The sequence below is a fragment of the Musca autumnalis genome, unplaced genomic scaffold (genome assembly GCF_047663935.1).
Source record: "Musca autumnalis isolate F117 unplaced genomic scaffold, ASM4766393v1 scaffold_4, whole genome shotgun sequence".
NCBI lineage: Eukaryota > Metazoa > Arthropoda > Insecta > Diptera > Muscidae > Musca > Musca autumnalis.
The window spans coordinates 127,510,248-127,654,426 of record NW_027411977.1 but is presented as its reverse complement, the minus strand read 5'-3'; the positions used below and the strand labels follow the sequence as shown (position 1 = coordinate 127,654,426).

Here is a 144,179-nt window from a genome sequence, read left to right as displayed (position 1 = left end):
GCTGCCATAAGGATGCCTGTCCATTAACTTATCCCTGGAAGAAATCCCAACCGGTGTGGTGGAACAAGGATCTTGGCGAACTGCGGAAAAACACCAAAAAGCTGTACAACAGGGCGCACTCGACGAAACTTGACAGTGACTGGGAATCGTATAAAGCGAGTTTCAACAAATACAAGAGTGAAATCAAGCGCGCGAAAAAGAAGTCATGGGTTTTTTTCTGTGAGTCTGTAGAAGGGGTAAACGAGGCTGCCAGATTCCGTAAGATACTCTCGAAGGACCCCAAATCCATTGGTAGTGTCAAAAAACCGGACGGCACGTGGACAGACTCAGGTCTTGAGACTCTAAACCTTCTAGCTGAGACCTACTTCCCTGACTGCACGGACGCCAGTAACCTTCACATTGAATGTGAAAACTTCCAAGTCCAAGAGTCAGTGGATGAGAGCCTCATTGATGAGGTTGTAAGCAGAAACAAAATAAAGTGGGCAGTAAGTACATTCAAACCTATTCATGTAAGAATTCGATTGGGAAAAGTTGGGGATTAAATCCAGCTATTATACACTGGTTGTATAATACTGTTGTGAGACCCATCCTATCCTATGGATGTCTTGTATGGTGGCATGCGCTTCGACATAAATCAAACTCTGGCAACATAGACAAGGTGCAAAGGGCAGCCTCGATCCTGATAACTGGAGCTTTTAGAAGTACACCACAAGCAGCTCTGAATGCGATACTAAACCTCTTGCCCACGAGACTTAGCATCAACGGTCAAGCAGCACGTAGTGCCCTAAGGCTACATGAATTGAATCGTTGGCGTGACAGCACCTATGGTCATGCATGCATTCTTCGGGAGTGTGGTGTATTTCAATATATATTAATATTTGATGGCAACCCTGTACTGTTAATATTTTCTACTCAATGCAAATGTATCTTTTGTACTAAATCGTTAATCGTTACTTTCAAGTAACAGCTTTTTGCTTTCTCGTTATTGTTAGCATAACTCACTGCCATTCTAACTATCAACCAGTACAAACCGTTCAACCTCCATTTTTGATTAACATTAAGATTTGTTGTGTTAAGTATTTAATAAAGAATTATTGAATTAAAGCTTATTCATCGCGTGCTTCTTTTTATTTCAAAATACACAACAAAGATTGGCGACGAGTGTAAAGTCAATTTCAATAAACTTTGAATAAGAATCTGTGCATAAATTCAATAAATTTCTTCAACGTTTGCAACGCAAAATGGAGTCAGCTCAATTGGCGCAACTTCTAGAAGCCATTAATACAATGGCAACAGCTATGAAGAACCAACAAGCGTCGTCCACAACGTCTACCAGTGTCAACATTATTACAAACTTCGATCAATTTGAACCTACAAAAGAAAGCTTCAAAACGTATAAAGAGCGTTTAGAATTGCATCTGCAGTTAAAAGGTGTATTCGACGATAAAATAACTAGTGCTAAATTGTTGTTGCAATACATTGGGTCATCAACATATTCAACGCTAGCAACATTAGCAGCCCCAAGAAACATAAGTGATTTAAGTTATGATGACATAATTCAACTTCTAAATACACATTTTTGTCCGAAAAAGAATGTTTTGGTTGAACAACATAGATTCCTTTGTGAAGTTCAAAATGAGAACCAAAACATATCTGAATTTGTAGCAGTTCTACAACAACGTTCAAATTCATGTAAGTTTGAGTGTGAATGCAAAAAAATCTGTGGCGGAGATATTTTTGCGCTCTCAATTTATAAGAGGCTTGCGAGATACACATATACGTGAGCAGCTACTACAAACGCCGAATGCATCGTTTAAAGAAATAGTAGATAAAGCAACAACAATGGAAGCGGCAAAACTTGACAGCCAGGCTATTTCGCATAATACCCCATCATCAACAGAAATTAATCAACTTCATCAAAGCCGACAAAAGAAAAATCGAAGTCGCAGTCAACACCGTTCAAAATCAGCAACGAGAATAAACTACGGCGAATTAGGCTTGGAAGGGATGTGTCTGCGTTGCGGTCGTTCAAATCATATTGCAAATGAATGCAAAGTAAAAAAATCAATGCTAAAGTGTCGTGAATGTGGGAAAAGTGGTCACGTACGACAAGTATGTATACAAATGAAGATGAGGCAAAAGAAATCAACAACTGGTAAACACACACACACAGTCGATCAGTGCAATCAGCTGTTTGACTCTCAAGGCAGTTCAAGTGGATATCACGGAACATACCCCATAAACGATTATTTTGGCATCAACAAAATTATCGATATTTATCAAAACAATCAACAAATGTCAAAAAGGGATACACAAAAATTTTATGCAAAAATACAAATAGAAGGAAAAGTGCAAAAGTTCGAAATTGATTCTGGTGCAGGATTTACGTTAATCCCTCAAAACGAATACGATAAATTGCAATTAAAAAACCCTGTGAGAAAAGCAGATATGGCATTTCGGTCATATACCGGAGATGTTTTTGTTCCAGTTGGTGTCGTTGATGTGGAAGTCAAATATAAAAACAAAACATCAACAGAAGAGATGTACATAGTAAATTCAAAACATTCTGCACTGCTGGGTAGAGTGTGGATACGTCATTTACATATAAATCTAACGGATGTCGATTTAGAATGTTAAAAAGGTGAGCATGGTGCAATTTTCGAGGTGCGACCAGTGGAAGAAATTCTTAAAAATTATCCAGAAATTTTCAAGCAACAAGTTGGCTGTATACCTGATGCTATGTGCTGTTTGAAGTTGCAGAAAGGGGCAAAGCCAATGTTTGTGCGTGAGAGGCAAGTTCCTTTTGCTCTGCGAGAAAAGGTGGAGCGTGAATTGGACAGCTTAGAGCGAGATGGAATAATTTCAAAAATAAATACCAGCAATTGGGGATCGCCGTTGGTCGTCATTCCGAAGTCAGATGGTAATGTGCGTTTGTGTGTAGATTACAAAATTGGTGTAAATCCACAATTGGAACCTGCACACTACCCAATCAAAAGAATTGATGAAATTTTCAATACACTTAAAAATTCAACGTATTTTTGCAAGCTCGACCTATACAAAGCGTACTTACATGTGAGAGTGGATGAAGAGAGCAGGGATATACAAACAATTTCGACACATAGAGGTGTATATCGAATGAATAGATTGTCTTTTGGTATAAAAACTGCACCAAGTGAATTCAATCGGATTTTGGATCAAATTTTACAAGGCCTTGACGGCACAATATCGTATTTCGACGACATTATTATACATGGTGGTACAATATACGAATGCGAGACGCGATTAATCAAATGTTTGGAAGTTTTAAAAGCAAATCAACTACACGTCAACAAAAATAAGTGCGAATTTTTCAAAACCGAGCTGCAGTATTTAGGATATATTGTCAGCCACAACAAAATATCAAAGTGCCCAAGTAAAATCGAAGCCATAATAAATTTGCCAAGACCACAGAACGTTAATGAGGTGCGAACATTTCTTGGCATGATTACATATTATTCAAGGTTCATTCCGAATGCATCAACTTTAACACATCCGTTGCGACAATTGTTAGAAGAGGGGAAAAAGTTTGTGTGGACATCAAATTGTGAAAACGCTTTCAAAAATCTCAAAAAAGAAATTGTTGCTGATAGGGTACTTACACCCTACAACGAAACCTTACCTGTGACCTTGGCTTGTGACGCAAGTCCCACAGGTATTGGTGCTGTTTTATCTCATATTATAAACGGAGTAGAGCGCCCCGTAGCATTTGCATCCAGAGCCTTAACAAAGGCAGAACAAAATTACAGTCAATTGGACCGTGAGGCGTTGGCTATTGTGTATGCTGTTGACAAGTTTTTTACGTATTTAATGGGAAGAGAATTCACCCTTATTACGGACAACCGTCCACTTTCAAGAATTTTTCACCAAAGTGCAAAGACACCAGCGATGACGTCAGCAAGATTACTCAGGTATGCGTCTTTTCTACAAAATTTTAATTACAAAGTTGTCCATCGTAGAGGCATCGACAATTCAAATGCAGATTGTTTGTCCAGAGCTCCAATGGAGGCTAATATCAAATTTCAACATTTTTTGGACGAAGAAGTCAAAAACATTCAAGATCAAATCATCAATCAAATATCGTCATCAACGGTTACCGCTGCAACAATAGCAAAGGAGACGGAAAGGGATCCCGAATTAGCAACTTTGAAAATAGACCTTCTGAGCGGGAAAAACTTGGATCCAAGCTATTCTTTGCAAGATGGAGTTATATTTCGTGGCGATCGGGTGGTCATCCCTCTAAACCTACGTACGTATATTCTCAATGAACTACATCATACACACAGCGGCGTTGTCAAAATGAAGCAGTTAGCACGAAGATTTTGTTACTGGAAAAACATAGATTCCGACATTGAACATTTGGTAAGAGCCTGCCAAAATTGCGCACAGGTGAGGAAAAATCCTACGAAAGTAATAACACACCAATGGGAAGAACCAAGTGGAAATTTTCAAAGGGTCCATATCGACTACGCAGGACCATTTCAAAATCATTATTTTTTCGTGTTGGTGGACGCAAAATCAAAATGGCCAGAAGTTCGAGTGATTCGAGAGGCCCCAACCACTGAAAAAACTATACTTCTACTTCAAAACATTTTTTCGACTCATGGTCTTCCTCAAATCTTGGTTTCCGACAACGCCACAATTTTTCAAAGCAGCCATTTTAAACGTTTTTGTATGGAAAATGGAATAATTCAAAAGTTTATCGCCCCAGGTCATCCAGCCACAAATGGGTTAGCCGAAAGGTACATTCAAACATTAAAGTGCAAGCTCAAGGCAATGGAAGGTGAAAAAGGTAACGTTTGTGAAAAAGTTCAAGATATTGTTTTACGTTACAGAGCAACGCCATTAGCAAACGGGAAGAGCCCCGCAGAAATGTATCTTGGTCGTGTTTTAAGAATTAAATTGGATGCAATTCGCCCAACGAAGCAGCGTTCAGATTCTCCAACTCGGTTTAAAGTACGCCAGTTAAGCCTGGGAGAGAGGGTACAGGTCCGTTGGTACGACAGAAATAAGCCTACGTGGAAGTTTGGAGTTGTCATACGTAAATTTGGAAATTTACATTATCAAATTAAGCTTGATAATGGATACGAGCTGAAACGTCATATTAATCAACTTTACAAATCCGAGGTGCCAAAGCCACAAAAATCTGTTACATTCGCTGAGGATGTGCAACCGAAAAAGAAACCTGCCTTTGATGAAATCAGAATTGAACAGACAATTGCAAATCCAGTCACCAATCCAGTCGTTACTCAGCCGCAAGTGTCTACACTAGAAACACCAACAGCGTTAAGGCGTTCGAATCGGATAAGAAGACCTCCTGCTCATTTGTCAGACCATGTCCAATTTTAGCCTGGGAGATTGTGGTGTATTTCAATATATATTAATATTTGATGGCAACCCTGTACTGTTAATATTTTCTACTCAATGCAAATGTATCTTTTGTACTAAATCGTTAATCGTTACTTTCAAGTAACAGCTTTTTGCTTTCTAGTTATTGTTAGCATAACTCACTGCCATTCTAACTATCAACCAGTACAAACCGTTCAACCTCCATTTTTGATTAACATTAAGATTTGTTGTGTTAAGTATTTAATAAAGAATTATTGAATTAAAGCTTATTCATCGCGTGCTTCTTTTTATTTCAAAATACACAACAGGGAGCTAGGGCCAAACCTTAGCTTGAATCAGCAGGGGAAATTCAGCGACTACTTATCACCAATCCATAGATTTGATGATTTTGAGGTCGTTATCCCTAGTAGAGATGACTGGATCCGTAGTAACCCTCCTCTGGACGGTCTGGCTTTCTATACAGAAGGTTCCAAGATGGAAGAAGGTACCGGAGCTGGCGTCTACTGCGAAAAGCTTTGCCTCGAATACTCATATAGGTTGAACAGCGACTGTAGTGTTTTCCAAGCAGAAATCTTCGCGATCAAAATGGTCGCAGAGTTGATAAAAAGTCTGGATGCTGAAATCTTTGAACCGGTGACTATCTTCGTTGATTGTCAGCCGGCTCTTAAAGCCATCAAATCCCCCAATATCAAGTCTGAGGCCGTTCTTGAGTGTAGAACTGCTTTGGCGAACCTCACTAACGCTGTCCGACTCTGCTGGGTACCGGGACACTGTGACATTGTGGGAAACGAGAAGGCAGATGAACTGGCAAGACATGGATCTCAATCAACAAGTCAAGCTATCACTGATTCTATCAAACCACCCATATGTCACGTTTTTCGGAAGGTGGAGACGTTCTTTGAAGAACAAGCCAAGGAACTATGGCATAATGAACCAAGGTGCAAAGTGTCAAGGGCCATTTGGCCGACTCTTTCAACAAAGAGAACAACTTCACTTTTAAGTTTGAGCAAGTCAGAAATCAGGGTATTGACGGGAGTCATTACCGGCCATTGCAACATCCGAGCTTTTATCGGCAAATGGCAGGATGATGGCGTGGACTATTGCAGGCTCTGTGAAGATGAGGAGGAAACGGAGACGATCGAGCATATTTTATGTCGTCGCCCGATGTTAAATCGGAAGCGATATAGATTAACAGGAATATGCTTTCCTCCAAGCTTAACCTTCTACTCAAACATGGAACCAACAATCATAAACAACATCATCAAAAATCTGAATTGGCTGGGACGGCTCGACCCATAAGCGTAACTACTTCTCTGACAGTTTTTTCCATCACCATATAAACCACCCTCTCTTTCTTTATTATATCTTCATTTTTTTTTTTCTTTTTAATAATTCATTTATTACTACTATCCAAATCACACCCTCTTTTCTTTATTGTTCTCTCTTTTCTCTTCTCTGTCTTTTCAGGTAATTCTGAACATCTTTTTATGGATGATCACAATGGACCGAAAAGTCTCCGAGTGGTTATATCCCTAATCTACATGACAAAATTATTGCAAATATTTATAATCGGCATGTGTTTGCTTAATAAAAGCAAACAAATGGTCTGTTCCAGTACTGCAAAAATCTACTAATTTTTACTATTTTTCCCGATAACATAAAGGAAAAAATGTTATCGTAGTAAAAAATAGTAGCTTCTTGCAGGTTCTGGAACAGAGCAAAAATGTATTGTAAAATATGTCATTAGTAGACTTCGGATTTTGCATATTCTAATATGATGGAAAATTATATACTAAGACAATTGTTGTAAGTTTTAGCATCATATATCCATAAAATATCGAAAAAAAAAACAATTTCATGATTCCGAGGACGGACTTCTTGGGTTAAACAGAGCATTTGTTTTTTGATACGACAAATCGATATTATATGCCAGTTCCAGAACCTGCAAGAATCTAAAATTTTTTACACCGATAAAAAATTTTCCTTTCTGTTATCGAACAAAACAAAAAGTAAAAATTAGTAGATTTTTGCAGTTCTGGAACAGACCATATGTATGGAAATACGAGAAAAAGAGTCATGGTTGATTCTATTAACGCAGCACAGCAAGTAAAAACAAATCAATTTCAAAATTTTTGGCAATAATTATTAAAATATATTGGAAAATAACCATAATATATACAATCTTTACAGCTTTTATACATTTTCGTAATATAACCTTCGGGCTTTTTAATCAGATGACTAACGTTCTATTGAAAACTTGTTAGTCTCCTCAGCGACTACGACAACGATCACACAAACGTACATACATATATAACAAATTATTGCAATGCTATTCCATTTTCCGAAATGCCTTTTCTTGAATAGGATCATTATTTTTGGACGTAGAAGCTTGAAATTTTGCAAGGGCATGTGTTTAAGTTTTAGTCTTAGATTCAATCGATAAAAATATCCAAATTTATCTTTTTTAAATTTTTTTAAATATGCAAAATACGAGTTCTGGCGATCATTAGGAATAAGTAAAACTAGCGATATACTCGTTAAACCCCTAACTAAAATTATTCCGAATGTATATCAACACACAATTTTTAAATTCGTTACAAACTTAAAAAGTTCCTATCATTTTATACACAAAAAGTATGTTTGCCTACTAATTAAAAAAATGCTTACACAAGTTCGCACATTTTGGAGAAAATGTGCTTATTACTACAACACCACACAACGTTTGACTCCATTCACTTAAAAAATCCATAAATCAATGCACGGTTGCTGAATTAGGTGAGTTGTGCTTTTGCGGAACAAGACGGGAATACGAGCGCACACCCGATTTTTTTTTGAAATTTTTACCACAGGTAGGTCTCGTTGCCCTGATCACAAAAATATATATCGTCTAGATGTAGTCCATACTTCCCGAGATATAGGCCATTAAAGTTCCAAATTTTCTTTTAAATTAATTTTTTTTCTAAATAGCCGGCCTTCGCCGGGGACTTAAGACTTTCAACTATGGACAAGTCCAAATCTAGGGAATGGAAACAAAACTTTATTTTATATTATTAATTTTTCTCTAATTAGCCGGCCTTCGGCTACATATTTTTGGAAATTAAAAGGCCTCTATCTCGGGAAGTATGGACTTCCCAGAGATGGTATATATATTTTTGTGTTCAGGACGACGAGACCTACCTGTGGTAAAATTTCGGGTGTGCGCTCGTATTCCCGACTTATGCCGAAATAACCTAGCTATATATATATATATATATATATATATATATATATATATATATATATGTCCAGTAGAAATTTTGGGGACAGTGAAATATTTGAACTTTGAACCAACATTGTATTTCGTTGTACGCTAAATTATATGTTTTTTCCAAATTATGACCCAAATTTGTATTACCCTTGCCTTCTGAACGTTTCATATATATTGTGCTTCATTTGAGGACATCATGGATGCCGTAGTAATTTTCAGACATAGTCCTCAAAATAATCACAGCAAATACTTAAAAATGGGTTGCCACCACGTTTTTAAATATTTCTAGCTGAACTGAACGCCGCCAATTTGAAATAAGTTCGCCTTTGAATTTATTGTTATTTTTGTTCCGTAAATCACTAAGAAGTGTCCGCCTATTCCATAATTGTTAAAAATGTTTACTGAATTTTGTCATCTTACACAAATTGTTATAAATTTATAAAATACCAGTAAAAATGTATCATTCGGCTTTGCCGAAAGAGATAAACCTGTGACATCATGAAAGAAGCAAACAAGTACATTTTTTAACAGTACTGTTATAATGAGTGCTGCGAAAACTTAAAATTTATCCGAGAACAGGTCTGACACTGTTCCTAAATGATTAAACTTATGTGGGGGAGGTACCGGAAGAAGTGGACCGATATAGTCCACATTGAATTAGATGTAATTTTGGAAGTAGGATTACAATGTGCAAATAAAGGACCAAATCGAGGACTCCCTATAACCCTTTTCAGTGTCAGTAATAATTTCTACCCATATTAAAACATTGGTAAATGTTGAATATAATCGACAAGTGGACTGTGGGCTTAAGAACCATAGTTGGTGGTGGCAGGGTTTTTACAGTTTTAGGGTAATTAATTATCTCAGTCAGTATGGACTTACCCCCAATAACACATTATGCTGCCGTAATATGAGTCGCGAGGACTAGCTGCTGGAAAATATTCGCAACGATCTTAGACATGTCCCTAAACTGCACGTTTTCGAAAAATATTGAAATTTTGGGTGAGTACCCCAAGGAGTGGACCGATATTGTCCATACAGACACTCCAGTTGGTCACCTATGAAAAGCATTACATCGCTGTAATCTGGAAAAATTAGCAAACTATCCTCGAACAGCCCTTAAACTGAATTTTAGCAAAAATATTGAACTTTTGTGATTGAGGTACCCGAAGATGTTTTGCAATATACACCATCTTGGAACGTGATTTGTACGAAATCAATTCGTAAGTTTTCGTCGTCATCAGTCGTTTGAATTACTTTGAGCGTTTGGGTCATTATCTCAGGATCTATGCACTTGCCCCCGAAAATAATTATAACCTCGTGAATGGGACCACGAACAGAAACTGCTGCAAGAAATTCAAGAAGTGTCCCTAGACGGGGGAGATACCCGAATAGTGGACCGCACTTCCCACCTTCGAACTTAAACTACGTTTGTACAAAATATTACGAAAGCAAAATGTTGGACCAAATCGGTTAATCCGTTCCAAAGTTATCGAGTGCTCTAGCCAGCCAGACAGACAGACGGACGGGACATTGCTAAATTGACTCCAAATTGTCTGAAACGGATTTCGTGCAAACATACTTGGGGTCTAAAACCATTATTTCGATGAGGCACATTTTGAACATGCCTTTTGAGTTTAAACATGCAATTCTGTTGCGGTATGTATTGTTTAGTTATGTTTTCAAAACATTAATAATGTCAACTACGAAAAATATAAAAGGATTGCCTGAAAATTGCCAGTACGAGCAATTTTTCCACATCTATTCCCCTTACGTGTCTCTCCTTCAAACTGACACTTGCCGCAAGTAAACTTGTCTAAGTCCCAATTTTCATTGAGCGAATTTCTTTGCGGCAATTTTTCTCGTTCCATTTTAAAGTTGCCTCTTGCGTCTATATAAAATAAAACAATAAAAATAAAAGGAATAAAATGGGTACTTCATAGATCAAACTCATTTTTAGAAGACTATTTTGTGTGAGAATTCATATACATATCGTTCTTTTACTCAAAGGGTGTCACATCTCAAACAATCAAGCCATATCATTAAGCCAATTTGAATCTCCATTGTCCCTTCGGGATGTTGTAGAACATATCGCTCATTTACTCAAAGAGTGACATATCTCAAAAAACCAGTTTAAAAAAAGCCTTTTAAGTTGGCGACTCAAATTTGACTTCCCAACCTATACACATTATCACACAAACAAGTAAGAAAGTATCAGTAAGCTGCGCTGACGGAGATATACATACCTTAAATCATTGACTAAAAAAATAAATAAATAACACAATAATTATATATGTATGTATATTGATTTGGTATCACGAGTTTGCTTCAAAATTTGTAGGTACCGTAATGTGGGGTTATACCAAACTTCTTCGTAGTGAACTTGAAATATTAAATTACGTTAAACTAACCCCCATTATTATGTCTTCTTTTGTTATTTATTTATAGCGTTCCTTTAAACATGATGACTGAATTTCACGGATGAACTTCTTGGCATTAACTTTCAAAGTAAAAATTATATTTTAATGCCTATAAATTGCAGCCTGTTTCTGTATGTCGAAACGAAAAAGTGTTCGAATGAAACACGTCCAAACTTTCGAAGACATACGTTTACCTTTGCTTTTGCTGCAAACAAAAAACTAATTTGAACAAGTAAGAACGGTGTTAAGTTATACCCTCCACCACGAGTTGTGTTAAAGTGGAATAGAACAATTAGTTTCCGTACCGTTCCGTACCGTTTTATGGGTGCCATATGAAGGCGTGGACCTATAACAACAAATTTCAGGTTGAAAGTTGTGTGCCCTAAATGAAGACTAAATACGAAATTTCAGCCATTTCCGTGGAATATAGAGGCCACAACCTTCAAAATACCGAAAATCGGGAGGTACCGTTCTATGGGGGCTATATGAAGACGTGGACCTACACCAAAAAACTTCAGGTGGAAAGTTCTATATACCCAACTATAACTAAATACCAAATTTCAGCCATTTTGGTGGGTAATGAAGCTAAAACCTCCAAAATACCGTTTTATGGGGGCTATATGAATGCGTAGACTTATATCAACAAATTTCAGGTGGAAAGTTTTGTACACCCAACGATAACTAAACAACAACTTTCAGCCATTTTGGTAGGACAATGAAGCTAAAACCTTAAAAATACCGAAAATCGGGAGGTACCGTTCTATTGGGGCTATATCAAAACGTGGACCGATATATCCCTTTTTCAACACCAACCATCATGCAAGTAATAAAAACTTCTGTACCAAATATTGACTCTCTATCTTTAAAATTGCGAAATGTATCTTGATTTCAACAGACAGACGGACGGACATTGTTAAATCGACATAGATATTTATGCTGATCAATAATATATATATACTTTATTTATATATACTTTATTTCGACGAATATTTCGATGTGTTACAAACGGAATGACAAATTTAATTATACCCTCCATATTGTGGAGGGTATAAAAATAGAGTTTGGTAGTATTCTTTCTTTCAACATACAGAAACAGGCAGTTGGTTTAATTTGCGTTTTCAAATCCATACAATAGTAAATTAACACACTTTCGGTTGATATTAACCCGTGCCAACAAAACGATCTTTGTAATTTGTGGATTTTTTTCGTTAACTCAAAAACCGATCTTTATTTACTTCCTTGGATCCAAGCTCGAATTTTCCGGATTTTCATTAATGTTTGTAAAATTCGTTTTTTAGCCACAACTATGAACTGGTAAAGTTTTTACATCAAAACGTCTTTTTTAACTCCTACCCCTAAATGTTTTCCATTTGATTCAAAAGCCTTATACATGAAATGTTATGGCAATCGGTTAATGTTAACCCGTACCAACATAACGATCTTTAAGTCCTAGGTACTTTGTATAGGATCCAAACTCGAATATTCGTCGGGGGATTTTCATAAAGGATTGAAAAAAATCGTTTTTTAGCCACACAATGACCCCAAGACCATTTTATGTTTCAGTTGGTTGGCCACCGCTTGCTTCCACCTTTGTTTATTGGAATTTCCTAAAAAGAATGAGAAGTGTATTATGTCTAATTTTATTAAATTAAAAATACATTTACCTCATTATTAAATTTTTGCTACAATTGTTTGTCCATTGTCAAAATGTTAACAAACAATTTCGAACACACTTGCAATTTTTGGTATTTTATTTAGAGTTGCTTATTTTTACATGCTTAGAATGCAACACTGTATTTGAGCTGGTTGTGAAATAAGAGCATATTTACATTAGAGCATTTTGTCTGGTTAATTGGGCATTTATACTGTTGAAGGTTAACCCACTGAATTTGATAGATCCATTAATTAATTTTCCTCTTACATATACCATTTTGAAACTGGTTTATATTGACGAAATCGAGTGGATTTCAGCTGACAATTCCTTTCGTATACGTCAAATGAAAACTCATCTGAAATCCATTCGGTTTCATTTGACATTTGAGCAATGGAATACATACATATATGAAAAACTTCTCTACAAGTGGTGTCGTGGGAACATATATGTTCCCACGACACCACTTGTAGAGAAGTTTTTCATGGCTTAAATACTCAGGAAATGTCGCCAGCATTACTGAGGGGGAATTTTGCCACCGTTGAAAATTTGATGTTGCTTGGCCTGGGATTCGAACCGCAAACCTTCTGAGTGCAAGGCGGACGTGCTAACCATTGCACCACGGTGGCCCCAATGGAATTGACAGTTGAAATCGAGTGGATTTTATAAATGTAAACCAAGCATTGGTTTAACCACACTTACATCTTGCTCTTTTTAGTTAAAACGCTTTCGTTTAGATTATAAATCTACTCGATTTCAATTGCACATTCCATACCGTATGCGCCCAATAAATCCGCGTTATAATGCTTGGTTTACATTTACGAAATCCACTCGATTTCAACTGTCAAATCCATAGGTTAAACGTCAAATGAAATCCAGATGAGATTTTATTTGACGTTTGAGCTATGGAATTGACAGTTGAAATCGAGTGGATTTCGTAAATGTAAACTTAGCATAAGTATGTGAAAAAGAGAGATTTCGTAAATTTTAACCTGTAGCTGGTTTATTATTACGAAAGCGAATGGATTTCAACTGTCAATTCCTTTGCGTATATGTCGAAGGTGACATTAGAGTGGTTTCTTAATCGAGGAACTCGATTTAAGGGTTCTTAAATCGAGTTCCTCACTACAGCAACTTCATGATTTTACTCTAGTAAATCGACCTAGGAACCCTGGATTTCACGAAATTGTTCCCAGCAAAAAATTTTGGATGTTGTGCAATTGTAGTTATGATAGTCCAACAGAGTTATGAAAAATGCACTCCGTTCGATACATTTTATAAGCAGTTGCTGTAGAGATCCCTACAGAAAAAATCAGTTGGTTGATCCCTACACATTTCTTCAAAAGATAAACAAGAGTGTATACATTTCGAAGAATTTGTTATAAAATAAAGAAATAACAACTTAAGTTGCGAAAATTTTTGCTGTAATTCACGAGACGGAAATTTTTAATGGAGTTGGAGTCCATGTCGAAAGCTGAACTAGTGATGGGAAGGCAACATAAAAAACCTTTAGGATGATGAACAAAATCAGTTGCGCTTGGATTAATTGGAGATCGGAGAAAGTAAAATCAAATGTGATTGAATTTAATGGAAACTTTTTTTAATTTGTGTTTATATAATAAAGTTCTTTGTGTTCTTGTTTTATACAAATATTAAATGCATTTTATTTACTTTGGGATACTTTGCAATGGCTTGCATTTTAATTGCATCTTTGAACTGATTAAAAATGCAATAAGAAGAGTGCCTTTAAATTCAATCCAAAACACTACATCAAAAGCTGTGATTTGGATCGAAAATGGAGTGCATCCTAGCTGCGCGCTCTCTTGTAATATTCATAAGTGAATTCATAGGAAAAGATGTACTCCAACGGCAAATGTACCGTACACTTGTAGTGATTCAACTGCATCCGGGGATGCGATTTCAACTGTCAACTCCATTTCTGATACGTCAAATGAAATCCAATGGATTTCAGATGAGTTTTTATTTTATTTATTTACTTTGTAATTGAAGCCCAATTATATCTACCTATATGTGTCGGTAACTCGAAAAATTACTGAATTCCACTACTGTTGTGCAATCCTCCAATAAATTTTTTGAGTTACCGACTAAAGTCGTTAAAATTAAAATGCTTGTAATTTCGGTAATTAACGATACTTTTCGGTAAGTTACTGACTTTTTAATGTTACCGATATTTTTCGGTAACTCAAAAAATGAGTTTCAGAATCGCACTACTGGAGCTTGACTCTTGTTCTATGAAAATTTTGAATGAAAAGTATTTTCTTTATCAAATTGTTCATTGACATTTAGTTCCTTTATAAATGTTTTCATTTCAAATTTTCATAGAACAAGAATTAATACACGGTTTACATATAACCGGATTTAACAAACCGACTGGGTTTTAAATGTCAATTCCATTGCTTATATTTCAAACAAATCCTCTCAAAGAAGGTTAACCCTGCAAAAAGCTTTAATATAAACAGCATATAAGCCCCCGATTTAATTTATTTAGAATAGATGTACTTCTAGACGTAACTTTTACGCAAAATAAGGATAGACAAATTTACCCCATAAAAGGCTATATACACTAGAGTTTGTTGTCATGATATATTGCTCTGTTTCGATATATTTGACATAAAATATATTAAAACACCCGTCAAACACATATTTGGAGAACCTTTGCCATTGTGATATGCCTTAGTGTAAACATACTTTAATATTGATAAATACGTCGTACGCCAAAATGAAAATAACCGAGTACCGAGTACTATAATCATATGCAACCATATAGAAGTAGTTGTGCCATTTTAATGACACCATTATCAAGGTAGATGCATTAGTCCACCAGTAGTGGGATACTCTAACGCATTTTTTGGTTACCGGCAAAAATCGATCAAATTAAAATGACAAATTATGAATAAGAAGTTTAAATAAAAGTTGACATCACTGTTGGTATCGGTAGAACTTTGCGACTACTTTTTATTGGTCGCTAACTTACCGAATAATATCGGTTATTACCGAAATTATAAGCATTTTGATTTTAACGATTTTTGTCGATAACCAAAAAATGCGTTAGGGAATCCCACTACAGATCGAAGATATGAACTTTTAATATTTTACGTCGAAAATTATCGCTAAATAAACTGTTATAGGTGGAGTGTATTATAAGTCTAATAGTACGTTTAGACTTACAAATTCCACTCGATTTCAAATGTCAATTCCATAGCGCATATGATAAATCAAATCGAGTGGATTTAAAACTATGATTTATTTGACGAATACACTGTGAAATTGACATTGGAAATCGAGTGGATTTATAAGTCTAAACCTACTACAAACGTACGTACAAAACTCACGGAGAATTTTCATTCAGAATAATTAATTTCGGGCTTAACTCTAGTAATTTTTCCATAGGTAGATACTGTTGCGCTGATCACGGGAATGTAAATTCTTGGGAGAAGGACCCGGTTATCCTGTTATTTGACCCGAAACTCCGGGTACAAAAACCGGGTTAGACCCAGCTCTATTGAGCCGATTCCTACAAAATGGGTGTCATTGGAAAGCTTACAGAAATACCTATCAAACAAGTAGCGATAGATATAGAATGATAGTGTTACTTTCATGCGTTCAGGTGATATAGTCCAGAAACCGATTTTTGGATTTTCCCATAAAACCCTCAAAAAGTCAAAATGGGTCCCTTATGGCTGCTCGCTTAATGTGTACCAGATTATAGCACTCAATTTTACCTTTCCAAAATGGTGCAATATGTTGTAAAATGTTCGCTAGATCCAGAGATATGGACCTTAGAATCTTGACATCCCGGTTCTGTTGGGCTCATTTTTTTACAATATAAGTACCTAAAAACAACATTTTTTGGGCTATATCTCCTGAACACCTGAAAATAATCCCACTGTATGACCTTTCCTTTTTGTAGGAATCGGTTTTGTAGAGCTGGCTCTAAACCGGGTTTTGTACACGGACTTTCGGGATAACCTGGTCCGTCCCCCAAGAAAATTATACATTCCCTTGATCAGCGCAACTGTATGTACCTATGGAAGAAATTTCAAAAAAAATCGGAGAGTTTTTACTAAACTAGAGTTTAAAATTTTTGTTGCAGCAATTCACCTGTCCATCTACCTTTTTTATTGTGTCATGGACAATTTGTATGAAATCATTGTATCAATGTATAAATTTGATCATTTTCCTCGAACTTTCAATTTAACAAATCAATAAGAAACAATTTAATTTATAGCGATGTTTTTTAATAGGAAATTATCTTTGGTAAGTAAAATTTTAACAGATTGCCCAGAATACAAAAAGTAAAATGTTTTCTTTCAGATGGAGCAACATAAGACAAAAACATCATTTGATGGGATGATTCAAGGATCTCATTCAATGTCATATTGTACATACATGTTGTTTGACACATTCGTACAAAAGATACTAAATGCTGGGCATAAGTTGAATATACGGACCGGATAAAAAAATTCGGTTTGAAGGAAAATTTTGTTCGCGTTAGCCGAGATTTGTTCCTGTCCACAGGAGAAAGTCTTAAATCCCCGGCTATATATGAAACAATTTCGATTTAAAATATACATATCGTCAAAACAAACGGATTTTTTCAGCAGTGCATGTCCTATCTGTGGTAAAAATTTCAGGTCGATCCGAAACCAGTCCAAACATTCATCCTGCTCCAAATGCTGTAACATGCAATTAAGCGAACTGACTTTAGTAACCCCGGCTTATGGTGAATGTTTGGAATGGATACGGATCGGTCATGAAAACATTTTCGATTTAAACGAGCATTTTGTTCGGGTATGCGAGATTTGTTCTATTAAAGTAAACTTTTGACAAAATTTTCGGAGCCTACATCCCGGGAAGTATGATATACAGCATCGATTGAGTCCAAACATTCATCCTGCTTTTTGAACTTTGAAAAATTGTGTACAGATTTCGTAACTTTTGTGCCAGACACTGAAAATAACACATGAAAATATTTTAGCTTTTAGGAGAGAGCTGAGGTGAATGAGCTCCCTTTCTCCCTTCTTATCCATAAGCTCAAAACATTTTCATGAAAATTTTCATAGTCTGGCACAAGAGTTACTTCTCACTTTTAGCCACCCCTCGCGAAAATATTTGAAAATGTCAGGGTATATGCTAGTTAAATGAGCCCCGAGTTATGTAATGTCAATATTGATGTGAAATTTTAAATAAAATAATATTTATGGCCGGTTTCACTAAGGCGTTTCGAATACAAATTCGAATTACAACCAAACTCATGTTATTGTACAATTTTTGTATGATAAAAATGAACGACATATTTTTTAAACAGACAGAGGTTTGGTAGTAGCTTGTACCAATTTTTATTAGAATCGTCTTAGTGAAACAGGTATTCTAATACTAATTGGTACAAAAGGTAACACGGTATATACCGAAGAGGTAAAGATAAATTTTAATGGGGTCACTGTTCCTGTCTAACGGTGAGATATGGTTATGAGTGATGAAGTTTGTTCTGATTAAGAGTTTTGACTAATGATATGCATATGTATTTATTGTGTTCTTATACATATTACCCTCCCCCAATATGTAAATTTTTCTTCTTTGGGCATTCATATGAATAAATATAAAAAATATGAATAAATAAATAAAAATAAACAAAATCTGTGTCAGTTTGATTGTTGGATTTAGCGGTGGCATAGGCCTTTGTTGGAGCTCTGATATACCAAGGCTAGTTTAAATAACCCGTATTCATAATCTACTTCACTTGGAGACCTTATGGTCCATTGTGTTTATTCTATAGAGTGTTAAAAAATGAGTTAACAAAAATAGGTAGTGTGGACAGAGAGAAGTTGTTGACGAATTTTAAGGAAGATCTTAAACATCTTAGGTTCTTCATTTGGAGAGGATTGGCCAAATTGTCTTGGTGACTTTGCAGTTTGATTCGTTAAACCAAATCGTATCAATGGTTTTAGAAAGTACTTGGGTTATTAGGATAAAGCTAAAAGCTTAAAATTTGGATGAGCTTCAAGGGTACTTCTTAAGTGGGTTTTGGAATGGAACAAAAATCAATATTCCGTAAAGGAATAGACATAGAACTCTGAAACTTGGCATTAGAGTGACTGTTGATTGATGTATAATGATGAGATATGGAGTTGGTTTTGAAAATACGCACTATAAGAATACGAAAGGTAGTTTTCAGATAGAGTAATATTTCTGAATTGGGGTCGTATTTGGTATGTTGGTTTGAGATATGGATATGGTTTGGAAATGCGTAGTAAAAGTTTTTGAAGTTACCTTAATTGGTGTGTAGGGGTGAGAAGTCGATAAGTACCAAATGGTACTAAGGGCCTGTTCATGTATGTCGATAAGAAAACGAATGCGGAAGAAAAACTACCAAATTTGAGTGTGTATTTCAAATTTGTTTTTTGTTTTGAAGCAAAAGCAAATGAAATAATATTTCAAAAACTAAAGTTTGGGTGTCTTTCATGCGCACACATTTTCGTTTCGAAATACATAAACTGGGGGTAAATGTTGATATTGGGTTTAGGTCTAAGTACTGGAATTCTGATATTTGGTCTTAGAGTAACATTTAGTGTGGAGGGTTGAGATATGTCGATGTTTACATTAGGCAATTTTCCTTGCGGCAATTGTCAGTTTGATGGAGAGAGGGGTGAAGAATATGGTATGCCTCTATGCACCCTCTCTCACCGACAAGCTGACAATTGCCGCAAGGAAAATTGTCTAATGTAAATATGGACTATGGAAGTTGTTTTGAAAAGTACAAAATTTTACAGAATTTGGTAAAATTTGTTTTGGTAAACTAACTTTAAGTAAAAACCGCTAACATCTGGGAAGTTTTTTTGCGGATTCTGAAACAGCAATGTTCATGGATGAGAAACATCCAAAAACAAGAAAAAAAATGCTGGACGGATTTTTAAATAAGTCGCGGTCAAACTTCACATTTTTAGGTTTTCGTGATTTAGCTTGGAAACCGCAAGTCCTATCGAAATGGAGATACAGAAAATGTAACTACGAAAATTTTCTAGAGGAATGACGTTTATTATTGGTTCCCAGGTTGTACCATTTTTGAGATAAAGAGCTCATGTTAAATTTTTAATTTTTTTTTTGCTATTGTTTCGCGATTTTGCTTGAATGCGGCAAGCCTTATAAATATCTGTGAAAATTCTCTTATAGCTGTGAAAATTCTCTATAAGACCGGATTATGTAATTTTTCGTAGGTTGTACCATTTTTTTAGATATATAAGTTTAAGTTGGGAAATTGCAGTCATGACGTTTTATAAGGAGACGATACAGAATTGAATTGTCCCAATTGGAACTTCTATATCTCAAAAACGGTAAAACCGACGAGAATACTATAAAGTTCAATGAAGTAGAGAATTTTCATAGCTACAATATTTTCTTTTGTTGCATTTCGATAGGACTTTCCAGTTTCCAAGCAAAATCGTTAAAACCTAAAAGGCCATTAAAATGCCAACTTGAATCGCGATTTATTTAAAAAGCGCTCTGGCGATTTATTTAAAAAGCGCTCTGGCGATTTTTTGTTTTTTATTTTTCTCATATATGAACATTGCAGTTTCAGAATCTGCAACAGTTTTCCAGGTGTAAGCACCTTCAATTTTAAGTTGCTTCAAGAGCACCGTGAAGTATTAGTGGTGCTATCAATAGAGGTGGAATTCGGAAATTTGGCATTATAGTCGCTGTTGGTGTGTAGGGTTGAGAAATGGATGTGGTTTTGATATACGTACCATACTTAATGACACAGCATTTGTTTCAAATTGTTATTGCCTAAAGGGGTAGAGCTGAAATTGTTAAATTGGTATTAGTAGCAGTTGGAGTTACGAGTGGAGATAAGGAGGAAGTTTTGGAAATTCGTACTTATGTATACGAAAAGTATTAAATCGCGGTTGGGATATAGTTTTGGATATGAGGATGTAATTATAAGTACTAAATTTGGTACCGTTTTGGTATTGGGCTAGGGAATATGTAGAAGTGGAATTCCGATTTATTATTTGTCTGGTTCACTGTTAGCGGTGGTCGTACAATAAGTGTACTAGAAGTATTAAATAATACTAAATATTGAAACAGTGATATTGAGTGAACCGTTAAATGAAATTTATTATGAGGGTCACTGTTGAGATTGGATCAGCATGTTTATTAAAATTCGCTTTAAATGTATGAAAGGTTTCTACATGTAATACCATTGGCATTGGGTGAACAAGAAGAGCTAAAACTGTAAAATGTCAGTTAAGGTCCTGATTTTTGAAAATTGTACTGAACTGCAAATTTGATTATATTTTAACGCGAATTCTGTTTCTAAATAATACGCTGTAGGTAAAAAAGTCAAACGTATCTTATCAACAATTTTTTATTCTGAACGTTATAGTAAGTTCATTTGGCAACCCAGATCTATGCAGCTAATGTTTTACAAGAAGGTTTTCACCCCTGATAATAAAAAAGGCACAAAAAATGTCTCAAAAAATAACTGTTATATAGGGTAAAAATTTTTGAATAAATGTTTTCTATATTTTGATATAACAAATTTCAAAAAACGGTTGGAAAATAGGGATAAAATCTTAAAAATACCCACATCGCTTTTGATGTGTAGGGGAGTAAGTATTCCTTTTTCGCATACGAAGTAGCGGGCATTTTGCTAGTTTTTATGTATTCGAGTGATTTATGACTATATTATGTATTGCGCAACCATACTTTAATTGCGTTGTAAAGGCCTCGTCACGTAAGACGTTTTCTGGCTGGCTGAAGTCATCGGCTGGCATATTTGGTAAATGAACAAAAGGAAAATGGTAACATATGATAACTATCATGGTTTAATAAGAAAGGTTAGCCAAAGCTTTATGTCAATTTAAATTTTTTTCATTCGAGTATGCCTAAAACTTCAATACAATATAAACAAACTGTGTATGTGTGTGTGGTGTTTGAATAATATGCCAAACAATTTTAAAAACAATCGAATTCAATGATTTTTAAAATTGTTTTTAGATCATTTATGTGGAAGAAATTGGTGAGATTTGCATTGAAGCAATCAGTTTATCATATTCACAACTCGATTATGTAGAGAAAACTTAACTCTTCATTCATTTTTCGCGTTTTTTATAAAATGCTCAAAAAATACATTGTAAACAAACCCACTTTTATTTTGAAGTTTTAGGAATTCAAGAAAAACAAGGGTTCTATAGATTTTTTCATTTAAATCTACCTCTTTACTTATACCATGATAACTATGTTATCATTTTCCTTTTGTTCATTTACGAATACGCCAGCCGATGATGCTGACTTCACAAGTCATGCCGCTTATGTGACGAGGCCTTTAGTTGTAATGTCACCAACTTCACAAAGCATCCAACCACTAAAACACCAACAAATAATTATATTACTGTATTTTATTAATTTTATTTGAATTTATGTTTATTGAAAGTGTAAAGTTTATAATTTCGGCAGGCTGTTTCTTAATACAACATCTTCTATTTTCGAAAAAATTACCTTGCTTAGATGTTCCATATGGTAGCAACTTCCATCGATCTAAAAAAAATATAAATATCAAAAAATGTTCTTTGCAAGTGATTCTGTGAGAAATTTATCTTTTAGAACCCAACTGCACCATTAAATTAAAACAAAAATTATTATTCTTTTATAGTTTGGTTTATTAACAAACTTTTTAAAGTTAAATCATACATTTAAATAAAATTTTGTTAATTTATAATAAGACAATATTAAATTATACAATTTTAATTTTTTTTAAATAATTAAAAATAAGTACCAAAAATAACGTTTCAGATTCGTATACAAAATAAATTATTGTATATGGGTTTATAAAATTTTAGTTTTGAATGATTCTAGCCAATGTAGTTCCTTTTTAGTTAATTATTAATACAGAAATAATATCACTGCGACAATATTTCGTACATTCCCACCAGTTTAGAACAACATAAGGTAACCATGAAAGTTTTATATAAATTTTTAATGTGGTTATATTCTGGTGAAAATTGTTATAAGACTATTAGAAACCGACATCTTTATAATACTTTATATGTCCACAAAATAGGAATCATAACTCGTTCTTTATCCTTAAATACTAAATTTGGTAGTTCTAATATGTATCTATTAGAAAAAGTTTTGATTATATATACATATATTATATATACATATATTTTAAAGTCTCATTTCTTTAATGTAATTTATAACATTTTAATTAAATTTGATTGTTTGATAGTTGTCCACGCTAGAGTGAATTTCATAAAATTAGGCGTCCTTAGATCGATTCACCACCACATCAATTTCATGATTTTTCTATGGAATTCGATCCAGAAACGCACTGTGGACTGCGACAAATAAATACTACAAATAAAAATACATAACAAGTTTCTTTCAGTCTCATATAGAATTTTAGTTCAGAATGTTTTGATTCCATGAATATATATATATGTGTTTTTTTTTAAATTAGTACTAAATAAAAATACTATCGATACGATTAAATTATATATGTATGTACATTCCGTATGCACAAGATATTAGCAGTGCGACAGTGACACGTACAAACATTGAAAAAATTTGAACATATGTTGAATGTCGAACAAAATGATTGAACCACCAAGAGCTTTGGCTAAAAAGGTAAAGAATATTTGTTTATGCTGAATTCCTACATCAGAGCTCTATGTCTACAAAAAATTGTTATACCAATCTTTAAATTTTATAAGCATTACTCATCCGTAATCTTTAAGTCTGAACAACATTTATGTTCCCAAAGGGGATCATATAATGAACCTACGACATTCGATGGTGGTTTCGAACAGCTTATATTATAGATACTTTAACTCATTTTTTGGTTACAGACTAAAATCGGTAAAATTAAAATGCTTATAATTTCGGTACTTAACGAAATTTATTAAACAAAATATAGGTCCCGCCAAGAAGAAGGCATTCATTCTTCGACCAAATAATGTTTTGAGATCCTCAGTATCTTAACTATGTTCATATTTGAAAAATCGGATGATTGGCAGATATGAGACATTTTTCTACACGCTTTGTTAAAAATCAAACGAATATATTTATTAAGTTTTGAACGAATAAAATAAGATTTTGTAGGGGACGTAAGGTATTTTTGAATGAAAAATGATCGTCTATATGGAAAATTTTAGTACGATTTATACAAACTAAAGTGTAATTAAAGCCTGCCTATCAGAAAATGGTGTATAACTAAATTTCAACCTATCACGCTTCGACAATTTTTTGAATAGCGGTAAAAGTAGTGAAAATCTGGGTTTCTTATATTTTCAAATTTAAACGGGCATATCTTATTTTTTCCGCAACGGATTTCTTTTGATCCTTCTTCTTTTCAAAGGGTGAATAATATCTTTTGAATAAGCCATTATTGTTTTAAATCGGTTAACAAATGGCTAAGTTATAGTGGTTTAAGTCTGAAAACCCCCACAAAAAACTATAACTAAATTTCTCACAATTTTCAAATTAAATATTGAACAAAACAAAAAAAGATATTTTTGAAAATTCTGAGAAATTCAGTTGTAATTTTTTTGTGGGAGTTTTCAGACTTAAACCACTATAACTTTGCCATTTGCTAACCGATTTAAAACAATAATGGCTTTTTCAAAAGATATATTCACCCCTTAAAAAAAGGAAGAAGGATCAAAAGAAATCCGTTGCGGAAAAAATAAGATATGCCCGTTTAAATTTGAAAATATAAGAAACCCAGATTTTCACTACTCTTACCGCTATAAAAAATAAAACGAAGCGACACAAAGGAACTAAAGGCATTTTCGTTCTCCATGGATCCCAACACGATGGAATTTTGCATCAGAACGCTTGAATATTTTTCTGGTCAACTTTTGTAACACAGTGTCATATATCGAAATTTTCACAAAAGTGTGCAAAGTTCGATTGGTCAACTACAACCCTGTTAAAAATCAAATTCGAAAAGGGAGTTAAGTTAGACACCGTAAAACACTGTAAGAATGGACCAATATTGGTTTTGATTTCATATTCATGTATTGTCATCAAAAGCTTTAAAATGTGCAACGTTTAAGTTCGATTGGTCAACTGCAACTGTGTGAAACACGAGTTACCTGATTTGAAAAGCAAATTAGATAAAACACTGTAAAACAAAATGGACCAAAATTGGTTTTGATTTAATATTCATGTATTGTCATCCAAATCTTAAAAATGTGCAAAATTTTAGTTCGATTGGTCAACTGCAACTGTGTAAAAAATGAGTTACAAATGAGAGACATAATAAAATTAAAAGAATGAAGAAAATAGTGCAACCCTTCGAAATTTATTTTATTTTTATTATGTCAGAAGAAACCCAGGCCGCAAGGCTTCTAATGTACCGAGGCTTCTACGTCCAAGAAATTTAGAAAAATTTTAAATTAAAAATTGTTGGAGAACCAATTAAAAAATTCTTCACATAAACATATGGAAAAACATGTTTCGATTTGCGTTGAAGTTCGTCGGAACCAATTACACTGTACAACACAAAAAATAATTACAAGATAATTCGACCAGATTACAAAAGAGGACCGAAAAAAGAAGATACGTGTATCGGCGTTTTGAAAGTTTACGTCGGGAAGTAACCTAAATAGGCGTGGCAAGTTCCGCCCATTTCTACAGGTTTTGAAATATTCGACATCAGATTCCTTGGAATCCTTGTATTTTAGGTATAAAGTGTCTTTGGCAATATTGCTGACAACAATGCGGGGTATCTTTTTATGAAGAAAATTAGCCCTCATGCGAGTCACTAAAGACGACTTTTTGGTCCCTTTTTTTCACAAACTTTTAAAAACTCATTTAAAATGAGATCGTATCAGATCATAATATTCTACAAAATTATTTGTCATAAAATTTCACTATAGGCCAAAGACACTTTATACCTAAAAAGCAAGGATTCCAAGGAATCTGATGTCGAATATTTCAAAACCTGTAGAAATGGGCTGAACTTGGCACGCCTATTTAGGTTACTTCCCGACGTAAACTTTCAAAACGCCGATACACATGACTTCTTTTTTTCGGCCTCTTTGATTTCATAATCTGTGCGGCGTTTCTTCCCAGCAAAATTTTATGGAAGTGGTTCCATGAGATGCCATGATTTCACTGGATCTTTTGCATTGGTTCAATTGAAGTCGTGATAGATCCGATCTTTTCTTCAGCATTTGAATTAATTCCACGAATGATAAATCAACTCGTGAAAGATCCGATCTTTTCTTCAACATTTAAACCCATTCAAAGGAAGTCGTGAAAGATCCGATATTTTCATCGGTATTTGAACCCATTCCATCGATCCAATTGGGATGAAGTTTATTTTTTTGGTATATTTTCTTTTATTTATTACACTGTGCAACAAAATGATTGTGAAAATCTGGGGCACGGGAAATTCCTCTTGGGAAAGAAAGGCCTTGATGAGTATATTAAGAACCCCGAAGGACAGATCCGCCGTGAGTTGAACTTCCGCGTTATGGCGTGATGGATTTTTTGCTAGAGACCCTGTAAGTCATCAGGAATTATCGTTGTATCTTTGTTCACTTATGTTTTAGCTCTTAAAATGAAGGACGATGAGGACATCGAAGGAAGCGAGTTAGAAGGTCGAAGTACTCTACGAAAATAATCCTCATTCGATTTGACTGAAGACATATTATCTCAAAAATAAGCTAAAACAACAGTGAACAAAGATATCACAATAATGATAGAACAAAACTTCATCACGCCATAATGCGAAAGTTCGACTCAGGGCGGATCTGTCCTTCGGGGTTCTTAATATACTTACCAAGGGCTTTTATCCCCAAAGAGAATCGTCCATGCCCCAAAATTTTTGTTCACAGTGTTATTTATAGGAAGTCTCCAATATGGAGTCAAAAAAGTAGAATCGAACTGCACTCTTTGATACTAAAAGAGTTTCCTTGTCTGTGCTAGGATCTTATTTGTAAATACATATATAAGTATATTTTATAAAAGGTTTTAATTAGTAGTATGTCCTTATACATTTCTTGCAAATGTTTGGTTAAATCCTATTTCAAGTACATAAATATATGCAAAATCTGTCAAATCAAGATGAAACGTTGGATATGCGACTAACTCTGACTTAGAATGAAATCAATCAAATCTTGTTTTCGAAATTTGACCCAAAAGCCCGAATCGAAGAAGAACAGGATTCTGAAAATGAATAGTATTTTTCTACAAACGTGCCTTCTTGGACAAGGAGGCTTATCCCACATCAATTAATATACCTCGATTCAATTTTAAACTCATTGGTAGTGATGTACTTCTATAGCCGTGATGTACTTCTATGGAATTGGTAAAAATTCCATGCTAGAGGGTTCATCAAGAGACATGCCAAAGGGTTAGTGTAAATGCTATTCTAGGAATTGGTTAAGATGTCATGCCAAAGGGTTGGTAAAGATGACATGCCAAAGGCTTTGTGAAAATGCTATTCTAGGAATTGGTTAAGATGTCATGCCAAAGAATTGGTTAAAATGCTTAGGATCTGAAAAGGAATTGCATCTTTTGGGGGTCACGCTCTTGTAAAAAGAATGAATGAAGATGCTAAAAAAATTACATTCCATATCACTTGTACCCATTCTTGAATAGCTTCTTTGGCATCGAACATTTTGCTGGGTTGTAATTTTGAAAAAAGTTCGATTTCGTTGTACAGTGTTATTAACGCAAATCGAGGTATTAGTGTATTCAAATATTTGAAGTGTTTCGTATAAAATATTTCGTCTGCTACAAACGACAGAAATGTGTTTTTATCAAAAAAGACTTACCGTGAATTACAATGTATCTCTGGCGTGTTCTCATTTGAATTTGCCATATGTCTTTGCTTGAATAACGCTTTAGCAATTTCTGGTGAAGTATTTTCGAGGGAATCTCTTAGTTCAGACAGTGTTTGTTTTGAAAAATTTTCCATTCTCCATAAAGTTCCATTATCATTGTCTCTTCTTTGTTTGAAATCAATCAAACGTTGTTTGTTATCTAGCAATATATGATGCGTAAGTCTACATATTGTTATCATATATATGATATTTTATATTTATAAACTTACCATTTCTGGCAATTATTTTTGCTTTATAGCTGCCGCCTCTATACTTTACGACGCATTCTTCTTCGGCACATTGGCTTAAAGTTTTGGAATTAACGACAAGAGATTCCCCGTTGTCGAATACAATCAGGGAAAACATTTTTAGCTAGAATAAAAACAATTTCAAATGAAACAACTAAAAAAGTATCAGTGGGCTTTGCCGACAGAGATATACCCTCAGCATATGTAAATTGAAACTTTTACCTACATACAGATCGAATGTAAAGTACAAAAGTGTTGCGGAGGAGAGGACCGATATGGAACATTTTAAAGTTAAACTAAATTTGCCAAGAGACGCCAAGAAAAAATATGGGAACAGCTCTAGTTTAGTGAAATTTTTTCCAGAGGTAGATATTGTTGCGCTGATCATGGGAATGTATAATTTTCTTGGGGACGGATCCGGTTACTCGGTTATTGGACCCGAAAGTCCGGGTACAAAACCCGGGTTAGACACAGCTGTACTAAACTGATTGGGTATCATTGGAATGCTTATGGAAAAACCTATCCAAAAAGTGGTCATATGATGGGGATATTTTCAGGTGGTCAGGTGATATAAACCAAAAACTGATTTTTGGACCCCGATTTTTCCATAAAACCCTCAAAAAGTCGAAAATGCTTCCATTATTGTGCCCACTGAATGCCATATTATAACACTTAACCTTTACAAAATGGTGCTATATGTTGTAATACCTTCTCTGGATCCAGAGATATGGCCCTTAGAATCTTCAGAACTCGGTTTTGTAGGGCTCATTTCTTTACATTATAGGTGTCTATGGAAAATTTTAAAGTTCTAAATTGAACAAAATTGTCCTTTAAATTATATTTTTTCTCAAAATGGCAGGCCTTCGGCCGGGGATTTAAGACTTTCACCTATGGACAGGCGCAAATCTCGGAAACGGGAACAAAATTTGCTTTTAAATTATAATTTTTTCTTTAAATAGCAACAGGTGCAAATCTAGGGAACGGGAACACATTTTTCTTTTAAATTATAAATGTTTCCCTACATAGACGGCCTTCGGCCGGGGATTTAAGACTTTCTCCTATGGATAGTGCAAATCTCGAGAACGGGAACAAAATGTTCTTTCAAATTATAATTTTTTCTATAAATAGCCACTTAGAGAAACCGGTTTGTCCAGATTCTAAGAGCCATATCTCTGGATCCAGGGAAGGTATTACAACATATAGCACCACTTTGGAAAGGTTGAAGTGTGAGCTACAATCTGGCTTACATTAAATGGGAAACGATAATGAGCCCATTTTCGACTTTTGAGGGTTTTATGGAAAAATCCGGGTCCAAAAATCAGCTTTCCAATGATACACATTTTGTAGCAAACGGTTCAGTACAGCCGGGTCTAACCCGGGTTTTGTAACCGAACTTTCGGGTCTAATAACCGGGTAACCGGGTCCGTCCAAGAAAATTATACATTTCCCTGATAAGCGTAACAATATCTACCTCTGAAAAAAATTTCACAAAAATCGGAGAGTTTTTACTAAACTAGAGTTAAGCCAAAATATGTTTTCCAAAAGTTTGTCCCGCTTTTTTGTCGTTGTATTTGACGCGGTTATAAGACACGCTACACATACAGACTTGAAATTCTTTGAAAAAAAACAACGTGTATATGTAAGATACGCGTTAAATAAAACGACAGAAAAGCGGGATAAACTTTTGAAAGCATATTTTTTCTTGGCGTCTCTTGGCATTACATTAACTGATGTCAAGACATTACATTAACTGATGTAATGCCAAGAGACGCCAAGAAAAAATATGCTTCCAAAAGTTTGTCCCGTTTTTCTGTCGTTTTATTTAACGCGTATCTTACATATACACGTTTTTCAAAGAATTTCAAGTCTGTATGTGTAGCGTGCCTTATAACCGCGTCACATACAGCGACAGAAATGGGCGACCAACTATAGGAAGCCTATGCATACCTACAAAATTCCTGAAAACTAATGTAATGCGAAGAGACGCGAAGAAAAATTATGTTTTCCAGAAGTTTGTCCCGCTTTTTTGTCGTTGTAAGTGACGCGGTAAAAAAAACGCTACACATACAGACTTGAAATTCTTAAAAAAAAAACGTGTATATGTAAGATACGCGTTAAATAAAACCACAGAAAAGCGGGACAAACTTTTGGAAGCATATTTTTTCTTGGCGTCTCTTGGCATTACATCAGTTAATGTAATGTCTTGGCGTCTCTTGGCATTACATTAAAGTTTGTCCGCTTTTTTGTCGTTGTATGTGACGCGGTTATAAGGCACGCTACACATACAGACTTGAAATTCTTTGACCTACCTACAAAATTCCTGAAAACTAATGTAATGCGAAGAGACGCGAAGAAAAATTATGTTTTCCAGAAGTTTGTCCCGCTTTTTTGTCGTTGTAAGTGACGCGGTAAAAAGGCACGCTACACATACAGACTTGAAATTCTTTAAAAAAACGTTTATATGTAAGATACGCGTTAAATAAAACCACAGAAAAGCGGGACAAACTTTTGGAAGCATATTTTTTCTTGGCGTCTCTTGGCATTACATCAGTTAATGTAATGTCTTGGCGTCTCTTGGCATTACATTAAAGTTTGTCCGCTTTTTTGTCGTTGTATGTGACGCGGTTATAAGGCACGCTACACATACAGACTTGAAATTCTTTGACCTACCTACAAAATTCCTGAAAACTAATGTAATGCGAAGAGACGCGAAGAAAAATTATGTTTTCCAGAAGTTTGTCCCGCTTTTTTGTCGTTGTAAGTGACGCGGTAAAAAGGCACGCTACACATACAGACTTGAAATTCTTTAAAAAAAACGTTTATATGTAAGATACGCGTTAAATAAAACCACAGAAAAGCGGGACAAACTTTTGGAAGCATATTTTTTCTTGGCGTCTCTTGGCATTACATTAAAGTTTGTCCGCTTTTTTGTCGTTGTATGTGACGCGGTTACAAGGCACGCTACACATACAAACTTGAAATTCTTTGAACAAGATGTGTATATGTAAGACATTACATTAGTTTTAAAGAATTTTATAAAAAACTTACCTTATACGTGTGTTCCCGTACAGGAATACTGTTTTAAATTATGTTTAAAAATGCAATATTTTTTGCACACAATTAGTGTTAGTTGGCTTGTCTTTTTTCGCGCTTGCCGATTTGTATTATCGCGTCCAATTCACAAATGATCTCTGCTCACCAAAAGAATGTTCTATAACAGCAGTTATGGGTATAAAAAAGATTCGGTAGTCATTTACGCCCAGGGGCAACCTAAATAAAAGCGTAATCGTACACTTCTTATGCGCTGTGAACTTGCATCAAAAGTTTGTAGGCTAACAGTACGTTTACATTATAGTGTATTTAGTAACCTCAACGGATTTAAACTATTTATTCCATGCATGCGCAAATAAAAGTCAAATATTTCCTTCTCGCCCAAGTAAAAGTTCTGATATTGATCTGAATTGCACACAAGATGAAAAGAGTTTCTTTATACCTGGTTTACATTTACGAAATCAAGTGGATTTCAACTGTCAATTCATTTGCGTATACGTCAAATGAAAACACATCTGAAATCAATTGGATTTCATTTGACGTTTGGGCAATGAAATTGACAGTTGAAATCGGGTGCCTTTCGCAAATGTAAACCAGGTATTATACTCTTTCCTCTCTTCCTTTTCTACATGATAAAACCCCTAGTCTAAAACTAAACACTTATCCACTCGATTTCAACTCTCAATTCAATTGCTTGAATGGAATTCAATGGATTTCAGCTCATCTCACGTAGGTCCCGGTCCACACTAGAGCGATTTCATTGAAAAAAAATCGTAATAATATGCGTCACTAGATCGAGTTCCCCACTACAGCAATTTCATAATATTACTCTACTATGGAACTCGATTTAGCGACGCATAATTTCATGGAATTTTTCAATGAAATCACTCTAGTGTGGACCGGGACTATACGCAAAGGAATTGACAGTTGAAATCCACTCGATTTCATATATGTAAACCAGCTAATACGATGATTTACATTAACTTAAATCGAGTGGATTTAAAACTAGGATTTATTTGACACATACGCTATGAGTTTGACATTTAAATCGAGTGGATATTTAAATCTAATAGCACGGTTACACTACAGCTTTTTGCCGGGTTAACCCACTTCATGAGGATTTATTTGCTTAATCTGCTCAAATCTGACAAGATTTGCAATACAAAAATTAAATCCTCTCATGGCTGGGTTTATTTTAAATCCGGCACAAACGCACCAAAAATGCAGTGTTGTATTCGGTATTTGTGCTAAAAATGCAACTCTACTCAAAAAGTACCAAAAGTTGCAATAGAGTTTGTCGTGTTTTACACGTTTACGATTGGTCGCATGAGTTTTTATGGAGGTAATAAATCTAAAGTTCAGTTTCATTATACGTCTTTTTTAACAAAAAGTACGATTGATATCATGATACAAAAATGTATCACTGTGTGTAAAATATACTATTATGATCAAAGAGGGGGCGATATCTCATACGAGAAATTGTAAAAGTGTAACACACGACTTTATTAGTTATTTTGTATGTTTACGTAAACAAACATCAGCTGACAGTTTATATCATCGAAAAGCTTAGTGTAACCAGCAAAAATTATTCCAGCGAAATTGTAAAAGTGTAACACACGACTTTATTAGTTATTGTGTATGTTTACGTAAACAAACATCAGCTGACAGTTTATATCCTCGAAAAGCTAAGTGTAACCAGCAAAAATTATTCCACTGGATCTATTAAACCCAGTGGGTTAACCTTCAATAGTGTAATAGTACGGTTACACTATGTTTACATTTACGAAATCCACTCGATTTCAACTGTAAATTCCATTGCTCAAACGTCAAATGAAATCCACTCGATTTCAGATGAGTTTTCATTTGACATATACGCGAAGGAGTTGACCGTTGAAATCGAATGGATTTCGTAAATGTAAACATAGTCTTATATGGCGTTTATATTAGAGCTTTTTGCAGGGTTAACCTTCTTTATGAGGATTTGTTTGAAATATAAGCAATGGAATTGACATTTAAAACCCAGTCGGTTTGTTAAATCCGGTTATATATAAACGGGGTATTACACTAGAGTTTTTTGCCGGGTTAACCCACTTCGAGAGGATTTATTTGACGTTTGCGCTATGGAATTGACATTCGAAATCCAAACCGACTGGGTTAATCCGGTTAAGTGTAACCGGGGTATAAATGTACTATTAACCTTCTTTATGAGGATTTATTTACATTCGTAATACTGTAGACTTATGAAATCCGCTTATACCCAATCAGCCTGTTGCTTTCGAAATGTTCAAATTTTTGCTTCACCACGCCGCTATTTTTGTTAGCACCCATCGATCGTGACATTTTGGCGCCGGCGACTATATGTTTTGAGTAAACAAAAAAGTATTTTGCACTTTATTAATTTTTCCTAAAACATCGTATATTTTTTGTTATTATTTATCAAACAAAAAATTAAAACAAGCAAGCGGAGGCAGCAACAAAAATTCATTGTGTTTTTACCTTTATAGTTGGTTTACATTTACGAAATCCACTCTATTCGAACTTATTTTTTGGTATCACACATAGAACTGTAAACTTTTTCGAGCCTGTGATTATAGTAGTGTTCCTTTACGTATCTGAGGTTACCAGTTTTTCCCACTCTTTACTTGCAAAGTGTTCCTTTAGCCCCGGTCCACACTAGAGCGATTTCATTGTAAAAATTTTATGAAATTATGCGCCCCTAAGTCCAATTTACATATGCACATTAAATGATTTCGTTTTACGAAATCCTAGAATCAAATGAAGTGTATTTACATCTGTTTCTTTGCGTCATTTGCGTACGGACACAATCGTACATACACACTTATACAGTAACACAAACACACGCACACAATATATTTATTCAGAGAAATAAAAATTTCAAAACACAAATGTGTATCAAATAACTTAAATTAATTCTAAAAACAAAAAAACATAATTTTTGCAAGTTTTTTAAACATTTATTTTCAATTTTGTCATCGTTTAAGTATTTTTGTTTTTCTACAACACACACAAACAAACAAAGACATCATAAAACAGTTGCAGCTTTTGGTAGTTTATGACAAAAAAAACTGGGCTGCTTATAATAGTATGGTGTTTTCGTGCGTTGTTTAGAATAAATGACGCAGCTATCGCCATTTATTTTTGTATGGTAAATGACGCAAAATGTTGCCTGTTTTAGCAAATAAATGACGAAACAGCTCCAAATGACGAAAAAGTTCCTAATGTAAATTGGACACTAGATCGAGTTCTTTAGTAGAGCAATATATTGAAATTGCTGTAGTGGGGAACTCGATCTCGAAACGCCTAATTTCATGAAAATTTTTCGATGAAATCATGGTATAAATAGAAAGGTATAACAGAGCTCACATCTGATTTAAATTTTTTTCTGAGTGTGACCGACTTTTGTCAATTTGAAGTTTATATTTTGTGTGTGTATGTGTTTGTGTTGAAAAATATTAAAAATGTTTTCAAAATAGATTCAAAATTAATTGCAATGAAATCGTTAATTACAGAGCCGTTGTAGAATATATTTATCAAACTTAAGTTGAAAATAAGTTTTTGACCGTGTTTCGATGTATATGTGAAAACAAATATTTGTGTTTCATTCATTTTCGCGCTGTTTTAAACAGTTGGATAAAATGACAAAAAATATCAAACAAACAAAGGCAACCTGTTGCATATGCCAGTATAACAATTCTGACAGGAAGCGGGCATACGTGTAGGGTTGAATTTCTATCGATTTTTCGAACCTGTTCTACCTTCCTTATTGTACCATGGATGAAATCAAGAAAGCATACAATTTATACCATTTTTAAAAAAAATCGAGTGGATTTCAACTGTCAATTCTTTTGTGTGTAATGTAAACTTATATGAAATCCATTTGATTTCATTTGTCCAGGGTTTCAAATGCTAACGCCATATTAGCAAAAGCACAGAATATTTGCAGCACAAGATATTGCTAGCGATGCTGATGCTATTTGATATTGTCGCTTTAATAAAATAGCATCGGGCACGCATACTCATATTTTGTAGCACACGTGATCAACACATATCAGAAAAGAGAATAAGCATTTAAGGAGGGTGCCGCATAAAAAAATCCGACATCGATATTTTAAAACCACTCTATTTCACATATATGCAATGGATTTGATAATCTAATGTTTGGTTTACATTCGGCGTCTTTTCGTGATTTCGAAGGCGTTTCGTGATTTCGCGCGGAATCATGCAAAAATTTATCATGATTTCGCATACAAAAATGAAATTATCTCATTTCGTGATTTCAGCGAAATCAACATCGAAATCACAGTACACATGATATACAACCTTGCTTTTGCCTAAAAAAGTACCAAAAGTTGCAACACTTTTCACGTATCACAATAAACAAGGTAGATGTGCGAATTGCTGGAACAAAATATGTTAATATCAAAATTTGTAAACAATGTGAAAAAATATTAAATTACATTGTTACAATGCTATTTTCATTATGTTCCCGTACTTTTTTTAATGGTAATGTTAGAAAATAGACCGAATTGTCAAAAATTGCTTCCCCCATACAAATTTCTTAAAAAATACGGGAACGAAAAAATGACGGAAATTGCAAAAACTCCAGCAAAAATGCCAAAATCGGCGTATCAGCTATCGTGTTCAGATGCCAAAAAAAATGCTGCTAGTTTTTACTTGGCCAAATTTTTATAGCAGAGAACAGGAGAAGAGGCTTTTATTCAAAAACAAGTGCAAGTCTTGCTAGATTTCGGAGTACTGGAACGTATTTCTAGCACTAAACGGCGAAAATACAGCAAGTAGTAATATTTTGCAGTTTCTGAACACAACTTTTATCTATCAAAAATTATTATTATAATGTCTCAACGATAAAATCATTTTTTAGTTTTTCATTTCTTAGTATTATAAACAATTAATACGATATATAGATAATTTTACGATCATTTTCGAAATAAAGCAGTAAAGTTCTATATTGTCGTAATTTTTTGATGATTAATTCAATTTACAACTACTTTTTTTTCGAAAATGCATGTTCGATCAGCTGCGCATTTGCATCTACCTTGATTATTGTGATATGTTTGAAATCAAGAAAAAAATTAGTGTAAACACCAGGGTGTATTTCAGGATTTCGTGAAATCCAGTGGATTTTGGAGCGTAAGTGTAAACTTGGCATAAATCCACCAAGGTAAAAAGCTGTAATGTAAACATACTGTTATTTTACATACAGCACAAATACAGTGCTGTATACTGTGTTTGTACAAAAAAGTATAAAACTAAAAACAGTTGCAACTGTTAAAAAAAATTATTACATTTTCATTAATAATTAATTATTGCGTCGCATTGATATTTGAATCAAAATTATACCTTGAGATATGTGAATATTCCACTTCCAATTGATTCCCCAATGTTTGTTCGTCACAGCCTTGGAAGTGGATCGTTTGGTAGAGTTTCTAGTCGGAATGGTTATACCAAAGAGAGGATGGTTTGATGTGTTCCTGCTGGAAGAATCATTCCATGGTGAATGGTGAATATTTGAGTTTTATATATTGACATAATCGTAAATTAATTTCCCTTTAATTGTAGGTGGAATTATCAGAAGAACAAAAACAACTTCTCTACAATTGGTGTCGTTGGGACATAAACGTTGTGCGATAAACGTTGTTTTCTACATGTTTATGAATCGGCTGATCATATGGCACAACCATCATTAGATCAACACAAAATGGGCTTAAAATGAACCAAAGCTGTTTACTGGACGTGATGAAGGTTTCTTACAGCAAATAAAGAGGAGAATGAAGATTTAAGTCGTCTGCCACAAAATGTTAAATACCCTAAAGCTAAGAAGGTACACGTTATACACAGAACAAGGCATGGATTGGGCCAATATATTGTAAAAGACAGAGATTTACTTTTCATAAATAAATCGAATAGAGTATTTTGATTAAAATAAATAATTTGTTTTCTGTACATCTATATTTTATACCCTCCACCATATATGGAGGGTATAATTAAAATTGTCATTCCGTTTGTAACACATCGAAATATGCATCGGAGACCCTATAAAGTATATATCGTCACCTGAAATGCCCAAAGATCAGGATAAAATTCTAAGTCGACATAACATAGTCCGTCTGTCCGTTTCTTACAGCAAATAAAGAGGAGAATGAAGATTTACGTCGTCTGCCACAAAATGTTAAATACCCCAAAGCTAAGAAGGTACACGTTATACACAGAACAAGGCATGGATTGGGCCAATATATTGTGAAAGACAGAGATTAACTTTTCATAAGTAAATCGAATAGAGTATTTTGATTAAAATAAATAATTTGTTTTCTGTACATCTATAATATTTTATACCCTCCACCATAATATGGAGGGTATAATTAAAATTGTCATTCCGTTTGTAACACATCGAAATATTCATCCACTTAAGGCGTCTTCTTTTATATGGAAGGTCTTTAGAAGACCTCTTAATGTGTCTTCTGTTCAATAGAAGACCTCTTAATGTGTCTTCTATTCTATAGAAGACCTCTTAAGGCGTCTTCTATTGTATAGAAGACTTCTTAAGGCGTCTTCTATTCTGTAGAAGACCTCTTAAGTCGTCTTTTATTCTATTGAAGACCTCTTAAGGCATCTTCAATTCTACAGCAGACCACTTGAGGCGTCTTCTATTATATAGAAGACCCCTAAAGGCGTATTCTATTATATAGAAGACCCCTAAAGGCGTCTTCTGTTATATAGAAGACCTCTTAAGGCGTCTTCTACTATATAAAAGACCCATTAAGGCGTCTTCTATTATATAGAAGACCCCTAAAGGCGTCTTCTATTCTATAGAAGACCTCTTAAGACGTCTTCTATTGTATAGAAGACTTCCTAAGGCGTCTTTTATTCTATAGAACACCTCTTAAAATGTCTTTGATTCCATAGAAGACCTCTTAAGGCGTCTTCTATTCTACAGAAGACCACTTGAGGCGTCTTCTATTCTTTAGAAGAACTCTTAATGTGTCTTCTGTTCTATAGAAGACCTCTTAATGTGTCTTCTATTCTATAGAAGACCTCTTAAGGCGTCTTCTATTGTATAGAAGACTTCTTAAGGCGTCTTCTATTCTACAGCGGACCACTTGAGGCGTCTTCTATTCTATAGAAGACCTTTAAGGCGTCTTCTATTCTATAGAAGACCTCTTAAGGCGTCTTCTTTTCTATAGAAGAACTCTTAAGGCGTCTTCTATTCTATAGAAGACCTCTTAAGGCGTCTTCTATTCTATAGAAGACCTCTTAAGGCGTCTTCTATTCTATAAAAGACCTCTTAAGACGTCTTCTATTGTACAAAAGGCCTCTTAAGGCGCCTTCTATTACATAGAAGATATCTTAAGGCGTCTTCTATTATATAGAAGACTTCTTAAGGCGTGTACCGTTCTATAGAAGACCTATTAAAGCGTAAATTCTATAGAAGACCTCTTAAGGCGTTTTCGATTTTAACGAAGACTTTTTAAGGCGACTTCTATTCTATGTAAGACCTGTTAAGGCGGCTTCGATTCTATATAGAAGACCTCTCAAAGCGTCTTCGATGTTACAGAAGACATCGTAAGTCGCCTTCTATTATATAGAAGGCTTCTTACGACGATCACCGTTCTATATAAGACCTATTAATATGTCTTCTATTCTAAAGAAGACCTCTTAAGGCGACTTCTATTCTATAGAAGACCACTTAAGGAGTCTTCGTGTCTATAGAAAACCTATTATTAATTTAATAAATTATTATTAGGAAATTTAATTTCCTTTAAAATTAAGAAGTCTTTAGAAATCACTCTTCCTGTGTTTTAAAATGATACCCATTGGTTAATTAATAAAGGCGAGTAAAAAAGTCAGACCCATATCTCGGAAAGCGTTGACTTCCCCCGGTAATCTATATATCGTTCGACAGGTGTCCATAAACAAGGTAGCGATGTTAAATTAAGCCATTTTCCAAATGTCAAGATCCATATCTTAGGAAGCATAAACTTCCCCCGGAATTTCAGTCCGATCCGAGAGGTGCCCCTAAATTAGACTTGTTCCGTTTTTTGCATCCACGCCTGAATCTTTTTTTGCTGTTTCTATTTCGCCACGAAGTCTATCTGCTAATTAATTTACACACAAGTCTCAATTAATATGATGTAAGCCAATTATTGTTCAATTTTTTGCCTTCTATGACAATACTCCTTGTTATTGATACTCTTCTTCTTTGTAATAGTTGTTGACGTAACTAAGTTACTTCAAAGTTGGTCTAATAAACATGTTTCAACGGCGTTAAAAATTGTCATTAATTCAATGAAAAGTGGTAACCCTGGAGGAAATAAATACTTAATTTTTAGCAAAAAATTGGATATAATTGCTATTTATACATAAAGCGAACATATACATCGAACAAATTTATTGTGAACTTGAAATTAAACATGCAACTTAAATTTGTACATTAAATGTCCCTAAAATTAACATGTCCCCAAAATAACCCCTGAATAAATAAAATTTCGGGGACTGTCCCGAAAATTTCAAAATGTCCCCGAAAAAAGCACTGTGTCGAAAAAATGTCCCTGAAATAATCACACGACATATATATATATATATATATATATATATATATATATATATATATGTTTTTGGAACTTTAAAGGCCTATATCTCGGGAAGTATGGACTACATCTAGACGATATATATATTTATGTGATCAGGGCAACGAGACCTACCCGTGGTAAATTTCAAAAAAATCGGGCGTGCGCGTGTAAGCCCGTCTTAAGCCCTCCATTCACTTAAAAATCCATAAATCAATGCACGGTTGCTGAAGTAGGTGAGTTGTGCTTTTGCTAATCTAATGAATTCTGTATTACAAAACAAAATTACAGTCCCCAAAAGTATGCTATAATAATTTGGTGTAACTAATTTCGAAATTTGGGAAACTAATTTCGAAGCGTGGGAATGGGAAATTTTGATCCCATGGGAATGTTCAGAATAGGACTGATAATTTTTGCAAGTTTTTTAACCATTTATTTTCACTTTTGTTATTGTTTGAGTATTTTTGTTTTTCTCCATCATACAACAACATAAAACAATTGCATTTTTCGTTAGTTTATAGCAAAAAACAGGGTTGCTTATAATAGTATGGTGTTTTCGTGCTTTGTTTACTAGGCGTTTACACACAGACAGTAAGTCTGTCTGGTTACCCTAAAATTTGTAACAATTTGTACCAATTGTTGCTGGAAGTCGTCTGTTAACACAAAAAGTCAGCAAAAGAGAGCGATTCGAGAGAGACATTTTGACAGTTCGTTTAGTCTCGGTCCACACTAACGTGAATTTCATTAAAAAGTTTCATCAAATTAGGTGTTCTTAAATTGAATTCCCCACTACATCAGTTTTATGATTTTAAGTCCAATTTACATATGCATATTAAATGATTTCGTTTTACGAAATCCTAGAATCAAATGAAGTGTGTTTACATCTGTTTTTTTGCGTCATTTGCTTACGCACACAATCGCACATACACACTTATACAATAACACAAACACACGCACACAATATATTTATTCAGAAAAATAGGAATTTCACAACACAAATGTGTATCAAATAACTTAAATTAATTTCAAAAACAAAAAAAAAACTAATTTTTGCAAGTTTTTTAACCATTTATTTTCACTTTTGTCATCGTTTGAGTATTTTTGTTTTTCTACAACACACACAAACAAACAAAGACATCATAAAACAGTTGAATTTTTTGGTAGTTTATGACGAAAAAGCAGGGTTGCGTATAAAAGTATGGTGTTTTCGTGCGTTGTTTAGAATAAATGACGTAGCTATCGTCATTTATTTTTGTATGGTAAATTACGCAAAATGTTGCCTGTTTTATAGCCCGTTTGGACTAGTCATTTTAAATCGACTCGATTTCTAAATCCAACTTTCAAATCCTAGTTGTTTAGACTAGTCCATGGTACAATAAGAAAGGTAGATGCATCGGCGAATTGCTACAACAAAGCAACTTTTTTTGTAATGTAAACTGTCAAAATTTTCGCCAAATGGTCTCTTGTTGTCTCTTTTTATCGCTTGTGTTTGCCTATAAAGTGTAGACATGCTATATCTTACTCACCGAATCATATGGTTTTTTGTTTTGATTTATCATGGCGAATTCCTAGTTTTTTGACGTTTTAGATTCGATCAGCTGGGCTGAGGCATCTACCTTTCTAATTGTACCATGGACTAGTCTAAAATCATGGTACAATGAAGTAGAGGTAGGCCAGGTATGAAAATCACTGAGAAATGCCACCCTGCAGCCATGGCTTAAAACGTCAAATGGCATGGTACAATAGTAATGGTAGATGTACCTGCATAGCTATCCCGTTTTACAAAATCATATGAAACTTAGAGCTTCACTTTTTATATGTTAAAAGTGCCAATATTCTTGTTGGAAAAGTGTTCCAAAAATAGCAAAAGTTCTTCCCAAACTTATGACGGTGAAAAAATATCATTCACTTATTTTCTACTTTACAAGTTTGGCTAATCTGACATCGTGATTGCTGGCATCCGATTTGCAGATAAATGTCAGCAGAATTTATACAAAAATTGTAATTTCTACATTCCCGTACTTTTGAAACAAGTTTTTAAGTTTTGCTAAAAAATCAACAATTTTATTTTGCCACGCGAATACACATTTTTTGTCCTTGTTTTCAATTTTAAGATATAGTGTTACAGCAGAAGTTTTTTGTTGGAACAATTTAGCGATGCATCTACCTTTATGATTGCATAATGTCAAAAACTGTACAAAATGTCAACCCTGCTTTTGACAGATTAGGCCATAAAAAGAAAAAAATTGTAATCAGCTGTTAGCTGTGGCCTACCTTTACTTTATTCTACCATGTCTAAAATGATATAAGATGCCAGTCAGCTGATCTTTGTTTACGTAAACATAGACGAATTTGCAAAAAAATTGCTTGAAAATTAAAAATGGAAAGGAATACTGCAAAAAATAATCTGAAAAATTGCTATTAAATATATTGCTTACAATTTATATTAAATTAAAGCTCAATCCATTTTATTTTTATTTAATATTTTTTCTATTTTCCGCTTCTGTTTGTTTTTTGTGTGTTTGTGTTTACAGTTATTTGAAAAATGTAAATAATAGGGTTATGACTTTTTTACAACCTCACATCCCTGTGGCATATTTTTTGATGAGCTTTTGCATAAGATTAGATAAAAGGTCTGTACGATAACCCAAAAGTTTGTGCAAATTTGCACAAACTTTTACAAAATGCTGTTCGATAACAAACTTGCAAAGTAAAAGAGAGAGAGTTTGGAGACAATTGCGAGAGAATATTGGAGAGTTTTGGAGACTTTTGTTTACAAGTTTTTGCAAGGAAAATTTTTCTTGTAAGAATTTGAAAGTTTGATCAGCTGATTTAAATTCGAATGTTTTGTGGCGAACTTCTTGGCAAAAAATAAACAAACGTTTGGCTATTAAAATAAATTGATATAAAAAAGGGGAAAAATTATTAATTAAACCATAATGTAAGTAAAATAACTTATTTTGTAGTTTGTGGTGACCATTTTTTTAAGGTATCAAATCCCAGCAAAAAGCGGTGCATCCATGGAGTAGGAGAAACACAATGTAGACGGCCAAGTATTCCCAACGATATCAATAAATATGTATACCAAACATCGCACTGCGCTCCAGTATGTTTTATATTAGTGCATTGGAAAGGGAATTATAGTTGTAGCAACACTAAGGGCCTCGTCACATAAGAGGCAGAAATGTGTTCAGCCAGAAAGCCATGCTTCTTATGTACCGAAGCCTTAACAGGATAACCGGGTGGAACTCAGTTCCGGATCATTGGCGCAAGTCAAGTCAACGGGGTTGCCTGCATAAGTCAATCGACTACTATCAAATAAGAACGTGGAAGGAGAGCCACTATATTTGAAGGCACAAGCTACAACACCATTGGATTTACGTGTCTTGGATTTCCGTGTTGCCCTATCTCACAAATTTTTGTCATTATCCAATCCGCATTCTCGCACTCAGAACAAGATGAAGGAAAGGCCAGAGAAGGAGAGATGATTATTTTCACATCTGATGACACAAAATCAAATAATATAGCTGTTTAGTATGTACAAGATTTTATGGATCAAAGAAGAATTTTAAATGGAAAATAAAAAAAATGGTAGACACCTTCAATTGTTAAATTTAATCTTTTCCGCCAACTTCTTCTTGTTTATCAAATCAGCTGACGTCTTGCAAGTTTTTGCAAATTGCTGTTCGATAACAATCTGCAAATTTTTTACTTCGAGAGAGTAAAATTGGTAGAGAGATGTTACTGAGAATGTAACGTTCAGGGGCGTATGTGGAACTGTAGGTTGGTTTGGCCAAGGTGGTAGGGGGCCCAGACTAGTTGATGTGCACCGGCTACACTCAGTCGCCACATACGGCTACGTACAAAAAAAAAAAAATATTGCGTCACAAAGAAAGTCATCACTAATCGTTATTGTTGTTGTTGCGTTCTGACAAGTTGTTGTTACCATGGGTACCCTTAGGTGGTGTTGGGCCCCTTCTTTCCCTCCCATGGGTTCTATGAGAACCCCCATATGGGCTTCAATAATACATGAAGACCCCCAAAATATATCTTGACTGAACCCGCCCACTTACATATCCTTTTTAAATAAGTTTTCTAGAACATGTTCAGTTCATATTTCATGAATCACAAAAATATATATATTTATCCAGGAGGAGATCAAGTTATAATTCAAAACTATTATAATTATAATTCAAATCCATAAGTGGACAAAAAAAAAGGTGGATACATACAATCAAAGGTACAATATTGTAGGATACATACAAAAATTGTTTAATTTTTGTTTGTTAATCCCATTTCTTGGAGCCAATGCGCACTAAATATTTATACCAAATGATACCTAAATCCTATCGAGCTCAAATTTCGTTTTGACTCAACGAAGTGGGATCAACAATTGACAAAATGGTTTAAAAAAAAAAATTAAAGAAAATACAACAAAGTATACAAAGGTAGTACTTTAGAGTGGCCAGAATAATTAAATATATCTAAAATATTTAGATATATTGCACATATGTATGTATTAGGAAGTATAAATGAAAAGTATTGATAATGAACAATGTTATTTATCTTTCCAAATCGGTATTACAATAAAGGAGCAAAATTTGAACATAAGAATAGAATATTGGAAGGGTTCGTCGTCAGCACGGAAAACAAACCGATTTAAAATTGTTAAAAATACCGAAAATATCTCAACAATTTAATTATCGTGTTGTTTTGAACTATGGATCGGGAAGTGATTGGTAGTATGAATCAATATTTAAATCAATGAAAAAGAAAGGAGAGGGAGGGGGGTAGTTTCAGATAAAAGAAACGATCTAGGCTTATTAACGATTTATATGGTTATGAAATCAGTGATAAATTTTGGCAAAATCGTAGAAACATTGAAATGATAAAATCATGAAATGATTTTAAGAATTGTCACTTATGGGAGGTTAACAAAACCAATCGTCATGAGCACTAGACACGTTTACTGTTACCAGTGGGCTGTACCACGTGACGACGAACCGTTATAATTTTGACCAGCCAAAATCGAAAAATTGAAAAGATATGTCAACGAGTATATACGTACATTGATGTTGCCTTATATACATACAAATAAAGAAAATAGAATTGTAAAATAATCCCTTAAGAATCTCCAAAATGTGATGTTGTAACTCGGCTGACCGTCGAGGGACTTGTAAAAAGTTGGGCCCACACCCTCCCGTCTGTGACTGAAGGGGGTGGGTACCACAAGTTATGATGTTTATCTGCTTCAATTATACCCGACAGGGTTATGATTACTTACTCCGATCTCTGGTAGGCACGTAGGATATAACTCTTACCGCCACCATCGGTTATTCATATATGGGCAGCCTTCAGCTTCCTTTATGGTAAGATGACATTCACCAGGTGTAACATGCACAAATGTTTGATGGGTTGTTGATTGTCAAAATTCTCATATGATGCTGCCTTTAGAGGATGCGGTGAGTGGAGCTAGAAACAATTCAGATGGTCGTGGACAAAATCTTGAAGAAAAATGTACGAACAACAATTCAACCGCGGTCTTGAGGGGAATGCTGAACGGCAACCTGGGAGTATTGTCCAAGATTTGATTTCATATGACGTCATCAGCTAAACACATGTTCCAATAGGCATTGGGGATGAAACGTTCGGAATGTTGTAAGCCTGGTATGAATTCACCAGTATCTCAAAAGAGTACAGCGTTTGCCTTTCGAAGCTATTAGCCTATGGTGCAATCCGAATATGGAATAATGTAAGGTGCACGCAAATATAAAAAGAACAACTGCGGGATTGGCGGTGGCGTAATCCTTTTGTTATGTTAATTGAATTGGATAGCGCCAAACACGTGTGGTCCACGTTGGCAACGTGTACCTAGAGTATGTATAACACGATAGGGTACCGTTAGCCAACGGGATATCTAAAGAAAAGGAGGCAAAAATTTTGTGTAAATTTTTTGTTCACTTCACAGTTTTCCTTAAATAAGTTTAAGGGCTCACCTTGATTATTAATTTCGATAGAAATCGATGTTAATTTGGATACACTACTTTAGTGTATGCTAATTTTGATAAATTTCCAATTCTAATTGGGGAGAGATTGTACTTTTTATTTTTTTTCCAATATGCAATTACACTTATTTATTCCTCTGCTTTAGCTGGTGTTCGTGTTGTCTGTTCGGATATTTTTTTGCAATGAATCCTAATCGTTGACATTCAAGTTGGCTGGAGTGCGCCATTACACGAAATGTTGCCATACTTACAAAATTTGACAATCGAACCGAAAGCAATTGCTATCATCATCTACGCACAATCACGACGATGCGTACGACGTCACTTGCGTTGCCGAGTTATGATAGGTTCACATAACAAACCCGAACAGTCTACGAAGACCAGTCGGAGTAACGCTGATTCGGGACGTTAACCTCATCTTCAAACTCGGGTGGGGAAGAACTACTACCCTGAGATAGAATTTACAGACAAAAAAAATCAAAACCAAAAGCCGGGCAACTATTTTAAAGGGACTATATGTTGCAGGTCTTTCGAGTGATAGACCCCTATCTTACGTCCTTGCAGATCCTCAATTTCGTAAAGGGAGTTTCCTACCTTTCTGGCAACCCTACATTTGACAAATTTCCGACAGAGTTTTGAATTAAGATGGCGGGCGGCATCACTTAATACAAAGTTGCGTCTGAGTATTTCCTGTCCGGGCTTAAAGTTTACTTCGCGTGTCCTGGTGTTATATCGTGCCGCGGACCGTTTGTACGAATCGTGTAGTTTTTCTTTAATCGAGCTTTTAATCAAATCATGCATGTTATTTTTAGGTAAAATTTCGACAGATCCGTCCTCCAAAGTGCCGAGTTTTTCCGCCAAAGCATACGCGCTACCGTGTGTGACCATGTGTGTTCCGAACAGTGAAAAATATGGAGAACATCCTATGGATGTATGGATTGTGGACCGAAGTGAACATTCAATAGCTGATAAATATCGGTCCCAATCTTTCTGATCTTCGGACACATACGTTCTAATAGCCGCGATAATTGTTCGGTTGACTCTCTCCGATGCATTCGCTTGTGGAGAATATACCGCGTTTCGGATCTGAGTACAACCATATCGGTTAAGAAAAGAAGTGAATTCGGAAGAAATAAACTGTTTCCCGTTGTCCGAGTGAACGGTTTGTGGGACGCCAAATTTGTGGAATACTTCACTTTCCAAAAATCGAATAACATTTCGCGAGTTTGCCTTCGCTAAAGGCTTCAAAAGTACGAACTTTGTTAAGTGATCTAACACTATGAAAATGTAAGCGTTGCCTAACTTTGACCTCGGGAAAGGTCCTATAAAATCTACATAGATTTTCTGCCATGGCCTATCAGTGACGGTTTCGCTTCCCATTTTCGGTCGTAAAACCTTGTTTGGAGCTTTGGTCTCCTTACATAATACACATGAGTTAATATAGTCGCGAACTTGCTTAGCCATTTTCGGCCAATAAAAATATTGTCGCAGGACTGCTATCGTTCTACCTATACCACAGTGACTCTTTAAAACAGACTTGTGAGCGTTTTCAACAAGTGATTCGGTTAATCCGGAGGGAACCCAGAGTTTCCAAAGGAAATTTTCATGGATCGGTGTGCCATCAGACGGAATCGTCCTTTTATAAACAAAAGAATCGGCAATTTTTAAGTCGGGAAGACTGTCTTCGTTCTCACGAACTAATTCAATCAGCTGAGTGTATTCATCATTTTTAAAATCGGGCGAATTTAAGTCGATCAATGGCTTTTCATCGGAGAACATGTTGATTTCATCCATGTGCAAACGGGATAATGTGTCCGCAACAACGTTTTGCGATCCCTTACGGTGCTGAATGTCGAAGTTGAAAGCCTGAAGCTTCAGACTCCACCTCGCCAACCGACCACTGAGATCTTTCTGTCCCATCAGCCATTTCAAAGCGCTGTGATCAGTGATAACCGTGAAAGGCATCATTTCAATAAAGGGACGGAATTTCTTTATTGCACTGATCACAGCTAAGCACTCTCGCTCAGTGACACTATAGTTCCGTTCAGCATTCGTCAGCTGAGCGGAATGAAAGGCGATGGGACGTTCCAGACCTTCAGCGTCTAGCTGGAACAGCACCGCACCTAAGCCTAAATTGGATGCGTCACACTGGACATAAAATCTCTTGTCGAAAACGGGATGATTTAAAATCGGACTTGTAGTCAAAGCGACTTTTAATTTGTTAAAAGCCTCGATCGCATTATCATCGAATGAAAAAGTTTTGCCCTTTTTCAAGGTGCTGGTCAGAGGAGCTGTTATCTCTGCATAGTTCTTGATGAAGCGCCTGAACCAAGAGGCCATTCCTAGGAACCTGCGGACATCTCTAGTGGACTTAGGAATGGGAATATCAGTAATCGAGTTGATTTTCGATGGGTCCGGCTTCAATTTTCCTCCACCTACAATATACCCCAAATATCTAAGCTCTCGACGGCAGAATTTGGATTTCTTCAGATTGATGGTCAGGTTCGCTCTGGTCAGCATTTCACCTACCTTACGAAGCAGTTCGACATGCGAGTCAAAATCCGGAGAAACTACAAGTAAGTCGTCAAGGTATACGAAGACTTTGTTCTTTAGTTCCGGTGAGATCACTCTATCCATCAGCCGACATAACCGTTGGGCTGCATTGCACAACCCAAACGGCATGACGGTGAATTGGTAGTGTGGTCTCCCCGGAACTGTGAACGCAGTCTTCGGACGGCTTTCTGCTGCCAGAGGAACCTGCCAGAATGCATCCTTTAAGTCGATACTTGATATGAAGTACGTGTCTTGAAGTCTCCCTAACAAGGCATCAATAAATGGTAGCGGGTAAGCATCTTTCACCGTAACTTCGTTTAACTTACGAGCATCTAAGCAGAGCCTGTTCTTTTCGCCTCTGCGTACGAGTGTGACTGGCGAATTCCATGGACTTGTACTCGGTTCTATAACACCTAGGCTCAACATTCGATCGAGTTCCTGATATATAAGAGATTCGACAGCTGGCGATACTGGGTAATGTCGCTGTTTTATTGGGACAGCATTCCCGGTATCAATGACATGCTCCTCCAGATCTGTCTTGCCGAGACCGTGCTTCTCAAAATCAATAAAACTCTCTTTAGCTTTTTCAAGCAGAGCCAATTGATCATCGGACAAGATATGCATATCGGAATCTACTTCTTCAGAACTGATCTCTAGGCTGTTAATAAGTTTTGGTGCTACACTGAACTCTTTCCAGAAATCTACCCCGCAGTACATGGAATTCTCGAGACCAGGAATAAGATAAACATCCATGGTTTTCGTCTTACCGTCGTACGAGAGCTCAACACTAACTTTACCAGAACAAGAAACTCGCTGGCCACTAGCTGTACCAACGCTACATTTATAAACCGGATTAACTTTCAAGTTTAATTCATCAATCAAAGAAAAACAATTTTTACCTAAGCAGGTGACGCTGGCTCCACTATCAAAAAGAGCTAAAACTGATACCCCATTAACACGAACTTCTCTAAATGGTCGAGGATCATTGGGTCTAAAATCAGAAAATTGAGCAGACGATATTGATAACCTTTTAAGTCGCCTACGTTTATATCGCTCACGAGTCTTCATAATACGTTTGGAAACAAAAACAGTGGTATCGGCAGTTATTTCGGAATTAAAAATTCTTTCACGAGTCTTCATATAATTAGCCATGCGGACGTGGAAAGGTAATGTCAAAGCAGGTTTGGTTTTGGCTAAGTTATTGGAAAGTCTGGGTAATATTTTACATGGATCAGAAAAAATTGGATCTGTAGAAGTGGAAACATCAGTGGAGGCTAGTCAATCCACTGTCTGAGTAGCTATGGATTCGGACTTAGAAACATTAGAACGACTAATGTGTTTGCAGTTATTGCATTGTGGAGTGGTAACACCTGGTGATCCGCAGCGGAAACAAAATACTGAACGATGAGAACTGGAACAATTCTTAAAAATGTGGCCATTGCTGCCGCAATTCCAACACCGTGAAGGCTCATTTTTGGAAACACCAGTTGGCTTCTGCCGTAAACGCAACTCCTCAACATCATGGACTAAATCATCAAAATCAGAATCGTTAATTTCATTTATCATTCGAGGGGGTTGGTTGGTCCTAAATCTCAGTGATGATTCCCTTTCCAGAAATTCCTCAGCTTTCCTAACTTCATTTCGGAATTGTTCCACCGAATAAAAAGTGCCACTAAATGTTAAATGGGCAAGTTTGGGCTTCAATCCAGCTTTGAGGATGTCTATAACTTCAAAATCTTTCAAAGGTTCCCTTAATTGAGTACGCAGATTATTTATAGCGTCTATATATTGTGTAGCAGACTCATCTCTCCCCTGCTTCCTGTCCATAATCTGCCTCATTACATCAAGATTTGATTGAAAACGCTGGAATTCCCTAACTATACACAGCTTTAACATCTCCCAGTTCAAATTTGGATATTGACGGATCAGACCCCAGTACCACTGACAAGGACGGCCTTCCAGTAAATGATGAAATTCATCAACCAATTCTTGTTCTGGGCAGCCATAACTATTTCGAAGCCTTTCTACTCGAAAGATGAAATCTTCGACAGTTGGTGTCTTTGGGGTGGCATCAAACTTAATGCCCCACTTACTGAGATATGGATACCTGGGCCTGCTAAAATCTTCCCTATTTCGATTTGGAACTTCCTGGTTTCTACTACCCGATCCTGCATGTCTGGTATCGGTTTGTAGTGGTGGCAAATCATGAGGCCAATCAATGCTTTGAGAATGTGGTTCTTGTCTGTTAATAGGATTAGCTGGAGGAACGGAAGATTGAGAAAAAGCAGCTTGAACTGCAGCAGCAACCGCTTTCTGCATTTCCTTTTTCATGGTTTCAACCATTGATGCTTGGGTGGCCTCTAAGGCGGACTGAACTACCTCAAGAACTCCTGTGCTACTAAGCCTATCAACCTGATCTTCGTCATTGCCACGAATAGTCAAAGGGCTAAAAGAAGGTCTAGTAATTGTGCTTGGTTGCTCATTTACTTGCGAAAGAGTAGGTGGACTTGCAAATTCGTTTGGTGTAGGCGGATCATTGCAATCAGCGCTAGCTGGGATACCTGATCCGGTACCTGGTTCTGTTCCAGCAGCTTCTCCCACTGCTTGACTTGTCGACCTGGTAATAATGCTGTAAGTTTTTGGCTTAGCACCTGTAGCAGGCTGCATGATGTCCCACAAATCAACAAAAATTACAAAAAAAAAAAAAAAATGTCCTTGTACTACTCAGTCCAACAAGAAATTTCAATAAAAAGCTCAAAATCCAAAAATGTCTTCTCTAATGACCGACAGGTTTTCAAAAAGGTAGGTATGATACCATAAATTCAACAAAAATACCAAAGATATATAGATGAAACAGTCAATCACGGTTACTGCCTTAAGGTTCCGAAAAGTCCAATACAAAAAATCTCATACGCAACAAAACTCAATATGAAAATTTAAATGGTTCCAACAGGTCAGGTATTTCGAAAAAAGGATCGAACCAAAAAAAACAATAAATCTTGCAAAGTTTCTCATAAGCAGGAAAAAAAAACTCAAAAATCCTGAAAAACAGAATAAATTGAGACAGTAGATTATCTAAGCTGTGGTAGATCAGGGTAAAAGTTTGTAAGTCCGGGTAAAATTAATTCGAATAATATTCGAATCAGAACAAGAAAGGTCTTAGCTGGTGAAAAAAAAATATATATATATAGGACTTCGATAGGCTCTTCAGTCCTCTTCGCCTACCCCTATTGTTCTATGGAGTAGACTGTTCAAACGTAGGAGTGATTGTTGCCGGTTAGAATTTCCTCAAAGAGTTTCTCGAGGTCTCTTCAGTGTATCTTTAGTTAAGCATAGAACGGCTTTCTAAAGATACACTGGGAAATCGACAACCAGACAACAACCAGTCCTACGGAAAATGCTCCAACTCAAGGTTGAGCGCTGCCGTCCGAAGGCTCTCCAGACTAACCGCCCCTACAACCTTAAGGTACTTCAGTTGACCTCGAGTCGAGCTGAAAACCAGTCTTCGGGTACAGTTAGTCCAGTTCTGTGTACACCCTGTGTGTACGTGAAAACAAACAAAAATATATTACTACTTAAAGCTTATATATTTTAAAAGTAAGAACTAGCAATCGGTAGTTTGAGCCTATCAAACCCCTCCTGCCGTCTTTTAATCAAAAAGAAAAACAAATGTCTTGAGGGCGAAGACCCTATGCCTCACGCAATCGGAAAAAGAATGATAATTAGTACCACGGCAGAAAATCCAGCAAAGTTAATAGTAAATTACTATCACAAATTTCTGAAAAATCTGACAAAAGCTAATGCACCACAGATCCCAATTGAAATCTCGAAAGGCTTCACCAGGTTCCACGACGATGCTTCACATTTAATTCCCAACCCAGACAGGAAATAAAATTTGTGCAAAAAGTTTCTCTAATGCGGGTGCCAGAAAGGAAAGAAAACGACAAAGTCATAAAGCGGGCAACAATTAACGTCAATAAATGTGTTCCCCGGAAAAAAAAATATTCCAACAATCGTAGGTCAAAAGGTATTGAGTAGAAGTTTTATTCAACGTTGATCTAACCAAAATCACCAGAAGCTAAATTTATTCTTTCAAAAAAATCTTTGAATCCAAATTCAATGTTTACTAAACTGACGAAGATTGAGTGCAATTTCGTTAAAATATTTGCTTTAAACAAATTCACAAAATCAATCAACGTAAGGTCTCAAAACGTCAAAAGCAAATCGCAAAAAAAATCAAGAATATAGAAATTGAAATGTCAACAAGGATGATTCCAATTTTCTTCTTCAGAAAATTAAATCAAATAATGTCAAAAAAAAAACTTTAAAAATTTATCGTTCATATATATAAGGATAATGTAAAAACGTTTGGGTCAGTCATAAATAATTATAAACAACAACAACAGAATATATGTAATAGCTTTTACATTTACGAAATTCATTCGATTTCCACTGCAAACCAACTATAAGTATCTATATTAGCAGATATCTGCAGAGCAATAAATCTTCTTAAAACTTTCAGTTGATGATCTTCAAGGTGTGACGCAATAACAAGACACACAAGATATCGCTAATTGCCTTGACCTTAAATGTCAAAAGCGAATGACAATATATCTTAAATGACTTGAAAAATAATAATGAATTTGTATCATATTTTATCGCAAATTGGATATTATCATAAGTATAATACTCCAATGACATATACAATACCTTTCTATAAGGTGAAAATCAAGAAAGTCATTACAATTGATTGCTTTGAATCGCTATTAAGGGTTATCATATTATACCATAACACCTCAAGTCGAAGGAAAACAAAATCAATAAAGAAAAACAAAAATCAAATTACAGTACACCAGGATTGAACCTGGCCAGTACGTTGGGCGCCATTTTGTAACGTTCAGGGGCGTATGTGGAACTGTAGGTTGGTTTGGCCAAGGTGGTAGGGGGCCCAGACTAGTTGATGTGCACCGGCTACACTCAGTCGCCACATACGGCTACGTACAAAAAAAAAAAAATATTGCGTCACAAAGAAAGTCATCACTAATCGTTATTGTTGTTGTTGCGTTCTGACAAGTTGTTGTTGTTACCATGGGTACCCTTAGGTGGTGTTGGGCCCCTTCTTTCCCTCCCATGGGTTCTATGAGAACCCCCATATGGGCTTCAATAATACATGAAGACCCCCAAAATATATCTTGACTGAACCCGCCCACTTACATATCCTTTTTAAATAAGTTTTCTAGAACATGTTCAGTTCATATTTCATGAATCACAAAAATATATATATTTATCCAGGAGGAGATCAAGTTATAATTCAAAACTATTATAATTATAATTCAAATCCATAAGTGGACAAAAAAAAAGGTGGATACATACAATCAAAGGTACAATATTGTAGGATACATACAAAAATTGTTTAATTTTTGTTTGTTAATCCCATTTCTTGGTGCCAATGCGCACTAAATATTTATACCAAATGATACCTAAATCCTATCGAGCTCAATGGGTAGGTTTTCTTTCTAAACAATTTTGAAAAATTTCGTTTTGACTCAACGAAGTGGGATCAACAATTGACAAAATGGTTTAAAAAAAAAAAATTAAAGAAAATACAACAAAGTATACAAAGGTAGTACTTTAGAGTGGCCAGAATAATTAAATATATCTAAAATATTTAGATATATTGCACATATGTATGTATTAGGAAGTATAAATGAAAAGTATTGATAATGAACAATGTTATTTATCTTTCCAAATCGGTATTACAATAAAGGAGCAAAATTTGAACATAAGAATAGAATATTGGAAGGGTTCGTCGTCAGCACGGAAAACAAACCGATTTAAAATTGTTAAAAATACCGAAAATATCTCAACAATTTAATTATCGTGTTGTTTTGAACTATGGATCGGGAAGTGATTGGTAGTATGAATCAATATTTAAATCAATGAAAAAGAAAGGAGAGGGAGGGGGGGAGTTTCAGATAAAAGAAACGATCTAGGCTTATTAACGATTTATATGGTTATGAAATCAGTGATAAATTTTGGCAAAATCGTAGAAACATTGAAATGATAAAATCATGAAATGATTTTAAGAATTGTCACTTATGGGAGGTTAACAAAACCAATCGTCATGAGCACTAGACACGTTTACTGTTACCAGTGGGCTGTACCACGTGACGACGAACCGTTATAATTTTGACCAGCCAAAATCGAAAAATTGAAAAGATATGTCAACGAGTATATACGTACATTGATGTTGCCTTATATACATACAAATAAAGAAAATAGAATTGTAAAATAATCCCTTAAGAATCTCCAAAATGTGATGTTGTAACTCGGCTGACCGTCGAGGGACTTGTAAAAAGTTGGGCCCACACCCTCCCGTCTGTGACTGAAGGGGGTGGGTACCACAAGTTATGATGTTTATCTGCTTCAATTATACCCGACAGGGTTATGATTACTTACTCCGATCTCTGGTAGGCACGTAGGATATAACTCTTACCGCCACCATCGGTTATTCATATATGGGCAGCCTTCAGCTTCCTTTATGGTAAGATGACATTCACCAGGTGTAACATGCACAAATGTTTGATGGGTTGTTGATTGTCAAAATTCTCATATGATGCTGCCTTTAGAGGATGCGGTGAGTGGAGCTAGAAACAATTCAGATGGTCGTGGACAAAATCTTGAAGAAAAATGTACGAACAACAATTCAACCGCGGTCTTGAGGGGAATGCTGAACGGCAACCTGGGAGTATTGTCCAAGATTTGATTTCATATGACGTCATCAGCTAAACACATGTTCCAATAGGCATTGGGGATGAAACGTTCGGAATGTTGTAAGCCTGGTATGAATTCACCAGTATCTCAAAAGAGTACAGCGTTTGCCTTTCGAAGCTATTAGCCTATGGTGCAATCCATGGTAGAATGATAAAAGGTAGTCGCATCTGCCAAATACACGTAAATGCAACTCTGTATGTCTGTACAGGAGCGTGTCAAATACAAAAGAACAACAATACTGCATGACATTTCATTACAAAAACAAAACAGTTTGTTTATTTTTGAGAAGCAATGGACAATCAAAACAAACAATTTTTGTATTTTCGTGCCAGAGGTATTATTAAAGTCGATAATCAACATTTTTATCAAGAAAACCGAAGTAACAGCGTGATCTTCCATCTCGGAATATCAGTAGAAGTCTCCACAATAAGATAAAATTTGATGCAGCCCTCGACGGATTAAAGTGAGTGCTTCGGATTGATATTGGATAATTACGCAGTTAAGAACAATCGTGGACACCATAATAAAAAACATTGAGTTCAGAGTCAACATATTAGCTCAATGATAATGGATGGACGTGTCCGAATTTCGTTACTGTTAAATATGCCTGACCATCAACCACGACATCCGTTGAAAAAAATGGCGGAATATTAATTAATTCCGTAGTCTTTTTTAGGTGCTGCTTAACTGTTTAATACAAATTTTGTGGTTCATCGAAATAATGTATGTTTAGACGAAATCCGTTTCAGACAAATTGGAGTTGATTTAGACATGTCCGTCTAGCTCACTGGTGTGCACGATAACTCTCGAACGGGTCAAGCGATTTGGTTCAAATGTTGTGTACCGTAATATTTTGCAGAAACTTAGTTTATTTCAACAGAACATCAAAATTTTCGCCGTAGCGAATCCCCTAAACGCAATGTCGGCTAACTTTTGTTGTTGTAGCAGCATATAAACCTACGCAGAATCATAGGCTTGATGCTGGATTGGAACTCTTCTGTGAAATTAAAAGACAAGAGACACTACAAATCGACGTAGTGGCATGAGAGAAGTCATCTTCCTACCTTCGGTGATGTTGTCGGAACACATATATATGTAATATCTATTTTTTTACGTAGTATAATTTTTATACTTGCTAAGAATTGGGCACAGCTCACAGACAATAGATAAGTTTAATTTAATTAGTTATGTTTAAGGTATTAAAATCCGAAAATTGTATGTATACCAAAATTGAAAAAATGCATTGATTAAAGAACTAAAGTTATGTTCCAATATTAAATGATTCATTTTGTTATTGTTTGGACAAAATAAAAAAATCGTATACATCAAAAATTTAGTTTTATTAGTTTAAGTTCAGCTTACTTTAAACATATACATTATTTGTTGAGAAGATGCAACTTGTAATAACGCCATAATAGTAAGTTTAGATTTTCGAAATCCACACGATTTCAAAAGTCATTTTCATAGCGTATATGTCCAAAAAAATCCACAGTGTTAAGGAACAGGATTTGCATCTATGTTCAAACTGGACTCTGAAGATGTTTGTGTCTACTCTGTAGCCATATATTCAAGGGTATCTTCAAGCTGGAAAATTTCTCGAAATAGGTGTCCTGAAAAATCTTCAACTTCGTTACCAGCTTCCAATGGGTCACTAATATTTGCATCTATGTTCGCACTGGCTTCTCCCTGTATCCATTCGGTACAGTCATGTTTTACATTGCTAGTCTCTCTTAAAATTTCAGTATTTCGTGCTAAAATATGAAATATATACTTCGAGATACGCAAAGAAAATATGTGTGTTACGGAATAACTTACCCAAACATGGCCATGATAACACAGATAACATCTTACTTAGTTCCTGTAGAAATGGTAGACACTTCTTCATTGTAATGGAAATCACATTCCTCTTCATTCATCATATTAATTTGCCTACTGGAAGTATTTGGTATTGATAATAGTGATCCACTTCTTCTTGTGGCCACAAATGGAACAGCGTTCGACAATAAGCATTTGCGTTTAGAAAAATGTATTATGTCGGATGGCAAAAAGTGATCCACGCAAATGAATTCTTTTCCATTGAAATTTATTTTGATTTTGACCACGTATCACGAAGTTTTTCACACTTAGGAACACTGAAAAATGACCAATTACAGCCAGCCACAATTCTTCTCTTTGCACAACACACAAGATCTCATGTTAAAATACAATTGTTTTTTTATTCAACAATTCGAATTAAATTTTTGTTTATTTTGTAACTGTCACATATACAAATGTAGGTTTGTATGTATATGTATGTACAATGTTTACTATGTCAAACTACAATTTGACAATGAACGTACTTCAAATTCAAAATTTGAAAAAAATTTAAATCAGTTGTTAGCATGAAACTACCTTTATTCTTGTACCATGGGTGCAATCCGAATATGGAATAATGTAAGGTGCACGCAAATATAAAAAGAACAACTGCGGGATTGGCGGTGGCGTAATCCTTTTGGTATGTTAATTGAATTGGATAGCGCCAAACACGTGTGGTCCACGTTGGCAACGTGTACCTAGAGTATGTATAACACGATAGGGTACCGTTAGCCAACGGGATATCTAAAGAAAAGGAGGCAAAAATTTTGTGTGAATTTTTTGTTCACTTCACAGTTTTCCTTAAATAAGTTTAAGGGCTCACCTTGATTATTAATTTCGATAGAAATCGATGTTAATTTGGATACACTACTTTAGTGTATGCTAATTTTGATAAATTTCCAATTCTAATTGGGGAGAGATTGTACTTTTTATTTTTTTCCAATATACAATTACACTTATTTATTCCTCTGCTTTAGCTGGTGTTCGTGTTGTCTGTTCGGATATTTTTTTGCAATGAATCCTAATCGTTGACATTCAAGTTGGCTGCAGTGCGCCATTACACGAAATGTTGCCATACTTACAAAATTTGACAATCGAACCGAAAGCAATTGCTATCATCATCTACGCACAATCACGACGATGCGTACGACGTCACTTGCGTTGCCGAGTTATGATAGGTTCACATAACAAGAACTTGCTGAGTGCTTGCAAGTACTTTTCACTTGCGAAGTTATCGTACACACCCAATATCTTAATTGCAAGGTGATTCGATGCAAAAAAGCTCACGCACAAAAAGCTTTAAAATTTTTATAGATGAGCTTTTTGGAAAAAAGTTTGGAGTCACTTTAAGCACATAAATAACTCAAAACAATCGTAAAAGCCACACGACATATCCAGAATGATAAAAGCTTTTGTTTCTCACAAATCATGATACAATGATACAAGGTAATCTCATTTCAAAAAACCGTCCTTGAGCTGTCACATACAACCATGCATTCTAAGCAATATGAAAGTTGTTGTTATTGTATATCAATGACAACAATAACAAAATATTGTTTGTTTACGTTTCATTTACGTATATTTTTTGGAACAAATATTAAATATTTTTTATATTTCGGGAGAATATGTGAAAGTTTTCGTTGTTGGTGGGTGGTCTTTTGGTTCATGGAGGACGTTTCTGCGGCTGGAGAGTAACATATTTTCGTAATTTTGGTTAAAATATGTAAATTGACATGTGAAAATTCTTCCCTACGACACCAAAGGAAATCGTGAAATATACCATAAAAGGAATGTTATATTGTTACTGAGTCCAGCCAACGCAAGAAGAAGAACAATGTACAAATCAAAGAAAGATAATTCACTTTCCACCAGTGTTCAAGATTCCTATTCGCCCCGACATCGATATCCAACAATATTGTACAATTGGTGCGAAAACATACACATAATCATTTGAGGAATATGAAAATATCCACCGCCAAATCCACGGCCACGTTGAAATGAAGTCCCAGTGAACATGGTGTTCTGATTCCGACCACTAGCCACACCAAAACAATGGGTAAAAGTTGGAATAAAGGGCTAAGTTGAACGTTTTCATTCAGCTCGGATCGGAACCAATTTTTTCACAGGTAGGTCTCGTCACCCTGATAAATATATATAGACAGAAATGTATGATTTTAAATGAAATTTTCTTCCCGTTCCCTAGATTTGCAGCTGTCCATGGGTAAAAGCCTTAAATCCCAGGCCGAGGGCCGGCTATATGGAGAAAAATTTGTGATTTTAAAGAAACTTTTGTTCCCGTTTCCTAGATTTGCACCTGTACATAGAAAAGGTCTGAAATCCCCGGCAGAATAATAAAATGTATATTTCTTAAGCTTTTCAATAGTATCCATTACCCGTTCAAAATGCGAAGTCACATACAAAGGAATTTTCGGAACTTCAGAGGCCCATATCTCGGGAAGTATGGACTTCCGCAATAAATGTTACATATATTTGTGATCAGGGTGACGATCACACCAGTGAAAAAAAAATTGATCCCGATCAGAGCTTAATGACTCCATTAACATCAGGAGAGATCTTAATGATTCATAACTTTGTGAGAATATTGTATTCTTTTAAAGCTACAAGATGTTGGACATTTTTATAATATATATTTATAATATAACATATGTTGTGCATCTCCTTACAACATACATATATATATCGTCACCATAAATGCCCGAAGACGTAACCGACATGAACGTAAACAGATATATAAAGCTAAAATCGATGCTCTGGCAAAATTTCAAGCTTCTACGCTCAAAATCAACGATCCTATTCAAGAAATGGCATTCCGGAAAATGGGATAATATTGCAGATTTTGTTGTAATGGAGGATCTCAAAACTAAGCAATTCAGCGGTTTTGGTTTCACTATTTATTCCCCTTCGTATATGATCGACAACATCCCATATACTCGCCTTCATAAGATTAATATTCCGTAATACAGTTTTTAATTTTATAACGTTTTTTGCTTCCCCTGTAAAATTTAGGTTCTTCGGGCATTTATTGTGACGATATTATCTAGTAAACAACATATAAGTATGTATTCTTTTTACAAAAATAAAACATCTAAAACTTCAAACTTATTTACATATATGTACATTTTACGGTGGTACTAAACATGAGGTTCACGTTACACTTTATTGACGTTGCAAAATCTATCCATTATGCGTTTCAAATGCACAACATGGACGTTATGTCCCGGTCAAAATTTCATGAAATTATGCGTCCCTAGTTCGAGTTCCTCACTACAGCAATTCATGATTTTACTCTACTATGAAACTCGATCTAGCGACGTATAATTTCATGAAATCACTCTAGTGTGGACCTGGATGCTTAAGAGATTTACAAAGCAACTGATGTATCGGAAGTCATCCATAGACTTCCGCTATTTTATACCCTCAGCCATTAGACCAGGGTATATACACATTCATACGGGCAAAATGTGCCTCATAGACCCCAAGTATGTTTGGACGAAATTCGTTTCAGACAATTTGGAGTCGATTTAGCAATGTCCGTCTGTATGTAGCGCACGCTAACTCTCGAACTAATCAACCGGTTTGGTCCAAAAAACGCTATATCTCTTGAACGGAGCAAAAAATTTGGTCTAAATTATGGATAATATTCTCTTTAAATTGAGTTAGCTTCTAAAATGGCCCATATTGGTCTTCTCCTTAGGGTAACTACTCCACAAAAGTTCTACTTTTTTGTTGAAGTGCAGTTCATGATCTGTTTGAAGATCCTTTGGATATTTATACCGATGCTAATCCTTGTAGTCCTGTTTACAACGACATTATGTTTTTCGTGTTTATGCCCATGCTTTTTGACATAGTTTTCCAAAAGCTATAATTTATAGGTTACCAACTGAAATGACTGGTAGGCGCGATGGACTATGTCGATTCATTGCTTCTAGTACCTCCTCCGCAATACTTTTGTTTTAAACCTAATCCACATTTTCGTCGGTAAGTTTAAATGTTCAAAAAAGGGCACACAATCTGACTTTATTACTTGTTATTAAAAGCTCTTCCCTAAGAGGCCATCTAGTTCTTCTGTGGATGAACAAATAAAAGGAGAGGTTGACCTAAATGTGCTAAAAACAGATCCCTAATTTAAAAAAATGAATGGGAAGTGTTGTTTAATGACTACGCGTAATTAAATTTTCGAAACTCCATTCTCCATCTTGGAGTCATTTCTTTCGATAGACATTGTACCAATTTTATTTGGTCACCGTGGGATTTTTTTACTTTTTGGTCATTATCTCAAGAAGCAAGGACTTGCCCATGATTGAAAGAAATATTATGAAATATTACCAGCCACATCGACCAATATGTCTGTAGCCATGGGCTTGACCACGAAACACATATCACTGTAAGCAGGGTCACAAGGAATAAGTTTGGTATACATTTTAAAACTATCCTGCACTTAACCATAAATTTTGTGTGGAGGTACTCAAAGGATTGGAACCATATAGTACATATCTGATCTAGGCCCGGAAGAAATGTTATGAGCAACAATTTTTGGACCAAATCAGTTGATTTGTTCGAGAGTTATCGTGCGCACCATTTTAGCGAAAATGTTTGAGCTTTTGTAGGGGTGGTACCGGAAGAAGTGGATGATGATATGGCCCATTCTCGGAATTGATCAATGTTTGGACATAATCGGCTGATCCGTTCAAGAGTTATCCCCCAGCCAGACTACCAGTTGTCTGAAATGTTAAAAGTAAAAAATTTGAAATTAAATTGGTTTCGAATTTAAAATGTAAATAAACCTGACATGTATATTTTAACATATACATACAGACAAAGTCTGTCAAAATCATTTTGTCAATGAAGGGACGGAAAGCGAATACAACTCTGTGAGCTATGAGCGTGAGGTTACCTTGTATCATTGTATCATGTCACAAATTTTATCGTCATATTAATTCATATATATCATTTTATATCATATATAGTTTTATTCCATGTATCACATAAATTGAAAGTGCTTTGTGCGGGACCTTTTTCAATATTTAAATGGAATAAAAATTATTTTAGTCATTAATAGGCAAAATGTCACTTATTCGTGCAACAGGAAAAACATGTTGAAGCAAATTTTTAATAGGCAAAAGTTCATTCACCCCGCTAAAGGAAATCTTTTTTGAGAAAAAAGTCAAAAAGTCATAACCCTAGTAAATAAACGACACATGAACACAGTTGCCAATATTGGTACAGACTGCAATAGTTGCATTTTTAGGAGCAAAAAGCAGAGTTGTAAATAAATGACGAAACAGCTCTAAATGACGAAAAAGTTGCTAATGTAAATTGGACATTACTCTACTATAGAGGTCGATCTAGAGACACACAATTTCATGCAATTTTTTTCAATGAAATTACTCTAGTGTGGACCGGGACTTACTGAGAGATTGCAAATTCTAGCTGGACAAATTTCTTCTAGCAACCACTAGCAAATCTTCTTCTTCTTGAAAACAATCAATCATCTGTTTTTAATTTTTCGTTGATTTATGTTTGTGAAAATTAAAAAGAATTTTATTGTGGAAATAGCAAGCCTAATGGTATTGTTTTTTTGGAAAACAAAGTTGCAAAGTGAAAAAAAATACTTTTTTTTGGTCATTTTCTTTTTTATTTTTAATAAATACAACATTTTTGCTTCCTTTGGTTTCTTTTTTGTCGAAAAAATTGTTTTGTTTAGGCAAGTCAGCTGATTGCTTGCTGGTTTTTGCTTGGAATGTGTCTGTTTACTTTTTATAATTTTCTAGCAAAAAAGAATAAAAACTCCTTACTCTCTGAGAAAGTTCTTGCTGGACAATTCTTCTTGCCGGGAAAGTAACCAGACATACCTACCCAGCAAAAAGTTTTCATCCACGGATGCAGTTGAATCACTACAAGTGTACAGTACATTTGCCGTTGGATTACATCCCAGCAAAAAGTGTGCATTCGCGGATGTACGTGTACAGTACATTTGCCGTTGGAGTACATATTTTCCTATGAATTCACTTATGAGCTTTACAAGAGAGCGCGCAGCTAGGATGCACTCAATTTCGCTTCCACAGCACACAGCTAGGATGCACTCCATTTTCGATCCAAATTACGGCTTAAGATGCAGTTTTTTGGATTGAATTTATATGCATTCTTCGGATTGCATTTTTAATCAATCTAAAGATGCAATTAAAATGCAAGCCATTGCGAAATATCCCAAAATAAATAAAATGCATTTATTATTTGTTTAATCGAGAACATAAAGAACTTTATTATATAAACATAAATTAAAAAAAGTTTCCATTAAATTCAATCACATTTGATGTTACTTCCTCCGTTCTAGATTTAATCCAAACGCACCTGATTTTCTTTCATCATACTAAAGTTTTTTATGTTGCCTTCCGATCACTAGTTCAGCTTTGGACATGGACTCCAACAACGCAAAAATGTACCCAACTTAATTTGTCATTTCTTTATTTTATAATTAATACTTCGAAATGTATACACTTGGTCTGTTCCTTTACTTTTAAAAATGGTAACAGTGGCAAAAAATGGTAAAAGTGGTAAACTGCTCCCTTATAAATTGCGTTCTTTTTAAAGTAAAGGAACGCTTGCCAGGTTAAAAATGGTAAGAAATGTTAACCTCAGGTACGTAAAGGAACAGATCAACTCTTGCTTATCTTTTACCCTGCGTTTACAAATGACAGGACAGTTGATTTCATGTATTGATTGTCATAATCCCACAACTTGCCTGTGTGACGTAGGCGTCCCGACAACTGGAAAAACATTTGTAAAATTTTGAATGAAATTCATCGACATCTTTTCGTTTTCCGTTCACATATTTTGTTTTTGTTCATGTTCTTTTGTTTTCAACACATTTCAATTATTATCTCACTTATTTTTACAAAAATGCAAAAAATTTGTCTTTCTTACTGTCTGTGAAAAAATGATGGACAGCTGGGAGACAAACGACAAATGTATGTATGTGTTAGTAAATCAGAGTTGTATTTGAAGACAAACTGTCTGGTGTAAACGCCTAGTTAAAGAAATATGTAGGGATCAACCAACTGTTTTTTTCTGTAGGGATCTCTACAGCAACTGCTTATAAAATGTATCGAACGGAGTGCATTTTTCATAACTCTGTTGGACTACATCGAAAGATGTTGTGAAATCATAAGTCGAAGGTCACACTAGATTGGTTTCATTGAAACTGTTAGGGATTCTTAAATCGAGTTCCCCACTACAGTAACTTCATGATTTTACTCTAGTATGGAAATCGACCTAGGAACCCTGGATTTCATGAAATTGTTTCAATGAAACCGAGGACTAACTCCAACTGCACAACTTCCAAAATTTTTTGCTGGGATATGACACACGAGACATAAGTAACTAGGCGTTTACACCAGACAGTTTGTCTTCAAATACAACTCTGATTTACTAACACATACAAGCTTTGTTCCTTTACCTGCCTGAGGTTACCATTTTTAACCTGCAAAGCGTTCCTTTACTTTAACAAGCATACGATTTATATGAGACCAGGGGCTCAATTCTTTTTCTATGAAAATGTGAAATGAAAACTTTTATAAAGGAGAAAACTGTCAGATGAAAAAAATTATAAAGGAAATAGTTTTCATATCAAATTTTCATAGAACAAGAATCCAGCCCCAGTTCACCACTTTTACCATTTTTTGCCACTGTTACCATTTTTTAAAGTAAATGAACAGACCAACATACATTTGTCGGCTGTCTCCCAGTTGTCTATCAGTTTTTCACAGACAGCAGGGTTAACAAATTTTTTTTACCCCCGCCGGGGATAACAATCTTGGCGCGATGCGGGGGCTTGACGCCACAATCTGCTCATTCAATTTCCTTAGTGTTGAACTGGGGGTTGTGACTGACCAAAGGTTATCCACTCCTTGTCGAAGACCTACACAATACACTGAAATCCTACAGTGTACTTTTGGGGTGAGTGACATATATTTGGTACTGATCTCCTACCAAAATAATTCGAGATCCCCTAACACCGGGGTGTTAAGCGACCACGTGCCTATCGGTGTTCAAGGTTTGCAGTCAGGGTACCGACTGTATTATAACGGAGCCTCGTTGATACCTGGGCACCTCAACGAGTAGCAGGCTTAGTTGTCAAGTTCCAATCATGGTAGTGGAGGGCTATGCCATGGTTGTACTCAGTTCCCCCATCTAAAAATCTCTCTATGGATGATAACACTAAAAATAAAACAACAAAAACCCAAACCCCTTTGATAACGACCCCTGCTATGACCACGGACACTGCTGCACCTAGTGCAATTAACTTAAATTTGGGCGGGGACGACTGTTCCACACCGACCCTGGAAAGAGTTAGCGACTCAATAAACTCGCAGAGCAGGGAATTGCTCAATCTCCTGAGGGAAAGTGCGTCCCTTCACTTGAGTCGGGAAAGTTCTCCCATAAGCAACTGGGAGGACATCCCCCTGTCTGATGATGAGATGGATACTACGGTCATCCCATCTCAGAAGGACAAGGAGATGTCCCCCTCAGCTGCTTCTGGGAGCACAAAACCGGATGGGAAGGGAGTAACTCCGTCAGGGGATGTTACGTCGGTCGCGACCGATAGACCCGCTCTTCCCAGGCAGGACGCCTTGGTGGATGAGGCTATGGATGAGGAGAATGGAAATTCTCTCACCTCCCCATCCATCAAGAGTAGTAAGGCCCGGGAAAGAAAAGATAAACATGGCTACAAAAGAGCAGTTAACTACTGCTCTAGATTTGTAGACAAGTCTCCAGGTGAGGTCTCCACGGCGGAATTCCGGGAGATTAGGTTGAAGCTTCGCTTCTTGAGGCGTATTGAGAGGAAGTACCCTCATTTTGAGAAGCTCCCACTTCCAATCGACCGGATTCCGAGGCCGGATTCGGAGGTAGGCGCCAGCCCAACGACTGGCTTGACTTCCCCGGAACCAGCCGCAGTACAAAAACCAGCAGTGCCGGCCTGTTCGGACCCTTTGCGGACCCCTAATGTGTCTGCGGTAGGGGAAGACACCCGGACCACACTGGCCCCACCGACACGGTCCTCGAAGTCGGAGAAGCGAATTGGGAATTCACGGGAGGAGTTGCCACATCAGCCTTCAGCTACTGTGACAACCCCGCCGGTGAATGCCACAAGAGCTGCTGGGGAAGACATAGGCGGGAAATGTTCCAAGGTCGCTGATTTGCGGAAGCCTGTTGAACAGGCATCTGCGGTATCAGTGACGAGGAACAAATCCAGCACCTCGGGGAATAATAAAATTGGCCCGAAAGGGAATATCGGCTCTGCTGGAGGTCGGACGATTGATGGGACTGACGGCCCTTCAACCTCAAAGCTGGCTAGCGGTCAGAAGACTACTTCTTCATTACCACCTGGTATGAAGAGAGTGAGGTCTTCTGAGGATCCGCATCCAGATGCTAAGAGGCTGGGTGGTCGCCAGTCCGACAATCGACCGGCATCATATGCTAAAATGGCCGCCCGACAGACGGTTAAGGGAGTTCAGCCAGGGAGGGCCTGTAAAGGCAGCCCGGGCCAAAAACTTCCTAAACCTGCTGGAGAGAAGCCATATGAGCCACACAGGCCTGCAAGAATGACGGCCCCAGATGACCTTCTGGTGGCAATCATTGATAGAACTGACCCTGAAGGTAGGATCAGTGATGATCACTGGTTGCTGGTGGAAGGTCTTCTGAGGAATGTCATTACTTCCGATGATGTGGATGAGAGGAAGACCGGCTTTGGCAGGGCATCCGTATACAAGGGTGTCAAAGTTATCAACTGTAAGGATGAGGAATCGCGTGATTTCCTCACCCATACAGTTAATAACTCTGGCGCTCTGTGGGACGGCTGCAGGCTGGCTGCGATTCCCATCGCCGAGATCCCATCAAGGGTAGCGGCTACAACATGGGTGCCACCTCCTGCTTCGGATGTGGCACAGGTGTTGAAGCTGATCCGGAAGCAAAACAGGCCCATCCAGACTGATAGCTGGAAACTGGTGAGGTCCTACCCAGAAGGCGAAGGCACGGTGATGAAGTTCACCATGGACAGTTCAAGCGCGGAGTTCATCAAGAATAGTAAGGGAGAGCTGGACTTCGGGTTGGGTTGGCTTCGGTTCCGCTTCTCGCAGCCCCAGTAAGGAGTTCGGGCAGCAGGGCCTTCACGTGGTGCAGATTAATCTGCATCACTGCAAGGCGGCGGCTGCAGAACTCCTACTCTCCCTTACAAATTCGGTGATTGACATCGCTTTGGTCCAGGAACCCTATCTCCACAAAAATAGGGTTTCTGGACTAAACGATGGGCGGTACTCCCTGTTCTATTCGTCGAATGGGGAGAAGGTAAGATCTTGTATTATAGTGAAGAAATGTTTAAATCCCATTCATCTCTATAATTACAGTGATGGCGACACGGCGGTAGTGAGGCTGGAAGTAGGCTCCGGAAGGGCCTTGGTGCTAGCCTCGGTCTACATGCCGTACGAGGTACCTGACCCACCTAGTCGATTGGTGCGTAAGCTAGTGGATGAGATCTCGGGCACTTGTAATCTCATAATGGGCTGCGATGCAAATGCCCATCACTTCCACTGGGGCAGCAGTGACACTAATTCGAGAGGTGAGTCCATATTCGATTTTATTTTAACTAATAATCTACGAGTGTGTAATAGGGGAAATACGGCCACCTTCCAGAATAGGGTAAGGGAGGAGGTAATAGACCTCACTCTTACAAATATGGAGGATACTTCCATAACGGACTGGAGAGTATCGGAGGAATGTTCCTTTTCGGACCATAGGACGATACACTTTCGAGTCCCGAGTGGAAGTAAACGGCAACAACCTCATAGGAATCCCAGGAGAACTAATTGGGAGAAGTTCAACTCCATGGCCTCTTCAAGACTGTGTGAAATATCTGAACCTCACACAGAGAGGGAAGTGGACAGACGGGTTGAGGATCTCACAAATGTCCTCAGGGATTGCTATGAAAAGACATGCCCATTAACTTACCCAGGTAGGAGAACACAGCCCGCCTGGTGGAACAAAGATCTAGCTAACCTTAGGAAGGTTAGCAGGAGAGCGTACAACAAAGCGAACAGGACCAAACTTAGTACGGATTGGGATCTGTATAAGAACAGTTTCAATAAGTACAAAAGTGAGGTCAGGAAAGCTAAGAGAAACTCCTGGATTAACTTTAGTGAATCGATAGAGGGAGTAAACGAGGCGGCAAGATTTCGTAAGGTAATCTCAAAGGACCCCAAACCTATTGGGAGCATCAAACGAAATGATGGCACGTGGACGAACTCTGCTCTAGAGACTCTTGATCTATTGGCAGAGACTCATTTCCCGGGATGCAAGGACGCTGTTTCGTATCCGAGCTCGGAAACGAACAGAACCTATACACCCGATGAGAGGTTCTTCGTCAATAGGTTGATAAGTGACTCAAGGATCTCTTGGGCGATCAGCACTTTTCAACCCTACAAATCTCCTGGTCCAGATGGCGTCATTCCGGCGATGCTTCAGAACGCACCACCGGTATTGATCACCATACTGAAGGTTATTTTTAGGGCTTGCTTATTGCTGTCGCACGTACCGGCACTGTGGAAAGAGGTAACAGTGACTTATATCCCCAAGGCTGGGAAGCCAAGCCACGCGTTGCCGAAGGACTACAGACCGATAAGTCTTTCCTCCTTTCTATTAAAAACCTTAGAAAGGCTGCTCGACTTGGAGATCAGATCGTACATAAATTGTGACCTTATAAGCAGCTCCCAGCATGCTTATATGAAAGGGAAATCGACGGAAACAGCGCTACATGAGGTAGTGAGTTATATAGAGAAGAACATGGATAACTTGGATCACACATTGGCCGCTTTTCTAGACATAGAGGGAGCGTTCAATAATGTGAAGCTTGAATCCATTCATTCTTCTCTAGAGCTTCTGAGTGTCCCCTCTATCTTAATCAACTGGATTGACAGAATGCTGGAAAGCAGACTGATCAATTCCAGTATTGGAGAGAGTTCCGTAAGGAAGTCAGTCACTAGGGGCACCCCACAAGGTGGAGTCTTATCTCCATTGCTGTGGCTTCTAGTGGTGAATGGGATACTCAAGGAGTTTGAGAGACTAGGGACAAAAGCTGTAGCATACGCTGACGACGTTGTCCTTCTAATCAGTGGAAAATTCTTGTCGACGCTGTCGGAACTGATGCAGGGTGCGCTGGTTAAGCTCTCTCGCTGGGCTCACCACAATGGTCTTGGGGTGAACCCTGCGAAGACTGAGCTGGTACTATTCACCAGAAAAAGAAATATTGCCGAATTTGTGCCGCCAACGCTGGATGGAGTGCGATTGGACCTCTCTACGGAGGCGAAATACCTGGGAGTGATCCTGGACCATCGGCTAAGATGGAATAGGAACACGGAGGAGCGCACCAAGAGGGGTTTAATCGCGCTTTATTCCTGCAAGAACTCCATAGGCAAGAGCTGGGGCCTCAGACCATATGTAATACACTGGCTGTATAGGACAGTGGTCAGTCCCATTCTGACCTATGGTTGTCTCGTTTGGTGGCATGCCCTAGGTAATAATTCCAATCTGTCCAAACTAGCTACTGTGCAAAGAGCTGCGTCAGTACTCATTACTGGAGCAGCAAGAAGCACCCCTCAGGCCGCATTGAATGCCATACTGAACGTCCAACCTTTGGACATACTTGTACAGTATCGAGCTTCACGATCTGCCTTGAGGCTTAAAGAGCTAAATCTGTGGCGTGGTTCACATCTTGGACATGCTAGTGTTCTACAGCGGACTTGTAGCCAGATTGGACTAAGAGCCAGGGGAGATGAGACTGACTACATCTCATCAAGCCTGGACTTTGACACAGCTGACGTACTAATCCCCGACAGGAGTGAGTGGACACGAGGCAGACCACTTCCAGATAGCCTGTCGATCTTCACCGATGGATCGAAGATGGAGGAAGGCACGGGATCTGGTGTGTTCTGTGAAGAATTAGACATCAGGAACTCATATAAGCTTAATGACAACTGTAGTGTTTTTCAGGCAGAAGTTTTTGCGGTTTTGAAAGCCTTGGAATTAATAGTGGGAATGACGGACCTTATAGATAAGGCAGTCACTGTTTACGTGGACAGTCAGGCTGCCCTAAAAGCGTTAGGGTCATACAGTATTAAATCCAGGATTGTTCAAAGATGCAGGTCTCTCTTAAAAACATGTAACATAGTTGTTAGGTTTTGTTGGGTTCCAGGGCATTGCAATGTTGAGGGAAACGAGATAGTTGATGAACTGGCTAGAAGAGGATCCCAATCCTCGGACCTCACGGTAGAGGATAGTGTCAAGCCACCTCTCTGCTTCTTCCTCGACAAACTCAGTAAGCTCTACGCAGAGGAAACCGTTAAAGTTTGGCAGGATGTGCCTGGTTGTAAGGTATCTAAGTCAATCTGGCCGGTTATCTCATGGCGTAGAACTTCGTCCCTCCTCTCGCTGTGCAAATCAGAAATCAGAACCGCTGTGGGGGTAATAACCGGTCACTGCGGAATAAGATCCATGACTTGCAAGTGGGATGGCAACAACATTGAGTACTGTAGGTTATGTGAGGATGAGGAGGAAACGGAGACAATCGAGCACCTTCTATGCAGATGTCCTAGACTGATGGTCAAAAGACATAGACTATTTGGTGAACATGTGATTGAATCTCTTTCCTACTTCGCCTCTATTGACCCCACAGTGTTGGTGGTTTACTGCAAGAGCCTTAAGATGCTCTGGGGCAGGCCAACACAGACCTAAAACCGTTAGTAACTAAATCGTAGTTAGCTACTAAACCATCTTCCCTCTTTAAATAACCTGACTTCTCCAATACAGTCACTAATCATTCTAATTATTCTTACTCTTCTCTCTCTCTTCCGCTTCCCTTCCTGTCCAACCTTTCCAACCTAATCACTTTCCTCCCACACAGCACATCACACCAACAGACACACATCATCATCCACAGCTCTATCCACAACAGGCACCTCATCACTTGTCATCCACATCACCAATACCTAACACATCTCCTTGTCATCACCTGAATGCACAAAATCACCATATAACCAGCAGCTACACATCACCACCATCTATGAGCACAGCACATCAACAGACTTATATCATCACCCACAGTCACACAGCATCACATAGCTCTATCCACAACAGGCACCCCATCACTTGCCCTCAACACCACCTTTATTTTCACATCAGTTACATATCATCACCACCTACAACTCAACCAACATCAACACACACAGCCATATCCAGCATCTACAATCAAATAGCCCAAACCACACAACACACATCACACATCAATACAACATCTTCCACCTCTACAACACACATAATTTAATAGTTTGGATGATCACAATGGACCTCAAGGTCTCCGAGTGGAGTAGCTGTCAACATGGCAGCTGCACATCCTGAACCTAACCTAACAAATTTTTGTCATTTTTGTGAAAAAGAAGTGAGATGATAATTTAAATGTGTTGAAAACAAAAGAATATGTACAAAAACAAAATGTGTGAACGGAAAACAAAAGGAAATCTATGGTTTTCATTCATAATTTTACAACTGTTTTTGCAGTTGTCTGGACGCCTACGTCACAGAGGCAAGTTTTGGGTTTTTGACAATCAATACATGAAGTCAACTGTCCTGTCTTTTGTAAACGCAGGGTAAAGCAAATGCAAGACGTTTCCGAATAATTTACGGCAAATACAAATTGATACAGTACAACTTGCGCAAGGTGTTTCATGAAATTATTTCATTGAAATCGCTCAAGTGTGGACCGGGACTAAAACGGTCTGTTTGTTTTATACGAATATAGCAATGAAGCATAATTGACAAACACATGAAAGTCTGTACACTAGTTTCTTGAAAGTATGTGTTTTTCCAAAAAAAAAAAAAAAAAAAAAAAAAAAACATTTATGTAAAAATTTCATTGACATTACCCTAGTGTGGGCCGGGACTATGGAATTGATATATCGTCGCATAATTTCATTAAATTTTCTCATTGAAATCACTCTAGTGTGGACCGGGACTAACTGTGCGACGAAAGTCGCATAATAATCATTGGAATAGTCGGAATTCATTGATACGCACTTGACGTTGCTTGTCCAATATCCATTGATTATTGTTGCCGCCACCGCTGCCGCCCTTTTTGTCATCTTGAGCAGGGGTGCCAAGTTGGTGGTTTTCCCGCTACTTGTGGTGATTTTTGACGTACAAAAACCACTGTTTAATCAGGAATGTCAACTGTTTTAAGGTAAAAATCGCTACAGACCTATAGGGCGTATGTGGCTGTAACGATTTTTACCTCGGAACAGTTGCCATCCCTGATCTTGAGTATCCTTGGATTTTTTTGCTGGTGAAGCACGCTAGAAAAAGGTTAATACATTCCAAGTAGTCTGGTGATTATTTACTTACATTATCTGGTCTGGTTTTTATTTTTACTGTCGGAGGTAGATTCACTCTTTTTTGTCTTTGGCATTTTGTTATTTTATTCCTGAGTTCTGTTTGCAAATTTCGATTTCAACCGGCTTGTGAAATTGAATTGTTTCTCTAAACCCACATTCTGAAACTTTCATATGAAACTTTCCCATTATTTTGGCGTTCTTAGCTCTAAATCCACACGCTGAAACTTGCATATGAAACTTTCCCATTATTTTGGCGTTCTTAGAGGTAGTTTACACTATCTATCAATGTCATATTACACGAAATAAAAACGATCCATATCTACCCACACAGGCAATGTGGGGACGTAATTTAATTATAATTTTGCTGGTGTGGACGCACAAAGTAAATGGCGTAATGAAAATCCCCAATATTGCACATATTAGCGACTATATAATGATGGAAAATTTCATGTCATATGACATTTACATATAGTGTAAACTACCCCTTAGTATAAGACCATGTTTATATTATAGCCTTTTGCAGGGTTAACCTTCTTTATGAGGATTTGTTTGACGTATATGTAATGGAATTGACATTTAAAACCCAGTGGGTTTGTTAAATCCGCTTATATGTATATAAACGTACTATAATCTATCTATTACCCTGCGTTTACAAATGACAGGACAGTTGACTTCATGTATTGGTTGTCAAAATCCCAAAACTTGCCTATAGTTCCAATTTACATTGGGCGAGTTTACTTGCGGCAATTGTCATTTTGTAGGAGAGAGGAGAGGCATATGGTAACCCTTTGCCTCTCAGCACCCTCTCTCACCTACAAACTGACAATTGCCGCAAGTAAACTCGCCTAATGTAAATTGGGACTTATGACGTAGGCGTCCAGACAACTGCAAAAACAGTTGTAAAATTATGAATGAAAATCGTCGATTTCTTTTTGTTTTCCGTTCACGTATTTTGTTTTGTTCATGTTCTTTTGTTTTCAACACATTTCAATTATTATCTCACACATTTTTACAAAAAATTGCAAAATTTTGTTAGCCCTGCTGTCTGTGAAAGGATGATGGACAGCTGGGAGACAAACGACAAATGTATGTATGTGTTAGTAAATCAGAGCTGTATTTGAAGACAAACTGTCTAGTGTAAACGCCTAGTTAACGCCAAAATAATGGGAAAGTTAAGAATGAAAGTTTCAGCGTGTAGCTGCGAGAAATGATGCGATGCGAATACTCAAATCAGAGTAATCGAGTAATTAAATTTTCGATTTCCTCCTATTCCTCCATTCGTAAAAATTTCACTGTCCTCCTATTCCTCCATTCGTAAAAATTTACTTAAAACTTGGTAACCCTTAGCTAATAACCTCATTTTGTAATTACTGTGAATGATTTCTCTCTAAAAGTCAAGAGCTAAGTCGTCGCTTTATTGTCACTGTGAAATTTTTATAATGTTAATTCATTTTCAAGTTGTGGAAGCCAAATCTCAGAAAATATTTTAACTATTTTGCAAAAACCTGTGAATAAATAATAATAAACTGTGAATAATTTCTGTGTTCAAGTGTGGGAAGCGCACATGATACATGATGAACATTATCGAAAAGTATCAACACAAAAGAGTGTGGAACTGAAAAAAGTCAGCGAACGAAAGACAGAAGTGCGAAAGTAAAGCAGCTGTTAAATTATAGGTAGACAAAGAATTGTGGACAAGAGAAAAAAATAAATTGATAGCGGCCAAGCAAATTAATTTTTGTACAGAATACGGCATCATATAGGCCATTTGCGGGCAAGAGGTATACGGATTGTTTGAAATAAAAAATATAAAGCGGTGTATGGTGAAAGTGAAAAATGATCTGAATAATATTTGGAACGCAATGCAAATTTTCTTTATTTATTCACCGTAAGATTCAACCTTATTGTGAATGAATGAAAAAATTTGCCAAGTATTAACAGAAAAATACGAATTGTGCGAACAGCGAACAACACGCAACACAAAGAGAAGCAATAGATGAAGTGCAAAAACACAGCAGCAGAACAAAGAAGAAGATAACCGAGAGCAAACACTACGACGACGGGTACGACGTTGACCCACTACATAAGCAAGAAGAGGAGTGCAAAGAAAAGGCTGTTGTCTCGATACAAAGGGGACTACGATCAATAATCTCATAGAATTTCATAGGGCTTCGAGTAATCTCCAGGATAGAGGAAAAACAATCCAATAACAAATAGAGCAAAGGTTAATCAGTGGTAAGTGAAAAAAAATTGAAAATGTGTGTTTTGTGTGTGTGCGTGAGTGTGTGAATGAGACGAAGAGTGCAATGTAAAAAATGTCTTCAATCATTCACAATAATGCTATTGGTTTATTGTGAACAAACAACGAATTGCAAAATACAAAAAGCAAAAAAGAGAAACTCTGAAAGACACAGCAGATAAATACTTGCCAAAAAAGCAATATAGTAATATGACCCACAACAACACAAAGAACACAGGGAAGAAAAGCAGGTTAATAGATAAAAATGGGAACTGTCAAATTGTAGCAAAATCTGAAAGTTTGTGATTAAAGAAAAAAGTTAGTAAATGCTATTGTGCGCTGCTGCTTCTTTCTGCCGCGACTGATTGTTTACAACTTTCAAACGTAGACGTTTATGGGGGCTTTCATAGAGTTGTGTTTGTTGAAGTGTAGAAATAAACAAATACGCTTATTGATTATTTTCCAATTCCATTACAGAACGCATAAATATACCGACCGACTGACTTATCAATGTATACACATACAGAAATTTCAATTATCATCCACATCCGCTGCCCACCAAAACAACAACAGTTCACAATAACTATCAACTGTCGTAGACTTCGTCGTCATCAACTCGTTGCCGTTATATTATTATTGTTGTTGTTGTTTGTATACGTACGTCGTACATTCGTTCTTGTGAATTGTAAAAAGCAGCAGCAGTTAAAGTATTGCTGATTTTTTGCACTTGACGTTTTGCCGCTGCTTTATCCCATAGTTGTTGTAGCCGACGTCGCCGTATGTTCTGACACATATGTACATACTTTCCACATCAAATGTACATTCATTCAGTTATCGCCCGTTAATGTTTTAGCTAGTGGTCGTCAGACTGTCACATAATACGGTTGCCTGTGTACACAGCCCATTTAAAGTACTGTTGTTTTTCGGTGAAGTTATTCATTTTTTCTTTGCAATTATTTTCTCGTTCTAAATAAGTTTCTTGTACGAAAAATTAGCCGGTTAATTTTGCTGTGCATTACTGTGTGAGAAATAAAAAGGAAAAAATAATTTACTTTACAACTACAAAATAATTTTGTATTTTGTTGTGAGCTTTTTCTAAAAAAACGTATCAACCCCCTTTGCCTTTGATTTGGAAATTTCATTTGTGTTACTTACATTAACCACAATCAACAAAAATGTCAAGCTCAATTTTTTCTGGTGTTGAACAAGGTCCAGCCATTGAGGTATTTGCCTTAAATCGTGCTTTCCAAGAGGACACCCATCCCAAGAAGGCCAATTTAGGCGTTGGAGGTAAGTTTTTCAATTGTCAGAATAGAATTTCCTTGGTTTCGCAATTGCAGTGATTAATTATTACCTTTTGTATCACATTTTACTTCATACATAAGAGGTGGAAGTGTATTCCCCACATCATCATCTGTATTGCTGGCCGAGACTAATGAGAAAAAAAAAACGTAGCACATACAAACCGCCAACACTTATAACAAGCAGCAATACCTATGTATAATCGTTTGTAGGTTAAAAGAGGGTGCTGGCTACAGTGTGTGATTGTATATTTGCATTCATTGCTGCTGTGCTTGGGAATAATTTTCGTTGTTTTGCAAAAAAAAAAAAAAAAAAAACATTTTCTCATATTTATAATATAAATTTTGCAATGTGTTGATATTTATAAATATAAAAATATGTATGTACGTATGTACATTCTGTTTGGGTTTTGATGTTTATATTTCATCTAATGCCTTCCAACTCATAGAAGTGGACACTTCTGAGGTTGAATGACGGTATCGTAGTCTTTGTTCCAAAGGCACAAGTACTCTTAACGACTGTTAGAGGTCGCAGTAAAGGTCATATGGAGAAAAATTACAAAAATAATACTTTTTAAGGAAATTACAACGCAGTTGGTGGTTGGAAAATTTGAATGGATTATTGGATTTGATTTGATTAGATTTTAGTATTTTCTAAATTCTAGAATATTTAGGTTTCCTTTTGATAGTATGTATGTATGTTTTCAGCTGCATTAACTAAAAATTAAGGTTTTTATAATGTTTTATGTATGTAAGTTAGTTGTCCAAAAAATGTATTCAAACCATTCCACCTTCCAGCGCACTTGGAATGAATCCAGTTGGTGTAAACAATAAATTATATATGTATATATAATAAATTGTTAGGTAATCATTCTAATAAACACGGCAATCAATAGTGATCACAGGGATGCAGTCGCTGATATAATAAAAAAATCACACCACAGTTTGAAAACAGTACTTGGAGTCCATTGTAGCAATAGAAGACCAGCTGATTAAGCTACGTTTAATGTGTCGTATTTGTACCAATTTCTATGTGCCCTTAAAGACATAACTTCCAACATGGTTTTAGGAGTTATGTCCGCTATGTGTTCGTCGAGATACATACATATATTCCCGCATTATACACGAAGGGAAAAGGGAGACTTGGATATACTAAAAAATCGGACAAACAATTCCAAGAAAATTTTCTATGCGTAGCGGTCTTGTCTAAGGGTTGAATAAATCCCGGCCGATGACTGTCCTTTTAATGTATAATGATTTTATGAGTCTCGATTTACCTTATTGGGAAGAAATTGGGACCGTGCGAAGAAAGAAGATAATTAGTTCAGACGACACGCTGCGCCTTTTAATTATCGGGGTTAATTCTGAACAAAAATTCCCTGTGCGTTTTCCACTTTCTCCCTTAAGTTGAAACGGCGAAAAGATAAAACTCACGGCTAATTTTCGTTCAGAATAACCTCCATTAAATCCAATTGAGATCAGAATCGTTCTAGGGGTCATTGCAGTATTAGATTTTTGACAAATGGAAAGGCAGACACTGGTAAATTCTTCCATATTCGAACCATCTGTATATAAGACCAGACCGTCCATAGAGGTGGGCTACTTTGGCTCCAGTCATCTCTAATTGAGATAACGACATAAACATTTTCAAATCTCAAGACTGATTATATGTAGTCGCTAAATTTAAATTTGGGCGCCTAGTTATTAGTTTTGGCAGTTTCTTTTAGCATTCTTGATAAAACTGATATTCAAATTCTTCTACATCTCAATTGATTTTTTGTGCTCTATGTATGTGGTATATTACATTAAAAATTAAAGGCATAAAGTCTTCTTTATCAACATTTCTGTTTTTAAAAAATATTTATCAATGAAACAATTTGGTAGTCGGTACTATATTAATTTGGGCCAATTTTTTTAGAAACAGATTTCTTTGATCGTATCTGTTAGTTTGTCAGTGCGTTTTGTAAACATTTTTCTCTGCAAAGAGGAAAGTGATGAAGTTAAGCCAATGGGGGAATACTCCAGACTTAAACAATCATATGATTGAATCTTCAACTAAAACAGAACAAACGTAACTTTTCATCTTTTTTATTTTGTTCTAATTTAAGGTTTCTTTTAAGTGATATTTGTACAGCTGCTACTTTCTCTAATTTAGGTCGATTTTAAATAATACCACGGAAAGCAATTTTTAGAAAGTAAAGTTGTTTCATATCTCAAATTTTAGGAGACAAGAAATCTCTAAAATCGAGCATCTTATGATTTATGGCTACATAATTGTTGAACATCTAATTTCTAGGAGGAGTTCATTACCCTGTTTAATTTCATATTCATTGTAAATGGTTTGTTTAACAAACTCAGGCTTTGTGTTATTTTAAATATCTCAATTGAAATGCAAACAATACTATCAGAATATTAGTAGCCACTGAACGTTTTTGAAAAGTTATTGGTTAAAAATCAATATTGAATATGTTTTTGATATGATTTACTCTACAGCAATAAAATATAACTCAGATTATTTTTATTGGCTGGATATGTGATAGATTATGGATTGTGTATTTAACTTTATTTGAGAATTTAGAAAAGGAACACTGAAGATATTGAAAGAAATCGATAAACACGAAACATTTAGTTCAGTAAACTTTCCAGGAAATAATTTTTAACTTTATTTCGAAATTAAATTTCCCGCGAGTTTTGTCTCTCTTCCGTTTCAACTTAATGGAGAGAGTGAGAAAACTCACGTGAAATTTACGTTCAGAATGAAACTAGTTTTTACCTTTTTATATAAGGTGAAAGTTTAAAGAAACAAATGAGAGTCTAATTTTTTCTAAAAATAAAAATGTTGATCCATTCATGTACAGAACAATACCTGAATATGCATAGTATATATTATATACAATGCATTCTAAATTTTTATCAGCTGCTTATTTACAACACCTGAAAAAATAAAGTTTACCTGTTGTGTATTCGTTATCTTATTTTTACACTTTCAGTTAACAACAAAACAATAATTAAGTCGAACCACATCTTCAATAACAAGTATTACACGATTGCAATTTCAATGGATTATTTACGCACATATTTATTTATTTAAATAAAAGAAATTATTTTTTGATTTAGATTTTGTTTTAAGCCTAATTTTATTCTCTCGTTTGAATTTTAGAAGAAAAATATTCCGAGATTAAAAGTGTGTCTAAGAATGATTTAACCCATTTCGTACTTGGTGTTCGATTTTTCGAACAGTAAAATCACTTCTTTTCAAAAAAATATTTATGGATGAAAAAGGTCAAATTTTAAATAAGTTTTGGTATATGTACAAAGTCTAATGTGTCAGCAAATAAAAAAAAATAGTTCCCTTGAAAGCCCCCCCCCCCTCCCCCTCGATGTTAAGGGTAGATTTTTGAAACCTATATTTTTGGATACTTTTTAAATTTATTTTAAAAAATTATAAAAAAAATTCAATTAAAAACGTAATCATGGGATGGGGAATTATTGCCAATATATGTAGCCGTTTCGCAAAATATAGAGAACTTGATTTATATGCGCAAGCGCGATTTAAAGATGTGCAAAGTTGACTGTTCGAAATTTCGAACGCTGGTACTTAACCTACATATCGATTGGTATATCAAAACGTGGAAATTTACTGACAAATTGCGGGGAAAAAGTTATTATAGCACCATTTAAGACTTAATACTAAATTTCAGCCATTTCTAAAGGATAGTGCGGCTAAAATCCTGAAATACCCTAAAATCATTAGGTACCATTCAACGGAGGCTATATAAAACGTGGACCTATGCTGACAAATTTCTGGAGGAAAGTTAATTAGCCTCAAAAAAGACTAAATATGTATTAATTTACTACCATTTATGTAGGATAATGCAGCTAAATCCTTGAAATCTTCCGAAAATCCGGCGGTACCGTTTTATGGGGGCAATCCAAAACGTGGACTAGTGCCAACACATTTCGGGGAAAAGTTTTGTAGGTCCAAAGAAGTCTCAATACCAATCTTCAACCATTTTTTCATACAAAAATGGTGAAATACATCAATAAAACGGCAAATAAATCAATTTTATTTTACCTCTATACATATAGTTTAGGCGCCAGTGTTCGAAATTTCGAACACCACTTTCCGGGAAAACGTAAAATAGGAACATTTTTTTTGATTTGATTTTTGACATCAGTGGGTCCTAATTACCCTAAAAAAGTGTTTTGTTTTTAAAAAATAAATAAAAAATTTGCCTCGGTACGATATGGGTTAAATTGATCAAGGAAAGAGTAGTGGGATAGATTAATTAGTTATTGTGAAAGGCGGTAAAGTGTCATATTTATATGAACCTGTCAAAAACTGAAACAAACAATTAAGAGTTTTGATTGGTAAGGAATAACGATACTTTCGGAGGATGATATCTTGGTGTTGCCCCCACATTGCATCCTTAAAGGATTACCTTAAATTTCTGAACTTTGGATATCTTTGTTCGGTTCCAAGCGTTCCAAATGTCACAACATATATCATATGTTCCCACAATATCCCCGAAGGAACAAGGGAGACTTCTCTCATATCAATGAGTGCACACCGATTCATATTACATGCCTTCTCGTATCCCCTATGTAGCAGTGCCCTGTAGTGGGATTCTGTAACTGATTTTTGCTGTTATCGATAATTGTCGGTAAAATTAAAATGATTATAATTTCGATAATTAACGACATTTTTCGGTAAGTTAACGATGAATAAAAAGTAGTCGCTAGTCTCTACCGACACAAACAGTGATGACAACTTTTCTTTGTGTTTTTAGTCATCATTTTGCGATTTAATTTTACCTATTTTTGTCGGTAACAGCAAAAATGTGTTACAGAATCCCACTACTGGTAGCCAGCGTAGTCGGAAAGGACGACCTCAGATTGCATGCTACAGGATTTGATGACTTAACCTAACCTAAGATTTAGCTTTTCACATTATATTATACGTCACCTCCGGTACATTCTTCCATATTGGAACCGTCTGTATAGAAGTAATTTCTAAATGGGATAACGACATCAACATATTAATATCTCGGCTTAACTCTAGTTTAGTAAAAACTCTCCGATTTTTTTGAAATTTTTACCAGAGGTAGATATTGTTGCGCTGATCACGGAAATGTATAATTTTCTTGGGGGACGGACCCGGTTACCCGGTTATTGGACCCGAAAGTCCGGGTACAAAACCCGGGTTAGACCCGGCTCTACTGAACCGATTGCTACATTGGAGAGCTTATTTCTATAAATAGCCACTTGGAGAAACCGGGTTTTCGAGATTCTAAGAGCCATATCTCTGGATCCAGAGAAGGTATCACAACATATAGCACCATTTTGGAAAGGTTAAAGTGGGAGCTATAATCTGACATACATCTGACGGGCTCCCATAATGGATCCATTTTCGACTTTTTTAGGGTTTTATGGAAAAATCCGGGTCCAAAAATCAGTTTTTGGGTTATATCACCTGACCACCTGAAAATAACCCCATCATATGACCACTTGTTGGGTATTTCCATAAGCTTTCCAATGATACCCATTTTGTAGAGCCGGGTCCAACCCGGGTTTTGTACCCGGACTTTCGGGTCCAATAACCGGGTAACCGGGTCCGTCCCCCAAGAAAATTATACATTTCCGTGATCAGCGCAACAATATCTACCTCTGGAAAAAATTTCAAAAAAATCGGAGAGTTTTTACTAAACTAGAGTTGTTCCAATATCTCTAGACTGGGGATATGTAGTCGCTAAATTTCCCATTTTAAGGTCTGCTCCTAAATCTCTTTGGCTCCAATCCTCTCTTCGCCCGCAGATTAAGATGTTATTTAGTTGTCTGTGTTATTTATGACCTTTGCCTTCGCAGGAAAGTATTCATTCCTTCTTAACTGCCGTTCTATATTGTTGATGCGCTTCTAATTTGTTCTTTCATTTCTTCTACCAATTTGTCATTTTCTTTTCTGATTCTTGATAAGACTGATTTCAAATTCTTCCACATCTCTGCAAATATGTATATTAATTGGTATATTATATTAATAGCCCAGTCAAAATAGACATGCGTATAAGAGGGAAATAGCAAAAATTTCCACAGAGCTAAATTTTGGTGGAGAGCTAGGGTTGACCATTACAAGCAACGTCCTTAAAGTCCTCATCGATCCCATGTGTGCAAAACAGGTTACTCGGGGTCAAAGGTCATTTTTGGAGGCATTATTCAGTTCTTTTAATTTTTCTCAAAAACGGTAAGCAAAAGCCGACTAAAATAAAAGTTGTAGATTTAATAATTGTCTACAAGAGTGATCTTTATGATTTTTAAAAACGACTTACCATTTTCGAGATACATTATGAGGCGAACCGGTTAAAGTAACGACACTATGTTTTAGGTTCTTCCATAAGCTTTCAAACGATATCCACTTTGCAGTAATCGGTTCAGTAGAACCGGGTCTAACCCGGTATTTAAATTTGCCCTTTCGGGTCGAGTAACCGGCGAACCGGATCCGCCATCCTTGAAAATTATATATTTCCGTAATCAGCGCAACAAACACTACCTTCGGACAAAATGAAAAAAAAAATCGGATAGTTTTCGTTGGGGTAGTTCCCGTTGGGCTTTCGTTTACACATGTGGGTTAAATGGGCTATTTTTTGCATAAAATGACTCTAAAATTGAATAACACAACTAAACACGCTACGATTTTGTTGGATTTTTTTAAAGCTCTTCAAGAAAAAATATATTTTTTTGGGGGACGGACCGGGTTACTTCGCTTCGTCTGAATTTGCGCATATTTTCCTTATAAGTGCATAAAAATCAAGTGTTTTTTAGAACAGCTATATCTCAAGAATGGTTCCTTCTAGGAAAAAAATTATAAAGATCAAACTACAATAAAACTACAATATTTACTTTAGTAAATTTTTGATTAGATTAACCGTTTTCAAAAAATAAATCCGAAAACATAAAAACCCTTAAGATTTGACCTTTGACCCCGAATAACTTTTTTTGCACACATGGGATCGATGGGGACTTTTAGGACGTTGCTTGTAATGGCAAACCCTAGCTCTCCACCAAAATTCAGCTCTGTGGGAATTTTTGCTTTTTCAATGTCTATTTTGACTGGGCTATAATGGGTATTAAAGGTATACAGACTGCTTTATCAATATCAGTATTTCTGTTTTTGAAAACATGATTTTCTTCCTCGGAAAACATATGCACATTACCCACCGGCTGGAAGATGTTTTAGATTAAGTTATAGGATGCGCAGCTCACTGAAAAGAGATAAGGGTACGAGGGGAAAGGTAGGGAGAAGAAAATGAACAAGGTAGGAGGAGTGTAATTGAACTTCTTGAGTCTAGTATGATCCGCCTCATAGCCACTTAAGGCTCCTACAATAATTTAACAGGTCTGCGGGATCTATGAGGGAAAAGTAAGAGAGATACCATCTCCCGCATATCAAACAGGCTGTGTCTTTTAACTGACAACCTAGAACACTGGCAGAGAAGGGCTTCGAAGTATACCGCATGAAGTTTCCCGTTGTAGTAGCACATCGGTGGCGCGCCATGTCCGTAGATTGGTATCTCGTTACATAGTCCTGGTACGCATCACTCTGCAGCCTTGAATTGCTCTCGAGTTTAAGCCTTTCGTCGTAGTCTTAAGCATTTTATTCCATCTCGCACTGATACACCATGAATATAGAGTATTGTATTCCAAAACGCCGCTGATGCGTATTAGAAAGGCAGGATACATGCAAAGCATGTGCATTGAAACTGATAGATAAAAAAAAAACATTGTTCCACAACATCCCATACGGGACAAGGGAGACTTCTCTCATATCAATGAGTGCACCCCGATTCATATTTAGCTCAATGATATGGGACCTACTGTTTATCGCCGAGTCCGAACGGCGTGTCCTAAGACACCACTTATAGAGAAGTTTTTCAAGGCTGAAATACTCAGGAAATGTCGCCAACATTACTGAGGGGTATTTTGCCACCGTTGAAAAATGTTTGGTGTTGCCTGGCCGGGGAATCGAACCACCGACCTTCTGCGTGCAAGGCGGGCGTGCATACCATTGCACCACGGTGGCACCCAATAGATAGATACATTATGTAAATTTTACAACCTTAGCATTTTATAAACTTTTACAGTGCCTGAGCAATAATCGAAACACAGTATTTTTGTTGCATTTTAAAAGTCAGCCATATAGTCACGGAATTTGTATGTTTGGGTTCGAGTCCCCTAACTATCTCTGCTAAATACACAATTGTCGTTAGGGTTATATGCATTTTTAAAAGTCCAAAAGCCGTTATACTTTTTCGGAATGATGATTTTTTCAATATTTCAAAGAAAGATACCACTTTTGCTGGTTTGAAAGATTTAATAATTTACTTAGTTATTTACATAAGTTGTCATTTTCATTTTCGTATACTCTTCATGGTCGACGCCGCCTTAAATTCTTCCTTTCTTTATCGCCCACATCTTTTAACTTTTATTTATAACAAGAGAATCAGAATAGATTAGAAACAATCGAAAATGTTTGTACTATTTTCAGAAAAAATGTCAACATTTATGTATATATACATATGTTGTTCCTATCTTTGCGAATATGTTCGCTGTTTGTATTGGACCATTAATCCATTTTGTCGTTGATAATAATTAATATGCTTGTTTTAGCTTTCATTATCATATACATAAATGAAAACAAACCACCAGTTTAACTTTCTATGCAGAATTATCGTGGGATTCTTAAAGCAATTTTGGTTGGCCATATTTTCTGCCCACATATGTATTTTAATTCTCTTGCTGTCAATACATGTCTGACTTCTTTTAGTTTATAATTTGTTTGAAGATTTTATTTTGGGAATAAAGAGACCTGGGTGTATAATTTTTTATTTAGGGTAAATTTTTTTTTACCGAATTTTCAAACGCCTCACTTTGTCGTCCCTGCCTTCGTAAGGATCACTTAAGGTAAGGTCACATTAGGCAAATATTTGCTCCAGCGACCGGCATTGTGCGCTTACTGAGATCAAGTGAGTGTTAATAATACATTGAATTTATGCTCACTTGCTCTCAGTAAGCGCACACTCCCGGTCGCTGGAGCAAATATTTGCCTAATGTAACTCTACCTTTACTGTGATAACATTTCTATTGTATATGAAAATAAAAAATCCGTGCGGAATTTCTCTCTTTTTCCTATCAGTAGGTATCATGAACGCTCCCAAACATGTGTTTTCCTCCAAATAAATCTCCCTTGCAAAACTGAAAGGGTTTACGACAAAACTTAGTATTTCCCACAAACTTTGTACAAACAAGTAAGCAAAGGCTATAGTCGGTACGGGGCCGACCATGTGATACCTTACACCACTACCCCTGTGCATAAGCTTTTCACTAGTTAACATTTCTTTTAGAGAATATAATCCGACTACCACCAAAAATAATATGCCTCTTTCTCTCTGGGACCCCCATAAGCAATCAAACTTTCGTGACCATCCGATCAAAATTACGACCTGTAGCTTGATTGCAAAAAATGGAAGAATTGGATGAATTACCGACTATTGTGGTATCTCCCTTGTTTGACCACCTTCGCCAACCTGCTTTACGCCAATGTAAAGGTAATATTTTCTTCTTCAATTGACAGGTTTTGCCGTTGGAATACCCCTACTAAAAGCCAATATATTCACATAGAATAAAACTTTGAATTTGTCTCCAAATGAGTTTTTGCCCATTCCGACCCCTAAATATTATCCGACTACCACCAAAATCAATAGGCTTCTTCCTTTGTGGAGCCCCCATCAACCCCCAAAATTTCGTGAATGAAAAGTTCAAATTAAAGTTGACAACACTGTTGCTATCGGTAGAACTTTTCGACTACTTTTTATTGGTCGCTAACTTACCGAATAATATCGTTAATTACCGAAATTATAAGCATTTTAATTTTACCGACATTTGTCGGTAACTGAAAAAATGAGTTAGAGAATCGCACTACTGAGTATTATCCGACCATCACCAAAATCAATAGGCTTCTTCCCCTCCGGGACCTTCACCAACACCCAAAATTTGGTGACGATCCGATCAAAATTGCGACATGTAGCGTGATTACAAGGTTTAGATGGACAGACGGACAAACATAGCCAGATCGACTCAGCTAAGTATAGGTCTACGACCATTATTTCGATGCGTTACAAACTTTTTGGCCAAAACCAACTTATAATACCCTCCCCAAATGATTCAAATTCAAATGATTATTTCTCTCTAATTATTTACGATTGGAGGAATGTTCTCTCGAGAAAAATCTATTCCGCGAGAGTTAAATTCCGCAAGAATATTCATGAATGGGCTGATGGAAATGTTATATTAAAATAACAACATAGGCTAATGAATGTACAGCAAATGTGTTCTTCTTTGGCACGGTGGTGTCGATGATTTTCGGCAATTTACACGCACACGACCCGAATGCACAGAAAGATCGTACAAAAGAGAACAAATGTTTTGATTTGTTATTGTTTTGTAGCTGGCGTGAATACAAACTTACTAACACACTGTTATAAGTTGCCAATATTTTGAATACATTTACAATTTCTCCGTTCTCTTTTTGGTCATGTCTGATGTACAGACAAAGAAACCCTTCAGTTAAATTCTCTCATTGAGTGAAAGTTGAGTCAGTTGACGAGGTACTCAATTTTTAAAATGGCAAGAACTATGCATTTTTAAACCATAGCCGACCAAGAAGAGAGCACACAAAATTCTGAATATTGCCAATTTTTGACAGTGTGTTAGTAAGGTTGTATGCCCACATGCTGCAAAACAAAAACAAATCAAAACATTTGTTCTCTTTTGTGTGCTCTTTCGTTGCGTTCGGGTCATGTGTGTGTGAATAGCCGAAAAACTTCGTAACTTTAACAATATCAAAGAACGACATTGTTTTAAACTATTTATGATGGTAAAAGACAATATGTGAGTACTATTGGCTAGATCTGCATCCTCAAATAAAAAAATCAACAAAATCTTGCAATTTTTAAGGGCGATCCCTACAAAAAACAAACACATTACAAATTCTCTGTCTTCATATTCATTCATTAGTCTACGATAATAATAAATAACAAATGAAATGAGTTTTTAAAACCATGTTGGATATCGATGCCTCATAACTTAAAAAATAAAAAAAAAAAAATACAAAAAAGGGTAAAAGTTTAAACGCAAGTAATATTCTCAATTTTCCAATAATTGCATTTAAAATTTTACCCAACCACCGATGTATCAAAAAATCATTTTGTGTCTCTCATAAAAAATGAATTATGTATTAAGATACGGGGATGAGGAAGTAAGGCATCGATATGGCAAAATTTTGTATATGGGAGTCCGTTTATCTGAGTTATATATACCACAATGTAAAATGTATTAAATTTACGACAAAAAAATTGGAAAAACGGACTTTTTTTGGTTCACTTTCATTTCCGTATCGACATGAAGAAACAATCCTTAAATCTCAACTAATGCGTTCGTTGTGAATGATTGAAACATTATAAATATGTATGTGTGAGTGTTATATTAAGCATTTACTTATCTTCAACAACTAAAACTAAAGGATTTTAACTATTCCTTAATATTATAGTCTAACGAATTGATGATGTCTGCTGAACACGACGTGGCAATATCTGGACAATCTTACAATAATCAACAACAGTGTGAAATCAATGATGTTGGTAATAGTACACAGCAAATCGCCAGTATCAGTGCAGATTGTGAAGATAGCTCATCAGCGATAGCACCGGCGACGGGACAATCTTCAGTCACAAATGGCGCAACGACAGCAGCAGATACAGATCTTATACGATACACACGACGATCACTGATAGCCCTACGAAAAGAACAGCATTCGCTTCAACATCCCGAATGTGCGCTTAAACCCGAACTACAAATTTTGTCCATATGGACTTGTCGTTTACGCAACGAACTTCAGTATTTAGGTTTGTGGAAGGCGCCAAATAATGGTAATCAGTATGGCAGTTGTACAGGAGGTCCTGGTTGCTGTTCCAGTGAGGGTGGTTGTGATGGCTTAGGCGGCGATGATACGGCATATGAATTGGGTAATGATGGTCCTGGTGGTGGTGGAGGTTATTTGGGTGGCCTTCACCAGCCGCCCCATTTGATGGGCGGACCTCCGTCGTTGCTGGCCAGCAAACGTACTGTACGTCCAAGATTTATGAATCCTCAACGTGGTGTAATTCATGCTACGGGCTCTTTAGGTGGAAGCAGTGGTGGAATTGGCAGTTATATTGATCACCGTAGCATATCTTCCTCACATTTAATGCCGGCTTTTGTTAAGCGGCGTTCTGGCAATCTGCCCGGTAAGCCAACAGAGGGACAAACACCATCTCTACGCAGCACCAGTGCTAGTAGTGGCGGTGGTGGGTACAGTGGCGCCGGTACAACCAACGACAATGACAGTAGTGATGGTAACGAAGAGAATAAATCTGCTGATGACTCGCATGGCCTGGCTGGTGGTGGTAATCTCAAGCGGAAAGAGCTATTGAAACCTATGAGTATGTATAAGCCGTCTCCCAATGCACGATCTGGTAAAGATGATCCTTATGGGGACACCCAGCCAGGTTGGATTCCATCAATGTCCAAATTAAATGTAGAATACTCTCCATCTGGCAATACAGCTTTAGGTCCTGGAGGAACTGGCAAACAGAGACTAGTCTACGAACGCCGCATTGGCAGTGGTCGTCTTATGCCTAGGGATATTCCCGGTTTGCGACCACCTCCTGACGGCAAGCGGGTTGAAAAAGACAAGCTGTTAGCAACGCAGGGTAAATACAACGACAACGGAGTTACCGGAGGAGGTGTAGAAAAAATGAATCTTCGGAATACCTCAGCACGTTTTGGTGGCGATGCCCGCAATCTGGAAAAAGCCAATTATTATGAACGTCATGTTTTGGTGGATGGTGGCGAAACCGATAAGTACGATAGCACTACTGCGGCCGGTCAACGAACTATGTCGTTCCGGAGTCGAGGTTTTATGGGCGGTAGTAGTAGTGCTCGTGAACATCGTGATTTTAAGGACTTCCGTGAAGCGAGAGATTTACGAGCTGGCACTCCTCGTGAAAGACGAGAATCGCGAGAATATAGCAGGTATAGTAAAGACGAACCGGAATGGCTTAGTGAAGGTCCAACCTCTCAACATGATACAATTGAATTGCGTGGTTTTGAGGAAATGGATATGTTAGAAGTGTCTGAGGCTGCAACGGCCAATGGCGACAAAACACCACAAATCGGAAGTGATAGAAAAGATTCGGAAAGTTCCTTGTTCAATAGTAGCAGTAATTTGAATTTGAATACATCAACCAAAGACAAAATAGATGGTTCGCATGAAACCCTAAACTCTGAAAATAATATAAAATATGAAGCCAGAGACTCAGAGGTCGATAATACGAAGGAGGACACAAATTCTGTTGAACACAAGGATTCTTCGCCTCAAAAGGAAAACGCGTCAGCAAACACCAGTGTTAATGCGAACATGAATTTGGATAACACTATGGAAAAACAGGCTGAACAAGTTGTGGCCGCATCTGTTGCCGTAGCAGCCGCAGAAGATGCTGCAGCGGTGGCTGCTGCAACTGTTTCTGTACCGCCTAACGATGCAGTAAATATAACAGAGCAGTTCTTTGAGAGATTCCTTAATATTGACACCTTGGAGAGCTCGCTTATAGGAGGAGGCCATCAACCGTCATTACCGTTCAACGAATCCGCGGGATCATCACGTTTCAGTCGTTGGTTCCGCAACAGCAGTGAAACTAACAACAACAACGATATGACAAATGACATATCTTCAACACTAATTGGAGAAGAGAAACGACATCAACAACCTTCATCTTCGAATGTTGATCTTAACGAAAATCACAATGACGTAAACTCCTCGTTGATGGCATTCTTCAAAAGTGGTAATGTACCAACGCCAGATTTACCCAAGGGCTTTCCTGCTATGCCAGCGCCTCTTAGTGTTGGAGAATTGGAAGCTAGAATGCGAAAAATGGACGCCGGTGGTGGTGGTGGAGAGAGTGGAAGTGGAGAAATGGTTGGAGGTTTTATAATGCACGGACCTCCACCACCCAATGAGGGACAAATGAGAAATTCCGAAAATGTTTCGCAATCAAATGAGATGTCCGGTCAAGATATTGGAGCATTTAGAAAATTGTTGGATCAGCTGGGCAAACCTAAAGTAGACATGCCAATGAATCTAATGGTACCTCCCGGTGGCGAGCAACATATGCCCATACCAACACCGATTGGAATGTTACCGCCCGGTATGATTCCACATGGATTGCCTCATCCAACACCACCGCTCAATATGCTGGATCATGAAGACATGCTGAAGTTGATGCATCAACAGGCCATGATGCGACGTCATCAGACAATGTTGAAGATGATACCGCCACAACATCATCGAATGCCTCCACAACAGCCTTCACCCCAGTTTCAGGGACAGGGTGGAGGAATGGTCAACAAGAATATGCAATTGGGTGGACACCATCCTCATCTAATGTCTCCAATCATGGGTAATCATATGCAGGAACAGCCTCAACAACAACAATCCCAACCACCACCACCGCAACAACAACAACAGCAGCAACAGCCCAATCCCGGTGATATAATGCATGTTATGCAACAAACACGACCTGTACATTCTCCCACACCACTTGCTTTTACGCCAACTTCGGTTTTACGTAAAATGACAGCTGAGAAAGATAATAACACTCAGCAAACTCCAATGCCAATGGCTTCTCCACAACAACAACAGCAGCAGCAACAACACCAGTTGCAACATCAGCAGCTTCAACAGCAGCTACATCTACAACTGCAACATTTACAACAGCAGCAGGCACATTTGCCCGGACCTCCTATTCAAACTCCGCCTCCTCTGCAACAACACATGATAAAACAACAACAACAACAGCAGCAGCAACAACAACAGCAGCAACAACAACAACAACAGCAGCAGCAACAACAACAGCAGCATCAACTTCAACAGCATATTAACCCGCCTAGAATGATACTCGGAGCTGGAAATCCTCAACATTTGCAACAGCAGCAACCCCAACAAATGCCACCAAATCCTGAATCCGGCAGTCCTCAAATGTTGCCACCACATTTGAGAAATCAGCCACTTGCTGGTCTTAAATGGCCTCCCGGCTTTATTGGGGGCCCGACAGCAGCACATCCATCAATGGTAAATTCCATGAATAAGCCTATGGGAAGACCTATACTAAAGGGACCGGTGTCACAAGTCATGCAACAGCAACAGAATCAACTTAAGCCACAAATGCCCAACCATATGAATGACCCCCAAAATGCTCAAAATCAAGCTAATGTGGGACAAATGCAGCAATTTTCACAACAGCAACAACAACAACAGCCCCAACCACCCCCACAGGCAATGTTGGGCGGGCATCCTTTCCCTGCACACTTTTTGCAAAATCAATCGCCTCAGAATAATCATCCACAACAACAACAACATCACTTGTTCCAACAACAGCAGCAACAACGCTCATTGGAACTGCAACGTCAACAACATCAAATGTTCCAACAACATCCATTTTTGGACATGGCCGTTGCTGCTGCCGTAGCCCAACAACAACAACCACAACTCTCCCATCATCAGCAACCACCATCAACAAATAACGACAACAATTCTGCCACGAATTTAAATTACCAAGCGGACGGACGTCTGTCCCCTACAAGCAATGTGTTGGCTCAATGGTTTTCACCTGAGGTTTTGGCCAAGGCTTCTGCAGGAAAACTGCCACTATTGAATATGAACCAGGCCCTGAGCTTGGAAGCATTGGAGAAGAGTATACAACATTCCTCAACGCCTGTACACAATTAATAGAGAAACAAAAACAAGAAAAACAAACCGAAACATGCTTATAACTATAATTATAATAAATTTGAAAAAAAGAGAACAACAACAAATACACATAAAAGTTATTGTAATTAGTTGGATATTGAAACAAACAACAAGAACCCAATTCAAAAACTCAATTCATTTTCCTTTCTTTTGTAAATTTTGAATTCGACAGTTTTTTTCACAAGTTTGTGCCAAAAAGTGGTAAATAAAAAGATAACAAGAAAGAAATACCCAAAAAACAACAAATACAAATGACGTCTTAATACATCCTGAGCAGGAACAAGTTTCTCCCCAATTTAAGGTGTGCTTTCCTTCTACTCGAAGAGTGTAAGCGAAAGCGTTTTTTTAACATTTGATTAGCTTAATCCCTCCATTATGAAATGTTGTAATTCTCGACAGCTTCCTTTATACGAAAGTCAGCCGTCAAAATCCCAAACTGTACTACTTCTGACATATCATGTAATTTGTAAAAAGTATACTCTATAATTCTGTATCTACAACTTTCATGATGAGAATCTGCTTAGCCAGCCAGACACCCAAACATGGAAAACCATAAAAATGTTACAAATTCATAGACATTTTGCTTGCTTTTTTCTTATTACTTCTCCCTATTTTCTTCTTAATAAATACTATTTTGTTCTCCTTCTTCTTCTTTGTTTATAATCATTAATACATACTTATTCGTTTAGAACAAGATTATTTTCTCTTATAAATTTATTGTATTTAAAAAGAAGAAATAAACCTATTTTATTATAATTATAATTATCATATTATTATTAGTGATTGTAAAAAAAAGTTTGCTATAAATTGAGAAACTAAAAATGAAACGGAAATAATTTCATCTGTTTTGATTTTAATTGTTTGCTTTCGAGATTGATGATTTTATAAATAATAAAAACAAATGTATGAAATGACTGATAACTGCTGATAACCCTGAATAGTTTATTGTTTTATATGTGGAGACAGTGAGCGAGTGCTCCAGCAAAAATCTCTAGTAATGGGAAAAATGTGTCCAGAATTTCCAATGTTGCTTTGATTTTATTAACTAGCCATCCACGTGCTACGCAACGATATTGTTTTGTTTTCATATTTTTATTTGTTTTGCTAATCAAAAAAAAAAAATCGTCATGTGATTGGGAGAAGACAGGAAAAAACGGTAGGTATTATCAGTTGCTAGGGGTTCCCTTCTATACTGGGTTGATTGGAAATAAAAAACAGAAACATTACGTCAAATGTAAAGTGCATTGGTAATTAATGACACTTGCATATTGATGTCTAACAAGGTTACAATAACGCGTGTACAGTTTAACATTGTTGCAAGCAATAATTTATGTGAGAATTTTGACCCACATAAAACGAATGTACAGAAACAAAAACCATTGTATAATTAAGCTATATATTGGAAATATAAAGTATTAGAAGGAGATTAATTAATGTGTAATATGACAAATAACATTTTTTGCCTTCAACAAAATTTTCTGTTATTTTATTTATTTTGGAAAAGGTATTTCTTCGTACAGTATGCAAAGTTCATATTCGTACACCCCTAAAAAATTAATAAAATCGTTATTAATTCCATATTTTATGTGCAAATATGAATTAATTGATGGGAATTACCATAACGAAGAAAGATTCAAGAATAACAAAACAAATTTTTAATTTATTCCGTCATTTAGATATACAGCCCAATTATGAACGGCATCTCACCGTGAGTTTTCTCTTTCTCGCCTCCTCCCCTATTATAAACATCATATCGCCGTGAGTGCTGTTATGTTCTCACTCTTCCCTTATTATAAACAACAAGAGGGTAAGCAAAACTCACGTTCGTGAAAAAATTAGCTATTACAAATGTAAAAAAAGTGAGAAAAAGAGGCAAATTTGTGCTGAAATTTCTCACTACCGAAATCAAAGTGAGTTGAACAAAAAAATTTAAGTGTGGTCATTTATTTTAAAAAATACGAATATTTTGTATCTGTAATGATAATTAATTGTATTTTAGGTTGAAAGCAACAAAAAATAATTAGAAATTTTTTATGTTTTGAGGTTATTGTTGACCTTTGGACGCTTTTTTCTTTGGTTTTAATTTTGGCTTGAGGTCAACTTAAGAATTAAAATTTTTTTGTTTTTATTCTTATAAAAAGAAAGAAATATCATTGTTATTATAAATTTCTACAATATTGTTTATAGTTGCATAAAACAAATGTTCTTGTTTTTGAAAGCCAATCCCTGAGGATGACCATCAAAGATGGTTGAAATATTGGAAATGGAATAGATTCTACCTTATTGTGATAAGAGTTTCTTTATATTTTTAATCGCAATATGTTTTCGACAAAAACAAATATTAGGACATTTACCGCTAACATTTTTTCAGAGTTCTTTACGAATTCGGTCTGAATCTCTGAATTCTTTCAGAATTTGGTACAAAATTGGGTCTAACTTCAGTTCCAAGAATGGGATGTAACTATCCACTGAAGTTAAATGACTAGGTTTGGCATCGCACCTTTAAAAGACGAAGAGTGCTATGCATGGTGCTATCAACATTTGCCCTATAAGAATTCAGACGACTGCAATATCCCGAGTATAGTTGAGCAAAAACTACTCTGGTTTGTGGTGGACTTTATTCACACTATATTTGTTTACATTAGAAACTGCGACTATGTGAAAGCTATACAAACCTACTTGAAATGCTTGTTGAGCAAGGGGTTCTCTCCTGTATCGTTGGGCTTTCCTCTCTAGAAAGTGAAGATCATTCTTGATGGACCTAGTGTGTCGGGCCAACCTACTAGATGGTGATTGGGATGGCTCTCACGGTAACGCCCAAGCAAGTACTGTAACTAAAGCGTTCCCCGTTTTCAGGTATGGACAGATCAAAAAGGTGCATACTGTATAAAGCGGTTCACAAATATACAAGGACCCAATCTGGAGCAACCCATGTCTGCGATTGTTGTTCCTAGAGAGAGTAATGTACACGATTTGGAACTTTTGGGGTCGCAGTCTTGGAAAAAATGGGTGCTGGTGCTAAAAAGATGACATGTCCAATCACTTGCCCTCAAGCTTGAATAGAATCAAATATTTTGATGTAATATAAGTCCAGACCGTTGCCCCAAAAAGATCCAAACCATTTTGAGATCTTAATCACGTCATCGTCGATAACCCAGTGGAATGGTATCTACACCAAGCAATTTCCTGGAATAGTATTTTAAGTACCGGTTGTTATATGCCATGAACAAAAAAAATTAGAATTACAATTGAAATTTATTGAAATTCTATTTAAAATTCATTAAATTGGTTTAAGTGTTGAAGAAAGCATTAGGAATTATACTTAGCATTCATAGAATTGGTTCTTATACTGGAGAAAATATCGGATGTTTCACGAATTGTATTTACAATTCTTGGAATTGGCTAAATGCTGAACCTCATTTGAACCAATCATTGATCTCCTGTGATGTCCTAACATCGCTGGTACAGCTTCCACTCCATTTCCTTGGTATTCCTCAGAACTTGCCATTTCTGTTATCACCCAAAATGCAACATTAAACATTTACTTATTGTAGCCATTTAATGACGTTTTTAAACGACATTTGTTCACTTTTTTACGATTTTCCAATAAATTTCACGAATTCTTCAGTGTAAATAAACAATTTTCACATATCTGTCAAAACAAAAGAACAGCTGTTACAGATGTTGCCATGTTGTTTCAATGTTGTATTTTCTTTTACCAATATTCATGTTCTTTTACAGTGGATTTTTAATAACCGACATTTTTCTTGCTAGAAATGTTTATTAATTTGAAAATTTATTTACTTTTTATGCAAAAAATAAGAATTTAATAATCCCAAAGTTATTTGTGCAAAAAATGACGGTATGGTAACACAAATTATTATTTCAAGGGTTCACAAGTCGCGCCATTATTTTCCATTTTCCGACTTGTCAACCCTTGTTCACTTTTTGTGCTCCTCCCTGCCCAATCGTAATAGCTCGAGCAGGTGAGAGTGAACTGCAACTCACTTGTGAGTAGCTCCCTACGTGAAGATTCATAATCGCTATGATAGATGGCGCCTGTGTGTGTGGCAAAGTTCGTATTCGTACACCTATAAGCACTATATATTTGCAGTTTTTAAGGATATTCAAAGCAAAATATCGCAAATTTTTGTTCTTTTCTTCTTTTGGAATGCCTCTGATATAGAAATATGTAAAAATAACGGTAATTTTATTAAAATTTTTGCATGAATAAAAAGTCGGACGAATATTTGAAATACTTAAGCAAAATGTGCTAGATGTGAATTACTATTGCGATTTATTCCCGAATTTTGGACGAAAATAGCTAATAGTAGTCCTTCTGTAATAATATTTGAGGTCTAATATGAAAATAAATGTGGTCGGCGTTTGGAAATGCAAAGAAACGTAATCCGGGCTTAGGTAAAGTAAACACATTTTTGGTATTGGTGAAAATCGCAAGTTTCGTTTTATATTTAACATTAAATGTATTGAAGTTTTAGAATACGGTTTCTAAAATCATTTTATGTCAAGACATATCGGAAATTACGAGGAATAATACATTTTTCAGGAAGAAAATTTCCCCAGATATAATGCATTTTTTCAAAAGGTTACCCCACGTTTTTTCCTGGACAATTTACTTCATTCTTTTGACATTTCTGTACTCATTTTGTATCCTTCGGTAAAAAAATATAATTTTCAAGAAGTAAAAACCATTATTTTCGCAATTTTGGAAGCCATAACTCTCGTTCAAAGTAAGCGTAGAATTTCAGTCGTACGCAGACAGTATGTAGACTTGTACAGTTTCAGTTTTCTTCATAATTTCTCACAGTTTTCGACATAAAATGATTTGCGAAACCGTATTCTAAAACTTCAATACTTTTTATGTCAAATGTAAACCCAAACTTGCGATTTTTACCAAGTAAAAAACCAAAAATGTGTTTACTTTAGCTAAGCCCGGATTACGTTTCCTTGCATTTCAAAACGCTAACAACATTTATTTTCATATTAGACCTCGAATATTGTTACAGAAAGGACTGCTATTCGCTATTTTCGTCAAAAATTCGGGAATAAATTGCAATAGTTAATCATATATATCTAGCACATTTTTCTTAAGTATTTCAAATATTCGTCCGACTTTTTATTCATGCAAAATTTTTAATAAAATTACCGTTATTTTTACATATTTCTATATCAGAGGCATTCCAAAAGAAGAATAGAACAAAAAATTTCGGTATTTTGCTTTGAAAATCCTTAAAAACTCCAAATATATAGTGCTTATAGGTGTACGAATACGAACTTTGCCACCCACACAGGCGCCATCTATACCTAAATGACGGAATAAATTAAAAATTTGTTTTATTATTCTTAAATCTTTCATCGTTTTGGTAATTCCTATCAATTATTTCATATTTGCACATAAAATATGGAATTAATAACGATTTTATTCGTTTTTTAGGGGTGTACGAATATGAACTTTGCATACTGTATGTTGATGTATGGTTGTCAATTAAAAAGTCTGCGTGAAGTACTTCTATATAATTTATTTCCTTAGTTACTATGAAGCTAAACCTTCAATTGCTTTGTTCGGAGGCACTTTGATAATCTATGACTTTTATTTATAGCTGCCAACTGATTTGAATACATGTTTAACTGTTTTGACATGTTTAACGGATTTGAATAACGAAACTGTTAAATTCTGAACTAACAGTTTTATGTAAATACTTCATACTATACGCTAATAAAATATCTATGTTCTACCTAACAAACAAAACAACTTGCAAATTCCAACAACAATGTAGATGTAATTTTATTGTGATGTGAATTTTGAGGTGTAGGTTTCTTAGTTGAAAAAAAAACTTTCCCGAAAAAATTATGAACGTGGACCACGTTTTGATATAGACCCCGTATAACGGTATCTCCCGCTTTTCGGTATTTCGAAAAATTTTCTTAAGTTTCTTGACCAAATTGGGAACACGATGTCACGCAGAAAAGTCTGGCGAGTCTCGATAAGCAGCCATCGATCCTCTCTGATTATCTAATCAGGGTCAGATCTATCGATGACCGCTAGAAGCTCATCCGGTAATATATATATATATATATATATATATATATATATATATATATATATATATATATACAGTTGCGTTCAAAATAATAGGAGTGCCCATACGCAAAATGGAAAGGTCCAAAAAACATGGTTAAACTTCTCCATTTTGCGCAATTCTGTATTTGTTTAACATTGTTAGCATCCCAACTGTAAATTCATTAGCAGAAATGTGGCAATTTGTTTTAAATTATTTACTGTTTACACCAACATTATAAATCGCCTTCAACTTTTTTGTTCAAAAAAATAGGAGTGTGGAAGAAAGAGGACAATAAAAATATATTTAGTTGAGTTTACAACCAAAACTGTAAATATTTTAGTTAATAGTAGTAAATTCAATAGATTTGAAGCTTGTTTGAAAACAAAAATCCTTTGGGGGTACCCAAAAACAGGATATTGTCCTTGTGGCTATTTTTCCCATAAATTGAGCAATTATTGGTCAATTAAATGGATTTTATAGGCAAAAACTTTAGTGATTAGAGTTCTTTAACACTCTGGATGTTACATATAATGATTATTATTCCATTAATTTGTGTATTTTGATCCTTGAGCCCCAGTTAAGTCAATTTCCATTAGACTTTTATGTAAGGATCGGCTAAAAAAGCATATCTATAAGGCATTTATTCCTCCACCAAATAATATTTTGAGGTCCTTAGGATGTAAGCTTTGTGTTCACAAACAATTTCGCTTCTATTCAAAAAATTGTTAAAATGTGATACCTTGAAATGTAGTTATACCCCATTTTGTGATAGGCAGACTTTGACTACACTAAGTTTGGTATACATCGTACTAAATTTTTCTACATAAACTTACGTTTTTCATTCAAAAATACTTCATTTAGATTAATTCCATTAGAAAACTGTGTTTTATACGATTCAAAACCTAATAAACGTATTCGTAGGGCAACTTCAAAAGTATTTCTTTAAAGTTTGCTTTTTAAGAAAGCGTGTAAAATAATGTATCATATCTGCCAATCATCCAATTTTTCAAATATGAAAAAACGAATTATTCTGTGGGGAGATAAGATGTTGAAGGCCTCAAAACATTCTTTGGTCGAGGAATAAATGCCTTATAGATACGCTTTTTTGGCCGATCCTTACATAAAGGGGTAGTGGAAATTGACTTATCCTGGGCTCAAGGATCAAAATACCCATCTTAATGGGATACTAATCATTATATATTGTTAGATGTAACAGTCAGAGAGTTAAAGAACTCCAATCTCTAAAGGTTTTGCCTATAAAATGCATTGAATTGCTCAATAATTGCTCAATTTATAGGAAAAGTCGCCACAAGGACAATATCCGGTTTTTGGCTACCACCAAAGGATTTTTGTTTTCAAACAAACTTCAAATTTATTGAATTTACTACTATTAACTAAAATATTTACATTTTTGGTTGTAAACTCAACTAAATATATTTTTATTGTCCTTTTTCTTCCACACTCCTATTTTTTTTGAACAAAAAATTTGAAGGCGATTTATAATGTTGGTGTAAACAGTTAATAATTTAAAACAAATTACCATATTTCTGCTAATGAATTAACAGTTGGGATGCCAACAATGTTAAAAAAATGCAGAATTGGCAAACATTTAGAAGTTTAACCATGCTTTTTTGGACCATTCCATTTTGTGTATGGGCACTCCTATTATTTTGAACACAGCTGTATATATATATATATATATATATATATATATATATATATATATATATATATATATGGCGAAAACCAAAAATGTTTTACTTTTACAATCGATGAATCCGAGTTTCACCCATTCAGAATTCACGAACTGTTAACATATTCTATATAGTATGATATACATTCTTTAAAATGAAGTGTTTTAGGAGGGATAATATCGACCATAAAAATTAATTTACGTGGAAGCTGTGTTGGCATCAATGTAGAAAAATAGGTAAAAATGGGTTGAAGCCAACAAGTTTTTTATGCTCCCTTCCGATTTCTGGCTTAAGCGTACATTTTATAGACATATGCACAAAGAAAGACTCAAAGAATACTTCATGGGCAATATGATACTACCCAGCAAAATGTTTGTAGCCAAAGAAGTAGTTAAATCATGAGTGCAAGTGATTTCGGACTACATCTTTTTACGTGAAAGAAGTCATGATTTTTACAAGGGCATGGTGCAGTGAGGATACTGTCTAATTTACTTCTTAAGCACACATTTTGCATTAGTTCTTTGTAGTGAATAAATCACAACAACATATGATTCAACTACTTCTTTGGCTACAAACAAAGATGTAGTTCGAAATCACTTTTATTATTTTTGGTATACAAATTACTTTTTATGGATGCAAACATATTGCTGTTATTATAATTAACAAGAAACAAATTATGTTCTTTGTCTTTTTAAGTTTTTTTTTTTTTGCAAAATTTTGAAATTTCTAAAATGTGAAAAATTTATGAAATGGATCCAATCGGAGATTGTCAAAATGTGAAGAACGGACTGCATTTTTCATGACTCTGCGTGGACTGCTTCAAAAAAAGCTATTCAATCACTACTTCACAAGGAACAACTTCAAATAAATTTTGCTGGGTAGTGTATCATTTTTCGATATATCCACTGCATCCACCTAAAATTGATGCTGACATTTTGAAGCCAGAATTTCGGGGTTTTTTGATTTTTTTTAATAATTCGGATGCGCAACAAGATAATATTCAAAACTAATAATAAGATTATAAAACTCGTGATTTTACGTCGTTTAATGCATATCTCATGAGTGTGCTCCTTACAGCATCCTAGTAATTGGAGTCTAAAGGCCAATATTTGATGCGTGATTTTTTTTTTAAAAACCTATTTTTTGCGTTTAAAATTTACAAGTGTCATTCAATTTCCTTTGTACCCCGCGTGAATTTAGTTTTCTTACGCGACGGATCTAATGAGCCCATCCGCGTTCGAATCCATCCACTAAAACCGCGGATTAGATACCCTGAAAATAGCAAAATCAGCAAAAATTTATTTTGACAAATCCGCGTACTAAACCGCGATTTTCTTTAAATTTTTTACGTAAATTGAATCCCTTATACGCGGTTACAATATTTGCGAAAACGCGTATCATAAATTACAGAGATTCGCAATTAATATGGTTTTTTTTTTACCAAAAATAGAATGCGGAGGCACATCCGCGGTTCTCGAAGAATCTGTTTGAAATATGTGTATATAGACGTATTTTTGATGCGTGTTACTGAAACCGGATGCGCATCAAAATCGTATGCAAATTGCGCGATTTTTACCCACTTTAATGTTTTTTGCATTGTGTGATGCAACTGGCGGCACACTTTGATCGCTGAGTGAAACATCGAAATATGCATAAATATTGAAAGAGATTGTATCCAAAAACGGATGCGCATCAACTGATTTTAACTAATTCGCGAATAATAGGCTTTTTAATTTCCACATTTTTTGAATGATTGTAATTTCAATATTACTCTTAATTTCCTATCCTTATAAGTTATCACAGTAAGCAAATAAGCTTTCACGATGGTAAACCATATTTCTTGATGAAGTTTTAGCAGTACACATTAATTATTGTATGGGATTTTAGCGAAATAGTTGGAGAACTCCCAAATATTTTTTCTAATTTTTCGAATCAAACCAAAAAATATGTATATTTGCAACAATATTTTGTTGTTATTTTGTTGTTGCTATAATATGCAATTTATGTTCCCAATCTCTATAAATTTGGTATCATACTTTTCTACGCATTGTCTAGATTCCACATATATTTTTTAATTTATTTTTGAGGGTTTGTACGGACTCTGGGACAGGATAATTTGGATTTTCTTCAAATTTTTTGCATTATTTGTTGATTTTCCGCGAAAATAATAATAAATTTAATAACTATTTAAACATCTACGAATAGATATGGAATGCTGTTAACGATTTATGCATAAATTTTTTCATAACAACAAATAAGATATTTTGTCTTTATATGAGAATAAAAACCGCTATAACTTTTGCGCGCATCGTCCAATTTTGTGAACGCGAATAGATTTGAAACCAGATTTTTGTAGATGTGCTCGCATTTGTTCTATGGAAAAATTGATCAAAAAGACGTGTGATGAAATCCGATAATCGTTTATTTTTCTCGTTTTGAAAACGGTCATATTTTTGTGGTCGATTGAAAAACGATGTAATAAATTTGGATAGATTGTTTTATGAGAAAAAGTTTGAAATGTAATAGCCCGTTTCCACGGCACGTCGTTCGTTCTCTATTCGTTGTTCGACCCATAACTACGAATAAATTACTTATTTCCCCACACAAAATTCTATGAACGAGCGACGATTTTTCTACCTTGTTCGATTAGAAATATTCTCTGAATGACGAATAAATATGTCCCATCCCTAACAAATGAGAGAATTTATCGAAAAAAAAAATTAATTATGACATGTTCATACCAGCATTTGAATCACGTCGTTCGTTCTCATAATTACGTACACGAATTAACCCGTTCATACGACATGGTGCACAATTCATAGCAACATGATTCATATTTTCATGGTTTTTGTTTACTGATTTTAAAGAAAGTTTCAGCCAAAAGACGAGAAAAGTTAATTGATATGTACTGAAAAAATATTTATCCTTTCAGATATCTATTAATTATTAAATTCTATTATTTTCATTCTTGTTTTCTATTTTTTCTAACAATTTTGGTGTTTTCAGTATATTTTCAAATTTTTCTATTTTGAAAATTAACGAGAGAGACCTGCCAAAATAACTTTTTGGTATACAGACTTTCCGGCAGGCATTTGATTTTTGTTTCTAAATTTGTAAGCCTATTTGAAACGATGGACAAGAGATGCAACTGCAATGGAAGAGAAGTAAAAATTTGCTTTGATTGAATGTAAGCTAGTCGTTAAACCGTTTACTTTTCTTTCATATTTTGTAGTTTTTCTAAAAATGTTTGGGTTTTTAATAAATTTTTAATTTTTTTATTTTTCCTGTCATAATTAATTTATTTCGATAAATGCTCTCATTTGTCATAGATGGGGCATATTTTATCGTCGTTCTGAGAGTAATTTAAATTGAACAATGTACAAAAATCGTTGTTCGTTCTCAAAATTTTGTATGGGAAATGAAGTAATTTTATCGTAATTTGACTTCGAACAACGAATAGAGAGCGAATAATTGAAATAATTGAAAATTTTGTTGAAAACACAAATTTTTAGAAAAGAGGAAAAAGATGAATGAAAATTAATGAACTAAACATTTTATATAGATGCAGAAGAAAGATAGTTCTTAATTCCACACACATTTCTTGTCCATTAGTTCAAAATCGAAGGAGGAAACAAATAACTGAAAGTATGTATACACAAATATTGTTTTGACATGTCTCTCTCTTTAATTTTGAAAATAGAAACATATAATAAGTATATAATTAAAAAAATTAAGTAACAGTGTTTTATTTATAAATGCACTTAAAAGTAGAAAATCATTTTTCATGATGGAATCTCTCAAATAAAACGTTTTATTTTAGAGATTCCATCATGAAAAATTATTTTCTACTTTTAAGTGCATTTATAAATAAAACACTGTTACTTAATTTTTTTAATTATATACTTATTTTCTAGTTTTTAGTGCATTTAAAACTAGAACACTGAAACTTATTAATTTCATAATTATTTTTAATTCTTTTGTAAATACATTTTTAAGATTTTCAATTTTATTTGTATATACTTGAGATTATAAATGATATTTAATGATGGGCTTACATTTATTAATTAAATGTATAATGTTAGTAAAAATTTATTTAGTTTGGTAGTTTCTCATCCTATTGATTTCAGTTAAGGCTTCGTTATTGCATGGCTTCCTTCCTGTTAGTTTCGAGCAATCCAGTTCTTCTATTCTTAATCCATCCAGCGATCTTTCGCGACTCAATGCCACATATGCTTGCCCTTCTTAGAAAAGCTTTGATCCTAGACACACCACTTCCACCGAACCTCCGAAAAACCACCACCGAACAACCTCCTCCGAACTTTCCCCTCTCAACATGCTCTTTCCATTTTCAACGGAACCCCATAACCAATTTAGGCCGAAAATGTAGATACAAACTTTAAAATGCCTGGAATTGGGTGGTACCATTTATAGGGGCCATATCAAATACTGGACATATGTCCACAATTTTTGGTGGAGAAGTTGGGATTTCGAAATCAAAGTTACAGCCATTTCGGCCCAAAAATTAAGACAAAAAACACTTGAAATCGGTTGGAGTCGTAATATAGGGGCTATACCAACACCTGGACCTATGTCACAATTTTTGGTGGAGAAATTTCTATACCATTGGGATCTCCAAATGCCAAGTTACACGCAATTCGGTATAAAAATGAAGATAAAATCCTTAAAACACTTGAAATCGGGCGGTACCGCTATATGGGGGTTATACCAAAACCTGGACCTATGTCCATAATTTTTAATGGATACGTTTCTGTACCGTTGGAAACCCTAGTTGTCAAAAAACAGCCAATACGGGCTTAAAATGACGATAAAATCCCTTAAAACGAGTGGTACCGCTGGATTGGAGCTACAGGAAAAAATGGACCCATATTGGTTTTGGTTTCATATTCATATATTGTCATCCAAATCTGAAAAGTGTACAAAGTTTTAGTTCGATTGGTCAATTACAACTGTGTTAAAAATGAGTTACCAGATTTGAAAAGCATGTAAAATTGAACACTGTACAACACTGTAAAAATGGACCAATATTGGTTTTGATTTCATATTCATGTATGGTCATCCAAATCTGAAAAGTTTGCAAAGTTTTAGTACGATTGGTCAACTGCAACTGTGTGAAAATGAGTTACCAGATTTGAAAAGCAAAATACCGGAAATCGGGTGGTACCGTTCTATGGGGGCTATAAAAAATGGACCCATATTGATTTTGGTTTCATATTCACGTATTGTCATCTAAATCTGAAAAGTGTGCAAAGTTTTACTTCGATTGGTCAACTGCAACCGTTTTAAAAATCAGTTACCAGATTTGAAAAGGGGGTTAAGTTAGACACCGTAAAAACACTGTAAGAATGGACCAATATTGGTTTTGATTTCATATTCATGTATTGTCATCCAAATCTGAAATGTGTGCAAATTTTAAGTTCGATTGGTCAACTGCAACTGTGTGAAAAATTAGTTACCTGATTTGAAAAGCAATTAGATAAAACACTGTAAAACAGTGTAAAAATGGACCAATATTGGTTTTGATTTCATATTCGTGTATTGTCATCCAAATCTGAAAAGTTTGCAAGGTTTTAGTTCGATTGATCAACTGCAACCGTGTTAAAAATGAGTTACCAGATTTGAACTAAACACACACCAAAGCAAGTTAAATAAAACACTGTAAAAATATGTTGAAAATACAAAATTGTTCAGAATTTATGGAAAAAAATGAATGAAATGTGTGTAGTTAAATATAGAAGATACATTTGAAGGAAAGACTATTGCTTTTCCTATTCATTTATTGTATATTTTATGTGTTTTCGGTTCAAATTTTCGTGAAAACAAGGAAACAAAAATGAAGGAAACTTTGTTTATGTTTCTGGTGTCGTGGAAACGGGTTAATTCGTGTACGTCGTTCGACAGGCGAACAACGTAATTGAAACGCTCGTGTGAACATGACATAAGAAGGGGAATAAAAAGATAAATTAACATTAATTTTCCTTATTTTTTGAATATTTTGTTAACAAAATGTTTGATATTTTGATAAAAACACACAGAACAAAAAATCTACTTTTAACATCGGTGTTTTCTCCAAATTGGTGAAGACACCCGCATAAAAATAAATAAATAAATAAATAATATGTTGTTATGCGCTGTTTGTAGTTCTCATCATGTAATAACACAAGATTTTCCTCACTAAGCTCTCATATAGGCCAATTTAAATAAGAACACACATTTATTTTATTTTCGGCTTTTGCCTTCGCCACAACAAAAAGTCTTTTATGTCGCTTTCAGCTGGTGATTCGGAATCACTAGTCCGTTTTTTGTATGTGGGAATTTAATGAAATTGAAACAACGTGGAATTGAAATTCGATGCGGTTCCCATCACATCTAAATACAATTCACTCGTTTTGGACCAATCGTTTTCATACCAAATCGATTCCAAATTCATCACATACCTGTATAATTGGGATATTTTCCGAAAATATGGCAACACTGTCAAGTTTTTTCTTGGGAATGTTGGCATAGTATAGGACTCTCAAAAAGTAAATAGTATGGATCTGCAATACGAACACATCAGAAGATACCTTAACATATAAAAAGAAACAAATTCAAACCTATTCAGATGATCGCTAGTGTATTTTCATTGAAACAGAATTGAGCCCCAGGCCTGGGTAACTGTAAACATCATATGATCACTATTTACTTCCAAAAATATGTGAAGCCAAGTTTATTACATCCAAAGCAACCTTAAAAATCAGTTTAAAATTACCGTTATCTTAAATTTTAAATATTTGAAGATATAATCTATACTTATAAAAGAGTTGAGTAATGATGACTCACTGACTCACTGACTGACTGATTCATAATCAACGCCCAGGCTAAACGGCTGGAGCTAGAATCTTGAAATTTTGAGGGAGTGTCACTCTTGGTCCCAAGGTGTCAGATAAGGCTGGATTTTTGGAAATTCGAACTAGAACGGTACTAAAAGTACTAAAAGGTACTAAATATGGTACCCTTATTATTAGGCAAACGCGAAGAGCTAGAATTCTGAAATTTGGAATGAGGTTCACTGATGGAGAGTTAGAAAGGTGTACCAAAGGGTTTTTGGAAATTCGAACTATAAGTGTACGAAAAGTACTAAAAGTTACTAAATTTAGTACCATTTGGTATTACATGAACGGATAGAGCAAAAATCTTAAAATTCGGAATGAAAATCAAGGTTTAGAAGATGAATTGATATAAGGAGGTGGTTTTGAAAATGTGTACTCATGTGTACGAATAGTACTAAATGGTACCAAATTTGGTACAATTTGAATTTGGGCGAAACGATTCTGAAATTTGGAATTACTATTACTGTTGGAGTGTAGGTTTGAGATATGGAGGTAGTTTTCGAAATTCGTACATATGGGTACGAAAGGTACTAAATAGTACCAAATAAGGTACAATTTGGATTTGGGGGAACGGCTGGAGCTGAAATCCTGAAATTTAGAATTAGAATAACTGTCGGAGTGTAGGATAGAGGTATTTTGGAAATTCGTACTTTTGGGTACGAAAAGTACTAAATGGTACCAAATTTGGTACGATATGAATTTTAGTGATCGGATAGAGCTGGAATAGTGAAATTTGGAATTAAGATTACTATTGGAGCGTGGGATTGGGATACTTTTTGAAAATTCGTACTTATGGCAACGAAAAGTACTAAATTCGTACTTGTGGGTACAAAAAGTACTGAGTGGCACTAAATTTTGTATAATTTGGATTTGGGTGAACGGATATAGCAGGAATTCTGAAATTTGGAATTAAGATTACTGTTGGAGTGTAGGATAGAGGTAGTTTTGAAAATTTTTGGTTATGGGTACGAAAAGTACTAAATGGTACCAAATCTTGTACAATTTGGATTTGAGTGATCGGATAGAGCAGCAATATTGAAATTTGAAATTATGATTACTATTGGAGTGTGGGATTGGGATACTTTTGAAAATTCGTACTTATGGCTACGAAAAGTACTAAATTGTACCAAATTTGGTACAATCTGTATTTGGGTGATCGGATACATTTGGAATCCTGAAATTCGAAATTAAGATTACTGTTGGAGTGTTGGATAGAGGTAGGTTTGGAAATTCGGACCTATGGGAACAAAAAGTACTAAATGGTACTAAATTTGGTACAATTTGGATTACGGTGATCTGATGCAGCTGTAATTCTGAAATTTGGAATTAAGATTACTGTTGGCGTGTAGGATTGAGGTAGTTGTTGACATTCGTATTTTTGGGTACGAATAGTACTAAATAGCACCAAATTTGGTACAATTTGGATTTGGGTGAACGGATATAGCAGGAATTCTGAAATTTGGAATTAAGATTACTGTTGGAGTGTTTGATATAGGTAGGTTTGGAAATTGGGAACTGTGGGAACAAAAAGTACTAAATGGTACTAAATTTGGTACAATGTGGATTACGGTGGTAGGATGCCGCTGTAATCCTGAAATTTGGAATTAAGATTACTGTTGGCGTGTAGGGTTGAGGTAGTTGTGGAAATTCGTACTCATGGGTACGAATAGTACTAAATAGTACCAAATTTGGTACAATTTGGATTTGGGTGAACGGATATAGCAGGAATTCTGAAATTTGGAATTAAGATTACTGTTGGAGTGTTTGATATAGGTAGGTTTGGAAATTGGGACCTGTGGGAACAAAAAGTACCAAATGGTACTAAATTTGGTACAATGTGGATTACGGTGGTAGGATGCCGCTGTAATCCTGAAATTTGGAATTAAGATTACTGTTGGAGTGTAGGGTTGAGGTAGTTGTGGAAATTCGTACTCATGGGTACGAATTTGAAATCCTGAATTTCGAAATAAAGATTACTTTTGGAGTGTTGGATAGAGGTAGGTTTGGAAATTCGGACCTATGGGAACAAAGGTACTAAATGGTACTAAATTTGGATTACGGTGATCGGATGCAGCTGTAATCCTGAAATTTGAAATTAAGATTACTGTTGGCGTGTAGGGTTGAGGTAGTTGTGGAAATTCGTACTCATGGGTACGAATAGTAGTAAATAGTACCAAATTTGGTACAATTTGGGTTTGGGTGAACGGATATAGCAGGAATTCTGAAATTCGAAATTAAGATTACTGTTGGAGTGTTGGATAGAGGTAGGTTTGGAAATTCGGACCTATGGAATTCGGATGTGGTACAATTTGTTATTGTGTAAAGAGAATTTTTAAATATTAGGTGGAGGTTCGTATTTATATGTGAAGTACCTAATCTATACTTATAAAAGAGTTGAGTAATGATGACTCACTGACTCACTGACTCACTGACTGACTGATTCATAATCAACGCCCAGGCTAAACGGCTGGAGCTAGAATCTTGAAATTTTGAGGGAGTGTCACTCTTGGTCCCAAGGTGTCAGATAAGGCTGGATTTTTGGAAATTCGAACTAGAACGGTACTAAAAGTACTAAAAGGTACTAAATATGGTACCCTTATTATTAGGCAAACGCGAAGAGCTAGAATTCTGAAATTTGGAATGAGGTTCACTGATGGAGAGTTAGAAAGGTGTACCAAAGGGTTTTTGGAAATTCGAACTATAAGTGTACGAAAAGTACTAAAAGTTACTAAATTTAGTACCATTTGGTATTACATGAACGGATAGAGCAAAAATCTTAAAATTCGGAATGAAAATCAAGGTTTAGAAGATGAATTGATATAAGGAGGTGGTTTTGAAAATGTGTACTCATGTGTACGAATAGTACTAAATGGTACCAAATTTGGTACAATTTGAATTTGGGCGAAACGATTCTGAAATTTGGAATTACTATTACTGTTGGAGTGTAGGTTTGAGATATGGAGGTAGTTTTCGAAATTCGTACATATGGGTACGAAAGGTACTAAATAGTACCAAATAAGGTACAATTTGGATTTGGGGGAACGGCTGGAGCTGAAATCCTGAAATTTAGAATTAGAATAACTGTCGGAGTGTAGGATAGAGGTATTTTGGAAATTCGTACTTTTGGGTACGAAAAGTACTAAATGGTACCAAATTTGGTACGATATGAATTTTAGTGATCGGATAGAGCTGGAATAGTGAAATTTGGAATTAAGATTACTATTGGAGCGTGGGATTGGGATACTTTTTGAAAATTCGTACTTATGGCAACGAAAAGTACTAAATTCGTACTTGTGGGTACAAAAAGTACTGAGTGGCACTAAATTTTGTATAATTTGGATTTGGGTGAACGGATATAGCAGGAATTCTGAAATTTGGAATTAAGATTACTGTTGGAGTGTAGGATAGAGGTAGTTTTGAAAATTTTTGGTTATGGGTACGAAAAGTACTAAATGGTACCAAATCTTGTACAATTTGGATTTGAGTGATCGGATAGAGCAGCAATATTGAAATTTGAAATTATGATTACTATTGGAGTGTGGGATTGGGATACTTTTGAAAATTCGTACTTATGGCTACGAAAAGTACTAAATTGTACCAAATTTGGTACAATCTGTATTTGGGTGATCGGATACATTTGGAATCCTGAAATTCGAAATTAAGATTACTGTTGGAGTGTTGGATAGAGGTAGGTTTGGAAATTCGGACCTATGGGAACAAAAAGTACTAAATGGTACTAAATTTGGTACAATTTGGATTACGGTGATCTGATGCAGCTGTAATTCTGAAATTTGGAATTAAGATTACTGTTGGCGTGTAGGATTGAGGTAGTTGTTGACATTCGTATTTTTGGGTACGAATAGTACTAAATAGCACCAAATTTGGTACAATTTGGATTTGGGTGAACGGATATAGCAGGAATTCTGAAATTTGGAATTAAGATTACTGTTGGAGTGTTTGATATAGGTAGGTTTGGAAATTGGGAACTGTGGGAACAAAAAGTACTAAATGGTACTAAATTTGGTACAATGTGGATTACGGTGGTAGGATGCCGCTGTAATCCTGAAATTTGGAATTAAGATTACTGTTGGCGTGTAGGGTTGAGGTAGTTGTGGAAATTCGTACTCATGGGTACGAATAGTACTAAATAGAACCAAATTTGGTACAATTTGGATTTGGGTGAACGGATATAGCAGGAATTCTGAAATTTGGAATTAAGATTACTGTTGGAGTGTTTGATATAGGTAGGTTTGGAAATTGGGACCTGTGGGAACAAAAAGTACCAAATGGTACTAAATTTGGTACAATGTGGATTACGGTGGTAGGATGCCGCTGTAATCCTGAAATTTGGAATTAAGATTACTGTTGGAGTGTAGGGTTGAGGTAGTTGTGGAAATTCGTACTCATGGGTACGAATTTGAAATCCTGAATTTCGAAATAAAGATTACTTTTGGAGTGTTGGATAGAGGTAGGTTTGGAAATTCGGACCTATGGGAACAAAGGTACTAAATGGTACTAAATTTGGATTACGGTGATCGGATGCAGCTGTAATCCTGAAATTTGAAATTAATATTACTGTTGGCGTGTAGGGTTGAGGTAGTTGTGGAAATTCGTACTCATGGGTACGAATAGTAGTAAATAGTACCAAATTTGGTACAATTTGGGTTTGGGTGAACGGATATAGCAGGAATTCTGAAATTCGAAATTAAGATTACTGTTGGAGTGTTGGATAGAGGTAGGTTTGGAAATTCGGACCTATGGAATTCGGATGTGGTACAATTTGTTATTGTGTAAAGAGAATTTTTAAATATTAGGTGGAGGTTCGTATTTATATGTGAAGTACCTAATCTATACTTATAAAAGAGTTGAGTAATGATGACTCACTGACTCACTGACTCACTGACTGACTGATTCATAATCAACGCCCAGGCTAAACGGCTGGAGCTAGAATCTTGAAATTTTGAGGGAGTGTCACTCTTGGTCCCAAGGTGTCAGATAAGGCTGGATTTTTGGAAATTCGAACTAGAACGGTACTAAAAGTACTAAAAGGTACTAAATATGGTACCCTTATTATTAGGCAAACGCGAAGAGCTAGAATTCTGAAATTTGTATAATTTGGATTTGGGTGAACGGATATAGCAGGAATTCTGAAATTTGGAATTAAGATTACTGTTGGAGTGTAGGATAGAGGTACCCAGCAAAATTTGACGGAAGGGGTTCTTTGCGATGACGTGATTTCATGTCATCTTTTGCATTGGTTCAAAGGAAGTCGTGGAAGATCCGATCTTTTCATTAGGATTTGAACCAATGCAAAGGAAGTCGTGAAAGATCCGATCTTTTCATCAGCATTTGTACCCATTCCATCGATCCAATAGAGATGATGTTTGTGTTTTTATTTACACACCTGTTTATTTTCATATTGGTCTGTTCCAGAACTGCAAGAATCTACTAATTTTTACTATTTTCTTCGATAACATAAAGGGAAAATTGTTATCGTAGTAAAAATTAGTAGATTCTTGCAGGTTCTGGAACAGAGCAATAAATTAATTAAGCATAAATGGTATTTTCCATAAAAAGTCTCTCCTCCCCGTTCGTTACATTTTGTTCTTAGAGATCCCTAAAGCAAGCCGGGTTGTAGATCCCTACATATTTCCGTCACTAAACAAAATAGTATAAATTACCAAAATGTTGTTATAAAATAACAAAATTATAAAATAAAAGTAATTTACGAAATAAAAATACTTAAAGGAGTGCATTTGGAGTCCATGTCGAAATCTGAACTGGTGATGGGAAGATAATTGAAAAAACCTTTTGTAAGATGAAAGAATATCATTTGCTGAGAACGGAGGAAGTAATCTTTAGCGTTGCAGCGGTGGTGATTACATTGCAATTTTGGATGTAAACTTTTGAAAAACTAAACTGATAAATTAATTGTAGTAATTTCATGAATTCGTTTGAATTAATAAAGAGTTTTGTTTTTCATGAAAACCATATTTCAATACAGCATTTCTATTTCCAAACAATATGAAAATTTCATGCCAAGGGGTTGGTGAAAATGACATGCCAAAGCATTGGTTAAAATGACATGTCAAAGCATGGGTGAAAATGACGTGTCAAAGCATTGGTGAAAATGACATGTCAAATCATTGGTGGAAATGACATGCCAAAGCATTGGTGGAAATGACATGTCAACGCATTGGTTAAAATGACATGCTTAGGATCCAGAAAAGAACGTCATCTTTTGGGGTCCACGCTCATATAAAATTCATCGATGAAGATGCTAAAAAGATGACATGCTAGATCACTTGCACCCATGATTGAATGTCATCTTTGGCATCGAACATTTTGCTGGGTAGTTTTGGAAATTTTTGGTTATGGGTACGAAAAGTACTAAATGGTACCAAATCTTGTACAATTTGGATTTGAGTGATCGGATAGAGCAGCAATATTGAAATTTGAAATTATGATTACTATTGGAGTGTGGGATTGGGATACTTTTGAAAATTCGTACTTATGGCTACGAAAAGTACTAAATTGTACCAAATTTGGTACAATCTGTATTTGGGTGATCGGATACATTTGGAATCCTGAAATTCGAAATTAAGATTACTGTTGGAGTGTTGGATAGAGGTAGGTTTGGAAATTCGGACCTATGGGAACAAAAAGTACTAAATGGTACTAAATTTGGTACAATTTGGATTACGGTGATCTGATGCAGCTGTAATTCTGAAATTTGGAATTAAGATTACTGTTGGCGTGTAGGATTGAGGTAGTTGTTGATATTCGTATTTTTGGGTACGAATAGTACTAAATAGCACCAAATTTGGTACAATTTGGATTTGGGTGAACGGATATAGCAGGAATTCTGAAATTTGGAATTAAGATTACTGTTGGAGTGTTTGATATAGGTAGGTTTGGAAATTGGGAACTGTGGGAACAAAAAGTACTAAATGGTACTAAATTTGGTACAATGTGGATTACGGTGGTAGGATGCCGCTGTAATCCTGAAATTTGGAATTAAGATTACTGTTGGCGTGTAGGGTTGAGGTAGTTGTGGAAATTCGTACTCATGGGTACGAATAGTACTAAATAGTACCAAATTTGGTACAATTTGGATTTGGGTGAACGGATATAGCAGGAATTCTGAAATTTGGAATTAAGATTACTGTTGGAGTGTTTGATATAGGTAGGTTTGGAAATTGGGACCTGTGGGAACAAAAAGTACTAAATGGTACTAAATTTGGTACAATGTGGATTACGGTGGTAGGATGCCGCTGTAATCCTGAAATTTGGAATTAAGATTACTGTTGGAGTGTAGGGTTGAGGTAGTTGTGGAAATTCGTACTCATGGGTACGAATAGTACTAAATAGTACCAAATTTGGTACAATTTGGATTTGGGTGAACGGATATAGCAAGAATTCTGAAATTTGGAATTAAGATTACTGTTGGAGTGTTTGATATAGGTAGGTTTGGAAATTGGGACCTGTGGGAACAAAAAGTACTAAATGGTACTAAATTTGGTACAATGTGGATTACGGTGGTAGGATGCCGCTGTAATCCTGAAATTTGGAATTAAGATTACTGTTGGCGTGTAGGGTTGAGGTAGTTGTGGAAATTCGTACTCATGGGTACGAATAGTACTAAGTAGTACCAAATTTGGTACAATTTGGATTTGGGTGAATGGATGGAGCTGAAATCCTGAAATTTAGAATTAGAATAACTGTCGGAGTGTAGGATAGAGGTATTTTGGTAATTCGTACTTTTGGGTACGAAAAGTATTAAATGGTACCAAATTTGGTACAATATGAATTTAAGTGATCAGATAGAGCTGGAATAGTGAAATTTGGAATTAAGATTACTATTGGAGTGTGGGATTGGGATACTTTTGGAAATTCGTACTTATGGCAACGAAAGGTACTAAATGGTACCAAATTTGGTACAATTTGGATTTGGGTGATCAGATACATTTGAAATCCTGAATTTCGAAATTAAGATTACTTTTGGAGTGTTGGATAGAGGTAGGTTTGGAAATTCGGACCTATGGGAACAAAGGTACTAAATGGTACTAAATTTGGATTACGGTGATCGGATGCAGCTGTAATCCTGAAATTTGAAATTAAGATTACTGTTGGCGTGTAGGGTTGAGGTAGTTGTGGAAATTCGTACTCATGGGTACGAATAGTAGTAAATAGTACCAAATTTGGTACAATTTGGATTTGGGTGAACGGATATAGCAGGAATTCTGAAATTTGGAATTAAGATTACTGTTGGAGTGTTTGATATAGGTAGGTTTGGAAATTGGGACATGTGGGAACAAAAAGTACTAAATGGTACTAAATTTGGTACAATGTGGATTACGGTGGTAGGATGCCGCTGTAATCCTGAAATTTGGAATTAAGATTACTGTTGGCGTGTAGGGTTGAGGTAGTTGTGGAAATTCGTACTCATGGGTACGAATAGTACTAAATAGTACCAAATTTGGTACAATTTGGATTTGGGTGAACGGATATAGCTGGAATCCCGAAATTTGGAATACTGTTGGAGTGTAGGATTGATAAAGTTTTGGAAATTTTTAGTTATGGGTAGGAAAAGTACTAAATGGTACACAATTTGGATTTCAGTGATAAGATACATTTGGAATCGTGAAATTCGGAATTAAGCTTATTGTTTGAACTTAGCACTGAGTTTTGAAAATTTGTAATTATGGGTACGAAAAGTACTAAATTTGGTACAATTTGGATTTCGGTGCTCTGATGCAGCTGCAATCCTCAAATTTGGAATTAAAATACCTGTGGAAGTGTAGGATTGAGGTAGTTTTGGAAATTTTGGTTATAAGTGCGAAAAGTACTAAATGGTACCAAATTTGGTACAACTTGGATTTGAGCGAACGGCTAGAGCTGTAATCTTGAAATTTGGAATTGAGATTACTGTTGGAGTTTGTTTTGGAAATTCGTACTTATGTTTACAAAGAGTACTAAATTTGGTAAAATTAGGATTTGGTAGTCTTAGGGATGCAAAGATGGTTCAATGCATGGTACAATATCCCAGCAAAATTTGACGGAAGGGGTTCTTTGCGATGACGTGATTTCATATCATCTTTTGCATTGGTTCAAAGGAAGTCGTGAAAGATCCGATCTTTTCATTAGGATTTGAACCAATGCAAAGGAAGTCGTGAAAGATCCGATCTTTTCATCAGCATTTGTACCCATTCCGTCGATCCAATAGAGATGATGTTTGTGTTTTTATTTACACACCTGTTTATTTTCATTTTGGTATGTTCCAGTACTGCAAAAATCTACTAATTTTTACTATTTTTTCCGATAACATAAAGGAAAAATTGTTATCGTAGTAAAAATAAGTAGATTCTTGCAGTTTCTGGAACAGACCAAAGTTGTTAGAACTGTCGTCGTGATGTTGTCTTACATTTCCTGCATATCAAACAACTAAAACTTTTAAACAATTGGTATTATATGAAGTCCAAACCATCGAGCTAAAAATAGAATCGGACTGCACACATTGCTATTTTAAAAGTTCCCTTGTCTGTTCTAAATCTGACATAGAATGAAATCAATCAAATCTCGCTTCTTGGAATTTGAAAAAAAAGTCCGAAACGAAAAGGAACAAGAATCTGAAAATAAAGAAGAAACTACTTTTGGAAAGAAACAATTAAAAATAAATTAATTATAAGCATAAATGGTATTTTCCATAAAAAGTCTCTCCTCCCCGTTCGTTACATTTTGTTTTTAGAGATCCCTAAAGCAAGCCGGGTTGTAGATCCCTACATATTTCCGTCACTAAACAAAAGAGTATAAATTACCAAAATGTTGTTATAAAATAACAAAATTATAAAATAAAGTAATTTACGAAATAAAAATACTTAAAGGAGTGCATTTGGAGTCCATGTTGAAATCTGAACTGGTGATGGGAAGATAATTGAAAAAACCTTTTGTAAGATGAAAGAATATCAGTTGCGGAGAACGGAGGAAGCAATCTTTTGCGTTGCAGCGGTGGTGATTACATTGCAATTTTGGATGTAAACTTTTGAAAAACTAAACTGATAAATAATTTGTAGCTATTTCATGAATTCGTTTGAATTAATAAAGAGCTTTGTTTTTCACGAAAACCATATTTCAATACAGCATTTCCATTTTCCAAACAAGACATGAAAATTTCATGCCAAGGGGTTGGTGAAAATGACATGCCAAAGCATTGGTTAAAATGACATGTCAAAGCATGGGTGAAAATGACGTGTCAAAGCATTGGTGAAAATGACATGTCAAATCATTGGTGGAAATGACATGCCAAAGCATTGGTGGAAATGACATGTCAACGCATTGGTAAAAATGACATGCTTAGGATCCAGAAAAGAACGTCATCTTTTGGGGTCCACGCTCATATAAAATTCATCGATGAAGATGCTAAAAAGATGACATGCTAGATCACTTGCACCCATGATTGAATGTCATCTTTGGCATCGAACATTTTGCTGGGTATTGTATTGGACTAACGAATAGACCTGGATTCGTGAGATTTTGAATTAAGATTACTGTTATTATTTGGTAATAACGTCAGATTTAGGAAATATGTACCATAAATGTACGAATTGTACTATATGGTACAGGATGTGGTACAATTTGTTATTGTGTAAAGAGAATTTTTAAATATTAGGTGGAGGTTCGTATTTATATGTGAAGTACCTAATAGTACTATAAATGATTTTGGGGGAACAGATAGAGCTGGAAATGAGGATCGCGGTTGGTGGGTTAAGCCGCTGAGCACCCCAATTAAAATATCTCAACAATTATGGCTGGCTCTTGATGTGTAGGCGTAAGGAAAATATCACTTACGTACTTACATGGAAATAAATATCAATTAAAATAGGTATTAGTAAAAAAAAATGTTCTATGTTCACCGTTCTAAATTATATATTTTTTATTTGTTTTGTATATCCTTTCCGCATACGAAGTAGCGGGTACTTTGCTAGTATATTATATAATAAATGTTGTTAATTTTGGGAAAATATGGAGAAAAAATCAGTTTGCCAAAAATGATCGGATAGACAAAACTACTTGACGTATCAATGCCAAAATTCTAAATCCTAATTGGAATGTTTTCTATCGACTTCCATCAATATACTCCGAGGTATTTGGTTTTGACAATTTTTGGCCGCTGTCGTGATCAATTTATATTATTGTTGAATGGTTTGATACCTCATAAAATTAACGTATTTTTTCTAATGGAGAAGGGGAGATGTCTCCCATATTAATGATATGTTACATCCTATGTTATAATAAGGTATAACCGAGCTTCCTGCTCTTTGCATTTGTATACCCACAACGATAGGTTAGTTTTAAGGATGTGCAGCTACGATGCTGCTTGATTCCGAGACCTTAGGTCCATTGGACCTAAAGAAAGATTCATAGTAGAAGCTACTCTAATAGAATAGAAAGACTGAAACATGAAAAAAGTAATTTGTGTTAATATTTTGTTTAGTTGATCTCACATTAGATTGAGGCAATAAAATTTGTGAGTGTGCCGCGCAATTTATCCGTAGCCATTAACGTGCTCTGGAAAACCGCACAAAAATTACAATATCAACTGAGGAGAGACCAGTTAGGGTAGAGATTTCATAGTCACCTAATATTCGGTGTCTGATGCCTCTAAGCATAGGACAGCGACATAGCGGATGCTCGATTGTCTCCATCTGCACTTCATCCTCACGGAGCCTGCAAAAGTAGATATTGGTGCCATACCATTTAGAAGTTTTAGATCTAACGTGACAGTGATCGGTAATTACTCCTATCACAATTCTAAACTCAAGCTTACTAAGTGAGAGTAAGGATGAAGATATACATACGTCTCGAGAGAACTGGCCAGGGGTCCCACTAGACAGGACACCCTTGAAAACTACCTGAGTGCGTCCTTGCCGCCGTTTTGAAGTTTAGGACTGTTGCGATGTAGTCAGTCAGTTTTCCATAACTAAAACAGGAGAATGAAAATCGGAAAATTGAACTCATACCTAATTTAAAGATTTACTAAAAGGTATTTGGCTTCCGAAGAAAGACTTAACTAAAACAGGAATAGGAAAATCAGAAAATGGAACTCATACCTAATTTTAACCTTCTTACTCGCTCCCTTCCATGTCCTTTTCGTACTTTATTTCAGGTACCACAATATGCAAATTTTCAGCTTCGAAATCTTCTGGAAAAATGTCGCACAGCAGAATTTAGATATGTTTCCTAAAGACACGAAATCCATATAATCTTTTTTTGGCGAACCTTGCTCAGACAGCCTTATATCTATTTATTTCAATACATACCAATCATTTATCATGGAAAAAGTTCTGGGAGTCATTATAAATATTTACCATAATTGGAACTTGTTTTGTTGAACACGTTAATTTCATTGTTTTTTAGAAGAGAGATCTGAATCTGAATTTAGGAACCCGTTATTCGGATATTAAAGTAGAATGTTATTAAAATTCCCAATCAGTACTGTAATAAAAAACCCGTATTCTTGAACCGTTTCTTACATTTCTGTGCGTGAAAAAACCATGATCAAGGCCTGAGGGCTGGAAATTTCCTTTAGGGGATGAGAGACTTAAGTCTAACTATTGAGCTATGGCGTGATGAATTGTGGGTCTACAAGATTAAAAAGTTATATAAAATCAATTTCCAGCGGTAGTAAGGTGTTTCTGGGATGATATGCCCTAAGTCTAATCCCCAATCCCACGGCAGCGGGTTCTTTGTACCCGATTGGCCCGCGGCTCACAACCAAGCCTCAGACCTATGCGCTGCTACAACAACAAACATGCTGGTTTAATGATAATAATAACGTCAGTACAATCAATAACGTAAGTACAATCGAACTTTCTATAACGTAGCAATTGGGGACCGAATAATTACTGCGTTATAGAGAAAATTCGTTATAGAGAAACAAAAAAAAAAATGGTTAATTTGACCTACACACGTGAGTAATAAAGAAACAAACGTGAGTATATGAATAAACATAAATTTAATTTTTATTTAGGATTGAAATAAGAAGTGATTTTCATTTGTTTTTGATTTTGCCATTTTGATTTCTTACAATTTGCAATGGAAGAAAAAAATATGATCGGGAAAATTGTTTCGAGACTCCAAAAAATGGATAATTCTTAGTTAAAGTATCGTAATCGACATTAACATTAATACTATGTTTACATTTATGAAATCCACTCGATTTCAACTGTCAATTCCTTTGCCTATACGTCAAATGAAAACTCATCTGAAATCGACTGGATTTCATTTGACGTTTGAGCAATGGAATTGACAGTTGAAATCGAGTGGATTTCGTAAATGTAAACATAGTGTAAGATAACAAAATTAAACAGGAACGGATTATTCGTGTGAAAAGTAAAATATTTTGTTCCTATATAATTCACGGTGCTCTTGAAGCAACTTTAAATGGAAGGTGCTTACACCTGGGAGGTTTTTGCGGATTTTGAAACTACAATGTTCATAGATGAGAAAAATCAAAAACAAAAAATAATCGCCGGAGCGCTTTTTAAATAAGTCGCAATTCAAGTTGACCATTTTAGGAGTTTTTTAGGTTATCACGATTTTGCTTGGAAACCGCAAGTCCTATCGGGACTAAAGAACATGTTGTAGCTATGAAAATTCTCTACACGATTGACCTTTATGATAATTTCGTAGGCTTTACCGTTATTGAGATATAGAAGTTCAAATTGGGACAATGCCTTCTTATAAAACAATGTCATGACTGCAATTTCTCAACTTAAACTTATATATCTTGAAAATGGTACAATCTAAGAAAAAATGACGAAAGCCAATATTGTAGAGAATTTTTACAGCTAAAAGATTGTGTTTAGTCCCATTTGGATAAGACTTACCACTTTAAAGCAAACCGTGAAAGCCTAACAAAAAAGCTAAAAATGTGATCTGAACATCTATATATCACAAAAATGGTAAAACCTATGAACAAACCATAGCGGTCAGTCCACTAGAGAATTTTCACAGCTACAACACTTTCTTTATCCCCATTTCGATAGGACTTGCGGTTTCCAAGCAAAATCTTGAAAACCTTAAAAACCCCCTAAAAATGTCAACTTGAATCGCGATTTATTTGAAAAGTGCTCCGGCATTTTTTTTTCGATTTTTCTCATCTATGAACATTGTAGTTTCAGAATCCGCAAATGCTTCCCAGGTGTAAGCTCCTTATATTTAAAATTGCTTCAAGAGCACCGTGAATTGCAATATTCACACAACAAAATAAGAACGTGTACTTAATTGCGAAAAGTAGTTAGTTTTTGATCATCCAAATCTAATCTATTTTTTACAGTTTAGCCAGGTACACTTTAAATCATTTTGAATAGTCGAAGTTTGTACCTTTAAAAGGTTGTAGTAGAAACAATTCACTATACGAGTAGTTAGTGATTAAGATTAGTGATTTTAAGATTAGATATGGGCATTGTTTTTTAACTTGCAGTATGCAATAATGTTCATAGAGTTCAAATAAGCTTGTTAACTGGAAAATTTCAGTTTGGGGATACTAAAGCATTTCATGTTACATTTGTTATAGACTGGATTCTAATCATTGACATCGCATTCGCTGTCGTCAACTATTCGTTTGTAGAAATCAGAATGTCAATGACTTGTAGGGTTTATCTCCGAGATATTGAATGTTACGAGTACGTTCGATAAATTATTTGCGATAAAATCGAAAACAGGAACAACAAAACAAATAATGCAGCTGGCCGGCAGTATTTTATTCTTACAAATCAATAGGTAGGCAACGGTTTCTTAGCAGCAAGAGACACGTGGAAAGTACATAGATGCTCGACCGTCACCATCTCTTCTTAGATTAGGGGATGTGTAGCCAATTGTGTCATCATTGCCCTAATTTCTGGTTTGCTAAATTTAAGGAGTGATAATGTTGTTGACACGTTGCACCTAGGCTCAGAATGACACAATTCTATGGGTCTTTCATCAACGAACGTTCCAACTTTTCGAAAAATAAATAAAAAAAATTAAAATAATGATAAAAATAAAAAGGTGACCTTTGGGTGGTTTGATAGAGTGATTGGTTGATAGACTTGTTGATTGTTATCCATGCCTAGCTAGTTAATCTGCCTTCTCGTTTCCCATAATGTCGCAGTGTCCTGATGCCCAGCATAGTCGGAAAGCACTAGTTAGCTTTTCCAAGGCGATTCTGCATACAATGATGGCCTCAGATTTGGTGCTGAAGGATTAGATGACTTTAAGATTCGCTTGACTATCCACAATGATAGTCACCGGTTCAAAGATCTTAGCATCCAGAAGAAAATTTCAGCTTGAAATACGGCAAGTCGTTGTCCAACTCAGCACCCAGACATTTTATCAACTTTCACAATAGACGCCAGCTCCGATACCTTCTTCCATCTTGGAACCGTCTGTATAGAAGGTCAGACCGTCGAGAGGAGGGTTATTCGGTTCCAGTCATCTTTACTAGGGATAACGACATCAACATCTTCAAATCACAAGACTAGTATTATTACACGGCTAAATTTCTCACGATGATTTAGTTTAAGATCTACTCCTAGTTCCCTTATAATACATCCATGACAAGAGGTACTGTTGCGCTAAAGATTCAGTTCATGTAGCCTTAGTGCATTACGTGATGCCTGGCATTTAATGTTAGGTTACTTTAAATTCCTGTTATTAGAGTCGAGGCTGCGCTTTGCACTTTGCCTAATTTGCTGGATATTGATTTCTGGCGTAAAGAGTGCCACCAGACATAATGGATGGGTTCAGTCTCCAGCTCTTCCCAATGAATTCATGCACGAATAGAGTGTGATTAATCATCTCATCGTTCGCTCCTCAACATTATTTTTCCATCGCAGTTTTGATAGGCAGAATTGTACCTAGGTATTTAGCTTTGAGCGAGAGCTGTAGTTGCACCCCAATGAAAATTGCCGAACTTACGTTTTCTAGTGAACAGTACCAGCTCTGGTTTCCATATAACCACATCCACATAATAGTACGATTACACTAGAGTTTTTTGCCGGATTAACCCACTTCGAGAGGATTTATTTGACGTTTTCGCTATGGAATTTACATTTTAAATCCAAACCCATTGAGTCGTACTCTAGTCGACGCTAATGTCATTCCATCTTGAAGTTAGAGATTAACCCTACAGTGACCCGTAATAAGTAGGGTCACTAAAAAACCTTCTGGCCTACGCAACACGCAATGTCGCCAGGCGTCATTTGACATTTTTTGAAAGATTGACAGTTTTTAGCCTAAGAGTACTCAGGACAGTTTGACATACGACTATGTGTTGGGTTGTTTACAGTGGCTTCATTGAGACACCTCCAAAATATGGTTTTTGAACGATTGCTGCTATTTTTCGGGTTCATACGCATAGTTCCATGATTCTGGCATCACCGATGTATTCGCCAAATTGTTATTTAGAAGAAAATCGTACATCTTCGTTTCAACGCTCAACGATCCAAAAATCCAGTAATTTTTCCAGTGTTTAAGTGGGTTTACCGTGATAACATTCGTTATCAAATAATGGAATAATTTGGATTTTTCCGGATTTTTTTCCACAATCCCATTGAATGGTGATATACAGGTAATTCCTTTCTGTTACAAGAACTTCAACAACATTATCTTTCTCATTCCCATTTATATTTTCTACAAAAGCACCTATGTATTTGTAATATTCAATGCAATCATTTTTACTACACTTTAATTTTCGACTTTTAAATTCCAGTAAAATTGTTTACTTACCTCCTACATAACTTTGGTTCATTAACTTGGTGCGCCCAACAAATTATGGTGTAGCAAATCACTGCAATTGTGGTCCCTCCTTCCTGGTTATAAATTAATTAATTAATTTCTTGTTCTGTGCTCTTTACAGCTTATCGTACCAGTGAGGGTAAACCTTGGGTATTGCCTGTGGTCCGTAAAACCGAAATCAAAATTACCAGTGATGAGACAATTAACCACGAATATTTGCCTGTATTAGGTGAGTATGCTGTGTGTGTGTGTGTGGAATTAGTAAAATTCATTCATTCTCCCGCAACCAAAAGGATAAGGAACAACGAAAAAGACCAACAACAATAAAACGAACAGCATTTTGTATACCCAAGTGGATTTTCTCAATCGAAGTAATTATAGTAATTATTAAATAGCTGGTCTGGATGGTTAAATTATACTCCGGTCTAATGGCAGCAGTCATTAGTGTTATACTTAATATAAACGTAGGAATGAATGGAATGGCATTTAATTCTATAAATGTTATAATTTTGCGGAATGTTGAAATTTAAATAATTTGCATTTAATTTTCAGGCACTGAGGTATTTACCAAAGCAGCTACCACATTATTGTTGGGCGAAGATTCTCCAGCTCTTAAGGAAAATAGGGTTAGTTTTAATTGTGATGATGGATTATCAAGTTGGTTTGTTTAATTAATTCATTCTATTTCACGTTTTAGGCTTTTGGTGTCCAAACCCTGTCTGGTACAGGTGCTTTGCGTATGGGTGCTGAATTTTTGCGTCGTCACATGAATCGCACTGTATTCTACTATTCAGACCCAACATGGGAGAATCATCACAAAGTCTTTATGGATGCTGGCTTCCAACAACCCAACACTTATCGTTATTGGGATCAAAACAAACGTGTGCTGGACATTGAAGGCATGTTGGCTGATTTAGATAAGGCCCCCGAAGGAGCTGTTATTATTTTGCATGCCTGTGCTCATAATCCTACTGGTTGTGATCCAACCCAAGAACAATGGGTCCAAATTGCCGAATTAATAGAACGTAAGAAGCTGTTCCCCTTCTTTGATTCTGCCTATCAAGGATTTGCCAGTGGCAATCCTGATCATGATGCTTGGGCTGTGCGTTACTTTGTCAAGCGTGGTTTCGAGCTGTTCTGCGCCCAATCATTTGCCAAGAATTTCGGTCTCTATTGCGAACGTGTGGGTAATTTAACAGTCGTTTCTAACACCACGGAACACAAAGCTGCTGTGCAGTCACAATTTACTCTATTGATTCGTGGAATGTATTCAAATCCACCTGCATTTGGTAGCCGTATTGTATCGACCGTTTTGAATAGTCCAGAATTGAGACAAGAATGGTGAGTTGATAAAGTTTAAATAAGTAGGAAACTTTGTGTATATGTGCATCGAAATATAATAGTTTTAAACTGCTCTTATACCAAACGATTTGATTAATAGAAAAAGAGAACAAGATACATATGTAAATCTAATATGGAGTCTAAATGAAATAATGTTACAGTGACTTTCTAAGGATATAGATGTATTTCGACTAAAGTAGCTTAAATTCAGTATGATAAGAATGTTTAAGCTATAATTATTTAGGCCAATTTGACACAATAAAATATCTCATAACTGTATTAGGCTGTTAGATGTCGAGGAAGCAAATCGTCACCAAAAATGCCCGAAGACGAAACCCACACGCAAATCGAAATTGGCTTTTTGATTGGATCTGATACATAAAGTATTTCGACTAAAGTAGCTTAAATTCAGTATGATAAGAATGTTTAAGCTATAATTATTTAGGCCAATTTGACACAATCAAATATCTCATAACTGTATTAGGCTGTTAGATGTCGAGGAAGCAAATCGTCACCAAAAATGCCCGAAGACGAAACCCACACGCAAATCGAAATTGGCTTTTTGATTGGATCTGATACATAAAGTTGAAATACATGCTCTGCTTCTACGTTCAAAAACAACGATCCTATTCAAGAAATGGCATTTCGGAAAATGGGATAATATTGCAGATTTAATTGTAATGACGACGGATCCCAAAACCAAGCGTTTCCGCTGTTTTGGTTTCATTTATTACTCCCATTCGTATAGGATTGATAATATCCCGAATACTCGCCCTCATAAGAATTATATTCCATAAAACAGTTTTTCAGTTTATAACGTTGTTTGCTTCTCCTGTAAAGTTTTGATTTTGTGGGTTACGTCTTCGGGCATTTATAGTGACGAAATGCTGTTTGTGATTTTCAAATAATCAATTTCAAAATCCCCAAATATCAATACCCAGCAAAATGTTTGTAGCCAAAGAAGTAGTTAAATCATGAGTGCAAGTCATTCCGTACTACATCTTTTTACGTGAAAGAAGTCATGATTTTTACAAGGGCATGGTGCAGTGAGGATACTGTCTAATTTTCTTCTTAAGCACACATTTTGCATTAGTTCTTTGTAGTGAATAAATCAACAACATATGATTCAACTACTTCTTTGGCTACAAACAAAGATGTAGTTCGAAATCACTTTTATTATTTTTTGTATACAAATTACTTTTTATGGATGCAAACATATTGCTGTTATTATAATTAACAAGAAACAAATTAAGTTCTTTGTCTTTTTAAGTTTTATTTTGCAAAATTTTGAAATTTCTAAAATGTGAAAAATTTATGAAATGGATTCAAATCGGACATTGTCAAAATGTGAAGAACGGACTGCATTTTTCATGACTCTGCGTGGACTGCTTCAAAAAACTATTCAATCACTACTTCACAAGGAACAACTTCAAATAAATTTTGCTGGGTATAGTCAGTGCGCAGCTTCTGACATTAACGTCCCGATGATATTAACAGTCCCGCAAATCATTTGAAAAAATATAATGCTGGTTTACAAAAGTCGCACAAGTTTTTGAGGTGTTAACACCGCAGATGTCAAAAATTGGCGCTAAAGTCTGATAACAATTTTTTGTTTTCCCAGCAGAACGTTACGATGAAATCAGCTATCGGAATGAAGAAAATAAAAATGAATCACCACTTTTCCTTACATTCGAGAACATTAGGGCGGGCATCAGAAGAGTTAAGCCATCTAACCCCTGACACCTGATGGTATTTCCAAGCTTCTGCTAAGGATATATGTATGTTAATGTCGGTAAATATGTATGTTAATACAATAATCTGCAATCCTTAGTCCTCAAAGATGTCGTCAACAACATTGTGAAGATCTGCCGAAAGCACGATAGGTGTAGTGCTAGACTTGGCAAAGGCTTTTGACACATTCGATAATGCGGTGTGTTTGGTGACATCCTAATCCCCACACGACGATAAGTATAAGTGGCCAAAAAAACTAATTTTTCATGATTTTATTTTTTTAAAGAAACAACCAATATTTGTAAGTATTTATGTAGTTCTTTCTTTCATCTGAAAAATATTGCATAGTCTTGTGGTAAATGATTACCTGCGGAACCCTTTTTTTGTAAAAGCGTTTAGCAGTGTGAACGATAGTTTGAAAACGAATGGGCCGATCTTCGTACATTTTTGTGGACGTTTTAAGAACCTAATAACCTCGTCTTTAAGCGAAACAGAATTTAAAATATCGTTTTTTTATTTTTTAAAAAAATCTGTCTTGATTTTTATGTATGTATTTAATAAGTTCACCAAATTTTATGTAGATCGGTACATTCGTATTCGATCTATCGGTGGCACCGACTTCAAAAATTCCATTTCGAGAAAAACGAGATTTAAGTCATATCTCAGCCAATTTTGCTTCGATCGACTTGATTTGCGGTATACTCTATACTACCTGTACTTGAAAATAAACCATTATTTTTCGATTTTTTCCAAGTGGTAAGTACAGGTAACCACTTAAACTGAATAGAAGTACAAAAGTGTTCAACTTTTGCGGAGGAAATATATGAAGAAGTGACCCGATATAGATTTAGAATGCACTCTGCCATTTTAACTGGAGACCGTATGGTTTTAATACCCTACACCACACTGTGGTAAAGGGTATTATGTCTTAGTGCATTAGTTTGTAACATGCAAAAGGAAACGAGATAGACCCATAGTTCCTTTTAGGCATATACATAGAATAACTTTCTGAGTCGATTCACACATATCCGTCTGTCCATGTATTTTTTTAAACAAAGTACAGGTCACATTTATTGTCCGATTCGTATGGAAATTGGGGAAGGTAGTTTTTGGTCAAAGGACGAACGCTATTTATTTTGGTAGAAATCGGTTTGGATTTGGATATATCCCCCACATATATTTTCGACCGATTTGAGGCATTTGGTGCATCAACACGCAAATTCTGTCCGATTTTGATGTTATTTGGAAAATGTCACCAAATACGGTCTAGAGATAAGTTTGTCAAATTATTTTGAATTCGGTTCAGATTTGGATATAGCTCCCATATATGATTGCCCGACACCAAACACAAAATTGGATATACATTCTGATGAAATTTGGAAAATGTGACTAAATTTGACTAGAACACCCCTTAAGTGCGTAACTAAGCAAAAACGTTAAACTTTAGTGAGAGCAGTTCCCGAAGGTGTTGTCAGATATAGACCTACTTGGAACTTGATGTACGCTTGTAGAAATTTTGCGATGTGCGATATTTCGTGCTTGCCAGTTGTTGTTTCAGCAACGCAAATTTGTTCGTTCGTATATATTTTTCAGTTTTCTGGACATGGTTCCTCTGTGTCCAGATTCAAAAAATTCTGTAACCTGGACTGGCTGCGTCCATAAAGAATCAGGAAACATGTGTGCTGGGTTAGCTGGGCAGTTAAACAACTGCAACGTGTCTTAACGTCTCAATCTTCATACAGGGCGTATGTTGCGTATCGTGCCATCAATTCGGGTCCAATATGAATTGAGGCGGCTACATCATCCGAATCTTAACTGAGCTAAAACCAATCATGTTTGCCTTGGCAGCTGGCGTTCTTCGGCACCCGATAGATGGGGGCTGGTCTCCAAGTAGGGCATTCACATTGTGTTGTGTATTTATATTGAAAATGAGCACCTGTTTGATAATGTTTAAATAAATACTTTATTTAATAATATAATACTTTATTTAATAAACATGTAACAACAATGATGAATCGAATATAAAAATGGAGTCGAACGTTTTGATATGTTTGATGGTTGAAATCGAAGTGAACAAGTTAATAATATCTAGTAAGTAAAATGGATGTTACTAAAAATGTAGCGAATAGTTATTAGTACAAAAGATACATTGATAGAATAGAAAAAGCATAACATAGAATCAGAGCCTGCCTGATAGGTTCGTTGGTCTAGGTGTTCTCGTTTAAAACTTTGGACCTTTCATTGCAAATCTCTCCGACGTGCCTGGGTGGAAGAAGTCTGTCCATAAAATTGTGGCAGGGATGTTCACTACGATAACATCCATGGTAGGTACTGCATCGACAACATCTTGTTGTGCTGATGCGCATCGGTTTATTTGTCAGCACCCCAAATGAAGCCGGCGATTTGAGCAAACTTGTTCCTACTTCCATCTTGTCGCAAATAGCCCTGGCTCGTGGCGGACGATTTAAACATGCTATCGAACGTTACACCCAATATTTTGGAGTAGTAGTCGGAATCAGGGCAACATCGACCAATAAATAGCCTCAAGGGAGCCTCATTTCAGCCGTCCAAGTGGTGAACAAAGTAGTAGTGGATTTAGCGGCGGATATTTTTATATTTTTCTTATGGAAGAACTACACTATGTAGATATTTAAGGTATTCAAGTCAATCTGGCCGGCAATCTTAGGGCGTAGAACTGCGTCCCTACTCTCACTAAGTAAATTACTGGTCATTGCAGCATTAGACCTATCATCAATAAGTTCAATTGACCCCCTTTTTTCTCCACCTACCTGTTCTATGTGCTCTTCGCCCACCATGCTGATGTTGGGTAACTAGGAAACTGCTTCTCATCATGGGGAGGAGTAGTGCCTCTATAATCTTCTGACGACAGTAGGGAGATCGGTCTCTACGATTCACATCTCTGACATCCTTGTTTGGTTTATTTTCGTGCATTTCAGTTAGTTTAGTTGTTGCCAGCAGGAAGCTTTTGAGTCATACGGGAAATATGGACTTGCGCTCGAACAATTAGCTGTTGCAAAAATTGTCAACACGATTCGAGGGCCCCTTTAACTGCACTTTAACGATATTTCATGTATCCGAAGATCTTCAACTATATTGTTTATTTTTTTAATTAATTTCTCTTTAGAGACGAGCTTACTGACCAAGATACTTTTTGAAAAAGGAAAGCCGACGATACGAACCCACACAACCACCACTGTGTGACATGACATGTTTCGCCTTTGGTTTAGGAAGGCTCCTCAGACACATCGATTGTGGGGCGGCTTCGCTATCATCTAACTTTTTTCCTCTTTCAAATGCAATGTGTTTTTTACAAAGTTGATTTTTTTTGTTCAAATCTTTGTATGGCTTTCATGACAAACGCTTAGCGTAGCCTATTGTTTATATTAATACTATCTGAAAGAAATACTATGACATCTGAAGCTTTAACCCAATTCGGTTAAGCGCTTCGAAAGTTGCCATGCGCCATTTAGGGTTTAAATTGTGGACATAGTCCCACGTTTTTGTATTTGCAGCATATAACGGTACAGCCCGATTTAAAATTTTGACAATTTTGACCGAATTATTTATAATTTGGTATTTGAGGTTTCAGAAAAACTAAAATTGTAAGATATGGCACATGTATAGCGGCACCAACCGGGTCTTTTGAAGATTTGCTTCCATTATTATAAGTCTTCTTTTGTTATAGTTTGGATTTACCGAACAGATTTATAGCGTTCCGGTTAACTTAAAGTTAAAAGTGATGATTGAATTTCAAGGATGAGCTTCTAAACATTAACTTTCAATGTAAAAAGTATATTTTTAATGCCTCCAAATTGGTTTATTTTGCGTTTTGAAATCCATCAGATAGTAAAAGAACACATATAATAATGGCCCTTAATCTGCAGTTTCCTCCCAGTGGTCGGAAAACTTCCCCATCACAATTTGTGGACATTGGTACTTTCGCAACAGAAAGACAATTAATTATTTCACTTTTGTCTATAATATTCCATGGTGGAACTCGGTCGAACTAAACACTTTTATATTTAATTCCACTATTTCTGTTTCTTTTAGGATGGAATGTATTAAAACAATGTCAGGCAGAATTATTAAAATGCGCCGAGCTCTGAGATCTCGTCTTGAAGAACTAAAGACACCTGGTACATGGAGTCATATCACCGAGCAAATTGGCATGTTCTCCTATACTGGTCTAAATGGTATGTTCTTTGCTTATTTGTGATGTATTTAAAATATTACCGAGCATTTTATAACAATTTCATGTGTTTTCTATTTGCAGAAAAACAAGTTCGCATTTTGATTGATGAGTACCACATCTATCTGTTGAAGACTGGACGCATTAATATGTGTGGATTGAATGAGAACAATGTAAATTATGTGGCCGAAGCTATTAATGCTGCCGTTACACGTGTTGGCAGTCAATTGTAAAATGTATCGATGAATTCATATTTATATCTTCTATTACGTTATTAACAAGCAACAACACGAAAGAGATTTGCACAATGGCAAATATAACAATAGGTCAGATGGAATTAGAATAAAACAAGACACACATACACATGATTACATGATTTGTTAATGGTTTCAGTTAAACGAAATGCAACAGTTTAGGGAATTTAAGTAAGTGTGAATAATAACTCTTTTGTGCAATCTTACTACATAGAATGAATAACCCAATGTACCAACCGAAAAAACCGAAGCCCAACATATAACTAAAATAAAACAACTGAACTTACAAACAAATACAACAACAATACAGAAGCCAAACTCAGCATTACTCAGATAAATCAACAACAAATTTAATGGTATTAAAACTAAATATTTGCAAACTTATTGAACTTTTTGAAGCATTTAGACCCAGTTACAATTTTGCATTTCCTCACCCACACAAACAAACCAATTATAAACTATAAAATATAAACAATAACTTATTTGTATACAGGCCAAACAATTTTACAAGCAAATACTTTTACAAATTTTGCTAATATTTGCATATATCCATTGATTGTACTTTTTTGAAATATGTATTTGTGAATGTGTACCTAGTTGATGATTGCAAGTAATCCACCCCGAAACTAATGCTAAATTAAAAACATATATATATTAACATTTATATAAATTCTCGCCTGTTGGCGGCACTCTATACACACACATTTTGTCATATAAACAAAAAAATTAAATATATACATGCTTATGTATATGTATGTTTGTAAAAATGCACAGGGTATACAATATGAAATCAATCATGATGTATTAAGATCAAACAACTTCACCAACTATTTATATTGATAGCATTTAATTTGTTTACTATTGAAATTCAATTAATCTAATAAAATATATAAATGTTAGTGTTTTGAATTAAATAAAGAAAAAAAAGACAATAATTATATGAAAATTGTTTTACTAAAAAAATTCCAGACGGGACAAGGGAGACTTTTCTTATATCAATGAGTGCACCCCGATTCATATTAGCTCAATGATATGGGACATACTCACCCTTATTGCGATTGGCGTAGTCGTATGCGTTCAAATCTCGTAGGCGTATTCGTAGTTTACATTTTTTATATGATGAAAAATTATATATGTATTACGAACATTTTTTTATTTTGTAGTATCATAGATCTATTAAATATCGAATGAATTCTTTAAAATTTTATATTTTAGCTTTTAAGGGCGAATACATATATTCATAATACCAATCAGTCGTTTCGACACGTCAATTTGCAATTTTGGATACGACTACGCCAACCATAATAAGGCTGACTGTTTATCGCCGAGTAACTAGACACCACTTGTAGAGAAGTTTTTCATGGCTGAAATACTCAGGAAACGTCGCCTACATTAGGTCAGGTTTGAGGATGCGCAGGGCTGTAATGGCAGCCAATCCACATGCCGGGCATGTGTTGGGTATCGTGGAATCAATTCGGAACTAATACGAATTGAGGCAGGCGGCTAAAACAACTCGTGTTTGCCTTGGCAGCTGGCGTTCTTCTGCTGCGATGGACGGAGGGTGGTCTCCAAGTACGACATTCACACAGTATCTCGGTACTGCCTGCTCGACTGAATCAGTGTGAATGCTATCCAATCCTGCCTGTAGTGGAATTCTGCAACTCATTTTTTGAGTTGCCGACAAATATCGGTAAAATTTAAATGATTATAATTTCGGTAATTAACGAAAAATTTTCGGTAATTTAACAACCAAAATCTAGTTGTCGTTAAGTTATACCTATAGCAACAGTGTTGTCAATTGATGTTATTGATATTTTTAATTCATAATTCTGCGTTTTAATTTTACCGATTTTTGTCGGTGACTGAAAAAATGTGTTAGAGAATCGCACGACCGATATGCTTGCTGGGCTGGAGGTTCTCGTTTATGCCTTTGGATCTCTCTCTACACCATTTTCACATGTAATTCGAAGAATTTCAGTTGTAATTTAATTATTTCATTTGAAATTCGAAACATTTCACTTGTAATTTGAGAATTCCTATTGCCCTTGAATTCCAACTACAAGACCGGACTTGGTCCTTTTTGATGCATCGGAAAGTTGAAAGTCTTATTTGTCGAACAAAAAAAAAAAAAAAACTTATAGAGTTTTGACCATGTAAAAACGATTTTGAACCAATGTCGTCGTATGTTTAATATCAATAAGACCTCGGTGTTTGTTTACATAATATGAATACGGAATACAAATCGGAATACAGTCACTCTGTTGTAAAAACTTCAAAACTAGTTAAATCGGGACTTACCATCATTTAGTAGGTGTACGTGCCAAAACGTAACTTTTGTACTCACTTTCGTTGCATTCAAATGTTAGCAATTTCAGTTAGATAACACTGTGCAACATTTTTGAGCTAATCGCGTGCAAACAACTTCTGTCCAGAATTTTATGAAAGTAGAGGACCAATAGGCAAAAACCATATTTGGGTTTTGTTTTCTTAGATCGGGTTCGGTTTTTATGGCCTCATCTAAACTTGGTTAAAGATCGAATTTTTAAAACAAATCGGGGCTGTATCTCTGAAACCAATACGAATCTTGTTTTGACATCTGCAGCAAACTTGTAGATAAGAGCAAGAAGAACATATTTGGAGGAATAGTGAACTCGAAAAAATGCATTTATTGCCTCAAATTTTATAATATATCTAAAAATTCTATAATTTGTGTATATTTCGCAGCGTATCTCCCAAAATGTTAAATTTTTCTTAATGTTACCTTTGGAGAAAACATTCTCTGGAATTTAGTACACAACTCTTCAGAACATTATATTGTTGTAAAATGTCTCTATCGCCTTGTTTATAGCAAATTTGTCAACAACAATTTGGTAAATATTTCAATTATTCATTGAAATCCCCAACATGAGAATAATCAACCTGTGTGAACATTGTTTGAAATAAGTTTTGTAAAAGGTATGTTATGAAATACCCCTTAAACAACGTGAAATAACCATTTTAGAGTTTCAGAATGTTCTGAAGAATTGATGGTCACATTCTTTGGAAAATTTTTAGAATGGTTACTTGTTTCAACTCCCAACAGTTTAGTTGTTACTGACCACATTTTCAGAAATTATGTAAACTTTTCTATATTTCAACGAGTTTGATGCGCTGGATGGAGCTTTTCCTGGTTCATCTGTTTGACACATAAGTTCTACTACTTTAGGGCTACAATATTGCTGTAGACTGCAAAGTAAAATTCTTATTAGTTGCGGTGATAAAGGTCAGATCACTGGAAAAAAGGCTCATTTTAGGTCGGTTTAGATGAGGCCATAAAATCTAAACCCGATCTAAGAACACAAAACCCAATTAAGGTTTTTGTAGTCTCAATATGTACTTTCAGAAAACGCCCATTAGAAGTTGTTTGCATTTCCAGTGTTGCACAGTGTAATGTGACTAAAACCTTCAAAATACAGAAAATAGAGGTACCGGTCGCGGAGTAATATCAAAACGTAAACTTGTTCCGACAAAAATACCGAAATTTGTGCAGTATGTTTCTATGGAGGCCTATATAACCGCGGACCTATAAGAACAGTGAGCAAATGTTATCGAATTTTGACCTGGGAGAACCGTTTATAGAGGGTTCATATAATGTAGAAAGTTGTTTACTGAGGTTTTTGTAGTTGGTTGGTTGAATTTTGAAACCCGATAGCAAATAATAAAAGAAATTTGATCTTGACGATTTTGATCACCTTTTGAACGTCACCTTTTATTCTTTACAATACAAAAAAAAAAAAAAAAATCTCAGGCACTGATATATATATCGTCACCATAAATGCCGGAAGACGTAACCCACAAAACTAAAATTTTTCAGGAGAAGCAAAAAACGTTATAAAATGAAAACGGTGTTATAAAAATATATTTTGAAAAAAATTAATTTTTTTCAGAATTTCAGAAGCTGTGTGGGTTACGTCTTTTCGTATTGTATTTATCTGAAATGCCAAAAGTCTTAACCTACAGTTTATTGAGCATACATTTAAAGAAACTAGTATGAATGAAAAATTATAATCAAATTAGAACTGACTTATTGGCCTACGCGGTTAGGCGAACTTTAAACTAGCAATCTGAAGGTGTTGGGTTTAATTCGCAGTCTTATGCTTGGTTTACATTTACGAAATCCATTCGATTTGAACTGTCAATTCCTTTGCGTATACGTCAAATGAAAACTCATCCGAAATCCATTGGATTTCATTTGACGTTTATGCAATGGAATTGACAGTTGAAATCGAGTGGATTTCGTAAATGTAAACCAAGCATTAGTGGTGATATTTCAATAGACCACAATTTGGTGAACTGTCTATTCCAACCATCACTATAATTGTGTTAGATTGTATTAGACGGTAAATAAGCGTAAATGAGGTGAACAACATGCTTCAGGCGTGAAGTGGGTCTCAGAACATACCCGATTGTTGTATTTAGGTTAATTTATGGACAAAATGTATGTTGTTAATATAAATTAAGTGATCTGTAACAATTTAAATGTAACTTTTAATTCTCATAAGTAGACATCGGATTTTGCATATTTGCATATTTTTTAATATTATAGATACGAAGATTCTGATTGGACCAAAATTCGTTTCAAAGAATTCTAAATTCAATGGCAGGGTCATATTTCGTATTTATTTTGCATATTTGCATATTTTGTGCATATGCAAAATATGCAAAAAATATGCAAAATATGCAAAAAATATGCAAAATATGCAAAAAATATGCAAAATATGCAAACTGATTTTGGCCGAAAATCGTCATAAAAGTCGTAAAATTGTCATTTAAAGTTAGAAAAACCATTAAAAAATACATAACAGTGTTCTAAACTAAGACTGTTGGCCGTATAACGTCGATTTTTTCAGCAGATTAATTTGTTATTGAGACCATTTACGACAGTGTGGTGTAGGGTATAAAAATGTGGTATCGTAATACCATTTTTTTTATTATTAAACTATGTAAAAATATAAAATTTGATAAAATCTCAAACGTTTTATGTAAAATTCAATATTTTCTTTGTCTTCATTTGTAGCATTGGGCTGGTTTTAACTCAAAGGATCAAATCGATCTCGGATTTTTTTAGCCGGGGAGCCGCCTAAACCTTTAGTATTGTTAGATTTTAAGATTGCCTAAGTTTGAGCACAATTGGAATATGTTAAGACGAAGTTATGAAAATCCAATTTTGGCGACTTCGACGACCCATATATGTGGAACGGTTAAAGCTATTTGCGTGCAATTAAAGGCCGTTCTGTTCTTAACATTTCTTGCTGAACATCAAAGTACGTAAGTGTTCTGAATTCGAGATAATAAAGCCAGTGTCCCGAAAAAGGCCTTAGGGCACAAATGGAGTCTATTAAAAAAAATTCTTCCTATATTATCAATTTTTGGGTATGAAAACGAATATATTTTACTTTATTTGAAAATGTTGCCTATTAGGGCGAAGATCTATTTTAATTTTAATTTATTTCACGTTGGAGTCGAGCTTAATGACCGGTGATGTTTGCAAGTGAAAAAGAAAAGCCGAAGATTCGAACCCACACAACCACCATGTTTCGCCTTTTGTAGAGACTCATCAGACATATCGGCTGTGGAATGGCTTCCCTATCCATCAAACATTTCCTTTTTCAAATGCAATTTTGTTTTTACAAAGATGGACATTTGTACATTCATTATATGGCCTCAATAACAAACGCTTACATTTTGTTCATACATATTTAAATTTACATAAGGGACTGACATATTGTGGGTTTGGAGCCATCTGGGTACAAATGACAACTTGGTGATGAACTCGACTCCTTGCTATGTCGCTCACAATTTTCAAGTTGTTTGCCAACCTTTACCCCTCCTGGTAATTGATGTTCTGTGGTCAAGTTGCAATATCTTTTTCAAGAAATTTGGAGTTAAAGTTTAATCTCTTACACAACAATTATGTCTCACTTGTAATTATGGATTTTCGGCAGTTGATTTTTGTAAGTTTGGTTCAAATATTTCTGGAGAAATTTCTATCTTTGCTTTGTTAACAATTTTGTCGTCTTTTGGATCTTTACGTTGTTTTGTAGATCAAACAATGCCAGGCCAATTAAGTTCAGGACTAAGGTACCACATATGATTTATCATTTTATTATTTCTTCTATCTGATATTTGTTTGTGAATGCCTTTCGTATTAAGTAAATCTTCAATGCGGTTTGAATATACTGAGTATTGTTTTTACTATTTTTTGTATTAAACTCAATCTATTGTCTCTATTTCTTTTCAACCTATTGATAATGTTTACCCAATATAACCTATATTATATCTATATAAACATTATGTTGTTCGTTATACGTTTAGTTAAATCAATAACCCAAACTCTCACTTATAACACTCAGTTGTTGTCGTGTGGGATACCAAATAAATAAATAAAATAGAAAAAACATTCTAGGGACATTAAACCAGTCTCGAACGATTTAAACGCAAGGTGCTTCCCTCTCAACAATTTTTCTAACAAGTTTGTACAGTGGTACAGAAGTTCTCGACCTAATATCTGCTCGAGCTGTTGAGACCCCATTATTCTAGGCATCTGTACACTGCTAGTTCTTGTTTCTCCCATGAGCTACTGTCAGTTTCAGGAACGCCTAGGAGTTGTTCTTTACCTCCATGTGATACCAGAACAGCAACCGGGTTTTTCTTCTCTGTTTTGAGAATATCTGGTAATAGTTTTTCATGCCAGCGCACGCAAATAGCCTCGTTCCTTGAAGTTGTTGCGTGTATTTTTCACGGTTTATACTCCGCTGTTCACGGATGAAGCTTATAGAGATCTTATATTTGTAGGATCCTCTCCGATAGCTTCTACTGTTGCCAAAATGATACTAGTAACGTTCCTGTACACCTTACAGGGGTTCAGCACCAATGACTGTTTTATAGTTACGATTTTCTTGAATTCACGCTTGATTGTTTTCGGGAAAAATGGTTCTTCAGACTCTACGATACGTTTAGCATCAAAACAAGACCTAGACCTCATTGAAAATGGATTGAAATATGAAAACATTAACACACACATTTCAGAAAAAGGAAATAACAACATGATTAATAATCTGTGGTTTCTTAGTCCTGAACTTGCTGAGCTGGCATTGTTTGATCCAACGGTGCAAAACGCCATAAAGAGCCAAAAGGCGACAAAAATCTTAACAAAGCAAAGATTCCTATTTCTTCAGAAATATTCGATCCAAACTTCCAAAAGAGCTACTGCCAAATTTCCTAGAAAAAGGTGTGCCATAATTCTTGTTGTTCAAGAGATTAAACATTAACTCCGAAAATTTTAATAGACTCCATTTTCGCACAAGGCGTACATAGTCACGTTTTTCGGCACATTGCACAGTGGATCCACTTGCATGGAGAAAGTGGCCAAAAATATTTAGAGTGTAAAAATCAAGCCATTGTTACAACTTTGTGCTGCTGCGAAGAGTGTTTTAAGAAACCACGAGCGTGGCATTCTCCCCCCTTTATAGCGTTCTTCCTGGAAGGCACGTACCGCCAACGCAAGACTAATTCGGAAGAAGATTTCTTCATCTTGTCACTGATGCCAATTACGTTTATGTACGTTATCAGATAACAGAGTTATACGCTAATATATCTATTCAACCCTTATCCTAAGGCAGCTTTAGTCAGCGATCCACCATCTTAAGAAAATCGCGTTCAAATGAAGCAAAAAATAAAATATTTTTAAAAAGGTCCATGTAATAGCTGTCAGAGTTGCCAGATGTTATATCAAAATTTGCATTGGCTTTATTATCCCGAATTCAGTAATACTTAACTAGTTTGTTGTTCAGCAAGAAATGTTAAGAACAGAATGGCCTTTTATTTAATGCTTAATAGGGACCAGAGTTCGGTTTGAATGGCGATTTCATTGCCTTTGAATGCATTCACAGAAACCAGTGCCTATTGTCGACAGTTCACATCACTTCAAAACAACAGCACATCACACCATTCATCACAAGAGTGTAGGACGAAAACAGTGCATATCGTTGCTTGCCTTCTCACAATCACACCTAAAATGCAGCGAATGGTCAACATTTGGAAAGAAACGTAGGAGACTTTATTATCGATTATTTTATTACATGTTTTTCTTGTATTTCATAATATAGGGAATGATATGTAATTCAAGATTATTTAAGAAAAAATAGTATTAATACATAGGTATAATAAAAACTTTAAACCATTTACTCAAAGAGTGACATAACTAAAAAAATGCGTTTTCTGAGTTAGCAATTTCTATTTTTACTAAGACTTTTACTTTATCTTGTGTCAAATTTTCATGCCTATATCTCTAAAACTCAACGAAATACAGCTCATTTACTACGAGTTTAGCATAATTCAACAAAATAGTTTTTTGAGTTTATGAAGCACTAATATACTTCAAATCATGCTCGATCTTGCACTGATATTTAGCTCTGATACGTCGTTATTTATATATTGTGTAATAGTCTTTTTAAGTTGGGAAGCCAATTTTCAATCGCTAACTTAAAACGCGTTTTTCTCGAAACTCCATTTTTTGAGATGTGTCACTCTTTGAGTAAATGAACGATATAAATAGAAAGTATTTACTTAACATTTTACAAAAAATAAAAATAACCAGGATAGACCTTCTTTAGATATAGTATAAGACAAAAATTTACGATTTAATGGCCAGTTTATCTAAGACATTCTTGCTCGCGCCTTTACGCTACCGTAAATGCAAGACTATTTTAAGTGTTGTTAATACAGCTACACATCGAAGTTTGTTGTAATCTTTGAATTAGTTTATCTAAGAAAATGTTTAGAATTACAATTATTTAAAAATTAAAATATCTAACGAAAACTCATGAAAGACGAAAATATAGATTTCTCTTAAATACAGTTGTGAGCAAGGAGATCTCAATTTTTTTCCTTTTGATGAAATGATTCAAATATTTTTCAAAAAACAGATATATATACCAGTTACCAAGCTTTGCCTTCGTCTGCCACAAAAACAACATCCTAATACACCTGATGATCGGATTTACCACCCGTGAAACGTAGTGTAATGGTTGGATGCGTGGGACTTCGGTAGACTCCTAATTTTTCAATGTATCTCTAAAGGCCTAACAGCTCAACTCGAAAGAGAATTAATTAAATATCACTATAAATGGCCTTCGCCTTAATAAGGCAAAAATAAAAAATAATTTCAGCATGAGCCAGGCTGGGATTCGAACCTGGGTCTCCGACAACTGAGTGTCAAGGTTGCCGGCGTCTTAGCGTTCTAAGCCACCATCAACTTGTCAAAACTTTAGTAGACAATAATTGATGATCAAAAAATAAAATCTTCTGATATAGAAGAGCAATTACTAATGATGTAGGAATAAAAGTTACCATAGTATTTGTGAACATTGAAAAATGGGATTACCAAAGCAGGACTATAGGAAAAGTTTGGAGTTTCAATTAACTGACATAATTTCGCATATACATTTATCTAATGAAGTTCGATATATATACCAGTTACCAAGCTTTGCCTTCGTCTGCCACAAAAACAACATCCTAATACACCTGAAGATCGGATTTACCACCCGTGAAACGTAGTGTAATGGTTGGATGCGTGGGACTTCGGTAGACTCCTAATTTTTCAATGTATCTCTAAAGGCCTAACAGCTCAACTCGAAAGAGAATTAATTAGAAATTTGGTAGTAATTCGAACAAATTTAAATTCGAATCGCCTCAGTGAAACAGGCCACTAGAAATATGCTTGTATTCAAAACCAAAAACTGATGGATAAAAACTATTGTCAGATTTAACAAGTGAAAATGGCGTCAAGTTTGGCCGGACCGAACTTTGTATACCCTCCACCATAAATTATGTTGAAAACAGATTTCCGCCGAAAATATTGTTATTTGGGAGATCCCATCATGAAGAAGAATATAGTTATTGAGTCTAAGAGAAAAATTATTTTCAAGTTTTTAGTGCATTTATTAATAACATAATTCTATTAATTACTATTCCGAACAAACTCCTCCGATCTTCCGAACAGCCTCCACCGAACTTCAGAACAACCTCCACCCAATTTCCGAACAACCTTCACCGAACCTCCGAACAACATCTTCCGAATTTCCTAACATCCTCTTCCGAACTTCCCCCTAAAATCTTTCCCCTTCCACCTTCAACGGAACCCCATAACCAAATTACAGTCAATTTAGACTGAAAATGTAGATAAAAACTTTAAAATACATGAAATCTGGTGGTACTGTTATATAGGGGCTATACACAAATGTGGACCCATATGCACCGATTTTTTATGAAAATGTTTTCTTACCTCTTAAAAACACACAAATTTCAACCAATTTGGGGGCAAATGGGGCTAATACCTTCAAATTTCCTTAAAGTGTCGACGCGTCACTTTGTAAGGGGACTATACCAAAACGTTGACCTTTATAGCCCTGTTACAATACAAAATGTTCTGCAGACATACCTACAATAGATTTTAATAAAAACTGTATCCATCTAGAGTGATTTCCACCAACGGGCGGACGTAGCTGATCAAAAATATTATACTTTGTGGGATCCAAAATGATTATTTAGAGGAGTTACAAACGGATATAGGACATAGTATAGAGGAGGGTATAAAATAACTCGCCAATATGTATTAGAAACACTATAAAATCACATGAAAGACAATTTGTGTTGACCAGTCTATTAATTATTTACGCACACTGCACTGTAATGCACTAAAAAGGCAACGAAAGCATAGCAAATACAGTGAATGCTTTGTTATGTTTACTGCAATTTTGTTGCTTGACATGTAACGGCACTAGATAAATAGTGTTGAAAGAAGGCAATCATCAAAAATAATGAATGCACGTTAAGCAATAACATCAGTTGATATTTGCGAATGAATGCATGTCAATAGCAACGAACGAATGAATGCATACAAAACACGAATCATCTCAATCTGATCTCTGATAGGGACTAAAAGTTTTAACCATTCCAGAGAAATGGCTCGCCGAAAATAGCCAAAAAATCGAGATTTTCATAACTTCGAGGCCCAGTGGCACGTGTTAACATATTCCAATTGTGCTCAAACTTTGACAGTCTTAAAATCTGACCAAACTAAAAACTTTATGCGGGTGTCGTCTTAAAAAATCCGACATCGATTTGTTTCCTTTGAAAAATAACCAGCCCAATGCTACAAATTATGACAAAGAAAATATTGAAGTTTACATAGAACGTTTGATATTTTATCAAATATTCTATTTTTACATAGTTTAATAATAAAAAAATGGTATTACGATACCATATTTTTATACCCTACACCACACTGTTGTAAATGACCTCAATAAAATAATAATCTGCTAAAAACATCGACGTTAAACGGTCAACAGTCTTAATTTAGAACACTGTTATGTATTTTTTGATGGTTTTTCCAACTTTAAATGACAATTTTACGACTTTTATGACGATTTTCGGTCAAAATCTGTTTGCATATTTTGCATATTTTTTGCATATTCTGCATATTTTTTGCATATTTTGCATATTTTTTGCATATTCTGCATATTTTTTTTGCATATTTTGCATATTTTTTGGCATATTTTTTGCATATATTTTGCATATTTTTTGCATGTTTTTGATATGACCCCAAATATCGAAAACTTGACCCTTAAAACGCCTAGATCCAAAATTTGAGTCCAATCGAATGAGAAATAAAAAACATGCAAAAATCCGATGTCTACTCATAAGGAATGTTGTCATATAAGTAATGACAATCACTTGGAATTAAGCGTTTTAAGTCTTGCTGGTGTTGAAATTTCTTTTAAGCCTGTGTGTGTACATCTGAGGAGGATCCACTGCCCCAAAATTTCGGAACTTCTCTGTGGTAGAATCTGGTAGTCGTCTTTGATACAGTTTTAAAAAAGATTATATAGCTAGGATGATAAGCCAATGCTCGTAGTTTATTGACTGTAGGATCTCCTGTCTTTTTGTCTAAGTACCAATACAGAAAATTTGCGTTTTTCTCTGGACCTATTTGATTACAACAATCAGTTGAATTTATCCAATTATCTCTATTATACCAAGGGTTGGTTTTTTTATTTTTATTCAAAGAAAGTATTACAATTCATTATATAAAGCTCCAGCGCCACATGGACATTTTTGGTGCAAATTGACTAATTTTTTAAACAATTCCAAAGTTGTATTAAAGTGATTTATAAATAAAAATAAAAGTGTTTATGAAAGTGCATTTATTCTACATTAGAAGCATATCGACATTATTCATTAGATATAATTTCAAACTGTTTTTATAAGTGGAGATTCTGGCAACATTTTTTATGTTTTAAGGAAGACGATTATATTCAGAGCTACCGGCATATTCAATACACTGCGTGGTAGTTTCTATTCGGCACCGATTTACGTGTAGATTTGTACTATTTCTGGTATCAATATAAGTTTGATTTTTTTATACATATAGGTTAACAACTGCATTTTATAAAGGCCGTATATAGGCAAAATAGTCTTAGATACATTCCGCAATAGTGGGAGTGTTGAATACATATGTGGAAGGTAGTATACAATACGTAACGCTTTGTTTTGCGATCGTTGCAGGGATTTAAAATCGCAGTTTTTTTGATAACCGTAAATCATATTTAAATAGCTATAGTGACTATGAATTAGAGCGGGAGCAACCTTTGACTTTATATATTTCAAATGTGCATTCCATAACAAATTACTTTGAAAGTTAATACCCAAGTACTTTAAACAACTGCTAGCTTCAACATTATTTCCACAAATAGAAACATTAAATTCATCTCTTCCACTTGCAACATGGGGTCGAAAACGTACAAGTTTTGTTTTTTTCCGAATTTAAGACTAGTCCATTTATTCGAGTAAACTCATGAAGTGCATTTGCATCGTGTTCGATTTGAGCTCTCAAAATGATATCGTGGCAGTATGGATAAAAATGCTCATATCATCTGCAAACATAATCAATTTGCCATGCAATTTCATGTTTGCTATATCATTTACATATAGTGTAAACAGTAATGGACCCAACACACTGCCCTGAGGCACACCATACTGACCATTCTCCATTTTACTACAACATTTATCCATCTGAACAAATTGCTTTCTATTCTGGAGATAGCTTTCTATGAGTTTACGTGTATTCCCAGAAACGCCATAGTACGGAAGCTTATTTAGTAATATTCTATGTTCTACCAAGTCAAATGCTTTCGACAAGTCATAAAAAACTCCTGCAACACCGCCGTACCCTTTATCAAAATAATCGCATATTGTATTTACCACATTGACTATAGCTTCCTGTGTTCCCCTGCCCTTTTTAAATCCAAACTGTAAATTATATAACAAATTATAATGTTCCGGGTATTCGCTTAATTGTTTATGTAATATTTTTTCTAAAATTTTGTCAAATATCGATAGTAATGAAATAGGTCTAAAATTCTGTACGTCACTTGCATCTTTAATCTTTGGAATCGGTACGATTTTTGAAACCTTCAACTTTTCTGGATATATGGATTTATCAATAATTGTGTTATATACTTCTACCAGTTTTGGTACAACAACAGTTTCATAGCCAATTTAGATATGTCGTCATTAGCCGGATTTAGCACTTTATCAGGTTTTATTTGCTAAATCCAGAC

At 35.7% G+C, this 144,179-nt stretch overlaps 3 protein-coding genes and 2 long non-coding RNA genes across 9 annotated transcripts; 3 read left to right on the top strand and 2 right to left on the bottom strand.

Annotated features, from left to right (window-relative positions):
• Nucleotides 1-10,916: 10,916 nt before the first annotated feature.
• LOC141401061 (uncharacterized) lies at nt 10,917-12,851 on the bottom strand. Its single transcript, XR_012412261.1, has 2 exons — nt 12,717-12,851; nt 10,917-12,659 (listed from the first exon to the last, which is right to left on the bottom strand). It is a non-coding gene; the product is annotated as an uncharacterized lncRNA (long non-coding RNA).
• A 3,986-nt stretch (nt 12,852-16,837) lies between these two features.
• LOC141404048 (uncharacterized) lies at nt 16,838-18,360 on the top strand. Its single transcript, XR_012412936.1, has 2 exons — nt 16,838-16,981; nt 17,039-18,360. It is a non-coding gene; the product is annotated as an uncharacterized lncRNA (long non-coding RNA).
• A 3,996-nt stretch (nt 18,361-22,356) lies between these two features.
• Nucleotides 22,357-31,016, bottom strand: LOC141402119 (uncharacterized). 2 transcript variants are annotated; one of them, XR_012412533.1, is made up of 4 exons: nt 30,852-31,013; nt 27,786-27,927; nt 27,508-27,715; nt 22,357-23,339 (listed from the first exon to the last, which is right to left on the bottom strand). XR_012412533.1 is itself a non-coding variant. In XM_073982832.1 (4 exons), exons 2-4 carry the CDS (start codon nt 27,919-27,921, stop codon nt 22,999-23,001), a joined length of 420 nt encoding a protein of 139 aa, XP_073838933.1. In that variant the 5' UTR covers nt 27,922-27,927; nt 30,852-31,016; the 3' UTR covers nt 22,357-22,998. The 2 variants fall into 2 exon arrangements, 1 of the variants encoding a protein (XP_073838933.1); XM_073982832.1 differs by having other exon boundaries at nt 22,357-23,074; nt 30,852-31,016.
• A 42,409-nt stretch (nt 31,017-73,425) lies between these two features.
• 4E-T (eIF4E-Transporter) lies at nt 73,426-91,782 on the top strand. 4 transcript variants are annotated; one of them, XM_073980627.1, is made up of 3 exons: nt 73,426-73,777; nt 74,066-74,336; nt 87,241-91,782. In XM_073980627.1, exon 3 carries the CDS (start codon nt 87,253-87,255, stop codon nt 91,513-91,515), a length of 4,263 nt encoding a protein of 1,420 aa, XP_073836728.1. In that variant the 5' UTR covers nt 73,426-73,777; nt 74,066-74,336; nt 87,241-87,252; the 3' UTR covers nt 91,516-91,782. The 4 variants fall into 4 exon arrangements, with proteins under 4 accessions (XP_073836728.1, XP_073836725.1, XP_073836727.1 ...); XM_073980624.1 differs by having other exon boundaries at nt 73,426-73,882; nt 74,043-74,336; XM_073980626.1 differs by having other exon boundaries at nt 73,465-73,777; nt 74,043-74,336.
• Nucleotides 74,645-131,456, top strand: Got1 (Glutamate oxaloacetate transaminase 1). The gene is made up of 6 exons (XM_073980628.1): nt 74,645-75,630; nt 123,104-123,211; nt 123,535-123,608; nt 123,680-124,323; nt 130,126-130,268; nt 130,349-131,456. Exons 1-6 carry the CDS (start codon nt 75,516-75,518, stop codon nt 130,495-130,497), a joined length of 1,233 nt encoding a protein of 410 aa, XP_073836729.1. The 5' UTR covers nt 74,645-75,515; the 3' UTR covers nt 130,498-131,456.
• The last annotated feature ends 12,723 nt before the right edge of the window (nt 131,457-144,179 follow it).

What these genes read in the sequence shown, in the direction of transcription:
- LOC141402119 (XM_073982832.1), bottom strand. Translation starts at nt 27,921, where the DNA reads ATGTTTTCCCTGATTGTATTCGACAACGGGGAATCTCTTGTCGTTAAT. An exon ending in AAAAATAATTGCCAGAAATG is followed by an intron (nt 27,716 to 27,785) that starts GTAAGTTTATAA and finishes ATATATTGCTAG; the next exon opens with ATAACAAACAACGTTTGATT. An exon ending in GAGATACATTGTAATTCACG is followed by an intron (nt 23,075 to 27,507) that starts GTAAGTCTTTTT and finishes TTTTATTTGTAG; the next exon opens with TATTTATTTGTCGCAGTCCA.
- Got1 (XM_073980628.1), top strand. Translation starts at nt 75,516, where the DNA reads ATGTCAAGCTCAATTTTTTCTGGTGTTGAACAAGGTCCAGCCATTGAG. An exon ending in CAGCTCTTAAGGAAAATAGG is followed by an intron (nt 123,609 to 123,679) that starts GTTAGTTTTAAT and finishes TTCACGTTTTAG; the next exon opens with GCTTTTGGTGTCCAAACCCT. An exon ending in CCAGAATTGAGACAAGAATG is followed by an intron (nt 124,324 to 130,125) that starts GTGAGTTGATAA and finishes TGTTTCTTTTAG; the next exon opens with GATGGAATGTATTAAAACAA.
- 4E-T (XM_073980627.1), top strand. Translation starts at nt 87,253, where the DNA reads ATGATGTCTGCTGAACACGACGTGGCAATATCTGGACAATCTTACAAT.